General features: G+C 41.5%; 1 protein-coding gene across 4 annotated transcripts; it reads right to left on the reverse strand.

Annotated features, from left to right (window-relative positions):
* Positions 1-3,097: 3,097 nt before the first annotated feature.
* pcdh19 (protocadherin 19) lies at positions 3,098-118,395 on the reverse strand. 4 transcript variants are annotated; one of them, XM_048544720.2, is made up of 5 exons: positions 117,911-118,395; positions 115,055-117,538; positions 40,989-41,047; positions 34,556-34,728; positions 3,098-3,981 (listed from the first exon to the last, which is right to left on the reverse strand). In XM_048544720.2, the coding sequence occupies exons 2-5, from the start codon at positions 117,521-117,523 to the stop codon at positions 3,386-3,388; spliced, it is 3,297 nt and encodes a 1,098-aa protein (XP_048400677.2). In that variant the 5' UTR covers positions 117,524-117,538; positions 117,911-118,395; the 3' UTR covers positions 3,098-3,385. The 4 variants fall into 4 exon arrangements, with proteins under 4 accessions (XP_048400677.2, XP_048400678.2, XP_048400680.2 ...); XM_048544721.2 differs by lacking the exon at positions 117,911-118,395 and adding an exon at positions 117,735-117,877; XM_048544723.2 differs by lacking the exon at positions 117,911-118,395 and having other exon boundaries at positions 34,556-34,725; positions 115,055-117,877.
* Positions 118,396-144,179: the final 25,784 nt, after the last annotated feature.

Raw genomic sequence — 144,179 nt, forward strand, 5'->3', positions numbered from 1 at the left:
CTGTTCTCACATTATTCATTTTTGCACTTAAGACCTCCCCACCTACATTATGCCTGCCAGGATCTTTAATATAAAATGTATATTCCAATAAAAGGATGTTGGCCCTCCTTTAAAATGATAGAAACAGCTCCACTCATCAAACTACACGTCTTGATGCAAAAGATCTTCAGATTGAAACTAACAAAGGCAAAGAGTTGCATGTTGTGAGTCAGTTATCACTGCTACAGAATGGACCATCATATGGATGGAAATAGCGTGAAACTTGACAGATAAACTGGAGAGACACAGATCAACAGACACTGAGTTTGGCGGACATTGCACTTATTAAAAAAATGAACTACTCAAAGCAATGTAGGAATTATATTAATTAGAGTTTTGCAAGCAGTAGGCAAGCTGTAGAAGTTTTCCAAAATTTAACTGCTCCTTCCTTAGTTTTCCATGATCATTCTTCTGCAGTTGGTCAACATGATATGTATTCATAAAACCATCAGGGCAGGTAGACCTCCAACAGCTGACTCCTCCCTCTCAACTTGGACTCTGATGCTTGGTGATTTCTTTGTCGCCAGGTTTCTGTGTTGCTCCATTTTACCTGGCTTAGAGTCACTGCCACCACCATTCCTTTCTGATTGGTACTAAACATTGCGTTTTGAAAATTGAGTACTACAGACAGTGGCAGGTTGAGTTGGACAAGCTCTCAAAGGCAGAAATGGTACAGCAGTTCACTTCTCTGCAAAGCGCTGTGTGAAGAATTGCAATTGATTAACCTTGATGATGGTTGCTGGGAATCCAAGTGACCTGCCTCTAAACTGATAAACCTTCTTGTACACACTGGAAAGTGGGTTTTTGATTGTTCGTCTCTGTTGGGAGTTTTGGACTAAAAACACGAAGGCAGCCAATGGGACTCTACTGTGCTGCTCTAGTCCCTGTGGTTTATTTTGTTGTTGTTCTCTTGTTGAAGGTTTTTGAGTTCATTCAAGATTTACAACTGATCGTAAACATGGGGATCAGTCTTGCAGAACATTTTAATTAAATGCATTAGCAATGAATGGCCACCCTGAAAATGTACTCAAATTTACAAATATTAACACTATGACAGTTCAGACGTCAACAGCAGACAGTGTCAAAGGAACAAACCTTTAAAAATTAGGACTTGATCTGGAGATTTAACCATTACCAAAGTTGTAAAAACAGGCACAAATTGAGGGATGGCAGCTGCTAGCTCCTCAGATTTTTTTATATACAATTTGCCTCTTATTAACACCTCCCCTTAACCATACCACCGAAAAAATCATTGACTTGCCAACTATACACCTCAGAACATACATTAGTGATCTATTCATCACTAGAAAGTACAAAGTTATACAACTTGAAGGCACAACTAATAGCTGTTGTGATCACAGGGCCTATTTTTCTAATTATATAACCTGTTGATCCTAATTAACTAACATCCCAAATATCAACAGGTCAATTTGTGGCAAAAAGCTTGTCCTGTAGAAGCCATCCTTAGGTTGTTGTCTCAGTGAACAACTAAACACATATAAAAACTGGACCTAGAATACTTCAATTTTGACGAATATTTAAAAAAATAAACCAATTAGTGCAGGTTTTTGTTCATAATTTCAGATTTACAACCATTGACAAGCTCAGAAAAGTTTTCAAAGTGGGTGTATCAGCCTTGTATGGCACGGTCCCTCACTTGCTGGGTGGGAATTGGAATTTAATTTAGAAAACAGGAAATTCATAACAAAAGTGAATAAAATGGATTGAAATGAAGATTCACCTCCTCTGAATACCGTGTATGAGTATGCTGTAGTGCTTTGGCCGTAAGATACACTACAGACTGAATTGAAGGGAATTGCTTTTTGACAAAGAGGCTAGATGACATTAAAATTTTAATAAATATTTTGAAGAGTTTTACAGCATTTAAATAGTACATGGACTGTTTCCATGAGGATCAATTCCAAATCAATAATTATTCGAATAGTTAATGTTTTCTTTTCCTGCTTTCAATTTCTGGAATAAGTTCAGCCCTGCAACTGGTATGATGCCACGTACTTCAAGACACAAAGAAGCTCAGCAACGTGCCACACCAACAGTATATATCAGATTGCTTCACTGGAATGGGTACTGTTTTGTCTCTGTACCCATGCTAATAATCAACATTTTACATTTATTAATACATCAATATAAAATTCTTATTTATAAAGTGAGAGTGCTGATATTTCTCAGCATGTTCCTTGTATCATGAGTGTAATTATGGCTCGCAGAGACAGGGGATATTTATAAGACATAGGCACCTGATTGAATGGAACGCAATTCGCCATTCATGTGTGGTGCTGTCAGTTCCACAAATGTAATATCTCATACTGCAAGCTAGAGGGGTATTCCTCTATTGAGAAGGAATAGCGTTCTGTTACAGAACATTTCGTCTCAGACCTTTGAGTTACATGTCAGGATGAGAAGTGGGGGTATAGGGTGTAGTTGGAGGTGCTACTGGGTACTTGAACCAGTTCTGGTGTGCTTTTACAAGTTACACAATGACTGTCACTCACTTCATACGGGAAGACTATGGAAGAGAATCCGCGTAACAAAAACCGTATAATGCCATTAATACAGCTGAAGCTACAGTACTTCTGTGGGATGTAAACTTACAATGGCTTGCCTTACAAAACTGGAATAAGCAATAAGTCATGAAATGTAGTTAGAAGACTTTGAATTCTGGTTTTACCTTCCATATTTTTGAAAATTAACTTTACGTTGACCAGTCCTCTCAGTGCAGCTTCTGAAGATGTAAGCAACATCTGCCACACTTACAATTTGAAGCTTGCTATAACTTACACTGGCCTGCACAGAATGCCCTTCAATGCATCTGAAACAACTGTATCTGGATGAAAAAGATAATGGGAACTGCAGATGCTGGAGAATCCAAGATAACAAAGTGTGAAGCTGGATGAACACAGCAGGCCAAGCAGCATCTCAGGAGCACAAAAGCTGACGTTTTGGGCTTAGACCCTTCATCAGAGAGGGTCTTCATCTCTGATGAAGGGTGTAGGCCCGAAATGTCAGCTTTTGTGCTCCTGAGATGCTGCTTGGCCTGCTGTGTTCATCCAGCTTCACACTTGTTATCTTGTCTCTGGTTGAATGTAGTTTGATCTAATATGATCTGATTTTGGTGAATTTAATTTTGGAATTGCATGGGAGGTCAAATGCTAAGAGTTTCCCCACTCTGTCTATGCCAGTGAAAAATGTCAAAAAATATTGGGAGTAAAAAGTACACTTAGGAAAAAAAAGCATTTAAATACAGCCATTTATGAAATTGAAGGAAGGCGAGAAACAAACTGTCAAGGTGTTAATATTTATCTGCATTATGGGTGGTGCCCACTGATCACAGCACAATGTCCTGTATTCGTTTAATGCCTGGTGAGTCCTTTTCCCTGCAATCGTGCAGGACGTGGTTGATCTCTTGGACATGCTCTGAGTCTGCTTCCCTGGATCCTGGCTCTGACAGATGTGAGGAGGCCGGATTGAAAGGTCGGTCGAGATCACACGTTACTGGGCAGTGCATCACAGAGTACGTGACTGCAGGCCTGTTAGACAAGGGGCTGCCCAAATGCACAGGTGTGCTGGCAGGACTTGAAATGTCAATACCATTACTGGTTTCCTGGCTGCTGGAGACTGAGCCGTTCACTTTCGGGCTACAGATGGGTAGATCAAATGTCCTCTTTCCTTTTAAATCTGTTTTATCATTCTCAGTGATGCGATCCCTGGGGTCTTTGCCAAAAGTTGCAAAAGTTCTCTTTGAGCTGCCATTCTCATAGGGTTCAGAGTCCACAGTGGTGGTCTCTATCGACAGTGCAATAACATTTTTTCCACGTTCGGGCGATTTGGCACGGCTTGCTACGGCGACCCGTGGCATCCAACATCTGTCTGAGTGACCTAAAATCCGGCATTCCTCTATGCAGGTAAAATGTTCGTTCTGATCTGGGGAGGTAGCAAGATAATGAAATAACATTATTATTTTGAATAACACAGGCAATTTTATCTTTATGTTCCGGGACCTGGTCAAAAAAAAACTTGGTTAATAGCCTGCACTACTCTTTCCTACTTGCTGTTGCTCCCAAAGACAGTGACACACACATTTGAAGGTCTTACAGTGTCAGTGCCCGTGAATGTGAAAACTGATCAGTCTCATAGAAGTCACACGACACCAGGGCTATGGTCTGAAAGGTTTATTTGAAATCACAAGCTTTCTGAGCGTGGCCCTTTTGTCATGTGAAGTGAGGCAGAAGAGTGCACAGACACAGAATTTATGGGCAGAGACATCGAGGGCGAAGAGATCAAAGGATCATACAATTGGTGTGATTGGAATGTCGAATACTAAGTCTCTGCAGGTGACCAAGAGTATCAGATGGTGTGAGTAAAGTATCAACAGCTGAATAGCAAGCAAAGGGATGACCTATAGTCTGATTAAATGAGGCAGTGAGATAATTACAAAGAATTAAAAATAAGGTGGTGCAGGTGACAAACTAAATGACTGGGATAACATGATAGCTATAAAATGGATTGAAATGAAGATTCACCTCCTCTGAATACTGTGTATGAGTATGCTGTAGTGCTTTGGCCGTAAGATACACTACAGACTGAATTGAAGGGAATTGCTTTTTGACAAAGAGGCTAGATGACATTAAAAGTTCTCTTGTTGAAGGTACCTCATACACTGCAGGCAACTATGGTATATTGGCGAAGATCGCATGCTGAGGGTCGAACCAAAGTAGCTAGTAATCCAAAACTCTACAAACTAACTAAGGTAGAGAGATCATAGCAATTTACCAATGTAATGGTGTCAAAACAGGACAGTAAGGAAGGTTTTACAGATACAGAACAGTATGGTGGGTTCACATGCAACATGAACTCAAGATCACAACTGAGGCTGTCTTCATGGGTACATAACTTAGTTGTCAGTTTCTGTTCAGTGATTCTGCATTGCTGTGTATCTTGATGCCTGTCTTGGAGGGTGCGCCCCCGAAGATCGAAGACTTAATGTCCTTGACCACTGAAGTGTTCCCTGACTGGGAGGGAACATTCCTGTCTGGCGATTGTTGCGCGGTCTCCATTCATCCATTATTGTAGCACAATCTTGTCAATACACCGTGCCTTGGGACATCCTTGCCTGCAGGTATGAGGTCGACAACACTGGCACAGTCACATGACTATCTGGCATGCACATGGTGGGTGGCATTCCCACGTGCAATGGTAGTATCCGTGTCGAGGATCTGCCATTTCTTGCAGAAGCTGCCATGGCAGGATTGTGTGGTGCTGTAGACAATGTTTTCCTGAAGGATGGGAGGTTGGCCACTGTCAATGGTCTGTTTAAACTTTGGTTGTTGTCTGAAGGCGAGAAATGGAGCTGTGGGGATGGATTTGGCGAGATGCTTGTCATCGTTGATGACATGTCAAAGGCTGCAAAGAACATGGTGTAGTCTCTCCGCTCTGGGCTAGTACTGGATGACAAAGAGTACTCTATTGGTCGTATTCTGTGCCTGTCTTCTCATGAGGTTGAGGAGGAGAACGTTGTTGCAGTTACTACAGTCACACATGGGAACACCACCCACCATGTACATGGTAGACACTCATGTGACTTGGCCAAAGTTGTCTACCTCATACACTGCAGGCAACTATGGTATATTGGCGAAGACCATTTAGACGCTACGGCAACAGATGAGTGGACACTGCGTAACAATCACCAGACAGGGATGTTTCCTCCTAGTGTGGGAACACTTCAGCAGTCAATGACATTCAGCTTCTGATCACTGGGTAAGTGTCCTCCAAGAAGGCCTTTGAGATATATACCAACACAGAACCACCCAGCAGAAACTGATAGCCGATGTTCAGTAGCCTTGAAGACAGCCTCAACCATGATCTTGAGTTCACGTCACACTACAACTGATCCCACCACACAGTGTTCTGTATCTGTAAAACTTTCCTTATTGATCTGTTTTGACAGCATCACCTGGATAAATTTTTATGATCGCTCTACCTTAATCAGTTTTGGATTACTTATTACTTTGGTTAGATCCTTGACATGTGGCTCTTATGCCTATCATGTTATTCCAGGCATTTAATTTGTCTCCAGCAACACCTTATTTTTAATTCTTTGTAATTATCTCACTGCCTCATTTCATCGGATTATAGGTCATCCCTTCGCTTGTTAGTCAGCTGTTGACACTTTACTCACACCATCTGATCCTCCTGGTCACCTGCAGAGACTTACTACTCGACATTCCAGTCACACCATTTGTATGATCTTTTGATCCCTCCGCCCTTAATCTCTCTGCCTATAAATTTTCAGTTTTGTGTACTCTTCTCTCTCATTTCACCTGACCAAGAGGCTATGTTCTGAAAGCTTGTGATTTCAAATGAGCCTGTTGGACTCTAACCTGGTGTACTGTGACCACTGACTCTGTCCATTCAGTCCAACATTGGCACTTGCATGTCATGATGAGTATCATTGGGCAAACCATACCCCTGTGCCACCAAGGATGCTGATTATTTTGCTTGGTCATTGTCTTAAAATGCTTACTTTTGAGATTAAATGCTCAGTTGCTTTCAGCAAAATTTGTGAGGAGACCAACTGGTTCTTGGAATCGATATATGGACAGTTGTTCACAATTATTTGTGTCATTATGCTGATTAGCATTGGGACACAAGCATGCAGATTTGTGGAGTTAAATGTGCATGTAGTAGGTGAGTAATAGACAAACCAGATGATTCCTGCTATGGTGCACGTGCTGGCCCTTTATATTACAGCAACTTTGATAAGACACTTTCAGTAGGCAGCTGCTCAGCAATGCTGGCTAGAGATCACTGATTTCAGAAAATGCCGCTCACAACTGGATTAGTTTACCCAAGAGAGTGACTTCGAGCCCACCTCCCACTGATGCCAATTAATGAACTGACTCTGGCATCTACCATCACCTTCCGTACATATATCCCCCAACTTCGCTGGATTTGGCTCACAAGTTAACTAATTATATAAGCAAAGAGAATTTAAAATCTTTCTCGGGCTAAAATTTAAATCCTCCTCATGTTTAATTGTACAATAATTGTGTTTCACAAAGAATGGTGTTCATCAGCAAGCTAGGGCCATCCATTTTGCTTAATTGCAGTATTATATATTAATATATGTGAATATATATTTTATATATACATTATCACGAATCCATGACCAGTGATGTTTATCATCTGTAAGGTTCAACACTATGCTCTTGGTCCTATTACAGAGACGTGCAAACAGCTTTGCATTCATCTATGCATTAACCTACTATCTGTTGCCCTTAAGCATTTTAGTGTCAATATAAATTTGTCAATTAGAAGACTTCTATTTACTTCTGGAATAGGTTCCGTCGCACAAAAAAAAATTCAAAACGTTTATCAGTCAGTATTCCATTAAGGTAAAAACGATCCCTTTCCCGCAGGAGCAAACTGTTAAAGAATTTAGGGGAGAGCAGGCTTTAATACTTCCTGTGATGTTTTATTAAGTCTTCCTCCCCAGTGGCCAGATGAATTGGTTGACTGCACAGAACAAACTGTTTTCTGTTTGGAATGGGCCCCAGAGATTCACTGAGATGGGAATACTGATTGACATGGCATTTCTGTCATGGATATTCAATAACAATGAATACCATTAAGATAATTCAGCACTTATTGCATCCCTTGGCATGTTATGTCAAGGAAACAAGATAGAGTAACTGTTTTACCTGGGGTTGAGGGACAAAATACTTAATAGTGGCTTATTGTGCAGCTCCCTGTGCACTATGTGCACATTACTGAAGGCATGTTCTGACCTTGCTATCGCTTATGGGCAATAGTGGATTGGAGCATTGGCTGCATGCCATTTTATGATCATATTGAAATTAAACTAAACATATTATTTCGCGTTAGCATGTGTTCTATCCAGGCAAGGATCTCCACCAGGAAAATGGAATTATCCCTGTAATATTAAAAAAAGAAGCAAAAGCCAGCGATCAGCTGTCGAAAAATAACTTTTAAATTGCTGAACAAAAACAAAGGGGCTTTTTAGAGTAAAATTAGCTTGGCAATAAGCTCAACTGTCCTGTAATTAGTCACTGAACTTTGCTGGGCAGGTCACATTATGGTGGGTAAATTTAGAGGTGATTGGGAAGATAATATCTTATGTTTCTCCCATGAAATCACACGTAATGGGGAGGCAAAACCCAGCCCAGCGTGTTGTACTTTTAACGTTATTGAGCAGAAAAGCAAACTGCAAGGATTTTTGCCTTATCACTTAGATCACACAAAGATGCTGCATTCTTGTAAACAAAATCTCGACACTCTCTACATGCATTCATGCTTTTCCATAACAGAATTACCTAACCCACCATAAACTGGAGATTCATTACTTTAAAAACTGGTGAACAAAATATGATGGAGGAACACGGCAGGTCAGGCAGGAGCAGAGGAACAGGAAAGTTGACGTTTCGAGCCAGGCCTTTCCTCAGAAAAATTTCACCTCTTTTCAGGGCTGTATTGCACATTCTAGCATGAAAAATGCTTTTATTCCATTGTAAATGCTTGTTTATTTTAAATTAGACATGCCCTATGGCTAACTGATAGTTATGGGGTTATTCTAATACAATAAAAATTGTCTTCACCCAGCACTTCCTAATGAGTTCTGAAGAAGGGTCTCGGCTCGAAATGTCAGCTTTTCTGCTCCTCAGATGCTACCTGGCCTGCTGTGTACCTCCAGCTCCACACTGTGTTGTCTCTGACTCCAGCATCTGCAGTTCTTGCTGGGTTTAAGGAAAATGTGATGTTGACTCATTAGGAAGTGCGAGGTGAAGCCAGTTTTTATTGTATTAGAATAATCCTGTAACCATCAGTTAGTTCTAGGGCATATCTAATTAAAAAATATACACTAGAGAAGAAGTATTTTAGCCCTGAAAAGAGTTAAAAGTTTCAGCAAACATTTCTTCTGATTCGCTTGACAGTAAGCCCAAGTAGAATAATTAGCTGAATGATGCAAATATTTTGCTTATTTAGCAGCTGTCAAAAATATTCATAGAGCTACTGCTCCTGGATATTACATTAATATGCAAAAATAGTCATTCTTGGTTACCACTTAATACTTTAAAATCTCTTACAAAGATCTCAGAGATGTATTATGTTGACAAATTACGCATACACTTGCCTAAAGCCAAAGTATTTCACAACTGTACTGCTCGGAAAAGGTTATAAAGCATAAAATGCTTTTTGATAAAAGCTCAAAATATTTATTGCTAATTCAACAACTCTGGTGATTGTGAGGATAAACAGTGCATTTGGCTTATGAGGACCCTGAATTTTATTTAAATTATGAGCTTCTGGACAATCTGGTTTAACCATTTGTAACAGGCACTACATGGGAGGTCACAGGAGAGTTGAGAACGAGGAACAGTGTGTTAAGAATTCTGTGGGTTGCTCCTTCTTAGATAAAATGCTCCTTATTCCTTTTGTTCTTGTTTTAGCCTCTAAATGAAAAAAATACTGCACCAGAACTCAGATGCCTGTTACTTTTCCATGAGTCCTTCAAAGGAGCTCTTAGTACATACTGCTTTCCGTCATTTCAAATCCCGAGATATTGCCAAAATCTCACGAAATAAGTATGGGGAGTGACATTAAAATATGTACATGGACTAATCCTGGCTCATTTCAAGGTAGAAGCAACACATGAATAAAAGCTGCACTGGAGTTTTCAGAATGATGAGGATGTAGTGACAAATGGCAATAAGGCATGCTAAACTTCTTTTAGATGTGAAGTTACGTAGAAAGACAGTTACCAAACAGATGTAATTATCACAAGGTAGGGAAAATTTAGTTGATCTCGTCTACCGATTTACAGGATTATTCTAATACGATAAAAACTGGCTTCACCTAGCACTTGTGGTAACATTGGTATGAACGGTGACTACACAGTCCTTGTGGAGACAAACTCCTGTATTGATATTATGTGTGTCAATACTGTGTTAAGTAGGATAGATTCAGTGCTGTGAATTGGTTGGAAGTAAAAATCCGTACCGTCATGTCTGGCAAATTCCTCATAGCATCATTATCAGTAAGCCAGTGGATAACCCTGGTTTGACGAGAGTGTAGGAGTGCGCGTGAGCAGCGTCAAGCGTTCTGAAAAATGAGATGCTAACTTGGTAAAGTGACAACATAGGACTATAACAGTGGAAGCTGTATGCTGTAAGCAGGATTCTGATGATCTCACAACCAACAGAACTGATTTAAGTCTTGCCATATCCAGTCACGTGTGTTAGTGAGCAATAAAAAGACCAACCAAGAAAGAGTGCTTCACAAGTATCCCCATCCTCAATGATGGAGGGACCCAGCAAAAGACAAACCTGAAGTATTTGGAACCAAAATCAGACAGACGTGTGGAGATGACAATCCATCTCACCCTACCCTTGAGATTCCTATTGCCAGTCTTCAACTAATTTGGTTCAGTCCATAAACTATCAAGATGGGGTTGGTGGCACTGGATATCACAAAGGCTTTGCATCTTAAGAACACCGTCGCTGAAGTATCTAAGATTCAAGAACTAGCTGTGCTGTTGGCGACACTGTTTCGGTGTAGCTAGTACATTGGCATCTAGCCAGCAATGCTCAAAATTATTTAAGTTTGCCCTGTCTATAAAAAGCTGAGCAAACTCAAACCACCCTAGTCGTCTACTCTTGCTCATCAGTAAAATTATGAAAGATGTCACTGAGTGCTATCAATAACTTACGTACAAATGATCATTTTAGTTCTACCAGGGGTCACTTGGATCCAGATCTCATTACAGATATGGTCCTAAGTATTTTTTTGTCCACTCACAACATGTGGGCATCCCTGGCTAGGCATGTATTAATTGCCCATCCCTAATCCCAAGGGCATCACTAAATGTTTTCATCAAGGAAGTGTCCCATGGCAACAATTTTCTGTAGCTTTATTTTGGCCTCTAAATGACTAAATACCGTAGTGGGACTTACATGCCTGTTAGCTTTCTATAAATCCCTCAAAGGGCTGGCAGAAGCTCCGACGAGCTACTGCTACCTATCATTCCAACTCCTGCCACATTCAAAATCGCATAAAGCAAGCAAAGGGAGCAGCACTTTCCTTCCAGCGTGAGAAAAGGAGTGGTGATATTCATCGGTGAATATACAGCATTCAGTACCTCAAATACTGAAGTAGTTAAAGCCCACAACCAGAAAGACCTGCGAAATGCTCAAGCTGGGGCTGAAAGTATCAAGTAACTTCCACATCAAACCAAGTGCTAGATGGTGGCATCTCCTACACGAGAAAATCTAACCATCCCCTTGACATTCAATGCCATTACAAATGGTGCAGCAAACAACATCATGTGGGAGTTACTGATGACCAGAATCTATAGTAGCCACAGGAGTACTGTGGCTATAAGAGTAGTTCAAGGCTGATAATTTTGCAATGAATAAATTCAACTCTGTCTTCCATATTATGCCTGCATGTACGAGACCCATGTCAAGTGTTTGTTGGACCATTCCCAACTTGCCTCGGTGAATGCAGCTCCAACAACACTCAAGAAGGTCAACACCACCTAAGACGAAGTGATCTGTTTGTTTGACACCCCATCCACTATTTTAAACATTCATTCTCTCTACCATCAGTACATACCGACAGCAGCATGCACCATCTACACCAGCAACTCAGTGAGTCTCCTTTGATAGAACGTTCCAAACTCAATTCTTCTCTCAGCTAGAAGGATAACAGCAGCAGACACAAGGGAATGGCACCTTCTGCAAGTTCCTTCCTCAGACACATACTATCCTGCCTTGAAAATATATATTGATTCTTCCAATTTCACTGGCTCCAATTCCGGGAACTTCTTTCCTAACAGAACAATATGGGCTGCACTGATTCAAGAAATAGCTTTCAACCACCTTCTCAAGGTCAATAAGGGATGCACAATTACTGCTAGACAGTTCATCAACATTCAAATCCCAGCATGATTAAAAAAGAAACAACAGTGTTGCTTTTAAAACATTCCTAATTTACGTAGCACATTGTTTAGTAGTTCCAGCATTTTGGATAATGCACCTGATATCCTATCGTGGCCCAATATCTCAAATTTAAAGAAGGTAAGCCCATGGGAGGATGCTAAGCAGACCTCTATTTGTCAAATGAGGGTCAATATTAAATCCACCTAATTGCTCACATGAGCCTTGTCTGCAACTACAGCAGACAAGATGGACATCCACTGGAAGCTAGTTGTGTTCTTTGTTAAAGATACAGATCATACCCTGATGATGCCATCATTCTGGTTTTCCCTTTACAGCAACCAAACAGGAAGAGAAGCCAGTCCAGAAGAGGCCCAGAAAGTTCTGTGAATTCTCCTGTTTAATCATTCTATGCTGAACCCACTTTGTTGCTGTTTCTCACTGGGTTGGGTAGGACACTAATAGGATCATAATAGAGGTAGCTTAACAGTTAGGAGTTTCTAGGCTTCTCATCACTGAGATCTGCAATATGTACACAGCCACACAACTCCCATCTTGAACTAAAATCAGAGCTTCCTCTTCATTATCAATAGATAACCAGTTTAAATGTTTAAAAGAGAAATCTGGTCTAATAATCCAATGATGAACACTTACATGAATGCAGGTAGCAAAATATATGCATTGGCAAAATATGCTATTAATTGAAATTTTTATCTATAAAGAGTAATTCAATGTTTGGTGGTTAGCATACGAAAACTGGAAACTATTCATCCAAATGGTTGTGACGTTAAACTGGTCAGCATTCATATAAAGGTGCAAATTTTGATTAGCCCTTATTTTTTAAGCAAATAATACTTGGAGTTCAAGTGTTTAGATACTGAAAACGCCTGTTAAAATATTTTGTTGAACAATGTTAATATCCAAGAAGCTGCAACATAATTAACAGAATAATTGATTTAACAATTACAACTCATTACAAGTGACCCAGTACAAGGTAGACTACTTCATTTGGGCAAAACACATTCAGTTACTGAGTGTTGTTGTGACACAATCTATCAAATTATAATGTTTTCTTTTACCAAAGTGAGGTAATTAGCCATAGTCCACAAGGGGCCATAAACATCTCGCTCTGTTAAAGAGACAAGTGGTTTTATGCATGACTTGAGGAACGCCACTCCATATCCAGCACGGATAAAACAAAAAGACAGCCCCCATGTACTAGCACAGCCAGGAAAGGGATTGAACCTGCACCCCTAATGTAACTCTTTACTATACTCTAGCCCTCTCACCAATTGAGTTTAACAGTAAAAACATTATTTGCTGCCGACTGTTCAAACATGTGATTGTGTACAGACGATGACTGTAAAATGTACAGTCTATAGAGTATACAAAAGATGTGCTAATTTATAATTTCTATGATAGCCTTTCAGAGAGCTGTTGAATGGAGCTGACTTTTTTCCTTTCAGATAGTGAGAATATCTAAATGTTAACTTGAGATATCACTCTACTGGTTGGTTACACAGTAGCATTTGTAGGACCTACTTGTAGCCCAGCTACAGTGGATATCAGTGATGTAAGAGGATTATATGAAAATATAAGAGATATTTTCTGAACTTGTTCCTGCACTCATTCAGTGTAGGAATGCTGGACAGCTTTTACCTTTCTGACAACATAGTGACGGTAATTATGCAAAGTAAAGGTTTGAGAGTGTATCATGAACATCGTGATAAAGGTAAAGTCATCTCCTGTTGTATTTTGGAGTGATACTTCCATTGATCCTTCAAGGTTCAATTTTTTAAAAATACATTCCATCCTGGGGGCTAATAACCTTCCAGAACAGAGGTCAGAATTATAGATACAATTCTTCCCAGGCAGGTACTTTTTGTCTGTGCTGCACTGCAGAATCATCTTCATCAATGTCAATTCTGCATTGTTGTTATAATGGTGAATGCACTGTGGTATAAGTAGATTCCAGAAAAATTAGTAGGCTTGTGGCATCATTGAAAATAACATTTTGGAACACAGCTTATGACTAAGTGGAGATATGGCATCTATCAAATGCAGCAAGCTTGGGATGAACAGGTGACTTTGCTATCTCTGGATTTCAAAGCAATCCACAAATAGGAATGCCCTCACATCATTACAGGAAGTCTCCGATTTCCAGACACCTACTTATGAGCATTCATACTTTTAAATACAATCCCATACAGGAGTGTAATTTTAAAGGTCTGACATACGAGTGATTATAGTTGTGAACAGCTGTTTTATATTGTCCTGCACTGTGTTCCAACTTGTGTACAAGTTGATTTGTGAACAAACTCAAGAACAGAACCCATTTGCAAGCAGGGGAACTGCCTTCACAGCGAGAGGAAAGGGAGAGGTTAGGAGATTGTTTTACACAAGTTAGTTAAAGTATGGACTGCTTTACCACAAAGTTGTGGCAGCAGAGTCAATTTTAACATTTAAGGAAAATGTTGAAAATATTTTTAAAGCACAGAAAAAATCACTGCTCTGGGGAAGAAAGCATGGAAGAGGAATTCAGTTTTGAATTGTTTGACACAAGAGATTTTGATGAGTTGAATGGCCTCCTTCTGTATTATAAATGTCGGTGTGAGACTTTTGTGGAATAATTGATTGCTATGATTGGTCAACCACGCCATTAAAATTATACCAATGCAGTTATTGATGCAGAGAGCGAACCTGGTCTTGTTCGCTGTCTGGCAATTTCTCTACAGGTACAGCACCCTGTATCTTCAGGACTGAGACCCTGCCATATTTTGTGATCAACTCCTTTACACAAGTTGCCTCTGTCACACACTGCGTCTTCATCACCAGCGTCATCAAAATGACCAGGGCTTCAGATCATGGGATATGGAACGCTTGCATGGCACAAATCCTTACAATCGATATCGGCAGAAACATTAAAGATTTAAAAGTTGCAGAGTGATTCTTGCAGGAAAAGAGCATGCATTTGGACTTCAATAAGGCAGACAGGGAAAAACATTTCCTTCTGATCAAAACCAATAAAAGCAACTGGGATAGCAACAAGAATGTTCCCAACTAGTGGAGTGGGCAGCCTTGAGTCTGAAGAATAGGGAGGATCGAGGGAGTGCAGATTTCAATGCACTGCAATGGACACAGGTAACTATTGCAGATACTGTCCGATGTTAAGTCCTATTTGACTAGCTCAAGCATGGCCTCTTCATTCCTGCATTTACTCTGTTGCGGGTTGGTATTAGGAGAGAAAAATATCCTGTTTCTGGGTAATTCCGGTGTTTGGGCTGCTGGCTTTGTGACCTGTGTTCGAATGCCTAATTGTGGAGACCCAACAATAAGAACATCTTAGGAAGTAATAACTATATATTTTCCACTGGTGTCAGTGACTGAGATAGGCAGGAACTTAATTCATATGGCTGGTCAATTTCAGCTTGAGTCTACTGATCCAGAATATCTCCATGGCATCTTGGCCTTAAAGGACTCCAGTGATTAGGAAGTATCAAACTACAGCTTGATACATATGCTGTGCTTTGCAGTGTGGCAGAAAACCAATGGGAAATCATAGCTTGCATCACTTTGATTTGTAGTTTCAAAGTGGCATTGGGTGACAGGCTTGTGTTTCCTTAAGTCTGGTAGTGATGTCGGATTGAAAGCATCTCCCAGATTTATAAATGATACATTTTACTCAAAATGAGTAAAAAGATGGCACAATGGGAACAGCAGACTTTTTTTTCCAGGAGTTAGGCCAGCTTTGTAATTCATGTATGATAAACGATGAGTACTTCACAAAAATCACCTTCTCCACTCAAATGAAACAGGTAATCAATTGTTTGTGAGACATAGTAGGAATTGCACATGCTGGAGAATCTGAGATAGCAAGGCGTAGAGCTGGATGAACACAGCAGGCCAAGCAGCATCAGAGGAGCAGGAAGGCTGATGTTTTGGCCCAAAACTTCAGCCTTCCTGCTCCTCTGATGCTGCTTGGACTGCTGTGTTCATCCAGCTCTACGCCTTGTTATCTCAATCAATTGTTTGTGCTGCTAATGCCAGGGGTAAAATGTTGATTGAATGAAGAGTGGCAAGTGCTGAGATTTGCAAGATGGTCCTTTCACAAAAGTGCAGTGTTTCTATTCAGTTCAGAGTGAAAAAAGGGAGTCTCTTCCTCAACCAACACAAATAAGGTTCTTAAACCTGTAATGTGTTCACTTGGTCTGGTTCTAATTCAGTACAAATCCACACAGTACAGAACTACCTACAGTTCAGCAATAAGCAATAGATTAATAGCTTTATTCAGGAGTGCCATTGGGTTACTGGTGAAATTAAATGAGCCACAGTGCTGCTCTAGGCAGTTTAAGATTAGGGTTAAGGTGCATGGCTGCGGCATAGTTGAAAGACCTGTATTCTTTTAATATCTGACCTGGAAATGCTTGACAGACACACAAAACATGGGACTTCATTTACCAACACTGATTAACCTGAGTTCGGAATCCCATCTCAAATCAAAAATAAAAATTTGATGCAGTGAATCAATTTAGGCAACCCCAGATATATTCTGCAATTTATTTATTTTATTAACAAATTTGTCTGTTTCTCAATACTAACAGTGCGAGAAAATGGAACACATTTTCAACTTTTGACATCTTGCATCAAGCAATCTCTCTTCAGGCACAGCACTGAATATATAAGTAAATACGTGATTCTCTGCTTTGCTCACTAGCTAAGACAAACTGCAGCCTAAGGAAGGCAACCTCTTTTCATGCTACAGTGAATGCTCACTTTATCAATCCATCTCCCAACAGCCTGAATGCATTTTGCCAATTCTGTTGCAAGTTAATCACATGAAAATACCTTCTTGCATTTCCAGCCATTGCAGCAGGTATGTAAGCCATTTAACTTCTTCAACTATTTAATTTTCAAGAGCAATTAGGGAACAGGAACAATTGTTGGCCTTGCCTGAGTTGCCCACATTCAACGAGAGGATATTTAAAACATTGTCTGCAATGTAACTCCAGTTACTCTCCTTGGTTCAACATCAGTTCAAGTCTTTATTGAACAAAAAAATGTCAGCCTCCATGTTGATATTTTCAATTGATCTAGCCTCAACAGCTTTTTGAGGGAGTAGGTCCAGATTTCCATTCCTCTTTACCTGAAGGAGTGACTTCACTGCCGAGTGGCCTAGCTCTATTTTTAAGGTTATGCTCCTCTTTACCATCAGATTAAATCAAATTTCCCTATCTATCTTACCAAATCCTTCATTCACCTTTTGGATACTATGCCCAGTATGCTGAATTCCTCTTCAACTGCAACATTTAAATGCAAAAGTACAAAAACATTTGCACAGCCATTCATCTTGTTCTGCTCAGCAACGTAAATAACCCACTGTCAAATTTCACCTAATAACAGCAATTTGTAGATTTTTGACTCAAGTGTGAAGGAATTCAGAAGTCTAATCACGTTGGTATATAAATACACATGCTTTTCCCCCTGCTATTTTCTTCAGGTGGCTGAATGAGTGATTAAATGGGCTGTGGCAAGAAAGATTTGCAAACTGACTTTTTTTTGCCATAGTTGATAGAATTTCTTATTCAATCATAATCCAGATAAAATGCAGAGTAATTTATTACCAAGCTGTACATTTATCGTGATGCATAAATGGAGTTTTAAAGCTGTATGCTGCAGCCGCTGTGCAATTTTCCATTCTTTTTACCCTGTAAAAATTGGGCATCGGTGACATCAAAACTTTGACAGCGCCAAAACAGAGAATGAGATTGGACCAAAAATTGCTGAAATGGTGCACCTTGCATGACTTCCGATGTTAATCAGACACTTCATTTTACCAATTGTACTGCATGAAATGTTCACTGCAAAATTACTGCATTTGGCTTACAAACAAATAATGACGGGCACCACAAATGCACCATTATTATCCCAGAAACTTCTGACGCCATCTCCCACTGAAAGAACCATCTGAAAAAAAGTAAAACAAAAACACCCTACCATGAAACCAAACTGGAGGTTGCGTTTTCAGTGGGGGCTTTGGTGTCCTGATTCCCAATGTGGTTTGAATGCTTTACCATTCAGTTCCGTCAGAAGCTCAGAAAGACCATCACATGTCCTGCTGCAGGCATGCAGAGGTGTCAGGAGGAGCAGTGGGAACTTGAGAACAAATTTCGAAATCATGAATGACACTGAATGCCAGCCAAAATCTGGTCATTGCTGTAAAGTGTACATGATGTCACCAATTTTTTTGAGGTTGTATATCACAACTGGAGATGCAAAGGCAGAAAAGCTTAAATGCTTAGCTGGTTAGGCTTGCAGCCAGGACTAAAACAGAGTTCCACATCTGCCTTCAATAAATTAAGGTTTTCAAATGGTTGTTAGAAGTTTCACTGGAAATACTGTAAGATTTTCTCAGCTAATATATGCCGACTGGAAAGCAAGTGACAGAGATTTAAGGCTACACTTGTGCTTAAACTGGAATCTGGAGTTTGGTCCAAGTGTCTATTTGCCTGTACTTTTTGAAGCCCCAAAATACCTGTGGGTGTCAGATGTGGTTCAATGGCATCACTCATGTCACTCAGTGAGAGGTTTGTTGGTTCAGGAAACTGTTGGAGAAAATCTGAAATTCTAGTTCAATTCTCAGGGCAAGTTTCACTCTCTGAGTTCCTGCCTATGAAATGGAGTATTAAACCAGCTCTGATCAGTTTAGTGATACATCCCATGGACATTGCTTTGAAGAACTGAGGAGATTTCCTTTGTATGTTACCAAATATGTGTCTCTCAATGACTATTGCCAAAGTAGATTATCCAGTCATTATCGCATTGTTTATGGGAGTGTGGTCTGTGCCAACTAGCTGCAGTATTTCCTAGTTTACATCAGTGACTATCATTTTAAAAATATTTAATTGGCTGTCAAATTCCTGATGCTGTCAACAGTCCTGTATTATCACAAAGTCTTGTTTCTCCTAGACCTGCATTGTTTAGGTTTTATCTGCATTGATATCAAAGGAGAGATTTTAAGGACCATACCAGAGCACGTGATTTGGCTTTGGGGTGACTTAATTAGGTGGGATATATAAAATTTCAATTTCTTGACAATGGGTTAAGATGGAGTGTTTGCAACATGTTGAGCACTGTTCCGGCCTGAGGTAATTGTGGTACACTGGCATGCCATGAATACACATTAGTGTGAAACAGTTTTTAATGAAGTTCTGCTCTTGGATAAAGTCGGCAGCACTTGAGAGTCTTATGACACTTGTTCACAATCATAAGATGTGTTAAGTGTCAATCAAGTTTTGTGCAATAGAGCGGAAAATCAATTAATTTCCTTGTCTAACTGTACCGCACAATGGAGGGAAGAGGGAGAATGTCATTTTGCCCAAAGACTCAGCAGCTCCACGGGCAAGTTAATAATGAAGAAGGGTTCTGGAGTAGATCAGCATACGGAAGAGTGCAGGAGCATGGGGAGGACAAAAGACTGGGCTGGAAAAGTGAGATAAAGAGCCTGGCATCCTGGGTGAGGTGTAGTGCAGGGCAAACGGGATAGTCAATCAATGTAAGAAAATGAAGACAGGGAAGTAATTTGTGAAGAGGATTAAGGAGAGTTGGTAAAGGAGATAAAAAGGTTAAGGGAGTGTGTAAAGATGTGACAAATAGATTACAATATGGAAAACTGTGGAATTATTCATTTTGGCATAAAAAATAAAAAGTATATTATCCACATAGTTAGAAATTTCAGAGCTCTGAGTTGCAAAGGGATTTGGGTGTCTTTGTGCATGAATTGCAGGTTAGTGTGCTGGTACTGCAGTAATTGGGAAATCTAATGTAATGTTATTTATAGGAGATTTGAATGCAAAAATAGAGGATGCATTTCAGTTATGTAGGACACTGTATGTGGAGGACTGTGCACAGTATTGGTCTTCCTAATTGAGGAAGGATGTAAGTTGGAGACAGTTCAGAGAAGGTTTACCAAACTAATATCAGAAAAGGCCTTACGAGGAAATGGAGGAAAAGGTAGACTCGTAGCTGCAGGAGTTTAGAGCAGTAAGGGGTAATTGGTTTGAAATAATTAAGATCCTTTGGGAGGATGACAAGTAAATGAGGGTGATTAGTCTTATGGGAGAATCTAGAATTGCATGTGTCGTTAAAAATTAAGGCTCACCCATTAAAAACAGATGTTAGATGAAATATTGAAAAGCTGGTGGTAGTAGAGTGACTGAATATTTTTAAGGGAGAGATAGACAGATTCATGTTGAGCAAGGGGATGAAAGCTTATTAAGGGTAGGCAGGATGTGGAGATGCAATTGTGATCAGCCATGACCTTGATGAGGAGTGGAGCAGGGTTAAGGGGCTGAATGGCCTGCTCTGCTCCTACTCTAAATCTGACTGTTGTTACGTTCTTAATTCTTGCATACAAAGCAATCAGAGGCAACCATGAGAAATGCCAGTAAATGTGGCTCTCTGATTAAACTAGTCTCAACAAATACTAATGTTGCATGGATGTTCTGGCTTTGATGAAAAACATCCCTGTTTGATTTGAAAATTCTCTTAAAGTGACACTGTTGGATTTCACCAATAACAGCTTCATCTGAATTGTATGTGGTATCCATGCATGTTGGTGGCACTTTAAATTTTCAATGTAATTATATAAGGAATATAAAAGAGAGTGCATTAAGTGGTGTAGATTTCTAGTTTGAATGCTTGGAATGGCACTTTGTTGACATAATCCTGGGCCAAGTCTACTTTTCTGATTGGAAGCATTCCCGCTGTTTTGGAAAAATAGTTGTCAGTGTCACGTAACTATATTCCCCCAAATACTTCTCACATCCGCCATGTTGACGATATGGAACATGCATGGTTAAATTCCAATTTTACACCATGTTGTGCCATATGAAACTCTGTTCATGGCAATTAATCAAAACAAGTCTCTCTGATACATTCAGCAACATCAGTGATTGCAAGGCTTTGCAGCACTAGGTACTGTGACTGGATAGTACAATAAATGATGACATTCCCGTCCTCGCAATCTCTCACCTTTTGCAACATAAACGACGGAACTAGAGGAAAGTATTTTTTATTCAGTGAAAAAAAGGCAGAGGTCTGAGCAAGGTTTCCCCTCAAGCTGTCCCTGTGTTTTCTTATTCATTAACTATTTTTATTGACTGTGTGAACATCAGACTGCCTGTGCTAACAGGAGGCTAAGAGTTTCCATTTAAGTAAGCCCGCTTCCATTATTCACACAAGTACTTCAACTCATTGCAGTTTAAGGTGGTTCTTTTCTCCAATCTGTATAATTTCCTCACATGACCTCTGTGCCACACCTGAAATTTAACTCTTGCTTGCTAAGACAAATGCACAACATATCCTTCATTGTTTAAACATCTCTTCCTCACTTGAGCATCTTCAGCACACTCCTCCTTCTCCCTGCTCAGCATTCTTCCTTCCCTTTAGTTACCTCGCCTGCTCTTCTGACCAGTATGCTAATCTGACAAAGGTGGATCAAATCTGGGACTCCAATGTGCAGAAACCGTGAGTAATCATTTTGGGAAAATCAAAGAAAGCCAAATATTGCCTTTTATAGGAATGCTATAATGTTACCAGAAGGCTACAAGTAAACTAATACTTGTTCTATAAGAACTTTTACTAGCATGATATGGAAGAAACAATCTGCTGGATATTAGGCCACTCCCTCCCAAAGGAAGGTTGGCTGGAAGCTGACTTGATTCTTGCAAGCCCACCCCGCCGCCATGAAACACTGAGGGAAGTGTTAATAGTGGGGCCTTCACCTATCACTTAGGAGGACGTCTCACCCTCAGGAGCTGCTGACCAATCTGATTGGGACGGCAGCTCGACCACTCCTGACAATGCCAGAAGTCAGTCAGGGTGCTGCAGGTATTTTGCGTAAAGGGCCGAGGTGGATCCTAGCTGCCATCAGAAGGTAGGGCCTGGAGTTTTTTATGATGAGGAGAGATCCTAGAGCTCAGAACAGAGCAGAGCAGGTTGAGAGACCAGATTCGGAAAGGCATAGAGTCATACAGCACAGAAACAGACCCTTCGGTCCAACTTATTCATGCTGACCAGGTTTCCCCAAACTAAACTAGTCCCATTTGCCTGTGCCCTGCCCATATCCTTCTAAATCTTTGCTAATCATGTACCTGTCTGAATGTCTTTTAAATTTTGTAACTGTACCGGCATCTACACTTCCTCTGGCAGTTCATTCGACATACAAACCATCCTCTGTGTGAAAAGGTTGCCTCTCAGGTCCCTCTAAAATGTTTCTCCTCTCACCTTAAAATTATGGCCTCCAGTTTTGAACTACCTTACCCTAGGGAAAAGACCTTTGCTATTCAGCTTATCTATCCCCCTCACAATTTTATAAATATCTATCAGGATCCTACACTCTATAACCTCCTACAATTTAGTGAAAAGTGTCCCAGCCTATTGAGCCTCTCCTTTTAACTCAAAACCCTCAGTCCTAGTAACATCCTGATAAATCATTTCTGTACCCTCTCCAATTTAATAATATCCTTCCTACAGCAGATACAGAGTACTCCAAAAGTGGCCTAACCAATGTTTCGTACAATTTCAACACATCATCCCAATTTCTATACTCAATGATCTGAGCAATGAAGGCAGGCGTGCCAAATACCTTCTTTACCACCTGTCTACTGTGACGCAACTTTCAAGGAACTATTTACTTGAACCCCTGCAAGGAAGCTGGATAGCCTGTTTGTGGGGTGGGAGGGGGTTGTTGCCCTTGACGCCCACATGGCATTGCTCCCACCATCCTTTCTTCTTTTTTGTGTAGGTCATTATAAATGGTCTGTCCACTCCATCCAGACTGCCTAAGCCAATGTATTACCACGTAACATGGTAGATCAGTGGTTAGCACTGGTGCCACACAGCGCCAGGCACCCAGTTTCCATTCCACCCTCGGGCGACCGTCTGTGTGAAGTTTGCACATTCTCCCCGTTGTCTGCGTGGGCTCCCTCTGGGTGTTCCAGTTTCCTCCCACAGTCCAAAGATATGCAGGTTAAGTGGACTGGCTGTGGGAAATGCAGGGTCACAGGGATGGAATGGTTCTGGGTGGAGCGCTGTTTGGATGATCCGTGTGCACTTGATGGGCCGAATGGCCTATTTTCCAAACTGTAGGGATTCTGTGGTAATATTCAGGCTAATATGATATGAGGGCAACCATGTGGCACCCACTCACCCACCCAATCCAGTTATGGTGGTGAGTTCAGAGCTGATTGGGAAGGTGTTGAGCTAACCAGCAGGATGTACAAACCCCACCACAAATCTATCCAGCGAGGACACATAAAATCCAGCCTATTGTTCCTTTGTAAAAGAATGTGATTGCCTCTGAAATCTCCTTCAGACAGATCAAGCAGAATGCAGTGCACAAAACGCTTTGTCAAACAAGATTACGGACATTTTGTCCATTCCAAGCTGTTGAACTGACTGAAAAGTCTCAGAACTGCCTGATTACCAGTCTGATCTTCAACAGTGCTCTGGAAATTGCTAATAACGTGGTGAGTGACCAGTTACACACAACAGCTTTTGTGTGAAGGAAAAATGTGTTGTCCTGAATACTCCAGAAGGACCATGTTTTATGCTGATCAGATTAAAACATGCTACTATTGTCATACACCACCTTAAAACTTTGAAAGTAGAATTTTTTTGCATCAGAATAATAACTTCAAATGCAATTTAATCATTAATTTTAAGATTACTGTAAATGTGAATACAGCAGTGCCCTGTTCATTGACTCACTGAAGGTAAATAAGCTGCGAGAAAATTATCTTCCAAATCTTGTTCAATGGAATGTTGTGAATAATTTGTAAATGGAAATATCTGTTAAATTGATTAAAGGATGAGAAACCCTCAAGTACTTAAAAAAAAACAATTGATATATGATGTATGATGGAGTCTCAGATTTCAGCTCTAAAGTTCTCTAATTTTTAAAAAAAATTCACAGGACATAATAAAACGCAGTCTGTGGACTAACATTCACATTGCAAAATTTTCTTATGCATTACCACATAAGGATTATACTGTACTCAAAAGTGGGTGGGCGTCTCTGAAAATTAGCTAATGGAAGAACCACTCAAAAAGATATCAAATGCTAACCTAGGAAAGGCAATTTATCCATGCCAAATAAATTTCCCTGGATATATATAGAGTCAGCTAATGACTGCACATTCATGCACATTGAGGACTGCAGTGGGCACATGTTAATAATCCAATAAAAACCAAAAGAACTGCGGATACTGTAAACAACCCAAGGCTAGCAATCTGGAACCAGCAGGCATGTCTTCATTCATCCTACATTTCTCCCTACTGCAGTTTTTTTGAGCTTGTGTATTCTCATCAGTAGCTCCAAATTTCATGTCAATGAAGAGATAAGACATTCAGAGGTCTACAGCATAGAAAAGGCCTTCTGGCCACCCTGTCTGCACTGGTCAAAAGCAGTCACCGAGCTAATATAATTCCATTTCCTAGTACTTGGCCCATTGCCTTGTATGCCTCAGTATCACAAGCGTACATCTAAATACTTCTTAAATGTGAGGGTTTCTGCCTTTTACCACCCTTACAAGCAGTGAGTTCCAGATTCTCACTTCCTTCTGGGTGAAAACAATTTTTCTCACATCACATCTAAATCGCCTGCCCCTTACCTTAAATCTATGTCCTTCAGCTACTGGTCCCTTCATCAAGAGGAAAAGTCCCTTCCTGCCTATTTTGTCTTTCCTGTTCATAACAGGATATATCTCAATCATGTCCCAACTTAGTTTGCTCTGCTCCAACCTCCGTCCTTCCAATCTCTCTTCATAAATAAAAATCTCCAGCTAAGGGAATACCCTGGTTAATTTCATCTGCACCATCTCCAGTGCATCGCTTTCTTCCAATACTGTGATTCCATAACTGCACACAATACTCTAACTTTGGCCTAACCACCCTTTTATACAGTACCAGCATAAACCCCTGCTCCTAAGCTTCAGCTAATAAAGACAGATTTTTCTTTAATTCATTCACAGGATGAGGGCGTCGCTGGCTCGGCCAACATTTATTGCCCATCCCTAATTGCCCAGCAAAAAGTTAAGAGCTGTGGGTCTGGTGCCACGTGTAGGCCAGACCAGGTAAGGACATAGGTGAACCGGGTGGGTTTTTCTTCACAATCAATGGATTCATCATCTTCATTAGAATCTTAATTCCAGTTATTTATTGAATTCAAATTCCACAATCTGCTGTTGCAGTTTTGAACCCAGGTCCCCAGACCGTTAACTGGGCTTCTGCAATAACAATCCAGCAATAAAGCCACTAGGTCATTACCTCCCATAGGCCTTGCTAAATACTTTATCTACCTGTCCCTCTAGCTTAGTGGACAAGGAACATGCATGCCAAGGTCTCTCTGATCCTTGGTGATTCCCAGGATCCTACTGTTCATAATTTATTCCCTTATTTTGTTTGTTGTGCCAAAGCGCATCACCTCATTTATTTGGATTGAATTCCATTTGCCGCTGATCAGCCCATCTATATTGTTATGAAATCTAAAGCTATCCCCTTCACCATTTCCCATGGGTAACTCACCTAGCCTGTACATCTTCAGTCACAGGGACAAGTCAGCATCACCAATGCACCTGATTTGCACATTTTTGGAAGCTGGAGCTCCCAGGAGGAGCCCACAAAGGAGCAGGCAGAACCATGCAAACTCCATATAGACAATCACCCAAGGCTGGAATTGAACCCAGGTCTCTCATGCTGTGAGGCAGCAGTGTTGACTGTGTGGAATTTTTGTGTTCTCCCAGTGCCTACATGGGTTTCTGCTAGGTACTACGGTTTCCTCCAACAGTCCAAAGATGTGCAGATTAGGTGCACTGGCCATGCTAATTTGTCCCATAGTGTCCCAGGATGTGCAGGGTGGGTGGGTTAGCCATAGTAAATGCAGGGTTATGGTAATAGGGTCGGGGATGTGATGTTTTTTCGGAGGATCGCTGTGCCGTTGATGGGCCAAATGGCTTCCTTCCACACAATAGAGATTCCATGATTCTATGACTATTTCCAACCTCACTTATTTTAATATTCACAGTGAACTGACTGATCAATCCTCTCACATTCAAGTTAAATCGTTTATAAATGTTTATGAATTGTTTATAAACTTAAAGGACCCCAACACTGATCACTAAATAACTCCACTGGATACAGGCTTCCAGTCATAGAAACAGTCCTTGATCATCATGCTCTGCTTCTGGTCACACTCAGCTAATTCTGTTTCCAATTAGTCAGATTTCCTTGGATCCCGCAGGTTCTTATCTTCACTGAGAGTCACCCATGCGAGATCTTACCAAAACCTTGCTGAATTCCAAGTAGCCTATATCGAATGCATTGCCCTCATCTACACACTTGGTCACCTCTTTGAAAAATTCAATCAAGCTGTTCAGACAGACCTCCCCTTAAGGAAGCTGTTCTTGATTAATCCCTGCCTCTTCAAATGCAGCTTAATTCTGTCCCTCAGAATTCGTTCCAATAGTTTCCCCACCACTTGAGAAACAGACTGTCTGGCCTGTGGTTTCCTGGTTTATCCCTTGCCCTTCTTGAATAACTGTACCACACTGGCTGCCCTCCAGTCCTCAGGTAGCTCCCCTGTGGCCAGAGGCATTGAAAATTACTGCCAGCGGCTCTGCTATTTCCTCCCTTATCTCACTCAACAGCCTGGAGTAAATTTCATCTGGCTTGTGCATTTTTTCAACTGAAGCTGATGTCTTTTATGGCTGCAATACTGCCGAAAAATTACTCTCACATGAACTGATAGACAAAATGTTAATGACCAAATTTTGTGCTTTAAGTAAAATATATAAATAATGGATTTGGAGAGCTGCATTTACTCACTAGACCATGATTTCCGACATAATTCACCTTAAACTGTAGATAATTAACTAGATAAAACACATAACATTGAATAGAGTGCTGGTCAGATTGCATTATTTAATCAGATATAGTGTAGGTGACAGTTTATCTAGGATCCATTTCAAATGCATTAGACAATGTCTACTTAACAAAGAATGTACACACATCCCTAGAAATGGGTCTAGCTGATAATGCTAAATGGAACATTACACTGGTTTTCCAATATAGTGCCTGCTGAAGAGTATTTCAAGAAATTTGGTCAGCTTTGCAGAAAAATTGCAGAGCAAGAGTGAAATTTCACAGGAAAAGTCAAGCATTCAGCAACATTCGAGGGGGTGGTGTGGAATGTTTGGTGACAAGTCTGATTCGGACAATTACATTTTCATTAGACTGCAATCAATTCTAAGGAAATGAACGGGAGCTATTATAAGAATTAAGACAGAGAAATAACTGAATAGCAATAACTTAAATGGGTGCCACTGAACTGTTTAAATTTCTCCTGGTTCTCTCTAAAATTCAATCAATGCAAAATATAAAAATTAGATTGGTACAGAATCTTTAAACATAAAACACAAGAAAAATCAGGAGCAAAAAAAGGCCATTTGGCTTTTTAAAACTTGTAATTTATTTCAACAAATGTTTGTATCTTAACATCTACCAATACTTTGAACACTCCTAGCATTTGTTTCCTCTATTCTACAAAACAGATTGAGAAAATCCAGTTTTCTTTGGAAATGTGAACGTAGTAATTAATGATGGAGGTGTAAAGACAGATTATATGATTTTAAAATGGCTGCGTTATGTCATCGAGCTCTGCTCCAACCCACTCACTCACTCTGCTACAGCTGAGTCATAGACACAGCATAGTCTCAGCTCCCTGACTCCAACCAAATCAGATTTGCTGACAATGCTCAAACCGATTGAACAATCGAGACACAGGATGCAGAAAAAGGTTTACAGAACACTTACACTGCACAGCCCAAATAACAAACAAACATTAACATTGTTAAGTTCAGAAATGGATAAGCATTGCAAAACCACTTTTTAAAAAAAAACTGAATATAACGTCAGAACATGTAACTAGATCAGGACAGGGTTACAGGGGCTGCTTTGAAGTATTCTGAGATACCAGTCAGACCACACTTATTGCAAAAGATACTACATCACAGAAAGTTGGAAATTCGAGAGATGAGATTTGAGGAGAGATGACAGAAATCCGATGGTTACAGTCTGGAAAGAAAACTGTCAAGGAGCAGGGTAGAGTAATCATTAAAAAATGTATATTAAATGGTGTTGATACAGTAAAACTGAAATATTATTTCAATGTAATGCCAGAGGTCATGGCTGAAAATTACTCAAACACGGATTTACGTAGAAATATCAGGAAGAACTTCTTTATTCAATACTAAGTATTTGGTACAATCTGTTTTGTAGAATACAGGAAACAAACACTAGGAGTGTTCAAAGTATTGGTGGAAGTTAAGGTACAGACATTTGTTGTAATAAATTATAAGTTTTAAAAGGCCATATGGCCTTTTTTTGCTCCTGATTTTTCTTGTGTTTTATGTTTAAAGATTCCATACCAATGTAATTTTTATATTTTGCATTGATTGAATTTTAGAGAGAACTAGGAGAAATTTAAACATTGAAATCAAGGCTTTCAACTGAAAACATTAGGATAAATCAACAAAACACAAAGAACTGTGGAGTTGGAAATCCGAAACAGAAACAGAATTTGCTGGAGAAACTCAGCAGGTGTGGCAGCATCTGCAGAGAAAGCAAATTTAACATTTCAGGCTCAGAGAAGAAGATATTCTGAAGAAGAATCACTGGATCCAAAATATTGACTCTCTTCTCTCTCCACAGATGCTGCTAAACCAGTTGAGCTCCTCCAGCAATTTCTGGTTTTGGTACCACTTTACTGGGCAGTCATAGAACTAGATAAAATTTCTGGAAGGCAACCATGACGCAAAGTATGACTCGGGCTTATACAGCACTATTCAGAAATAAAAACATATCCAAGACTTTCTTGTATCTGTTTCAGTGTTTTTGTGTCAATAATCTTACACTAAAGCGCTTGGATTCAAGATTCAAAGGATCATTTTCAACTGGTCCAATTTGGGTGGCAGTGGACTAGACTTCCCACTTTTCATCCTGTCTCTTTTCCACTTCCATTCATTAAAAGAGGTTTAAATAGATAGCCATCCACTGCACGGATCGTTAAAAATAATCCCAGTGACTTCAGATTTAAGCGAAAGGGAGGAAGATAACAACTAAATCTTTTACGAGAACAGAAATTGCTGGAAAAGCTCAGCGGGTCTGACTGCATCTGTGGAGAGAAGTCAGAGTTAACATTTTGCATCAAGTGACCCTTCCTCAGAACTGATTTACAGCATTCGCAGTTCTTTTGGTTTTTAAATAAACCTTTTAGTTCTTATAGTGGTCAAAACTATACTGGTGCTCCATATAGCTGCTTGCACAAGTCCAGTGAAAGCCCTCAGTTTATCCATGCATTCTCAGCTCACACAGCAGGTGAAAAATATTCATCACTCGCATTAACAATGTGCTCAATTGCCCATCTCCAAAAGACTCATGGGCAGAAAGGTGTAATAAACCATTTGATAAAGCTACCGGGAAGATTGTTGTCTTCCTGTATGGAAAACATGCCTTTTTTATTTTTTTTTAGAGTGAGCAACTTGTTACAAAATACTACACAGTAGATTAATGTCAGACATCTGGCACATTTAGGTTGGTGCAGTCTCAGCATGCCTTTCTGAGAGTTATTACTCGTACTCGTCAGTGACATGCTGACAGGTAAAACTCTGCCACAGGCTGTACACAGTTTCCCATTAGCTCTGACTGGTAATGTGTAGAAAATGGGCAACCTCAGAAATGTTTTGTTTCTGTTTTGTATTTTGCACAACACACAACTGTATGTCCTTCCACGTTAGTGCAGCACTAATCAGCATTGAACAAAGCAACCTTGATGCAGATATTAGATTCATTCTGAAATCATTCCAAAGCTGTTGAGCTTGAAGCCAAACCTGAACCACAAAAATCACTATCTGAATCAATAGTACAAGAGGAAGCCTGGCTCAGCTCCAAGCTCTTTCTGGTGTTTCCGAGAACTCAGCTTTTCACCAACACTAGCCTCCTGTGCATCTCTCACCCCCTTTGCCCCAATACATTAATGGTAGTACTTTCAGCTTCTTCGCTCTGAGCCCTAAGTTTTGGTATTCTCTTCTAAAATCTTTCTGTCTCTCCTTCCTCCTTTTAAGGCACTTGTTAAAACTGAGCTCTCCAAAAAAGCTTTTGGACGTCTGAGTTAATTGTGTTCTTTCTTGGTTTACTGTTGGCTTTATTTCTGTTTGTGAACAATGCTTTATTAGGTTAAGGGTCCCATGTGGTTGCAGACTATCACTGTTATTGTTTATTGCCTTCGAGAGAGTCAATATTCCTCCACAGAAGATGTGCAGGCTGGGTGGATTGGCCATACTAAATTGCCCGTAGTGTTCAGGGATGTGCAGATTAGGGATCTGAGTGCGATGCTCCAAGGGTCAGAGTGGACTTGTTGGGCTGAAGGGCCTGTTTCCACACTGTAGGGATTCTATGATTCCATGATCTATGGTCATAGGAAATTCAAACTGGAAATAATTGCAGTTAATTTGTTTTTATCCGTGGATTCACTCACCCAACCTATCACATTTAGATGAGCTTAAAAAAAACTCTTATTCCCCATATTTTGTGTAAAATGCATATCATGGTTCCTATAGGACTTGCGCTGTTGACCTCAAGGCTTTGATACTTTGGCTCATCTGGAATTATTCACTGCATCTCAACAATAGCTGTGTCACTTCCAATTTTTCATCATTGCTATGCTTTCCTACAAGTGTTCCTTAGTGAATATTTTTACTTTTGCTCTGGAAAATGGGCTGAACCTACCATGAAAATTTCAGCTTGTCAGCATAGTGTGAAACACTGTACTGTGCTTTTCAGTTCAAGTTCCAGAGCATTTATGTTTGCTGTTAGCTGTGAGCTTGCTACGAAAGTACCCATGGATCAGCCAAAGAAGATGTTAAAGCACATGGGAAATCACTTTCAAATAGTTGCCATATAAAATGAGTTATTTCTTGTCATCTTTAATTCCACGTTTAAAGACAGGTCTTTGGCGAATGTTTGCTGAATGATCATCTTGTACAACAGGTGGATGGGGAGCCAAACCCCAAGCCTATCTCAGCTGGAACAGGGACCAACCTCCATGTTGTTGGCTTGAATGCAATTCACATCTAGCTACCCAGTCAACTGAGCAAACCACCTTCTCTTATCTCTAATAACTGGTCTCAATGACTGATTTAGTCTGTGCATTGTGTATTGTGGGGTAAACCAATGATAGCAAGAGAGTCTGGGTTTGACCCACCTGTTCATTGTGATTGCAGATGAGCTGAGAGTAAGGAAAATTTCAACAATGTAAATTACTTCTAAGCTGCTCTTGATTATATATTTCCATGGATGACAGTACATTTGCCATGGGAACTTCAGTGGAATCATTCCCTGTTGGTCCAATGTTTGATATGCGCTAATAGATATCTTTTGTGAGCTAGGTCTTAAAATGACCATTCTTTAAACGGAAATGCAATCAAATAAGGTTAAAAACATAGTTTTAAAACATTGTCTGGATATAGGGAAAGTACATTCCGTTGCTTAATTCGAACTCAAATTTAATGAAGTATGGAAGCAATGAGACAATGAAACAGAGCTGACATCTTGGCTGAATACTGAGAATTCAGGGGAGATTCAAGAATGTGATCATCATAAAATGCTACCTGATGTCAGACATGTCAGTTTGAATTACAAACAGATTGACAGCGCACTGCAGCAGACCAGTGACACAGTGAGACAATAGATAACCAATCATATCATTGAGTCTTACAACATAGTGAAAAAAAATTGACCCAGTGCATCTTTTGTCCAGAAGTGTTAAACAACTGATCCTATTGCCCTGCTCTTTCTCCACAGTCCTGCCAGTGTACATCCAATTCTATTTTGGAAGTTACTACTGCATCGTTCCTGCCACCCAATCAAGGCCATAACAATTCTCAGTGTAAAGAATTGTTTACTCTCCTCTTTGGGTAACTGACTTAAATCTGTACCCTCTGGTCACCATGGAAGTCATTAGTGATAACAATTTCTTTTTAAATAATGTCGCAAAAATCATACAATTGTGAAAATGCCTCTTCTTAAAAATTCCACTTCCTTTCAATCCATCCTTTTAAATAGGAACAGAAAGTGCTGGAGAAACTCAGCTGAACTATCAGCATCTGTGGAGAGTGCACTGAACAATTAACATTTCAATTCCACCTTAATCATCTTTGACACGTGTGAAGTCACCAGTTTCATAGACTATAAATGCTAATTTTATTTCTCTTCAGATGCCGCCAGACCTACTGAGTTTCTTCAACAATCTTTTGCTTTTATCTCAGGTCTCCAGAATCCACAATATTTTGTTTTTGACTCCATCCTCCTCCAAGTCTGAGGCTGAGTTAGATTCTTCACAACAGTCATATTTGAACCTGAGTTGAACTTCTAACCACATATCTGCCCCATTACCAAAACTGCTTACCTCCACCTCTATAACACCACACACTTATCTCGACTCAGTTCATCCCATGCTGAAACGCTCATCCATGCCTTTGTTACCTCTAGTCTGGGCTCTTCCAGTGCAGGCCAGGCCAGCTTTTGTCATTCTTGCTTTGATAAACCTACCTCATTAAAGGTTCTGATGTCTGTCTCCTAACTCATAACGTTAAACATTACTGACTGCAAGTTATGCATCGTCGTAATTTTAAAATTTTCAGCCTTCTTTTCAAATCGCTCCAGTAGCACAGTCTTTTATATCTCTGGAATCCTTTCTTACTATAACGTACCCTGAGACTTCAATGTCTCTCTAACTTTAGTCTTTTGAATATCATCAATTTTCAGCTCTCCTCTCCAGATGAGTGCGCATTCAGTTGTCAAGTTCCTAAACTCCAGAATTCACTCTGAAGCCTTCTTCTGTTTACCTTTCCACCTTTTAAGCAATCCTTAAAATCTTTGGTCGAGCTTTTGGTTATTTTCCGAATACTTTCTGATGTGCCCCAACATGAAATGCCAATCCATTTACACACCTGAGAAGGACCTGAGGACATTGTTAAAAATGACACCATATAAACTAGTTGACATTGTAGTAAAGCTTCCCTGAGCCTCTCTATTCTCAGGAAGACAAAGCAGCTTCCCTGGTGTTTCCTGATGGCTGAAGTTCCTCATTCTTGGCATTATTCTAGTAATCTCAATATCAATTTCAAGGCTTTGATGGTCATCCTTAAGTATTAGATATCTACATGTCTGAAATGACACATATACATCTGGCCTGCCAGATTTTGCAGGACTCACACTGATATTGTTGTTGATAAATTAAGTGAGGACGGTGATATACTAGAGAAGCACATTGATGCAGACATGTCAAAACCAGATGAGTCTTCTCTTCTTCTCACTTAGATAGCTAGGAAAATAAGCTTTCTTAATTTAACTTCACCATACGTATCAGATAATACTCAAACAAAAGGATCCAAAGGTTAAAATTTGCACAGTCTGCTTAATATCGTATTTTAACAAAAAAAATCATAATCTTCACTCCCGAGTAACCTCTGCTAAATTCTCTACAATACTCTTGTGCAAGGTGGTCTCATAAAAGCAACCAGCTTATAAATTCTCAATTCATATTAACAAAAATAAGATACGTCTACAGCATTTCTTTCTCTGTGCCCTGTTCCACCAAAAGTAACAGCAACATATATGTTCTATGTCTTGGGGATATCAACATCTCCATGTTCAAGTCACTCACAATCCTGACTTTGACATGCATCGCTCTTTCCATTTGTTGGAACAATATCTTGAATGTTATTTTCTAACTCTATTGTGGGAGCATAAGCTCCACAAACAGTGCAGCAGTTCATACAGAAGGGTCATTCCACTCTCAGTGGCAAAAACAGACAGGCAATAAATGGAGTCTGAGGGTGTCATATTCCAAGAGCAAATGAAAAATATAATTGAAGGTACAGTTTCAGTGAACAAAATAAACTATCAAATAACACTGAAATAGCCTGAAGCAGTGTGACAAAATGAAAAGTGAATTTTGATGACAAATCATTTGATCAAAGGAAAACACAAAGCCTTGAACACTGGAACAACAGCTTGATGCAAATCTTGTAAACGCTATCATTTTAACAATTCCAAGTGAATTACCAATCTGCTTTACAAGTGTTAATGTATAAAGTTTATACTTTAAAATATTCACAATAAATATTTTTATTTGAATTTAATGCAAACATTTCACATATTAGCCCAGGAAATTGAACCTCCAGTCGAAATGCTAAATTACTTAATTTAAATTATTGGTGAATTCAACTTAAATAGTGCAAAGGGCACCTCATACATTATTTAATTTGAACAAAGTTTTGTTGAGCAAGAAATACCTCTCAATAAATCAAAGGTAAATAAACAAATATAGAACACATCTTGACTGGTAACAGTATTCTCAAAAGAAGAAATGCATTGCACCCACCAATTCTTTAGAGACTGTAGCAACATTACTTTAATCATCTTACCTTGATCAGGTACCTGAGAACCAGTGGAATTGTGAGTTGTATTTAGCACTTCATTGATAGCTGTGTCGCAATAGAGGCCCCGATGCGTATCATGCTCGCTGTCAGTCTGGTCACTTTCTTCATGTCCACTGTCCTTGAGACTGTTTCTTTCCAGGTCTTTGAATGTGGAACTACTGGAGTGTGAAGCAATACTGATTTATTGTCATGGCTAGCAGTATCAGATAATGTTCTCCTTATGGAAAAGAAATGCATTGCAATACACATTGCTTCACATCGAAACACATCAAAAATATACTGCCAAATATCACACTGTGTCAAAATATATCAAAGTCAAGAGGTCATTTTTCTTTTCTCCAATGAATCTCCTTCCCCCAACCTATAAAGGGTGGCTGTTGCTAAATATGGCAAAGCAAATTTGGCTTATTCGCTTGAATCCATCATTCTACAAATTATTTGTGCTAAAACTACACTGTTTCTATTCTTAAGGCCTTGTCATTTTCATCTCAATTCTGTATTTTGGCCAACGAGTGACCTCCTGTCTACCTGAGATAATGGGAACTGCAGATGCTGGAGATTCCAAGATAATAAAATGTGAGGCTGGATGAACACAGCAGGCCAAGCAGCATCTCAGGAGCACAAAAGCCGACGTTTCGGGCCTAGACCCTTCATCAGAGACGGGGATGGGGGGAGGGAACTGGAATAAATAGGGAGAGAGGGGGAGGCGGACCGAAGATGGAGAGTAAAGAAGATAGGTGGAGAGAGTGTAGGTGGGGAGGTAGGGAGGGGATAGGTCAGTCCAGGGAAGACGGACAGGTCAAGGAGGTGGACAGGCTAGCTACTAACCTCATCCCACCTCCTTGACCTGTCCGTCTTCCCTGGACTGACCTATCCCCTCCCTACCTCCCCACCTACACTCTCTCCACCTATCTTCTTTACTCTCCATCTTCGGTCCGCCTCCCCCTCTCTCCCTATTTATTCCAGTTCCCTCCCCCCATCCCCCTCTCTGATGAAGGGTCTAGGCACGAAACGTCAGCTTTTGTGCTCCTGAGATGCTGCTTGGCCTGCCGTGTTCATCCAGCCTCACATTTTATTATCCTGTCTACCTGAGCTTGGTTAAAATAAAATCCACTGTTACTGGATGCCTGCTGCAGGATAAAGATTAGTTTTAAGCAGGAAAATAGCAACTTAAAAAAAATCAGATGGAGAGAATTGACTTTATTTTAGGTTAGATTGTTTATAAATGATGTGTGAAAAGTGATACTTCAGATGGGAAAGTAATGCATGGCATAGCCTTCTGCCACAATCTTCATGATAGAACATCATATCTATACTATTGCTGAGAATAAAAATCTTGTGAGAGGCTTTTTACGCAGGGTTTACAATGAGGCACAGAGCCTGTAATTAAGCTAGCCAATGGAGGGGGAAGATAGTTACACACCCACACACAAATACACGTAGGTCATTACTCCCCTCCTCCAGCATTGATATTTTCTCACTGTTGTCAGTAATTGTGATTTGTACAGAACGTTTCACACGAGATGTTTTTCTAAGTGTTTTCATATGCTCCTCCAGTCCAAGCCTCATTGGGATTTGTCAGGATCTCACTGGGAGTGCAACCTTAAGATCGTGTGAAATTCGATCTTCCAAGGCTGTAGGTGGTACAGCCAATTCTGCAAGGAGTGTCAAACCAGTGTGAGTGGGTCATCAGCCTGTTGTACACTGTGCCTGATTTTATTTTCCTGTAATGCCAATTCCTAGGAGTATCAGGTTGTGGGTAATGTAAGGGGCAGGTATTCTTCTGCACCCATCTTTATATCCTCTGACAAGTCTGACTGTCCTGTCCTCCATGAATTCTCTGTGGATTTGTTGTTGGTTGGATCGCCATTGAGCACAGCGGCTAATTGGAGAGGGAAGGTGGATGGACAGTTGCTCTGATAAATCCAGTTACATGTCCCCTGTCATTGTTGATAGTGAGGCTCAGATGAAGTCCATTTGCGCAAAATTCATCCAGCCCAATGTTTGGTAAACGTGATTGGAGCAATGAGACGGTGCTTTTTAGTGCAGTTTCTGGCAAAGTCACCAGCTCAAACATTGCATCCCATTTCCTATCTGTTATAATTTAGAATGTTGAGGTGAGATGTGTTGCTGTAGAAACAGTATTCTTCATGATCTGTCTGCATTGTAAATTATCAAGTGCAGCACACAGTCAGTGTGGTAGCCAGCAGTTTGCCTAGTCTTATTAACCAGCCCACTTTGTTCAAAAAGTACGATAGCTGCCTGAGAAAGCAGAAGGTTAATTATATCTGACAAGAGATTCAAAATGCGTTCCAGTTGACAAGCAAAGACAACTTGCATTCAGAGTGTTCAGGGAGGATTCTAGCCTTGAAATAAATAAATAGCTTATTAAGAATTTTACTTTAGTTTGCTTGGGAAACATCTGGATTCATTAATGGTCTGGGGAGCAGTGAGTTTCTACTGGTTTACAGTTGCTACATGAAAAATTTACAGTCATTCAGCAGAGAAATGGAGAGTTTAAGCTGAATCTGAAATTGCCTTGTTCAAAACTTTTCATAAATTTATTCAACAAAATAGCACCCACACTAATGTTATACTAGAACACAGTCTTTTTTTTTGCATCCTAAAGACTAAAAATCATTTTGTATTCTCCTGAGTGGATGCTGAAGTTATTGTTTTCCTTAATTTATTTTTAAGCAAGATCTCAAATATATGTAAAAAAATTCAGATCATGAGAGCAGGTTCAAAGTGGGAAAAAAACATTTCATGATCTTCTGATTGCTCAATGATAAGTAAATTCCCTGTTCTGGTACTTAGTCATACAAACCATTAAGTTCCAACTTGAGTCTAGCTACAAGGTTCTTAATCTCAGGTGAGTCAGAGAATAGGAGATTATAATTGGAACAGAAGCAGTGTGTACCATTCAGCTCATCCAGCCTGCTCTGGATCCTGGCTATGATAATCTACCTCAGTTCCATTTTCCCATGTTATCTTCATATCTATCGATGTCATTTAGTATCTAGGTGTCCAGCAATCTCTTCTTTCACATCCGCAATAGCTGGGTTTCCACAGCCCTTTGGGATATGGAAATCCAAAGATTCTGTACCCTCTCTTAGAAGACACTCCTCCACTTCTCAATCCTAAATTGACTCCCCCTTATTTGTCCTTGGGGGCTGGTTTCCCCAGCCAGAAGATTCATCCTTTCTGTATCGACCCTGTTGAGTCCTTTGTTTTGCACGATAAAACATTTTTTTGTTTGTTTCAATAAGATCATCCCTTGTTTTCCTAAATCCTAGGGATTACTGACCAAATTTCCACTATCTCTCCCTTTCAAATTTTTCACAAAATTATTCTGATCCAGCATCATGGACAGAGGATGCTTGAACGTTTACTTTAACTGGAATTTTTTTTCAAAAAATGAAAATTGAAAAGCCCTGCCATTTGTCTTGGACAATCACTTTAAGTGCAACGACAGGAACTGACTTCTTGGGTTCCAGATTTGATCAGGTTTTTATGGATCCAAGAAAAGACTCTCTACAAGTTGTAGCTTGTGTGGCCAAGTTAAGCCGATCTTACTTAGTGGAACATAGTACCCTTGCATCCCTTGCCCACTGTCCATCTTCTAATGTGGAGTATCAGGGACTTCAAACAAAGCTTTCATGGTCAACGCTTGAGTGAAGGCTGCTCCTTAACTTCATTGACTAAGGGGGCCCACATAGGCAGTGAGAAGATACAGAACGAGGAACATGGAACAGATAAGGGCCTGTGTCCAAGGTGTGCGTAGCTCATGGCTCAAAAGGAGATGCGGGCCAACGGGCATTGGTTAAACCGCTGGATGACCCCGGTGGAGTTCAGCCAAGATACAGCACCTTACCTGACTCGGGACAATCACTCTTGCTGCCCATAATAAAACGCGGTCCTCTACAGCAATCTGGTCTCATTGGGTTTGAAAAGGTTTCAGTTCTGGTTGTGATGGCCCTTTTGTTTCCCCCATCACCACTGGCTGTTTACATCCGTAAAGGTATTGGTATAACTTTTTCACACTAAAGATAACAAGGTGTAGAGCTGGATGAACATAGCAGGCCTCAGAGACCCCTGAAGCAGGATCAGAGGAGCAGGAAAGCTGACATTTCGGGTCTAGACCCATCTTCCTTCTCCAAACCTTCCTTCTCCAACTGTGCGTATTTGCATCAACCAATGTCTGGGAAGCATATGCTGTTGGGCGTTTCTCTCCACTGGGCCATCTGTGAGCAAACACTACCTCGATACTCTACGGGGGAGGTATCGCATGTCAGCACCAGATCTTGCTTGGGATTACAGTGTGCCAACACTTTAGATAATGATAGCTGCTTCTTCACTTCCCTAAAGCCCATGTCTTGGCTACGAGACCATTTGAAAGACTGACATTTTTCAACAGCAGGGGTAAGGGTACTAGGATGGAATGAACCAGAAATGAAATCATTTCTGAAGATGGGTCTAGACCCGAAATGTCAGCTTTCCTGCTCCTCTGATCCTGCTTCAGGGGTCTCTGAGGCCTGCTATGTTCATCCAGCTCTACACCTTGTTATCTCAGATTCCCCAGCATCGGCAGTTCTTACTACCTCTGTAACAATTTATTTTGATTGGTTCTGATTTGGATGTTGCTCAGCAATATAATTATTCCAAGCCAGATGTAGGTGGGCTTTCCAGGGTGTGCACTCTCCTGGATACCGGCCTATGAGTTCTCTTCTCAATTTAGGTCTAGCAGAACTCGTTTGTTGTCTCCAGTGGGCATACCATTAACGCCTACAATGGTTTTCTGGCCCAGATCGTGAAGAAAATATTAACCATTTGGTTGAGGCTTGGCTTTGTTGTGGGGTTTTGCTGTGGGCTGGCCCAGAGTCCTTCTGTACAGGATATGTCCTGAGTGAGGCCATGCAATTGCATTCACTCAACTGGTGTTCCCCAAGCTCAGTCAGACTGGTGAGGGTGGCCACTTCTGTCGGAATACCCTGTAACTCACAAGCGCCACTTGCCACATTCTTAAATGATAAGGTCAGTTATAGTGCCTGTTTGAAGTCCAACTGAGCTTCAGGTCGTAGGCACTTTTGCATGATTACATCATTTATCCCATGTACTGAATGGTCTCTCAGCATCTCATTAAGGTTTAAACCAAAGTCACGCGACTCTGTCAGGCATACCAACCTCATCAAAAATCCCCATAAGGATTCCCCTGGTTCTCAAACTGCTGAATAAAAATGATAGCATTTCAGAATTAAAGATGGCTTGGGGTCATAATATTCCTTAACCAAATCAGTCAACTCTTGATTGGTTTCGTATCTGGTGCCTCAGGAAATGTTATGATCCAAATGAACGAAAAAACTGTGGTCTCCAAGCTATCAAGAGAATTCCTTGCTGTTTTTCATACGCCCCAATGTCACTTGCCCAAAAACAAAATTCTTTCCACATACTGGGTCCAGTCATTGGCAGCAGGATTCATCGAGTCAAGCTTCCCAAATAATGGCATGATGCCATGAAAGCTTACCCTAACTCAAAGATGACTATTGTGAGCGAGTTGCTTCTGAAGCATTTTTTTTCTCCCATTGCCACTGAAATAACTCCACAGAGGCCAGTACCCCATCACCAAGTCGTCCTTTGTTGACATGTGGAGAGCCCTCGACACTGATCCAGCTCCCTCAGAGTCAGCTGTCAGCGTGATGAGAACCCCTGCCACTTCTGTTTATATCTGTCAGCCAGGACTCCCCGATTGGACCAGGTTTACAGTCCCAACCAGGAAACTATATTTTATATTCCACCTGGCTGACCTTGCAACAATCACTGCAGTTTTAAAACTCTAAGAAGACATTGAGTCAACATGACTCTGCACTTGGAAGCTGTTATTTTGTCTGCCACTATTGGATTTAATTCCCTGAATAGCCCTTTTGGAATTTTCCCTGCTGCTCTGACCAGACATTATGTCCCACTGAAGGCTGGTAGGGAGTTTTCTAAGCAGCTTCCATTTGGAGCACCTTGCTTCAGCATGCTTTGAGCTGGCTTCTGAAAAATTCCTTTTCTTTATTCATTTCTTCAGGGCTAGGTGTTGCCTTGACTGACAGACCAAAATGGATCTAAATCTCTCTTTCAGTGAGAAAACATCTATTTTTTTCCCCCTGACTAAATGATTCTAGGTGGTTGCAGCATTGAATAAATTTTGACATTGAGGTCATTTATTCTGCAGAAAGCGAGACTGTTGCTTGGAAAAGGCTGACCAGTGTTTCAAAACAGCATTAAGTCAGCTGAGGATGTGATCAAATCATGTAAAGTCAGGATTATAGTGAAGACCTCCTAATAATACCAAAAGGGACACCTAAACCAATTGGCAGAAGGCTTCCTGAATACACTTACACTGTTTAATACTGCAGACGAAGGAGTGACTTACCTTTTAATAAGGTGCTGTCTGCTGTTTACATAGCTTGATTCGATGGAGTAATTTTCTGACTAAATATAAAAGAAAGGTGTGTGAAAACAAATATCACAAAATTCTGAAATCATATACATTGTAATCAGCAGTACAACTTAAGTCCTTTTTACCATTCGTTCTAAAAAGTCATTTATTTTTGCTTTAAGAAACTCCACAAATAGAAGCCATCCTGGTCTTAATCACGGCTGTTCATTTTCAATTGAATGCCAGTGAAATATCATTCTCACAGACAAGCTCACAGAGATCTGCAGTCTTGCTATTCATTTCAAATGTAGGGAGGCAAGCTTACAGTGGAGTATGTTTGGAGTTCTTTACAAAGCTACCTGTTGTGACAACAAAACAATTTCAATTATGTATTTGGAAGTAAAATGAAGCAAAAGCTTTTTATAAAACAGGGTTTTACACGGTCAGAATGAAGATTTTTCTGGCTATGGTCATCAATTTGAAATGTTAACTCTACCTCTCTTTCCACACATTCTACCTGACCTATCGTGTATTTCTGGATTTATTTTTCAATTTCAGACTTCAAGCATTTCTGCGTTTAATATGTATTTTTAAGGTCTACATTATTCCAAAATTTTCCCCTTTGAGAAGTTGTATATTTTTGAGGCAAATTCTGGAGACAATGTGCATATGATAACTAAAATGTCAGAGGTAGAAGAGGGCAAGAAGAAAATTCGCCTCCAGGTTAGCTGGATACATGTGCCAGATGGTCAAACAGAGCAGCAAATTCTCAGCTTCAATGCCTGGCCCATTGGGTGAAGTCAGAGTTGCAGCCAAGGTATCATGGCAAACTTTATTTTAACTGGCATATTATGAAATGGCACTCTTGTTAAACCACCAAAAATTAATATATATGCATTATCAGAGGTTTACTATATTAGCACTATCTCTGAGATGTCCAAACAGTCAGTTGAAGGTGTGAGAGAGAAAGCTCTCTGCCGGTAAGTTTTATTTAAGGCAAAGTTGCAAGATTATTTACTGATTTATGCTGCAGACAGTGATGTGTACAGCCACTGCATTATGTTTCTATCACATAGTGTGTTTTCTATGTTGGATCTCTTGATCAAATGGAATATTTGATCACCTGGCACACTTTTGGTCCCAAAGGTGCCAGTTAGTGAAACGTTTGCTGTACTCGCTGTCTCCTAGGCTATGGAGAGGGAGGAAATATCAGTGTTGGTTGAGTACAATCCTGGCCATGTGCAGTGTCCCTACAGGAAAGCCAGTTTGTATGTAAGATCATGGCAACATCTGGCACTATTGGGCTCCTCCAACTCATCACTGTTCAAATTAACAATAAAGGCTGAGCCACTTGCAGGGGAATGACGTCTGTAAAATACTTTCCCAGCAATTAGCTCTCAATTCTGGAAGGAAATGCCAAAGATAAATATTCTTTCCTGCTCAATGTGTGCCATGTAATTTCAACCAAATTTGATTTCCATAATCATTGGGTTAATGGTTCTCTTCAACAGAATTTCCACCATTACAACAAACAACTTAATTAATTTATATGGATAGGATCTTGAGAGATTATTGGAAACCCCCTTTCTCTCCTCTCAAATTTGGCCAAGTCCCTTCCATTGTTCCAGTTTCTCCCCCATAGGCTGTAATTTGTTCGATGTAGATTATTGACTCAGCCTGCTTTAGCTCCTTCCATTGACTGCTATCCCCAGTCTTGCCTCTTTTTCCTACTTTAGGATTTCACTATTTACTCTAGCTCTGACTATAATGTACTCATCATTCCTAACCTACAGTTATGCTTCCCTTTAATTCTGTATATCTTCACCTTATTCTCTCACAATTTTCAAAAAAAAATTACCCCACTCCTCATCAGTAAATGTCATATCACCTGAGCATTATCTTTTAACAAAGTATGTCCTTCAATAATCTCTGTATAATCTCACATATAGTGATAGCCACTGTTAATAAGGGCCAATTAGCAATTATGTTTTGTGAAGTACTATATTTAAAGCAAAAATACTTTAATTAGGCATGTCAGAATTCAAATGAACCAATTCACATGGCAAAATCCAGATATTTTTCAAATAACTGGCAATAGTAATAGGGCATAACAGCAATACATTTTTTCCCCTGAGCACTGGAATGGATCAAAGCTGGTTAAATTGATGTAAGTTGTTTTCTAAGTTGATTTTGGGATATGATTGAGGACAGGAATCAAGGGATCAGGAGGTGTGCTACACATTGTAGCACTACCAGCCTCTGATTTTACTTTTACAGTATATGGCTCGTCCAGTTCAGATTCTGAACAATCATAAATTGGATTTTGTTGGTGGAAAATTAAACAACAGTAACAGTATTGAATATCAAGAGGAGCTGGTTACATTATTTCCTGTTGGAGATGGTCATTGCCTGGAATCTGTGTGACATCAATGTAATTTGCCACGTACCAGCTGAAGCTTAAATGTCATCTAGGTTTTGGTACAGGTGGGCACTTTGGAGTGTCTGAATTGTTGTGTGCAATCAACAGTAAACATCCCCACTTCTGATATTCTTGTATAGAAAAAGTCATTGATGAAGCAGCTGAAGATGGTTGGGCCAAGAAAACCAATCTGAGGAACTCCCACAAGAGATGTCCTGGGGCTGAGAAGACTGCCTCCAACAACTACAACATCTTATTTTAAGCTGGGTATGACTCTAGTTAGTGGATTGTTCTCCCTAATTCTTCCTAACTTCAATTTGCTAGTATTCCTTGATGCCGCATTCACTGAAATGCCAGCTTGTTGCCAAGGAAAGTCACCCTCACCTCACTTCCAGATTTCAAATATTTTGTCCATGCTTGGACCAAGGCTATCATTAAATCTAGAGGCAAGTGGCAGTGTGGAACCCACACTAATCTTCAATGTGCTGTGGCTTTGTAAGTCCCTTTGGGCAGCACTGTTGGTAACAACTTTCATCACTTCGCCAGTAATTGAGAGTAGACGGAGGATGCAGTAATGGGTTGGATGGATTTGTGTGGATAGGATGCACATGGATCAATTTTCCACATTGTCAGGTCAATACCAATATTGCAGCTTTACTGGAACAGCTTAGCTATGAATGTGACTAGTTCTTGAGCAGAAATCTTCAGCAGTACCAATCTAAACATTGCCAAGCCAACTGTAATATTATCATATCGAATTATCATACGCATTTTCATAACATGAAGTCAGTATTATATCATTCTCATATGATTCTCTTTTCTTCATTGTATCTGATTGGATTTGAATGAACCATGACTGTAAGATTACAGTTCATGTTATGCTGGAAAGCAATAAACAAGTGATGAGCTAATTCACAGTATTAATGGCACAGAACAGGGTCATTTGGCCCAAAAGCAATATGGTTGACTTTTAACTGCACTCTGAAATGGTCTAGCAAGCTGCTCAGTCCAAGGGCAATTAGGGATGGACAATAAAAACTGGTCCAGCCAGTGACATGTATATCCCTTGAATGAATTTAAAAAATGTATATCTGGGTGTTTACTCCCCATGTGAGCCTCTACTCACCTTAAGCCATCTCTCTCTACCAACATATCCTTCTATTTCTTTCTACATCAAGTATTTATCTAGCTTCTATTTTAAATGGATTTCTCATGATTTTTGCCGAAAATGCTCCCCAAGTTCTACTTTATAATTACTTTATAATTGCTCCTGAATTTCTTCATGCATTTAAGAGTGAGTACATTATCTTTATGACCTTTGGTTTTGGAATCCCCACAGGTGGAAACATAGAACATAGAACATTACAGCACAGTACAGGCCCTTTGGCCCTCGATGTTGTGCCGACCTGTCATACCGATCTCAAGCCCATCTAACCTACACTATTCCATGTACGTCCATATGCCTATCCAATGACGACTTAAATGTACTTACAGTTGGCGAATCTACTATCAGTGCGGCAAAGCGTTCCATTACTTTACTACTCTCTGAGTAAAGAAACTACCTCTGACATCTGTCCTATATCTTTCACCCCTCAATTTAAAGCTATGCCCCCTTGTGCTCGCCGTCACCATCCTAGGAAAAAGGCTCTCCCTATCCACCCTATCTAACCCTCTGATTATTTTATATGTTTCAATTAAGTCACCTCTCAACCTTCTTCTCTCTAATGAAAACAGCCTCAAGTCCCTCAGCCTTTCCTCATAAGACCTTCCCTCCATACCAGGCAACATCCTAGTAAATCTCCTCTGCACCCTTTCCAAAGCTTCCACATCCTTCTTATAATGCGGTGACCAGAACTGTACACAATACTCCAAGTGCGGCCGCACCAGAGTTTTGTACAGCTTCACCTTAACCTCTTGGTTCTGGAACTCGATCCCTCTATTAATAAAAGCTAAAACACTGTATGCCTTCTTGCCACCCAGGTTGACAGGGCTGTTAACTTTCAAGGATCTGTGTACATGGACACCGAGATCTCCCTGCTCATCTACACTACCAAGAATCTTACCATTAGCCCAGTACTTTGCCTTCCAGTTACTCCTACCAAAGTGCATCACCTCACACTTGTCCGCATTAAACTCTATTTGCCACCTCTCAGCCCAGCTCTGCAGCTTATCTATGTCTCTCTGTAACCTACAACATCCTTCGTCACTATCCGCAACTCCACCGACCTTAGTGTCGTCTGCAAATTTACTAACCCATCCTTCTATGCCCTCATCCAGGTCATTTATAAAAATGACAAACAGCAGTGGACCCAACACCGACCCTTGTGGTACACCACTAGTAACTGGTTTCCAGGATGAACATTTCCCATCAACTACCACCCTCTGTCTTCTTTCAGCAAGCCAATTTCCGATCCAAACTGCTATATCTCCCACAATCCCATTCCTCCGCATTTTGTACAATAGCCTATTGTGGGGAACCTTATCAAACGCCTTGCTGAAATCCATATACACCACATCAACCGGTTTACTCTCATCTACCTGTTTGGTCACCTTCTCAAAGAACTCAATAAGGTTTGTGAGGCACGACCTTCCCTTCACAAAACCGTGCTGACTATCACTAATCAATTTATTCTTTTCTAGATGATTACAAATCCTATCTCTTACAACCTTTTCCAACACTTTACCAACAACTGAGGTAAGGCTCACTGGTCTATAATTACCAGGGTTGTCTCTACTCCCCTTCATGAACAGGGGAACCACATTTGCTATCCTCCTTAGCTTCCTGCATCTATGTGGATTTCCATCAAGCCACTCTTGGACTTTGTTGAGGAGACAAGGTCAGGACTATTCACCAAGTGCATATTATGAAACTCCACTGCAAAAGTTGGAAGGATTGAGAATGAGTGCAAGGTGTTGACTTTTTAACCTCAATGTCTTAGCATATTAATTCTCCAAAAGATAAATAAGAGCAAAACAGCCAAAGCTACAAAAGGAAACAAAATATACGTCATTTACCAAGCCAACCCTAATCGAAACTGCCTTGGCATAAAGAGAAAATAATGCTTCAACAGCACTTATTACAAGTGACCTTATAAGAACATAATGTCACATTTAGCAAAATAGCATCCTTGCAAGGTACATCTTACTTTTCTACAGCCAAGGGATTCCAGCCAGCACAAAATTCATTTCAGCTGTTACCTTCCTCTCATAATTACTATCACAAAACCACAATTGAGATTCACAGCAGGTTGCTAGCTGTCCCACTGTTCGTAAATCCAGTCAAGTGAACTGCGGCGCTTAGCCTATAAAGCCACGTGGATTGCATTTTTAAAAAAAGAACGGCCATTGTAAGAGCACATATTTTAAATGCAATTAAGATTGAAGGTAGGTAAGGCTCAGAAATATTGTGAGCTGCTACACACAAGCAGACACACTGGTATGTTTTCAAGTGTAAGCAATTTCTGGAATTTATTCCCTTAAGATTTACAAAGTATTAGCTGGTGTTTAAATAAGACAGCAAGGTCTCGAGGACTTGTACCATTACCATCAGGCCCCCTGTCTCTAATTGAATTCTCAAATGAATTGCTTTCACAGTTTTTATCATCATAAATATATATGACTGCTTGATGCTTGGATCATAAAAATTAAATGGAAGGTGGAAAAAGAAGAAACCACTATAAATATCTGGCCATTTGACCACTATTGTACAGGGATGTTGGATTAATGTTTTAGGGATAACTCATCATCTGCTTTGTATTTCTTTGAGCTTCCAGTCTACTATGTTGAAATCTTTAGGTGTTTGGGCTTTCCATGAAGCATATGAACTATTATGCAGCCTTAGGAGCTGAGTGTCAATCCCAGTACAAAGCCCACACCCTGTAAGACCTTCTTCTTCCTGCATCAGATCCACCATGTGTCAATCTTCTGCAGTTAGTTTTACCAACAAAAAAAATGAAAGAACTTAATCCCTTCTAAAGGTCAAACAGATTCGTGATGAAACACTGAAATAAACGTAGATATCCCAAACTATTGCTTGAAATATTCCAGCTAAATTTAAAAAAAATCATCAAAAACATTAAACCAAATTACTCAAAACCCACCAACAAGGAACCTATATGCTTGTATAAAGTCAATTATTTTAATTTTATGCAACACTATAATTTAATTTTGAACATTCTTTGACTTACCAACTTAAACTCTGCTTGGACCAGCTTTTATTAAAATATTGCAATAAATATTGTAGCTTTTATTTAAAAAATAGGCACTCCAATCAGATGGTTTCATAATAAATATCCCTTGAGGTATGTGTACTGTGCAGGCATTATTACTAATTCCTTTCCATACCCATACCGGTACATTTAATATGTCTGTCTACTACTTATTTCATAAGCATTTCAGTGTTATATCAATCTGCAATTAGAAGCAGTTTGATTAAGATTTGCTGCTGATGGAATGGATGGGTTAAGATCTGTTCATAGGCCTATGTGGTATACCACATACCACTTTAATAATAATAATCCCTCAGGCCTCGGCTAATAACCCAAACCATAAGTACAAATTCTGCTATGGCAGTTGGAGAATCTGAATCCACTTTAATAAAACTTGGTAAGTAACATCAGTGACAGTGAAGCTTCTGAAGTGTTGAAAGAAGTCATCAGCGCCAGTAACATCTATGGAGAGAGAAACAGTGTTAATGTTTCGAGTCTGGAATGACTCTTCTTCAAGAACTGGAGTTCTGACTAGTTCTGAAGAACAGTCATTCCAGACTCGAAATGTTAACACTTGCTCTTCTCTCTCTCCACAGCTGCTGCCAGATCTATTGAATTTCTCCAGAATTCTCTGTGTTTCAGGTTTCCAGCATTCAAAGTATTTTGCTTTTGTTTTTGAAAGATGATCAGCTAAAATCCTTTAGAAAGCCTGCCAGTCTGACCTGTATTCTCTGCCAAATAAATACTCACAGGCTGTGACTGATTCTCAAACTACCCTCTGAAGTTGCTTGGCAATACACTATAGGTATTGATAATATGTGACTGTCCTTCCAGCCCCTGATCCTGAAGTTGAAAACAAAAATGCTACCATATCGCTGCCAACTCAGAAGTGCAAAGGATCACCAAGGCTGAACATTTCAGACTGATTTGTACCTGTTTACTTACCGTCATCCCCACATACCACACAGCCTTCTCGCCCTAGGTTCTACCACACTCCCACATCTTCCCACTTGAGTCAGGAGTGGAACGGAACAGGAGGCCAGTGCTGATCCACCCTGCTTGATTCAGCGCAGGTTATGTCATATCCTGTGTAATTTAATAATTACTTATCTAATTGCGAGTATCAAGATGATTTATGCTCACAATACAATGTCTATTGATGGTTCTAATTGCTGATGATTGCACCAAGATATTCAAACCATTTAGGTCTCAAAATCACCACTTTTCTTCATGTTTCACATTCATCAATCTGCCATTTCCTAGTGTGCAAGGTCACAGACAACCAGTGACCTGGTGACTGTCATGCAGTATTTAAAATATCCCAAGGCACTATGTCATGGTTGAGATCATTTGGTAAAAAAATGTCTAGCAGTCCTTTAACTTCCCAAAATTTAAGTTGGAAGTGTCAGTGTCTGCAAATGGTCTGAAGTTTTGCTGAATATTGTTTAATCTTGAGCAAACTGAGATCATGTCAAAAGTTTAAAGCAGTCATATTCTGCAAGGCCACCCTTGCAGAAATATACGAGAAATTGTTCATATCAAACCAATGCTGTACAGAACTATTTAGCTAACAGTATTGTTCATTCTTAGTGAGCATTAGCAGTTAGATATAAATTGAATTAAGAATTAGAACAGTGTTCATCTTGTAATCCAAAGACTGTTGCATATCATTTTACAAAAGGGTCATATTACGTAACTGTTAAGAGTTCAAAGGATATGAAGTTTTTATGAGCTCTTTTCGAGAGCCTCCTGATAAACAGTCACATACCGGATATGTTGACCTGAAATTCTCCAAAATGTAATGAGTGCCACTGCCAGGAATGAAAGATGGGCCTTGTGCAAATGGACAGGAGGACTCTGGTCAACATTTTACGGTTTGCTGCGCTTAAGCAGTTGCTGTGGTGATCGCCATTCATCTTCCATTAAAACAGCCAGCAGCTCCACCAACAGAGGCGGCCACTGCTAAACTGCAGAAAGGGGAGGGAACCTCTTTCAGAAAAGGGAAGCATTTTTCTCACATAGAGTGTCATGGTTAGCTGGGCAGGCTGTGGCTACTGGAGGGGGTGAACTCTCCAGCAGCAGAACTGGGAACAGTGAAGGTAGCCATTGACAGTGGAGGAGCCTCTGATTGACCACCACCTCCACCCATTCTGCAATGATGGTTTACTTGGTATCCTTGCCATGAGGACACTGAGGCAATTAGGCATTATTTGGACTACGCATTGGTTTCATTACCCACTTAACCATCTCAGAATATTCTGTAGCAGGGTGGAGATGTCAGATTTCTCTCTCAATGCCTTCTACCATTATTACAGTGAGGCCTCCCAGTCTGTTATCAGAAAGCGGGTGAAATCCAGCCCATTAACTCGGCTCCTCTCATTGTAATTGCTGCCAGTCCTGCTCAGCATTTCCAATTCACTCTGCATTATTTCTGATTTCCAACATCTGCAGTGTTTTTACATTTGTATCTCTGATCCTTAACTTTATTCTGTGAAAACTGTATTGGCTTTGATCATCACACTCAATGGACAGGTACAGGAGAATTACTGAATCTGACAGTGTGAGGAAACAGTCCTTAACAGGAGTGCAGTCATTATGCTGACATGCCTCAATCTTATCACTTTAACTGATGGTCAATTCACTTCCTTTACACTGTTTGTTCAATATCTGATTCTTCCCTGGTCCCAGATCTCCTGATGATATCAGCTCAGCTCTCACTATGAACAAAAACAAAATTAATCATGAGTCTTTTTTGGCTGCTTTTTAAACGGAGGCTGTAATCGGACAAAACACTACTGTATTTTTCTTTGTAAATAAGAAGCTCCATTCTTATAATCAGTAATCACCTTCACTCTTTAAAGCCACAGCACTCCTTACATGCAACTTATAAAAGATGACAATTAATTTTGAGACTGCAATAAAAACCCTCTAGCACTGCAAGCTCCATCAGTCCCATAAAGATTTTAATTTGTTTCAGAAAAGGGTACAGTTGCACTATCATTTTGTTTAAACAAGTAATCACACTGACAGTATTTCAAATTAAATGCCGAGTGGCCTTGACGTTGTGAATCTAACATTAGATTTAGTTGTCATCCACGAAAGGAATTAAAACAAAATGATTAATTTAGCTGCTGCATGAAATTTGCACCATAAGTGCCTGCGGTAAAACAAGTATCCAAATTAGATGCTGCGGCTAGTTCTGGAGAAAGGACCTATGATTTAGCCTGGCTCTCATCCCTCATTTTTCATTTTGCCCTGGAACTTGAAAAGCATTTAGTGAAAGCCCTGCTTGATATTTAAATATGATTTACCGCCCTCGCTGAAAATTGGTTCAGATTAGTATATTACCACAGTATTCTTAAACACACACTTCTACCTTTGAGACTGTGGTTTCAGTCCATCTCAGAAGAGGCCTGCTTTCTAAGATGGCTGATAACGGTGTTAAGTGAAATGAGTTTTGGGACTAAATCGAGTTGGAGATGGGATTGATTTCCATTCAACCTGACTGCACTGAACTGACTGTGCTTAAGCGCTGGTTCAGCAGTCTCGTTCCAAACCTCACTGTTACTTGGAATTAACATTAGATCTGTTGTAAGTACTCCAAAATCCAATTCAATAACACCAAAGTAATTATTTGAACAAGAAGGTTTGTCTAGGCAATTTATTTACTATTTATTTATAATAGCTTTTTCAGTATTTCTCCTTCACCCTCTCGAATAGGCATTTGTTTCATATTCCTATGTTTCCAAACTAGTGGACCCGCATTTCTGCCTTTCTGCAACCTCTAACCCCACTCCTAAATCCCCTTCACCACATTTTGTTTTCCTGATTTGATTGATTTGATTCATTATTTACAAATGTACCTGGGAACAGTGAAAAGTTTTGTTTTGTGTGCAGTACAAGCAGATCATACCATACAAAGTGCATAGGAGTAATCAGACAGAATGAAGAAGATGATGTTACAACAGCAGAGAAGGTGCACAAACAGCAAGATCAACATTAAGTTTGAAAGGACCATTCAGAGGTCTAATAATAACAGGGAAGAAGCTGTTCTGTTTGGTAGCATGCACATTTATTGACAGAACCCTGATTCGGAAAAGCTCTTCAATAAAACAGAAAATTAAAAACATGCCTGTAAGAAAGACTTGCATTTAAATAGAACCTTTTGCACCCTCAGAGCATCCCAAAGCATTTTACATCCAATGAAACACTTAGGAAATCTAAGCTGCAGTGAAATCTAGGAACAACAAAGCCAATTTGGACACAACAAGGCTCCTCAAACGGTAAACTGATAACAACTAAATAATCTCTTTCAGTGATTTCAACTGATGGATTATTATTGCCAACAATTTCACAGCTTGCCTTTGAATTGTGAGTCTATAGATGTGAGGCTGGAAAAGCACAGCAGGTCAGACAGCCTCCACGGACCAGGTAAGTGGATGTTTTTGCCTGAAACTCTTTGTCAGGACTGGGGAGGGGGAGGGGAGCCCAGACACAATTAGACGGAGAGGGGTGGTGATAGGGGAAGGGTAGGACAGATGGTGATAGCAGCAGTCACATTGTAATTAGGTGTGGTTAGAGCACCTGCATGGTTAATGGTGCGAGCTGACCCCAGAGAAGGTCGGAGATCAGGTTAGGATGCTGAATGGTTGAGGAGGTCTGTGTCCGAAGGTGAGTGTGGAAGAGCTTGGCCATTCTAAAAGGACCGAGAAAAGGCACTTGTTGACGATGTGGATTCTGTTGAGGACAAAGAGCAGTAGAGGTCCTCTGCAGGTCTGGGAGAGAGAGGTCCTGAACTGGTGCATGCCGAATGCAGGGATAGAAGGTGTCAACGCATGGCAGAGAGTGAGAAGCTGAGAATCCGAAGGGAGAACGGTTTCCAAGGGCACTGGAGTTATTTTGGGTAACAATTGTCATGGGTGGGACTAAACTGTGAAGGTCTGAAAGTTATTTAGAGCCCATGGAGGATGAGCCAGCTGCATAGACAAACACCGAGGAAGGAGACGTGGCTGTAGTATTGAGACTGCTTCAGAATATGGCTGAAGAGCTTCAGGGCAGAGGAGGCAACCAGGTGGTTGCAGTGGGGAAGAGACCCACTGAGCTGTCTTCAAAGGGAGGAGGAAAAAAGTCATTTAGGTGGGCATCCTCAGAAGAGACTTCAGAGTATTGGTTTTCAAGCTTCAAGCATCTGCAGTCCTTTTTGTCTCCTTGTCTTTGAATTTTGTTGCGGGATATTTCATTATGCCCACTTGAGAGAGGAGACTAATTCTAAGGATTGCATGCCAGTGGCCCCCTCGACACACTGGAGTGTCAGCCTGGATTATGTGCTTAAATCTCTGAAGTGGGACTTGAAGTCACAATCTACTACCTTCGATGCAAGAGTGCCAATGACTGAGCCAAAGCTGGTTCACTCTGTAATCAGAGATAATGGGAACTGCAGATGCTGGAGATTCCAAGATAATAAAATGTGAGGCTGGATGAACACAGCAGGCCAAGCAGCATCTCAGGAGCACAAAAGCTGACGTTTCGGGCCTCGACCCTTCATCAGAGAGGGGGATGGGGGGAGGGAACTGGAATAAATAGGGAGAGAGGGTGTAAGTGGGGAGATAGGGAGGGGATAGGTCAGTCCAGGGAAGACGGACAGGTCAAGGAGGTGGGATGAGGTTAGTAGGTAGCTGGGGGTGCGGCTTGGGGTGGGAGGAAGGGATGGGTGAGAGGAAGAACCGGTTAGGGAGGCAGAGACAGGTTGGACTGGTTTTGGGATGCAGTGGGTGGGGGGGAAGAGCTGGGCTGGTTGTGTGGTGCAGTGGGGGGAGGGGATGAACTGGGCTGGTTTAGGGATGCAGTAGGGGAAGGGGAGATTTTGAAACTGGTGAAGTCCACATTGATACCATATGGCTGCAGGGTTCCCAGGCGGAATATGAGTTGCTGTTCCTGCAACCTTCGGGTGGCATCATTGTGGCAGTGCAGGAGGCCCATGATGGACATGTCATCAAGAGAATGGGAGGGGGAGTGGAAATGGTTTGCGACTGGGAGGTGCAGTTGTTTGTTGCGAACTGAGCGGAGGTGTTCTGCAAAGCGGTCCCCAAGCCTCCGCTTGGTTTCCCCAATGTAGAGGAAGCCGCACCGGGTACAGTGGATGCAGTATACCACATTGGCAGATGTGCAGGTGAACCTCTGCTTAATGTGGAATGTCATCTTGGGGCCTGGGATGGGGGTGAGGGAGGAGGTGTGGGGACAAGTGTAGCATTTCCTGCGGTTGCAGGGGAAGGTGCCGGGTGTGGTGGGGTTGGAGGGCAGTGTGGAGCGAACAAGGGAGTCACGGAGAGAGTGGTCTCTCTGGAAAGCAGACAGGGGAGGGGATGGAAAAATGTCTTGGGTGGTGGGGTCGGATTGTAAATGGCGGAAGTGTCGGAGGATAATGCGTTGTATCCGGAGGTTGGTAGGGTGGTGTGTGAGAACGAGGGGGATCCTCTTGGGGCGGTTGTGGCAGGGGCGGGGTGTGAGGGATGTGTCGCGGGAAATGCGGGAGACGCGGTCAAGGGCGTTCTCAATCACCGTGGGGGGAAAGTTGCGGTCCTTAAAGAACTTGGGCATCTGGGATGTGCGGGAGTGGAATGTCTTATCGTGGGAGCAGATGTGGCGGAGGCGGAGGAATTGGGAATAGGGGATGGAATTTTTGCAGGAGGGTGGGTGGGAGGAGGTGTATTCTCCATCATGGGCCTCCTGCACTGCCACAATGATGCCACCCGAAGGGTGCAGGAACAGCAACTCATATTCCGCCTGGGAACCCTGCAGCCATATGGTATCAATGTGGACTTCACCAGTTTCAAAATCTCCCCTTCCCCTACTGCATCCCTAAACCAGCCCAGTTCATCCCCTCCCCCCACTGCACCACACAACCAGCCCAGCTCTTCCCCCCCACCCACTGCATCCCAAAACCAGTCCAACCTGTCTCTGCCTCCCTAACCGGTTCTTCCTCTCACCCATCCCTTCCTCCCACCCCAAGCCGCACCCCCAGCTACCTACTAACCTCATCCCACCTCCTTGACCTGTCCGTCTTCCCTGGACTGACCTATCCCCTCCCTACCTCCCCACTTACACCCTCTCCACCTATGTTCTTTACTCTCCATCTTCGGTCCGCCTCCCCCTCTCTCCCTATTTATTCCAGTTCCCTCCCCCCATCCCCCTCTCTGATGAAGGGTCGAGGCCCGAAACGTCAGCTTTTGTGCTCCTGAGATGCTGCTTGACCTGCTGTGTTCATCCAGCCTCACATTTTATTATCACTCTGTAATCATCTAGCTGCAATAACCACCATCAGCTAATTCAAATGGAGGCAATTCCCTTCGCAGACAGGAAATTGCTTCTGGCACTATTAATGAATGATTGCTGCTTGCATAATCCTCCTCTCTCCTCACTTTTGTTGAAAACATTTTGAAATAAGCAGTGGTGTCTTCCTTAAAATCCTGGGCAGAAAATGCCGTATAAATGACCATTCATCGACTGATACTGCCGGCATTAACTTTTAGCCTTTCATCGAAAGAAGGCGAAAGTGAAAACAATGGCTATGCTGAATAAAGCATGTTCATCTTCTCTGCACCATTTCAATTTCGGGGTAAGTGATGCCTGATCAAATTAGTGTTCTTTTGCAAAACAACAGGTCAAAAATAAACTTTTTGAATGGCATTAAAGAACATGTTCAAAAATGATTCAAATCAGCGCAAGCATAAACCCATTCTACTTCAGATCTGGCAGCTATATGAACAGATAGCCTATTGCTTAAAAGTGATGACATTAAGTAGCTGAGTCAAAAACAAATCTTTCCAGTCCCAATGCATTCATTTATTTACTTGGGTATGATGAGGAGGGGAAAATAATATTTACTGTATGATTTTTATCTGTTTATAAACCTGCTCTAGAATTCTAACAATGGAAAATCAAATATGGACTGGGAAAGTGAATAGCAACTACATAATTTGACTAAAATGATTGTCAGTGCTTCTGGTCAAATCACCATGTAATTGTCTTTCATTCTCATGCAGCCTCGCACAGTCAATAGCCTATTGAAACTCACTGCCTTAGTGCACACAACGAAGTGTTCACTGGGGTGAGATCCAGGAGAAATGCTCCAAGTGTGTGGTAGTGGCTTGAGGGGAAGAGGCAAAAAAGAGATTAGAAGATTAAAAAAACAAAGCGATGGGAACATGGCACCATTTTGTTTGTACTGCTTGTTGTCAGACAACAGGAATTGAGAGGTAAAGGACTGCTCATAATTCTGAAGGTCGTATGAAGTTATGCTGCCCTGAAAATGTAAAGTCTATAAAATTGCATTTGAATGCCCATTGTGACGAGCAAATAGAGACAATAAGGTCCATTCTGATGTTATAATCCCAGGCTGAAATCTGGCTTGATTGATTACATTTTGTTTTATTTCTTTAAAGAGGTACGGTTTTTCACTGAAACATAAACAGGCAATGCTGCAGATTTGGTTTTAACAATAAAAGTAATTATGCAAAAGAAATGATGCAAAATCGAATAAACTAAACCAATTATATGTAGCACAATGTAAATTATTTTGAAACACCACAGTAAAAACAGAATCCCAACTAATCAACACCATAACTGCACGCTACTCAAATACCAGAGCGAGATCCCTTCTTTATCACCTCTACAGGTTGGATTTGTTTGTTTCTTTCAATTTCTAATTTCTTGAGAGTTTTGATAGTTTATTTTTCCTTGATCAGTCATAACATAGAGGCTCGACGTTGCCAGCTTCAAATAACCCTTCTGAGTTCTAAGCAAATGCTTCTGGCATGAAATTTTCAAAGTACAACTCTTAAACTGAGGTTAGCCATTCCTGAAACTGTAATCTCATGTCTAATAACAACCATGACTTTTGATGTGTTGACCTAAAAACCTTTCCGAGCTGCAGCGTTTGTTCCTTAAGTTTAAAAAGACTTAATTTTTCTCAACCCAATGCCAACTAATATTTTTCAGTATTTACTCTGTCTGATCACAAGGCTCTCACAATACAAACAACTTCCTATGATCAATCTGGGATCTCTCTTTCCCTCACACCATTTCTAAAATGATGCCTCCAGAAACACTAATACATCAATCATTAAACTCCCCACCTATACATACAGACCAACGCCCGTATGCCACCAGTTCAAATTCTAAACTGTAAAATAGATGTAATTAATACATATTGATTATACCAGCTCATCTTTTACTTTCAGACCTAAAGATCCCCACAGGAAGGGAATTTTCTCTGACTTTCCACTGCATTCACTTGATGTCTTTCCAGCATACTCAGTGCAACATTTGCATTATGTATTCATGTGTTCACATTATCCAATGTAAAGTGCATACTAAAACAATACCTTAATTATTGACGTGCTATACTTTTTTAAAACACATGCACCTTCATCTTTGTGCAGTACTTTATTGAAATGACATCATTCTGAAAGCAGAATCAAAGGAAGGAATGGGTTACCCAAAAATTGTTAATTCAATTTACTCAGAATTAGCTCACAAAATTAGAAGAGCATTTGCATGCATATAACATCAGGTTTGGTGTAATATTTTGTGCTTATTAATATCAAGATGTCACTTCTTACAAATGGAACAAACAGCATCTAATCTGGTCATCAAACACTCCTAAGTGCAGTAGAAGATGCAATCAAAGTTTCCCTGGGTCTGTTCCAACAAAAGGGAATATTTATTTGTTTTCTGCTAGATGTTGCAAAATGGAATATTTGTCTGTGTTAAATATAAACAATTAGAACACAGTGGAATGGTTGCCTTATTACCCCATCTGTGAATCCTACCTCATTGGAGTATTTCCAGAGCACTAATGCAACATTTCCAATCTGCACAGCAACAATGTACTGATCCTTGGGGAGTCTTCCAACTATTTTTGTTTTTATTTGGAATTATGGTCAATTTTCATAGATCATAGAATCCCTACAGTGTGGAAACAGGCCTTTTGACCCAACAAGTCCACACCGCCCCTTAAAGCATCCCACTCTGACCCATCCCCCTGTAACCCACCTAATCCACACATCCCTCAGCACAATGGGTAATTCAGCATGGCCAATCCACCTAGCCTGCACACGTTTGGACTGCGGGAGGAAACCAGAGAACCCGGAGAAAACCAACGCAGGCATGGGGAGAACGTGCAAACTCCACACAGACAGTTTCCCAAGGGTGGAAGTGGGCCCGGGTTCCTGGCGCATGAGGTAGCAGTGCTAACCACTGAGCTGGGCACACATAAGGCAACATAGATACTGGATGATAGCTGGTAAGTCTTTCTTGTTCAGGAGATATTGACTTAGCAGAGGTTTTCATCCTATCATACTGTACTCAATTTACACTCAGTCTCAAAATCCAAAGAAAGAAGACTATTCGTTTGTTAAAGATACAGTTGGCTGCATCATAGGCAAGTGACTCGCACGTACACTGGATGCAAACTTTAAGTACTTGTAAGTGATCATGGTTCAGCCGAAGATTTAACGTGGGAAGCTTCATTCAATTCATGGAAACTGTTGCAACAGTTTTTCTCAGTCTGCATATTAAAATAATCACTTTTTGTGTAATGTGCGAGGCTGAGGCCATGTTTTGATCCTCATGGATTACAGGGTTTGTCCATGGATGAGTGATAACAGTCTGACCAGAGCAAGGTTCCCTGAGTCATTGGCCATTATAAAAATAAATCAAATAGCTACGTGCTCATTCTCACCATTAGTGAGTGCTCAGCTGTAACTATGGCAACTCCCCTCTCACCAAGGCTGCCCCTAAACATTGTGGAACATCAACAGCACCAATAAAATCTCACTTGTGTCACCCAGCTGACCCACAAAATAACCACCAGCCAAAGTACTCCACCAGGGTCAAGTTATATTCACTCGCACAACTTTGTCACTTTATCCTCTTCAGTCTAGTTGGACGTGATGGACTGTGAATCTCATGAGGACAGCGATTATACTACCTCACTGAACACTACAAGACAGAAAAACGTCTCTATATGTCTTAAACAGCACTCATAAAATGCAAAATGTCTTTTTCATTGTTCATTACACCAGAAATATTCAATCATCTAGAGCATGGAGCAAGGTCCATACATTAAAAATATGGAAAAGTCCACGTCACTTTTGGATCAAGCAGAAACACAGGAGGATGCAGATTGAGTTTGTGCTGGCTCCATTATACAGCCATTCCCCTGCTCTTTCCTGTAATTACTTTTTTTTTGTCTTTTGTGTTTGAAAATTACTTTACAATCCACTTGCAGTGCTCTTTCTGCTGGTGGTCTGTCCATGTCCGAAACTGTCTTGTCATTCTCTGAAGTTGCTATTCCACACCACCATCCACTCCCCAAGTGTTTACTTCAAAAGCCTGGCAAAAGCTACTCTCTGGCTTATAAGAAAAAATTACTCTCTCATTGGTTTTGGTCCATCAGTTTTCTAACCGTGCAAGGTCACGGGGCTCAAGATGTTACTTCAACAAAGGATCATCACAAATTGTGGCACAGGTACGAACACACGCTGTATCTCGGACACTAAGTCTTGCCTCACAAAAGTTATGCCACGCATTAGGTTCAATTTATTTATGGTATTTATAAGAGTGTCAAATGCCATTCTCATTCCATTCTTGAGATAACCTTGTGAGGTGTATTCACCATGTCAGGTCCTTTGCTCATCAAACAATAAACATCCTCAACAGCATTCACCCTTCTATCACCATCATATTCATTACTGGACCTTTGCTATCCCATGATGAATATTCAAACTAATTGCAGAATGCTATGGAGAGAAGTTATTTTATTGGCAAAAGCAACATCAAGCATGAATAATAAAAATGTCTTCAAGGCAATTACAGTAATAATTCAATCAAAGGATTTCTGCTGGTATTATCAATGTTTTTGACGCCATTACAACTATTCAAAATAATTGTCAACTTGATTATTGAGCATTTATTGATATACAATATATGTGCTTTTACATCTGATATGAAAAAAGCCTTTCCAATATAACAAAAGGAAACTTATCTGCTTCCTTAAATCTCTAATCCAATTCAAACAGATAACTGTTGTGTTGTACTTTTGTGCTTTGAATACTGCTGTTGCAGTTGTTAACATTGTAATGCAGCATTTAGCTGTTTCATCTTTCACCTTACCCTGCTTGATAGATTACTTGCAACTGATGATCAATCCTATAATTCCTCCTAATTAAGTAGAGGGTACAGGGACAGTGGAGAATTCTTTTGCAGCACAAGGCTAATGTCTCTGCCTCTGGGCCAGAAGGTGACCATGTCCAAACAGGTTGATTAAAATTAACTGGAGGAACAGGGGAAGGGCGAGACAAGGATGGAGGAACAAGTAGGGTCAGCAAGGAGGATGGACAGACAAAGAGGAGTCAAGAAAGCGCTTTTTATGTGTTGTCACTCTGATAATCTATGAAACACAGCAGACAATCTGCGTGCAACAAGTTCCCACAAAGGACAATGTAATAATGATCAGACAATGTGGCTGAAAGACTGTAATCAGATGTGAATTTTCAAAGTAAAGTAACAACAGTCCTGTTCATGTGATTGGCAGAATTTAATGGCTGGCGGGATCCCATTCCTGACAATATATTGCCGATACCCACATCACACCAACAAAAAGTACATTCATCAAATTCTTAACAAAGTCATTCAAATTTGCCGCTGTCACTCTGGCTAAAGTATCCTATGTAATTATTTACGGTTGATTTGGTGATCTCATATACCCAGCCGAGAACTGCATTCATAGTGACCATAAAAAGAAAAAAGTTACATTCTACGTTTGTATGGCAAAATGTAACAACGGTCAATTACATATTTCTGAGATGTAGTCATTGCTGTATAATTCTGCACCAAGACAAAAGGGACCACGACCAGCAATGAAATGAATTATCATCTGTTTTCAGGTATTGTTTAAAGGATAAATGTTGACAAGGACACTGAGAACACTCCCATATCCTTATGCAATTGATGTCATAGGATTTTTTAGCTCCACCTGCAAGGGCACGAGTTTAAAATTTCATTTGAAAACCAAGGTAGCATTATCTCGGAACTATACTCGAGAGTCAGCCTAAATAATCTGCTCAAGTCTCTGGAGTGAGCTTGAGCAGAAACCCTGCTGTGTCGCAGGGAAGAATATTTCCACTGATAGATCAAATACAGGATTAAACTCTGGGTCTCTAGTTCTTCAATCCATACTCCTGTTGAATGTAGTACCTCACAGAGAGTACAGGATCCTGCCTTGTAATGTCAAGAAGAAACAGCTTCCTTGATTCCGTCAGATGGCATGCGATCCTCACCACAAAATGTTACAAAATGCTCACTCAATAAATTTGACATGCAAGTTCAAATTGCAGTGTTGGCTGACATTAATAGTTGTCATTAATCATAGCTTGTAGTTTGAAGAGGGACAATTCTGACCCATTTACTGGTATGTACATTCTTCTTTTTCCCAAAGATTTTAGCTGAGTGTAATTCATATTACACTTCAAACAGGTTGATTTCACACCTTGCAAATGTTGTCTAGTTATCTGTGCCCAGTAAGTTTAGAAACTTCCTTCCCACAGTTGGAAGGTATTGCATTGTTTATGACGAACATCATTGCAATGTAGATCTCAAATTACGCTCTCAGACACACAACCAGGAATGACTGCAACATTTGTCATTTCTCTCCTGGGCCACGAGATGGATACTCCAATGTCAGGAAAAATAAATTTGACATTCCACTTTATGGCAGAGGCAACAATGTTTGCTTTCACCTAAATCACAGCACCACACAGGTTTTAGGCATTCAGGGGTCTTGTGGGGATACTCTGACGAGATGGAATTTTAAATGCTGACGTATCCACCTTCGAGAAGATTGCAGACTAGGTGCTACACTGCGCTTCAGTGGTATTTACATTAGCTTGCAAATCCTGACACAGGCATAACATGGCAATAAATCTTTTTCACCAATGAGCTATAAAAGATCAATTGAGGCAATTATTGAGAGGGAAGACTTGCAGCCAATTAATTTTAGTCATGCTACAAATTTCAAATTGTTACACAGCTCACTTTGCGTTATAAATCACACATAGACCAGTACTAAATGTGTGCTACCAGACTGATGGAATACTGATAACAGACAGTTGGTAAGGCAAATATGTAGGATCTCTCATGACCACCAGGCATCCTCGAATTATTTACAATACAATACTTTTGAAGCGAATACTAATGTAATGGGGGAACATAGCAGCAATTTTGCACCATGCAAAATCCTACAAGTACCAACGGGCTGAATCTGGCTGACTCAGTTTCATTGAGTTTCTTATCGGGGGGGGGGTGGTTTCTGTCACGCCTTGCGAGATCTCTCATTATATTCCATCAAATTTGCCTCACTAACAATCTACCTTGCCCCTGGAGCTGTGTCCAATCTCTTAATTCTAGGCCCATTCTACCACCTGCTGTTCCAGGAACATTCATCATTTACAGCACATTGTCCAAAAGATTAGCATCCCTGATGCCCATGCCATCTCTAGAAGACCACCATATGCCTGGACAAGCAATGATAATCAGGTACTGCCCCTCACTAGTAATGCAATGGCACCATCACCATAAAGACAGACTGGTCATGGCACATAGCTGGCATGGCTGACACTCCCTCATATTCTCTCAACATTATCAGTGTTTAAACACAAAGCAACATCTTAGCGACGTCTTGTCTAAACACCCTCTTCTGGTCGCCAATACCCTGTCTCTAATGCCCACAGCTGACTTGCAGCTTTTTACTGTCCAGGTGGGGAACATCAAGATACAGGCAAGCAACTGGACAATTCCAAAGGTGAGCTCTTATTCACAGCCAGCAAAAGCAAACACAAACAAAATGATAACAAGGTGCAGTTTCCACCCACAATACAAACCAAATGCTTGCATTGTGACCAATGGTTATTTACATTCCGTGACAGTCAGCTGCATCTAATTCTCAATTACAGGAACTGAGTGTCACAGAAACACCTTTGTTTCTTTCTCTCCACGTATGCTGCCAGAGCTGCTGAGTTTCTCCAGCAATTTGAGTTTCTGTGCCATTTTCACTGCCTGACATCACTGTCGTTTTGAATTGGCATTCTTTCTTTTACTGGATAATCTCTCACTCAGATGCTTGATCTACACTGCCTTGTTGGGTTCTCCTTGTGAATTATTAAGCTGCTTGCTCCTTTACCAGACAATTTCAGTCATGTGATGTCAGTATCTATGTATTCCATGGTCCACACAATGGAAGCCAAAGTAACTGAAACACTGTGGAGGAATGATTAATAAACCATCAACATTTCAGTTATGACTACTCTCATTGAATCACTTTATTTGAAATCCCATCTTTATTGAGCCGGCAGTCATTGGCATTTTGAAATGGTGATAGACCTGACAGAGTCATTTGCATTTTAATGAACTCCTCACATTGTTTCTCTCTCCATCTTCGGAAACCAAAACAGAAGTTGTCTGACTTTCTGAAGTGCATTTTCATGACAGTTTAGTTTCAATGTTTCATATTGCTGCCTTTTTAAAAAAAAGTAATGTCCATTTCTCAAACAGCTTTCGGAAGATGACATGACAATGACACCACCTCCGCACTCTGACTTCAAGTTCCCAAAACGTCAATGCTTGACCTTCTCTAGCTGTTTATTGATGACACCCAGTTCAACTACTCCATCATCTTTCCCAAAATCCATAAGTTTATGTTATCAATCCTAAATGGAGTCTTCTGTACAAGGGTAAGACAAAAACCATTGTCTCTGGTTCTCTGCGCAAACTCACCACTGACCCATGCACAGTAATAGCCTCAGACTGATGAAACAAGATGTGAAACCTTTATTTCTGCTTGAACCCAACTTGTGTTCTTGTCATTAAGGTTATTCTACTCATCCATGTCCATCAATGTACAAACTTCCACACTGATCTCAGACATTGCAGGCTTCATTATTGCTATTTTTAAAAATCTCCATCTCTATTACTCAGGTCTCTCTGCTAGGTCTCCTGCCTTCCACTCTGTGCACATTTTACCAGCATATCCAAACTTCTGCTCCTCATCCCACACCACATCCTGCCTGACCCTCACCCATATCCTCAGGCTTTTCTTGGGGTCTGTTCTCAATACTGCCTGAGCATCTTACATTCAGGGATCTGTCGGTGTTGCACAATGCACAGTTTTAACATACTGTTACCATGACGTTTATGATCTGTATTAGTTTTATGTTTCTCACGTATACCTTTTCAAACTTTCTGAGTGATGTGAAACACTTGATGAGAAATGTCTAGCTCCAAATTAAACTATTCTATTTTGCATGTAACCAGCAAACATACAGAGTAAAAAGTGTAATCAACCACTTGATTCAACAGTCTCTGGAATCCTCCTCATCAACAGAAAAAATACGAAAGTGACAAGTTTAAAAAGTAGGTGAATTAATATTTAATATGTGCATGGTGAAGGCGATCACTGAAAAGAGATTGGAGAGAATTTAATTTTCATCTTATTTACCCTTTTTTTTGTTTCTGTTTTATTTGTCATTTTCGCATGATTACATGGTTGCTGGGTCAGAACATGTTTTCTTAATGAATCCCCAGGCATCATAAGTGTCAAGCATGTTAAATGGACCAGCTGCTCTTTTCCTGTCTGCCATTTGTCTACGTTCTTATCAGTTGAGCTTGTTTAATGTTACTGGCCAGCTATCTGATCCAGTTTCCAGGTTTAAGATAAGCAAGTTTCTCTCACTAAACCAAGCTTGCCTCCTCAGTCCGAGCTGATTTTGTTACTGTCCTTGTGCTCCTTTGCTTTTCTTTGTTAGGGGGAGGGCAGTTCCTCTTGACTTTTTCTCCCTCAATTAGCTTGCAGGTTGGTCTCCTAATAAAACTGCCTACATCTTTTCCCTCCTTTTGGGGGGTGGGGGCAGAGGGAAAGATGGGACCTTCCAAGCCCGGGATGAATAGAGACTGATTAGGAATCAGGAACTTGGTCATCATTATCTCACGCTGAAGTGGTCAGTCTACTAACTGGCGCATGATTCAAACTTCTTAGCATCCTCTTCTCTGTTAAGTACTCTTCTGAGTTTTGGACATTTTCCAAAAAAGGAATTACACTGCGTACACTCAAGTTCAAGGAACTAGCATACATCAAAAACCACAGCAGTTCCAAAAATGATCCCTGATAGTGACTATCGTCTCTTTCCTCTAGTCTGAAAAATGCCAAATCACCATTTTTGGTTCTATGCACGCAGCCACTCTGTTTTCCATCCCATGGTTTGAATTTTCCTAACAAGTCTATTCTGTGGTACTTTATCACATGCATACAGAAAAGCTTCAGCCAAAAGTCAGTGTTAGGCATACAAGTGCAACTTGTTACAAAAGCATAACTTGAGTGCCCTTTATTGATGGAGAGGTCAGAAGTTCACTTGTTGCTGAACAGGATCTGAGCTTGCAAACAGACTGCTGCATTAAAGGAATGGAATCAATGAGGACAGGGTAGAGTTTGCAGCAGAAACTATGGATTGTGGTTCTCAGTGTTGTGCTGGAGGGAATTATGGTTCACCCAAGACTGGATATCAAAGTAAACACTTTGATCGCCATAAGTTATTGGAGGAGCTGGGAGCACTTGCAAAGGAGCAGGACTAATCAGTAATACAAATGGGAAAGCTGACCCCCATTTTACAAACTTTGATGCCAAGAGAAAGGGCCATGGTTGGATCCTTGGGGAAGTCTGGAGGTGATCCCATGAGATGGGAAGAGTATCTATTGATAGAACTACTCTGGATATTTAAAAACAGAACCAAGCAGACAGACAGTCTCACTGACTGGAATAATACAGGACAGACAACAAGAAAGAATCATGTCATCAACTGTGTGTACAAACTGCAGTGACCGACCTCAAGGAATATGATGGCAAATAATGCAGTATCTGCAGAGGATCATTTAAATGGCTTTCGGGGGCACTTCAGAATTTTGGCAATTGACTCAGCTGCTAGACATTCAGGTCAGCATGTCAGCTGAACACAATATGAAGGAGCATAGAATGAAGACCTGGGTCCACATACTGCGAATATTATGAAGCCAGTGCAGCTGAAAGGTAAAACCAAGGTCTTGGGCCAGATGAACAGCTGACAGGTGGGGGAGATGCTTACAAAAATGACAGTGGATACCTTTGGAACCAGTCTGACCTCGTTCTGAATGGCGATGGAAAAGCTCTGAAGGCTGGATGGAGCAAATTTAGTAGATTTAGGACAATAGCATTGAGGGAAATGTAAGAATCAACAGGAATGCACAAGAGTTAATTAAGGTCCTTTTCTTACTTAGTTGGAGCCAATCGTCTTCTAATTGCTTTCTTCTCACTGTTGTGCCTTTCACAGGTCTCTTGCCTCCCACTATCCCACTGCTCAGATGGTGTTCAATGACTCCATTCTTTTTGCTGGTGCATTGGCTTCTGAGTTACTTCCCAAAACTGCTCTGCTTCAGTCTATGGGTGAATTCACACTGTGTTCATTGAACCAAACCTGCCTGCTTTTCTGAGGAATGGGAATTATTTTTTGATCAGCACAGTCAATGTAATTCTTGTCCAGTGAATTACAGGATCAAGCACTCATATGTTGCTTGTTTGGGCGCTTAGCTATGATTACTGCAGCTTTGTGCAGATTGGGTCTCAACTAGGTGCCATTGATAAATTAAGCTCCGTGGGCTGCGATTTGCAGTATTCACAGTTTATCCACTGCCCAACATACGTTACTGTTCATACACTTGTCCACCCCACTGTTATGGCATACTTGGTGTTGGGCAACAGCGGGGTAACAGAAAATGTTAGAGGAGGAGCTTAACTGTAGGGAAGTTTAAAATAACAACCAAAAGATTCTGATACATTCACAATTACAAAATCAAAAATCAGGTCTGATGTAGCACGCAGAAAAAGCTGATTGTCATTTTCAATTGCTTTCTTTATTGTTTTTACTTCAGGGTTGTATCCACCCATTGTTTCTCAACTATAACTTGGAATGTCGGACTTGACTTGAACCAATATTAATTAATGTATTTTACAGTAGATACATCAGTAAACTGGCAGTGAATTTGGGATGGCATTGTGTTTTATGGCATTCATTATCCTATCACAATATATAACACTTATGATGCAGACTGGCCTCGATGCACACCATGGCCTTTCACTTTGAGTCTACCTTCAAAATGTAATGAATTTTCTTTGTATAATGTATATCACAACACGTTTGCACAGATAACAGTATCAAAAAAGCATGCCTTCTTTTATTTTGACGCCCTGTCGCTTTGTGTCCACCAGATTTTGTGATGTGTGACATTCAGAAAGGTCACATTGCTCGTTACAATTGTCTGCATGCTTGCAAGAAAATTGGCAGATCTGTCTGTCCTGTGAATCGTTACTAGCAGTTGTTTCTTATTGAACAAGTAGTTTAGAAACATTAGCACAGATATCACTAAATTGAATTGTCCTGTCAGACACAGCATAACTGTGAAGCAGCAGTTTAATAAGGTTAAAAAAGAGCAGTTACCCAATGGGAAGAACACGATACAAGACAGAAAAAAAAGCAAATACTAAACTTGTGTGCCAAATGAGGAGGGAAAACAACTATATCCTTGGAAACTGCTCACCCTTCATGTAAATTTTCTTTCAAAATACTTAAATAAAATGTCACCTGCTGGCTTCATTGACTGAGATTCGCTTTTTTAATCTAGTGTTTGCAAATGAGCTCACATTGGTGTGTTTCAATACTGCTGCTCTGGGCTGTGTGGTTTTTGCAGCATCTGCATGGCAACAGATAACAGCTCGAGCACAAATTGCACTTCAAAAAATATGAAGCTGGAAATTGACACACGTTTGATTGAATATTGTAAATTATAAATGACATCCAAAATATATGAGGCATTTTTTTAACCCTTGGAGAGTCCTGACTCAATAGAGCTTATTAGATTGAATTAGTTATTTAAGGATGAAGCAAGCTTAAATTAAAATTGTATAAGCAATGCATTTGATTTCAAGGGATGACAAGGTAAAATTCTGATCAATACCTCTAATTTTTTTTGTAAATTATACCATAGTTGTGTGTTCTGGCACCTATGGACAATAATATGAGAGTCAAAGTACTCAGCCAAGAAGCCTCCACAAAACCCATCAAATATTGAGATCTGACAAAGATAATTGCATCGTACTGTATTTTTGAAGTTGAAATTAAGTTGCAGAAATTTTACCATCTGCTCACCGTGGGCTGTCAATTGAACAAGAAAGCACAATACCAATGTCACTTCATATATGTGGCAGAGGGATTGTTCCATCCTGGTAGCCTGTCTACAATTGACCAAACAATATCACAGAGATGGTGGAAACAAAGAAGCGGAAAGCATCTTCATACATAACCAAACTCTGCATGAACACGATTTTCAAATTCAAAACACGTTGGGATACTATAATGTATTACTTTTTGCTTCCTGGATCCCACTCTTTTTGAATTCATTGTTAGTTTCACAATTGAAATCCTGTACAATTTTGCCTGCTTCCATTGCTTATGCTAAACAGGTAGAGCCGAGCTAAATCTCTCCACTAGGAATTGGTTTATTTGAATGGCAAAGGACAAACCAGAATTTGTACCATACAGATTAATAACAGAGAAATTAACTTTTTTGTATCATCTCTTGTCAGGCTGCAGAATAAGAACACTAACAGAACATTACTCGATTTATATCCTCTGTTATAGTTGCGTCTTCATCCCCCATGTCACAAAACATAGTTTGAGACATATTTGCCCTATGGTTTCTGACACAGTTGAAGAAAAATCCATTTATTGTAGAACAAAAGTATCCAGGTTAAAAGGATAGTTTCTGAATGCAGCACAAGAGCAGCAAATCTGATTGTAACATCAACAGGTCTATTGTAAAAGTCTGCTATCATAAACCATTATCTGATGACACTTGATAAGCTTTTGATCTGCTAGTAAGTACAACCAACTTAATCAAAGTGTTGGAAGATAATTATATTTAAGAGTGTAACACCAGCAGCTAATGTAGTCAAGGGCAGATATTATGGTCAACAATATTAGCAGAAGAACTGAAGATGCATTTACATTTAAACTATATTCCTTCGCCGATCCTGGAGGAGCTTATTGTTAACAGTTCCAAAAACGTCAGCAGAATGTGAAAAGAACACAACTGGTGATATCATTACAGTTATTTCTAGCCTTACAATTTATAGACCTGTGCGAGTATAGCCGGGAACTTTAAATCTCAAGGCTCTTAAACCATGGGTCCATCAGCCCGTCTGAATAACCATTAGGGATTCCATGGCACAAAAACAAAGTTGCTGGAAAAGCTCAGCAGGTCTGGCAGCATCTGTGAAGGTGAAAACAGAGTTATTGTTTTGGGTCCGGTGACACTACCCCTGAAAGGTTAACTCTGTTTTCTCCTTCACAGATGCTGTCAGACCTGCTGAGCTTTTCCAGCAACTTTGCTTTTGTTCCTGATTTACAGCATCTGCAGTTCTTTGGTTTTTATTTCGGGATTCCACAGTATTACACAAACATAAAGCAGGCAGAATTTTCGATCACCAACATTCCTCATAAAAGCAGTGTTGAAATTGAATTCACAGACACATAGTTCACTCATGTCGGTGCCATCATTGTGTTCAAAACGGTGGAAGCTTTTGCTCGTGTATCTAAAACTACCATGTTTCAAAGCAGTATTTAATGAACTTTCCTTTTGCAACTCCTATGATCTGCAGGACAGGGAGCGTTTCAACACAAAATGATCTTTTCATTGTAACTACATGCTAGATTGGGCAGGTTCAGCAAATCAGTAGAGCATGCCTCTTGATCCCAAATGACTTTATCGACAGGCTGGGGTTTAGACTAGATTCCCTACAGTGTGGAAACAGGCCCTTCTGCCCAACAAGTCCACACCGCCCCTTGAAGCATCCCACCCAAACCTATTCCCCTATAACCCACATACCCCTGAACACTACGGGCAATTTAGCATGGCTGATCCACCTAGCCTGCACATCTTTGGACTGTGGGAGGAAACTGAGGCACCCAGAGGAAACCCATGCAGACACGGGGAGAACGTGCAAAGTCCAGACAGTCGTCTGAGGTTGGAATTGAACCCGGGTCCCTGGTGCTGTGAGGCTGCAGTGCTAGCCACTGAGCCACCGTGCTGCCCCTGCACTGTTGGAACCACTATTCCAGATGCATCACATCATCAAGATACATATCTATGTCCAAAGGAATTCTCTGTTCCCACTGAAAAAAATTGAGTTAATTTAAATATTATTGCTATTTTTCCAGTACACAGGAACATTGGAATACGAGCAAGTCATTCAGCCCCATGCTCATCTGACTCATTTTAACTTCATTTAAAAATCATGGTTTCGTGTATCTTCATGATCTTACCTGGCAATAATCGGTGAATCTCATTTTACAATTTTTCAATTTGATTTATCCTTGACAGTGTTTTGGGGGAAAGAAATCCAAACTGCCACAAAACCTTTGCATTGAGACAAATGCTCCCTGACATTACGACATAACAGCCGAGCTATAATGTTAATGTTCTGCCCCCTTGAACTGAGCTTCTCTACCTCATGAAGATATTTCTAGCCACCCTACCAAATGTGTTCGTGATTTTAAACACTTCAAGTGTATCACCCATTAATCTACCATACTCAAAAGAATGCAAGCCTTGTCCACAGACATAAGAGCTAGAACTAAGTAGGCATTTGGCCCCTCTGGCCTGCTCCACCTTTCAACATGGTTACGGTTGATCCAATAGTGACCTTAACTCTACATCTCCACCCACCCCCTGCAACCTTTCCTTATACTGAACCCTATTATCACTCTGGCCAATCTGTGAAGCACCCAATCCAAGGCCAATATGATCAGTTGACCACAATGTTAGGAGACAGCTAGAACTGAAAGGCTGCTTCCTTCCCAACTCATCACTTTTACTTTTCAAATACATCTGGAGTTTAAAAAAAGTCAAAAACTGGCCACCAGTGGACATAAATGATATTTGGCCCTTTTACAACCAGGAAAACAATTTAAATTTTAGAACTGTCTACATTACATCCATTGTGAAAAGATACAGTGCTTTTGGAGTGCTGTTCAGATGCTCCAGCTGTATTATGCTCATGACTGCTAATTTAAACAGAGCTCACGGTTTAATGAGCCTTGCGCACATTCAGTGTGAAGCCTCCTAGTGTTAAGTGCTTTATGCCTGCAATTGGAGAGAATTGAGCATGTGGGCATAAGCCCGCCTCAGGCCTCCATGGCCAATAATGTATAGTCTTCGTGCCAGGAGCACTGCAGCAATCACATTAGTGAGCCTAATGTTTAATAAAATGGTTCTCATCATAATGAAATGGAGCAAGTCACTTCTTTTCTGTAAATCGTTTGACAAAGTTGGCTGATGGCCAGAGATTGAGGAGACACATTTGAAAGATATATCATTATAAAACTTTCTGCAAGGTGCTACTCAGTGGATTTATCAAGGAAGATGCCAAGAAGGTAATAATTATTTCAAAAGGCACATTTTCATCCTGAAGGCGTTTCTAAATTTATGCGGGAAAGACTGGCTTTTAGAAGACTATATACAAATCTAGAAATTGCTGCCAGTAATGAGACCTTACTTTTTGACAACTGTTTGATACTGCTTACGAACATTAGGGTTATGGAGAAATATTTGCTTACCATAAGTTTTTTGACGATAACAAAATTACTGATTGGGAGGTGCAAATGCAAATGTGCTCAATTGATGTGCTACGGCCAACAAATTTAGTCCTTGAAAAGGGAAGAGACCTGAACTGCTGCAGCGACGCATTAACCACCATTGACAGTGTGACTGAAGGCTGCACTAGGCTGCAACTGCAATGGAAAAGCTGAAACGCTCATTTAAACATGAGTGAATTCCAAGTTTCTTTATCCTCTCTCGAGGACTTTTGTGCTCAGTAACTCACTGAAAATGGACCCCATTTGGTCCTTGATCAAATGTGACATGATCACCTATTGAAAGATGCCCTGCTTTCAATTTGAGGTGATCAACTGGGTTGCCTCCAGTTCAGGAGGAATGACGTGAAAGAATGCGTCCAAGGTGACTTATTGCTCATCATGCCTGTTGTGGCAACCAAATACTGATACAGTGTTAGGTACCACAAGAATTATTATCCAGATACAAAAGCAGTGCTTCATGTGCCTGGATTAAATGAAGGAAATCAAATAAAACAGAATAAGATGGGCAAGATCTTAACCAGAATTTAGCATTTCTCTAACCACAAGGTTGTACAGGATGAAGCAATGCAATAAACAAAATATGGAGATAAGGGACATAGACTTCAAGACAAAACCAGCAAGTCAATGTTAGTTAAACATCTGAAGTAAGCAGGCATGAATTAATATTGCATGAAGCCAGGTTCATTCAAAATAAAAGAAGTGTAGGGATGACCTTTGCAGAGAAACGACTGAAATATAGATTGACTGAGACATAAGCGGAAGAAAGGCTGTGATCTAAGTCAAATTTAACTTTTCTTGGTTCTGATGAAAGTCATCAAAATGAGACATGAACTCTGATTCTTTCTCCTCCGATGTTGCCAGACCTGTTAGGCATTTCTGGTATTTTCTGTTTTTATTTCAGATTTCCAGCTTTGCAGTATATTTTGCTGTTGTTCCACAAATCTCTGGGTAAGTCTCAGTCGGAATATTGTGTATAATTCCAGGCATCACAATTTAGAAAAGACGTCAAGAGCATGGAAAGGATAAAAAATAGGTTTACCAGGATGACACTGGTGATGAGGGACTTAAGAGAGATCTGCAAATGTGTAACCAGGCGGGCTCTAATTGAAATATTCAAAATTTTAAGGGGTTTTGAGGGAGCAAGTTGGGAGTGACTGTTTCCTCTGGCACACAGTTTGGCAATGAGAGGTGAGCAAATTACAGCGACATCTTCAGGCAGCAAGTTACTAAGATCCAGAATGCACCACTTCAAGGAAGCTAATCCAATGGGAACTTTCAAAAGTCACACGGACATGAACTTGAAAAGAACTAATTTGTTGAGCTATGGGAATAGCTGGGGTGAGGAACAAAAATATGCAGCCCATTCAAAGAGATGGGCCTCATGGCATCCTCCTTTACTGGGAAGGTCTATAATTCTAAGAAGTAAGCAATGGGATAATCCTATTTTTAGAATAAAGCAATGGTAGTTTAGGCTCAGTGTGGAGCATTTCCAACGCACAGCCAGAAAGGTGTGGCTTCAAATTCCACTCCGCATACTTGAGCACACACATTAGACTGGGATTTCAGAACAGTAGCGAGGGATTTATCTGAAACACTTTCTTCTGGTTGAGGTATGAGATTAAATTTGCATTTGCCATCTCTGGTGACAGTAAATGATCCCAAGAAATTTTTGAAGAAAGGTTCAAGTCCTGGCCATCATTTATACCCCACCAAACACTGAAACCATTTATTCTATTCTTCTCTGTGAGAGCTTGCCACGTAGACCACATTACAGAAACGACTACGCTTCAAAATTACAGGAATCACAGAAAACCACTCCTTGGGTCATCAAAGACACTGTACAAGTCGAAAGCAACATACTGCAGATGGTGGAAATCTGAAATAAAACAGAAAATGCTGATAATACTCAGCATGTTCTGAGCATCACCTCTATTTCAGTTCTGTGAGCTTTCGTCAGAATTGAGGAAAATTTGGCGTGTCTTGGGTTTTGAACAAGAGAAAATGGGAGAGTGGGAAGAAGGGAAAAGAGTAAGTATGTGATTGGCTGGAGAGCAGGAGTTTCTTGACAGAAGATTTCATGGTACAGAATTAAGGGAGTGGTAATGGGACAAGAAAATGTCTGCAAGACAGAACCTAAACATTTCTCCACAACATTCAATGACATTACCATTGCTGATGTTAGGGTTTAGCATTGACCACAAACTGAAATGGGCCAGCCATATAAACACTGTATCAGACAGAACAGATCAAAGGCTGAAAATTCTGTGGCAAGTAATTGAGCTCTTCACTCCCTAGAAATGATCTACAAGGCACTAATCTCAAGGGCGATGAATACTTTCTACCTGCTGGGTGACAACAATACTCAAGAAGTTCAACAACATTGTGGGCACTTGACTGGCACATCATCATCCACCTCAAACTTTCATTTTCTCTGCTACCCACACAGTGGTAGTAAGGTGTAACAACTGCAAAATGCACTACAGCAACTTATTGGAGTTCCCACAACAGCATCTTCCAAACCTAACCCTCTGTTATCTAGAACAAGGGCAGCAGGTGCAAGGGAGTACAACAGCTGCAAGTTGCCCTCCAAGCCACACAGCATCCAAAAGAATTTTATCATCTTTTCTTCAGTCTCACTGGAACTCCCTCCTAACAGCACTGTGGGTGCATCAACTGTCCATGGGCTGTCTTGGTTCTAGAAGGCAGCTCACCATCACCTTCACAAGGCAAACGAGAGTGGGTGGAACATGCTGACCTTGGCAATGACAAACCAAATCCCACGAGTGATTTGAAAAAAGCCCAAGCCTCTTGTTATTGACCTCTCTGCTAAAGAATATATGTCTTTCCCAACCACTCTATTTTGGCCTCTCTTTAGTCCCAGTTCAGTTTAATGTTCAGATAACTTTAGTCCCAATGATTCAATCATTCTTCAGTCTCCCATGTACTACAGTAAGCAACCACAATCCAATCATTCTTTATCATCAAGTATTTTAAAATATCCTTGTATGTTCGCCAGTGTGATCACAACTGTCTTGTCACCGTGATCAGAACAATATGCAGTAGTACTCTCGAGATGTGATATAATTGGTATTTTATATGGGTCCAGGTTAACCTTCCTGCTCTTTAACTCTATGTCTAGACAACAAAGGAAAGTATTCCGAATGCCTTTCTAATCTACCACTTCTGTAATTTGGAGGGATCTCTAGATTCACATTCAAAGCTTCCTCAGTTTCTCTGCATTTGTCAGAATCCTACCATTTACTGTGTATTCCTTTGCCTTATTTGCCTTCCCGACATATATTACGTAGCATTTCACCAGACCGAATATTATTTGCTGCTTTTCTATCCATCTGATCAGTGCATTTGGTACCATCCTTCAGTCTACAGCATTTTTCAACACAATCAATCACACAGACAACTTTCACATCTCCTGCAAATCATACTTACTGCATAAGTCTAAATCATTCTTTTTATATCAAGAACAGCAAGGGATCCAAATGGAGCTCTACAAAACTACAAAGACACTGAGTCACAAAAATATCAGCAACCACAGCGTTTTGTTTCCTGACAGTGAACCAATTTTAAATGCAACTTGGCAATTTGTTCTGAGATGTCATGATCTTTTAATTGTCTGATAAGCCTATCATGTGGCATCTTGTCATAAACTGTCTTGAAATCAATGTGGACTACTACACATGTGCGTCCTCATGGAACTTACTTTTAACCTCCCCAAACACTGCACAACCTTCCCTTAACAAACCAGTATTGTCCCAGATCAGTCTGCACCTATATAACTGCAGGTTTATATTGCTCTTCAGGATTTTGTACAGCAATTTGTTGACGTTAGGCTGGCTGACCTGTAATAACTCAGGATAGCTTTTCAAACGTTTTTAAACAACAGTACAAAAACATTTAAGTATAACACGTTTGTTGCAATATCAACACAGCCTTGGGCTATGATGCAACAACATGTTAAAACATGAAAAGTGTACCTTCACTTTTTAAAAAAATAATGGAAGATCTTTGCTTTACCATCATTCAGTTCAGGTCCCTTAACATTCACCATTTGCAGTGCAAATGGCAATGCTACGGCAAACCACAGGAATAACAAACGTCATCCTTGAACAATATGTGCTATGCAAAGCGACAGTGTATTAATGCTTTCTGTAGCCTAAGGTTGCGAATATTTGAACTAGTCAATGGAAAACATCAGGAAGTTTGTATCAATGAAGTGTGACAAACAGAAAAGGGCAACTCACCCTTTCAAATGCTTTTTCTTTGTATCGAGGGAGATTTATAAGGCTTCTAGACAAACTTCAAAGGCAAAGACAGTATGATATTCAAAAGATGTCTCTTATCTCCTAAATGTCAGTCTTAAAGATTGTTTGGGCTGAATGAACTAATTTAGGCCAGCAGATTCTTGACCGTCTGAGTCATTAGATTGGATCACTAATAATTTATTATTTTCATGAACTGGAATGTTTTTCATGAATATTTCTTAAATAATGTAGCAGACTGACAAATTCATAAAAGATGAAAAAGACTATTAGTGTGGATGGAATACCACATTAGGCATGGATAGATTGTATCAATAACTGGAAGGAAATATATTACCCAAATGAATCCAGATTACACAATCCTGCTCTGCATCTTTATCATCCCCTCTCCTCTCATACACAAATTATTCTGGCCTCTTCTTTCTCACGTACAGTTTCATGGAGATTGGTTCTGAAACTAGTAGGATTTGATATCAGATACATAACACTTTGTTATGGGTGGTTCCATTTCTCAAACAAAGGTCTGGTGTGACAATTACTGACTTGAATGGATTCCTGATGACAATGTACCTTCTGAAAATGATGTTCAAATGACAAAAGAAAAATCCAGTTGACATGTACACAGGTACCTTCGCATGTGCACTCGTAACCTCTGCAATTACACTTCCTACTCAAACCAATGAGCTATCCACCTGGCAATGAGCCATCTACCTGGCTCTCAGATCCCTGATTTCAGCCTATTCCAGAAATCCATACATTTTTTCACTCTCTAAATCTCTTGAGGTTACGTCCCCACCCAGAAGTTTGACACAGTGTGTCAGGAGGGTTACTATTTTAGCTGGAAAGTTGTAACTGGTGGGAAGTGATGTGGGGAGATATGTGGCCAAATTACGACACTCTGACAATCACCAATTGCAACACTAAAGCTTAAAACTGAAATGGCCTTCCAGCAAAATGCACGGGTATGGAATACACCTTGTTTGCAGCCTTGCTGAAGAATCTATTTTCCCCTCACTTTTCCTGTGACAGTGCTGGCAAAGACTCCCGATAGATACAGAAACACTTAGTAGAGGGTGAAATTTCCTTGTAGAAGAATATATGTGCTAGCTTCATATCATTCAGTACATGGTACATAATATCTCAGATGTGGTAATACACATGAGTTATGCAGCAAGACAGTAACATTTCTGGCCACTGATAAAAAGACCTCAAAATCACAAATTCATTGAATCATGGAATGGTTACAAGGCTAAGGAAGGCCATTCAGTCCATCAAGCTTTTATTTGCTTTTCTAGACAGCAGATCAATCAGGCTCACACTCCCTCCCTTTCTTCACTGTTTGGATTCCAACCCAGACCAAAGATACTTAACGGTCCCAAGTTATTCTAGGAAGTTTTGAATCTTTTTCAAAAACATTCGTTCGTGAGTTGTGTTAATCAGTTCCTGAGAATGTGAACATTGCTGACAAGGGCAGCATTTGTTACCATACTCAAGTGACCTGCAGAAGGTCATGTTGAGCCCCCTTTCTGAATTGCTGCGTTCTGTTTTATGTACATTCACAGCATAATCATTTCTGGAGCGGCTCTGATACAACTGAGTGCAGCTTGGTAAACCATTTCAGAGGGAACATGAGAGTCAACCACATTTTGTGAGTATTTAGAACCATACGTGGGTCAAACAGGGAAAGGACCGCAGATTTCCTTCTATAAAGGAATTAATGAGCTGAATGGAATTTTTAAAATCAAAATCTGCTTGTTTCATCATTACTGAGTATACATTTATATACCAGACCTATTAACAAATTGAATTTAAATTTCGCCAGCTGCCAAGCTGTATTTGATTACGTATTTCCAAATTATGAGTCCTAACTCTGGATTACTAGTCCAGTGGTATTTACACTATGCAGTGACTGTAACAAGGTCAGCCAGGTGGACCTCATAGAATATGATTTCCCTGGTTGTAGCTGTTAATTTGGTCTAAGCAGGGAGCCCTGGCTGACAGATATAAACAGGAGTTTCAGAGGTTCTGTCAACTCTGTGAGTTGGCTCTGAAGAAGCTGGACCAGTATCAAGCACTATGCACATGTAAATGAAGGGTAGCTTTGCAATTGGTCTCTATGGAGTTATTTCATACTGCACTATTGCCTAACACGAGCGCGGCCAAAATACCAAGCCAATTCAACAAAACTGGTACTAAAACTAACAACTGAGGTAAAGATCAGGAGATGTGAGAAACATTCACACAGTTCCAACAGGCACTGAGCTTTCAGGATAGAATTTAGGAATATTATCAGGGTGAAACACAGATGACATTCTCCTTTGCATTTATCATACTCTGTGGAGTTCCTGCTGTCAGTCGATCAAAATTAAGAAAATGTTCTGCACACCAGCAAAGATAGTAATCAGCTCAGGACAGAGGGAGGAAAACAGTAACTTCATCCTCTTAGCTGTTTCAATTCACAGATGTGCTGTGGTACAAAAGTGCAGAAGGTGTTTCATATCAAGACTTCTTGCAAACTCACTCTAGGCATGTAGTGGGAGGTGGCTGATGTTGGTGAAGAGACAGGGAGCACGAGCTGTCCCATCGGGGAGAACAACACAATCTATCAAAGTGAAAATCTTTATATACGTCTTCAGAAAATTGGATGACGTGTGGGCGAAGATGGTGGGGGGATTAGTTTGGAACCACACAATCCAGATAAATTCAGAACATAATCTTAGGTGAAACCACCACAAAGGATCCTCAATCTTTGGTGGGAAATGGACGAAATGCAGTCCATTCTGACAAGTAATGGTTGTAGATCATGAGATAATGCACTCGAGTGACATATTTGTATCTTCCAGCAAATATTAGAAGATGCCATGGATTTTATTAGACTTGCATCTAAAGGTATACTGGCATATTGTACCTTCTCAGTTCCGCATTAGTATGACACCATCATAGTGTATAGTATTGAGGGACTTGCATAAAATTTAAACTGAGTTTAACAACATATTAGAAGTCACAAGAAAATACACCATTTACACAGCTAACGCTTCCCAAGAATGGGCTGCCTGAATGTCCTCTGATAGTGATGGATGCTTCTGCCAACTTATTTGAGTCTTTCATAAAAAATGGACTTGAAAATTAGTTACCAAGATGATTTATGATGACATCTGTCATGTTTTTTTTTACTCACAGGCAGATTTTCAATCAAGAATAAATTATTATCAAACACATTGTGATTTTCAGGATACAAAAAAATGAATGTAGAATAACATGAAAAAATACATGATTTGGCTCAGTGTCAAAACGTACTAAGTATCCTCAATCTGCAGTGTTCCTAATACAGAGTTAATACAAGGCACTCAGATTCAAATCTTCAAAAATTTACACTGCATGTGTGTCGATTGAAAAAAAAGCTCTCCAGGTTAGTGAAACTGCCAAATCAACAATCTTTGGGAATAATTCAGATGTCACAACTGATGATATATAATCCAAAATCACTATAGGATTTATGGCATCATATACGAACTGGCCGAACAGATAAGATTCTTTAGGTCACCTGATGCTGTGCAAAGCACAAACCGAGGCTAAGAAAAGGAGCTTGCAGAACTATAGTTGTCCACCTTTTGCAGCTAATGATAAGACATGTTTCAGATTTGTCTGTTTTCTTTAACCCTTTATAAAAAACATTTGAATGTATTTTGCATCTCAGCAAACAGCGTATGGTAGCATAACTCTTGAATGTTTGCCACATCTCAAATGACTTCTGAATAATGTTTGACTTGCACCAGCTGCTTAAAATCACAGTCCAAAGATAGTTGGAAGACTGATGCCAACTCAAGCCTAGTCTTAATTTCCAGTGCACCTAGCCTGAATGCTCTCTAGCTCTGAGACCATGGATTGCATACAGTCAGGGAACTGAAAAAATCAACTGCCCACACGTAGAGAAGAAACAAATTGACATGTAATGGGCATCTGAGAGAGAGAGAGAAGTAAGCCGAAGGAAAGATGGAGATGTAGATGCAAAAGGAGGGACAATGAAAAGAAGAAAAGGATTTATTTGAAAAATGGAGGAAAGTCAAACAATGTTACAGTCATGCGAAAGATAGGCACTATGAAATTATATAGGGCAAGTAAATTCTTCTTCCCATGACTAATTTAACCACAACTCTGAAAGCTGTGTTCCTATCATTCCTTTTGGCTTAATTTCTACTTGTCTTTCTGCAGTATTTTAAAAATACATTCATAAGATGCCTAACCAGTAGGGAAAATCATGAGCTACTGCGAGAAACTATTGCTAGAAAATCTGCTGAGACAAAATGAAAAATAAATTGGCTTGCAGATTCAAATTCCCGGCCTGAGTTACAGCAGAAGCTGTGTCCAGTTGGGATAGATAGGACATCCTTAAGCAAGGCATTGTTGTGTAATTTTTAATGGTATCCAGTCTAGATGATTTTTAACTAAGGAGAAGAATGCTGTAAGAGCACATTATGTAGTTATACATTAAGCCTTTCATCCATTTCTTTCTCTTATTACTGTGCAAAATCGTTTGTACCCATTAAGACAAGATTGAATTGCCCACGAACCACCTTGTGAAAAGGGCAAAAGACAAGCATTAATTACATTAATTACCCTAATTCTGCCTGACAGTTTCATATTGCTGCAAGCACTGCCTCTGTGACTGAACCATCAGGCACAGAATAATCGTCCATTTAAGTGCACCCTAGGAAAATGCCTGGTAGCAGTATCTTTTCAAAAATTGTTTCTTTGAAAGAAATTAGTTTTGTTGAAACCTAGGTCACAGCAGCCTGTTTCAAAGTTATGTTCCTTGTCTGCTAATCTGTTGGAAATTTCACAGTTGATTTTCTGTAACCCACAATGTCCTCAGATTATGTACTGCTTTCCGATTCACTCATACAATTTTCACAGAAATGCAATTTTGATTGCTTGCTGTCTCCCATCTGATATAAATTATTGAAATGTACATATTTGTTATGTACAATTTTGATTTGAACAAGGTAAATGTCTTGCAAATGCACAGAACATTTGATTTCTAAAATTTCCTATGGAACTAAATACATTTTATGACTTTAAATGAAGATATATTTGCATTTCATGGCATAAGTATTAAGTTTTCATACAGCAGTGTTTATGGAGCAATAAAACTGCTGTTTTCTGAGTCTATAGATTAAAGTGCAGAGATGGCCTTCAGTAGGCATGCACTCTTCCTGTTGGATGTGGGCGTTTAGGGAGAATTTCAATGTTCCTGATGATTACGTTTGTAGGAAGCGGACTTGGTTGTGAATCTTATTGGGTCATATGGAACAAGTGAAGCAGCAAAGAGAAAGTGAGAAAAGAGATGTCGGAGGCTGGTACAGTTGAGAAGAGGAACAAGTCAAATAGTCATGGCAGACAAGAACAAGGCAGAGAACGAGGTAAGACTGATAAATTAAATTGCAATTACTTCAATGCAGGAGGCCTGACAGGTAAGGCAGACGAACCCAGGGCATGGTTGGGAGCACAGAACTGGGATCGTATAGCTATTCCAGAAACATGACTCAGGAAAGGGCAGGGCTGGTGGCTTCATGTTCCAGGGTTTGGATGATATCAGAAAGATAGAAAGGGGGGGGCAAGAGAGGGGGAGGAGTGATGTTTTCCATTCAGGGTAACATTATGGCTGTGATTAGGGAAGATATTCCAGGGCATACGTCCAGTGAAATTATTTGGGTGGATATGAGATATAAGACAGGGATGATTATCTTATAGGGATTGTACTATAGACACTCCTAGTCAGTGGGAAATTGAGAAACAAGTTTGTAAGGAGATCTCAGATAACAGTAAGAATGATAGCGTTGTGGTGATAGGGGATGTTAACTTTCTCAACACAGACTGGGACTGCCAGTGTTAAGCTTGGATGGAGAAGAATTTGTTAATTGTGTACAAGAACCTACTACAGAAGCAGCAATACTTAACCTTCTTCTTGGGAAATAAGGCAGATAAAGGAAGGAGGTTGTAAAACTTGAAAGGGTGCAGAAAAGACTTACAAAGATGTTGCAGGTTTGGAGGGTTTGAGCTGTAGGGAGAAACTAAGAAGACTGGGGCTTTTTTCCTTGGAGCCCAGAGTCTGAGGGGTGACCTTTTATAAAATCACAAGGAGCATGGACAGGGTGAATAGACAAGATTTTTTCCCCAGGCTGGGGAGTACAAAACTAGAGGGCATAGGTTTAAGGCAGGAGGGGAAAGATTTAAAAGGGGCCTAAGAGGCAACTTTTTCACGCAGAGGGTGGTTCGTGCATGGAAACAAGCTGCCGGATGAACTGATGGAGGCTGGTACAATTAAAACATTTAAGAAGTATTTTGATGTCTATGTGAATAAGAATGCTTTGGAGGGATAAGGGCCAAATGCTGGCAAATGCTAGATCAGTTTAGGATATCTGGTGGACATGGAGAAGTTGAACTGAATGGTCTGTTTCTGTGCTGTACAACTCTACGACTCTCAGTGTCTAACTATCGTAACCATTTGCCTCAGATAATTCAGTCTGAATCTAGCCTAGATTGGTAGAAAGGAAGTTTCCTCATTTTCTAGGTGTATAAGAAATAGATCTGACCTGTCCATTTGTGAGTCTGAGCAAGTTCACAGTGCAAAGCCACAAATGTCTTTGCAAATTGGCATTGCAGTGTCTACTTACTTGAGATGTAGGGGGTTGGAATATTGTGCCGGTACAATGGAAATGAAAACATATTAGTAAGGTGGAGGTAAGAGAGATTTTGCCAGCAATTGATGCTGGAATTAACCTTGATTGGCTCTTTTCTTTTCAGTTGAAGTATTCCATTCTCACAACTAAGGATTATTAGTGAATTGATTAAGTAGGGATTTTCAGTTTAGATGATAATATTTAAAATAAGGTCCAAGGTTACTGGAAGTCAATCCAAGTTTCAGTACCTGTTCTATTACCTACTACAGTGACTGATGCCACTAAGACAAGGAAGGCATTGGAGTATTTACTGAGTTCACCTGAAAGTCTTTCTCACGTTCCCCATAACTATCTTGGATGCTGAGAGCTTAATTCTCGCATTAGTACACACGCACAAACACATAATTAATAAAACCTAAATACCGTGAAAGTTGGCAATCTGAAATAAAAATAGAAATTGCTGGTGAAACGTAGCAGGTCTGACAGCATCAATGAAGACAGAAACAGAGTTAGTGTTTCAAGTCTGCTGTGACTCTTCTTCAGAATTTATTTTTAATAACCTATCCGAGTGAATTTAACATGCGGCTAGTTCCTCATTCTGTACAAATTCAATCCAAGGTATTTTTTTGAAAGGAAAAAAGACATCCTACTGTAGCTCGTGTTACTCTCTCACTGGACGAGAGCTGCAGTTGATCAGCTTTAGATGTGGGAGAGATAAGCACTGACTATTCGAAAAGCATGACTGTACTAACTAGAATTAGGTGTTATTGTGCTGGTGGGTTTGAAGACACGTGCATACTAATGGTGGAAGGGATAGCAATTTCAACTGCATGGGACAGTGTCAGGCAAGGGATAGGTATGTGGGGATCTCCTTTGCAGGTCCTCTCAGCCTAACAGATCCAGATCCAACACTGCCTCCCAACTCCCCTCCCCGAACACACCTTCCTCTAGCCTTTTGAACAAACCTCCAGGTATTACCCGCTGACCATCTGGGTTCTTTTGGCGAGTAACAGCAGCGGCCACAGCTCACAACTGGCCTGGCTGGGATGAGAGTTGGCCATCCAACTGGCAGAAATCCCTACAGTAGGGTTTCGTCCTGAGTTAGGAGCACAAGTCTCACCTTAAAGTAATTGAAGCAACATTGCTGGAAATTGCTGGAGGACAGTTGTCAAGATCGTGGGCAGGCTCCTCCACTGCAGATCTTTTATCCTGGCGGGTAGGAGAGCAGACAGCAATGCCCCAACCCTCAGAGATACATATAATACCTTTTGTGAATAAAATGATCTTGGTTCACAGCAATATATTTGGATTGGTTGTCAACAAGATTTCAATAAGCTGTATGGTTGGGATATGAAATCTTGAAACAGTACCGTGTCAATTTGCTGTTCATATAAACAGCAATATTGTGTGCTTCCCAAGCTGAGTTATGTCTTGAGAGACAGAACTGATGGCTGTGTAGAGTCAGTGTGAACTCATTTTTTTTCAATCCTAAAAAGCAGCACCATTATTGCATGAGAGATAATGGGAACTGCAGATGCTGGAGATTCCAAGATACCTCAGGGGACCTCCCACCCACAGCCTCCAACCTCATTGTTCCCCAACCCCGCACGGCCCGTTTCTATCTCCTTCCCAAAATCCACAAACCTGCCTGCCCTGGTCGACCCATCGTCTCAGCCTGCTCCTGCCCCACCGAACTCATCTCCACCTATCTGGACTCCATTTTCTCCCCTTTGGTCCAGGAACTCCCCACCTATGTCCGTGACACCACCCACGCCCTCCACCTCCTCCAGAACTTCCAATTCCCTGGCCCCCAACACCTCATATTCACCATGGACGTCCAGTCCCTGTACACCTGCATTCCGCATGCAGATGGCCTCAAGGCCCTCCGCTTCTTCCTGTCCCGCAGGCCCGACCAGGCCCCCTCCACCGACACTCTCATCCGCCTAGCGGAACTCGTCCTCACACTCAACAACTTCTCTTTTGACTCCTCCCACTTCCTACAGACTAAGGGGGTGGCCATGGGCACCCGCATGGGCCCCAGCTATGCCTGCCTCTTTGTAGGTTACGTGGAACAGTCCATCTTCCGCACCTACACAGGCCCCAAACCCCACCTCTCCCTCCGGTACATTGATGACTGTATCGGCGCCGCCTCTTGCTCCCCAGAGGAGCTCGAACAGTTCATCCACTTCACCAACACCTTCCACCCCAACCTTCAGTTCACCTGGGCCATCTCCAGCACATCCCTCACCTTCCTGGACCTCTCAGTCTCCATCTCAGGCAACCAGCTTGTAACTGATGTCCATTTCAAGCCCACCGACTCCCACAGCTACCTAGAATACACCTCCTCCCACCCACCCTCCTGCAAAAATTCCATCCCCTATTCCCAATTCCTCCGCCTCCGCCGCATCTGCTCCCACGATAAGACATTCCACTCCCGCACATCCCAGATGTCCAAGTTCTTTAAGGACCGCAACTTCCCCCCCACGGTGATTGAGAACGCCCTTGACCGCGTCTCCCGCATTTCCCGCGACACATCCCTCACACCCCGCCCCCGCCACAACCGCCCCAAGAGGATCCCCCTCGTTCTCACACACCACCCTACCAACCTCCGGATACAACGCATTATCCTCCGACACTTCCGCCATTTACAATCCGACCCCACCACCCAAGACATTTTTCCATCCCCACCCCTGTCTGCTTTCCGGAGAGACCACTCTCTCCGTGACTCCCTTGTTCGCTCCACACTGCCCTCCAACCCCACCACACCCGGCACCTTCCCCTGCAACCGCAGGAAATGCTACACTTGTCCCCACACCTCCTCCCTCACCCCCATCCCAGGCCCCAAGATGACATTCCACATTAAGCAGAGGTTCACCTGCACATCTGCCAATGTGGTATACTGCATCCACTGTACCCGGTGCGGCTTTCTCTACATTGGGGAAACCAAGCGGAGGCTTGGGGACCGCTTTGCAGAACACCTCCGCTCAGTTCGCAACAAACAACTGCACCTCCCAGTCGCAAACCATTTCCACTCCCCCTCCCATTCTCTTGATGACAGGTCCATCATGGGCCTCCTGCACTGCCACAATGATGCCACCCGAAGGTTGCAGGAACAGCAACTCATATTCCGCCTGGGAACCCTGCAGCCATATGGTATCAATGTGGACTTCACCAGTTTCAAAATCTCCCCTTCCCCCACTGCATCCCTAAACCAGCCCAGTTCATCCCCTCCCCCCACTGCACCACACAACCAGCCCAGCTCTTCCCCCCCACCCACTGCATCCCAAAACCAGTCCAACCTGTCTCTGCCTCCCTAACCGGTTCTTCCTCTCACCCATCCCTTCCTCCCACCCCAAGCCGCACCCCCAGCTACCTACTAACCTCATCCCACCTCCTTGACCTGTCCGTCTTCCCTGGACTGACCTATCCCCTCCCTACCTCCCCACCCACACCTTCTCCACCTATCTTCTTTACTCTCCATCTTCGGTCCGCCTCCCCCTCTCTCCCTATTTATTCCAGTTCCCTCCCCCCATCCCCCTCTCTGATGAAGGGTCTAGGCCCGAAACGTCAGCTTTTGTGCTCCTGAGATGCTGCTTGGCCTGCTGTGTTCATCCAGCCATACCATTATTGCATGGATTTTTTAGGTGTTGGTGTGAGTATATATTGACTTCCCTGCAAGATCATATATAAATAACTGACTCCAGCAGTCAGTTATTTTTTTTTGAATGACACGAATTACTGGATTAAACTTGAGAATTTATGTAACAGCATGTAGAGATGCCAAACAAACAAAAGCTAAGGAGGTTTCTTCTGCTGTTGAACTCAAATTTTCTAAACACTCTGTTGCAGCATTCTGCTTGATTTGACAGCTATTTTTCCCTGTGCCAAATTTGAATCAGATTAATTTAGTTTTTAATATGTCTGTTGTGATTAGTACTTGAGATGTACTAATATAATTCCATTTGATGTATTTTTTTGGATAAGACAATTGTTGTGTTAATGGGTTAAACATTGTTCTTTATTGCTGATATTTTTGCACCATAGCTTTGCTGGGCCTAAAAATGGAGCTGTTGAAGAAAATTCCCTCAGGCTGTAAATTAGTCGAGAGATTTTGCAAAATTTGTTTCCAGCCACAAAAAAATATTGCAGCTCAGAAGGGGACCATTCAACCCATCATACTTACGCTAGCTCTTTGAAAGTACCATCCAATTAGTCTCACACCCCTGCCCTAGCCCCACAGTGCTACAAATGCTTTTCTTTTAAAAGTATTTGTGCAATTATCTTTTGGAAATCACAATCTGCTTCTCCAATCCTTTCAATCGTAACAGCTCATTGGGTAAAAAGGGCTCGCCTCATCTCACCCCTTGATTCTTTTGCCAATTATATTAAATCTATGTCCTCTGGGTACCAGCCTCCTGCCAGTGAAAACAGTTACTCCCAACTGTTAGGAAATGTAGCTTAAATTTCTTTTTCCTCCATTATGATTAAGAGTGCTTTTCAATTGTTGTGAAGGTGCAGATATTCACTTACTTGAGAAGCTTTAGAACAAGTTCTGTGATTGTCTTCTGAGATGTGATAACAGAGCTACGGTCCCTTTGGTAACATCATTCAATGCACACTTCTAACTAAAAATTCAGTATTTCTACGAAGGAGGAATTCTTGTCCCAGAAGGGCTAAAAACAATTTTTTAAGAAAACACTAGTCATGAAAGTGACTCAGCTTTACCGTTCTGGCAACTAATCGCTTTGTCCTTGATGCAAGTGAGCATAGCTAACTGCAGTATCCAATCATCTGTGTCATTAATGATGGGAGCAGCAATGAGTCTAATCATGCAATTACTCCTGAAGTATTTCTGTATTGCAAGTTCTCGAAACGAGTGCTGCGGGGGCCAATTTACGCTGCAGAAAGGTTACTACAGAAACCAACACAGAAACTTGAACATAATATTCAGCTGACACTTCAGTGAAGGACTGAGTGAGTGTTGCACTCCTGTCAATCTTGTATTTTGGGCATTAAGACCTGGTCTGCCTTTTTAGATGGATGCAAAAGCTCTTAGGGCGCTATTTTGAAGCATGTTTTACCCTGGTGTCCAAGCCAATATTTATCGATCAACCAGCATCCCTAAAACAAATTAATTGGTCATTACTACATTACTGTTAGTAAATTAGTTTCATTTTAATAATCGTGATTACACTTTGATAAGTACCTTATCAGCTGTTCAGAGATTTGGAATGTCCTAAGGTTGCATAAGGTGCTTCACAAATGCAAGTCCTTTCCTTTACAGTTGTAAAAGTTTGGACATGGCTGATATGTATTCCCTTGAGGCTGCCCCTTCCCTCAGAAAACGAGTCAAGCAAATTTCAAGTCTATTAGCCAGTTCCCTCCTGCAGCTTCAGCTCTGAGTCAAAATAATGAGTAATAAACAGGATATCCGAATATGGTGGCATGAATCAACGTTTTCATGTGAGTATTTTCCAGTAGAGGTTGCTGATTAATTCCAAAGTGGAAAGCCTGACTGATTTCTTTTTCTTTCTTAACCCTGTGATGGTGAAGGTAGAAAAGGTGACTGAATGCTTTGCAAAAAGGACGCATTCTTATAAGATTTTTAAAGGTCCAGGCAAAAAAAATTATTTTTGGCAGGGGAAATACAGCTGAGTTGAAGGCTAGAGGGTTGAGATCCACAAAAGGCCAAATTAAGTAATTAGCAGTTGCTGGAAATGCAAGACGGTTGCAGGGTATGCAGGGGCACTGTGGGGTGAGATCAAAAAGAATTTCAAGACAAATACCTGAAATTTGCAAGTAGAGCTTGGTATAGGCGAGGGTGCAGGCAGATGAACACAGGACCAACAGCTGTTCATTAATGATGGTAAACAGTGCAGAGAAGGAGAAAACAGAGTTAACATTTCAGGTCTGGTGACCCTTCAATCTTTTTAATTTGTTTAAATTTTAAACATGGCTTAAACAGGCTTTTGAATTTGACAAAATTACCTCAGTCATTTTTAGAAGATTTCAATAAAAAAAATCATTAAAATATTGCATGGTGCTTGTAATTCTGCCAGATTCATGTGATATTCGGCCAGAAATGAATGTTGGAATCATTGGACAAATGTTTCATGTAAATGTATTGATGTCTCAGATTAAATATTGTAGCAAGGAATTTTATGCGAATAGATTGAGAATTTGCATGATAACTTCAAGCATTTTAACATCTATTCACTAGTTTCCTCACTTCTGTCAGATGACTTAATTTTCTTCATATAGAATGCTGAAATTGTTTGAGAGTACATTCCAGTATCAAACACTTATTTCAAACTCACCCTTTGAATGAAAATGCTATCAAGCAGATCCAACTGTTTCATTTCAGCATGCCTCTAGGAAATGGGCTTTCCATTATTCAGTGAAGCATCAGGGCTTGCAATGAGTTGGATTTTGACTTTAATTAAATGAACTGTGATGTTTGAAATAGTTTTGAGTGGCTGGCACTTATTGTTAATTCTATTGTCCATCATGTTGTCAATGTGCAGGGTGTTTTTATTAGACACTGCAGTTCAGCAGTAAAAAGAGTTAAAGTCAGGGGATTTGGTTTCCATTGTTTTGTAATCTTTCATATCAAAATATCCAGCCTAAAAAAAACTCATAAATCCAAAATCAAATCCAAAGTCTTATATGAAATTAGATTACTGAAAGATGCACTGAAAAGCAGAAATTAAAGTATGAGATTGAAACAATGGATTGAAACAACTGCAAAGGAGGGAGTTAGCACAAAGTACCACAAGGCAGGTTTATAATAAAATCTACAACACAAGTTAAAACGCAAAACTCTGTGAAACGCGTTCTCAGAAATTGACTCTGACATGATCAAATTAAACAACAGCATTTGAGTTGGTAAGTATTATATCACTGCTTTGATCCATTCATTTTGGTGACCAATATTTACGGCTTGACAGTGATTCAACGTTTAATCATTTGTCTCATATCAGTACAAAGCTGCTTTGATCAGGTATGATGCAAATCAGCAGCTCCTCGGTTTGCCCTGACTATGCAACCAACTCTGACCCTAATCCCTCATGAGCAATCCCCACTGCACATGGTGACATTTCAGACGCACTGAGATAGCAGGTGATGTGCAATTGATGGCATACTAGATTATTACATTATTGCCTGTTTCATGAAGGCTGAATCAAGCACAGTTCACCATCAAAATAAGTTTAGTCAAGGGGCAGCTTACTTGCAAAATTTGTCCTCTAGAAATGACAAATCTATCATCCTATCATATCCCAATATCTCATTCCAATACTTACAATGTTCAATATTATCGGTGTGTTTTATTTTCATGGCCATCTCTAAGATTCTTTTAAAAGCTCCCACTAGTTTAGTTTTGTAGTCACCCGATAACCTTCTCCAAGTTGCTAGACATTATCCATAAGCATTGACAGGGAGAGGCAGTAAGCTATTCAAAACCTGAGGGAGCTGGTGAGAGGGGTTTGGAGGGAAACTTCACAGCTGAGCCTAATCCTTGCATGCACACTTTCACTTGAGGTTATTCCAGTAAATTTGTTAACCTTTTCTGCTAGGTCATGCTGAAATTATTCTTTTAAACATTCTACAGCTTTCTCTTCACCTATTTGGACTTGCATACTTCCAGCAAGCCTACAATTACCAGTCTGGAGTAGAATCTTCCACAGAATACTGAAAGATCATGACATGCAATGCTAGCAGTGAGCTTCTTTTGTACTTCAGTAATTACCAAGGCTGAGAATATCCGTAGAGTCTGTCAGTTAGCAATAACATCCTTACCACTGATATGGAATTTGTCATTCTTGATTTAATGACAGAATTTCCTAGACAATGGCACCACCCTGACCTCTACACTTCAACCCATCAAATACCCTCTCTGTCTGTATCCTTATTATGGCTGCATTTCCCTCATTATTAGGAATCCCAGCGCTCAGTGGATGCTGTGAGTTTTCATTATCTCAGCTGGACTACACATTTAGTGTTATCAAGCACACAACTACTGCCTACTCTGCAGCCTTAAGTGGTCAACACTGAGAAATGTGGTTTGACTCCAGCTGTTTGTCTATCTGGAAGCAGTGTTATCACAGAATCATAGAATCTTTTCGTGGAATCCCTACAGTGTGAAAGCAGGCCATTCGGCCCAACAAATTCATGATGACCATCTGAAGAACATCCCACCCACACCCAACCACCACCATATCCCTGTAACCCTGCATTTCCTACGGCTAATCCAGCTAGCGTGCACATCCCTGGACACTATGGGCAATTTAGCATGGCCTGCACATCTTTGGACTATGGGAAGATACCAGGGCACGGTGCAGCTCTCCCATCAAGGTTGTTCTGGAATCTCTAAAAATTAAACATTAATCCCCTGGACATTATCGTGACAAGTGAAAGCAGGAGTAACTGGAGTATTTTTAAAGTTGTTGTAGAGTCTCAGAGCACGGAAGCAGATCCTTTGGCCCAAAATGTCCATGCCGACCAGGTTTCCTAAACTGCACTAACCCAATTTCCCTTCATTTGGCCTATATCACTCCAAACATTTCCTATTCATACTTATCCAAATGTCTTGTAAATGATGCAACTGTATCCCATTCTACCACTTCCTCTGGCAACTCGTTTCATATATTCACCACTCTCTGTGTGAAAAAGTTGCCCCTGAGGCCCCTTTTAAATTTTCCGCTCTCACCTTAAATCTATGCTCTTTACTTTTGGACTACCTTCCCCTAGGAAAAATATCTTGGTAATTCACCTGCACTATACCCCTTATGACTTCATAAGTGTCTATAATGTCACCGCTCAGCTTTCTACGATTAGATTAGATTCCCTACAGTGTGGAAACAGGCCCTTTGGCCCAACAAGTCCACAGCGCCCTTTGAAGCATCCCACCCAGACCCATCCCCCTATAACCCACACACCCCTGAACACTATTAGCATGGCCAATCCACCTAACCTGCACATCTTTGGACTGTGGGGGGGGAACCGGAGCACCCGGAGGAAACCCATGCAGACATGGGGAGAATGTGCAAACTCCACACAGACAGTCATTCAAGGCTGGAATCGAACCTGGGTCCCTGGAGCTGTGAGGTTACTGTGCTAACCACTGAGCCACCGTGCCAGGGCGGAAATTCTTAGCCCATCCTGGCTTTCCTTATAGCTCAAACCTTCCAGTCTCAGTGACATCCTTGTAAATTGTTTTTGCACTCTTTCCAATTTAATAACATCTTTTCTGTAGCAGGGTGACCAGAATTGAATGAAGTTTTCCAAATGTGGCCTTACCATTGTCCTTTAGAGCTGTAACATGATGTCCCAATTTCTGTGCTCAATGTTCTGACCAATGAACGCAAATGTGTCAAACACCACCTTCACCATCGTCTACCTGTCATGCTGTTTTTGAGGAACTATGTACCTGCACCCCTAGGTCTCTATGTTTGATAACACTGCCCTGTACTCTTCCATTAACTGTGTAACTCTTGCCCTGCTTTGTCTTATCAAAATGAAACACAACACACTTATCTGCATTAAACTCCACCGGCCATTCCTTGGTCCACTAGCCCAGTAGATATAGATCCCATTGTATTCTTAGATAATCTTCTTCACTGTCCACTTTGCCACCAATTTTGGTGCCATCCACAAACTTACTAACCATGCCTCCTGTGCACCTTCTTTTCTTGCTTTCTTTGAACTTTTTTTTAATTGGTTACAGAAACACCAGAGGTGGAGAAACAGGCTTTAAGAGGTGTCGGGGAGGAAGGAGGAGAAAGGAACTGTTGCCTGTAGGAGGTCACATGACAAAACTTGCTGCAATATTTCACCTGGGGGAGGGGGCTGTGCCAGAGGTTTTAAGACTAGGGCTAGGGGCGGTTTTCAGAAGCCACCACCTCCAACCTACGCCTCTGTTTGTCCCCCAGACTTGCAAATGAAGGCCTATCCAAGCAGATCTTCAAAGATTTATGGTTAGATACTTGGCTGTTTAGAAGGCAGGCTGCTAACTTACCACTTCTGCACCTTAATTGGTTGCGGGTGAAAAGGTTGTCCATAGACATTCTTGCGCAGAACGTTATCAGTGAGATGTCAAAGATCTCTCCAGCATCAACTCACCCAACTATTTTTCTTTCTTGCTATCCCCAGGGAGGGGAGACATCCGCCCAATGGGAATAAGCCATCTAGTGTAAGACATTTTAGCTTGTCAGATTTTTGAAGATTGAAGAAGCAGTCTCTGGTGAGGAAAATGACCAAAACATTAATCTGCAATGTCATACAGTTCTATACCAGGATTAGTGATGGAGGAAGGCAGACTGAACATGATCTTTGGCTGCAAAAATACGGTCATATAATCTGGATGTAATGGAGAATCCAGCCTACGTTTTCTATTTTATAGATGCTACTTTTTTGAAAGCTTAAACATCAGCTCCCGTGTAAATTGCTACACAAACATTCAATTGCCGTTGACAGATTTTTAAGAAAAAGCTGGCAGTCCTATCAGTCTCTTTCAACATTTCCCAATTTTATCAATGATTGGAGGCCGACATGCAGCCATCCGTCTGTGTAATCAAAAAGAACCATGTCTTCTATCACTTAGCATTCAACGGGGGTATAATGCTTCAAAAAAACCCTGTATTAGGTTTCATCACTGCACCATTTGGCAAAGTATAATTAGAAAATTAAATTCCTTCTCATTGAGAAATCTGCCACAGGCAAAATTATTTTCCACTTAGAATACAGTGACGAAACTGCTGCTTCCATTGGAGTTGGGTAAAGAGATAGAATGCTAGAAACAAAAGAATTGCATTTGAGTTTATCCAGGTTGATTCATTGCTTTGTCATGTCCTGTCATTGGCTGCAACAATAATATCACCATATCTCTACCAGAGATGAAAAATAAATTCTCAATTCCTCCAGTTCAAATCCTGCAAACTGTGCATCCCTAGTTGGTTTTAATAGCTTCACAAGTAGTGACCATGCCTTCAACTGCATTTGCCGCCAAATCTAGAATTCTGTCAGGTGCACCTAAACATCTCTCCCTTACAATGCTCCTTATGGTTCAGTCGGGTCTGCAATGCAACAGGGGAACTCAACCCAGGAAGCAGAGAAGGGAATCGCTGCATGGAGGTCTGAAGGAAAGGAGGCGCACTCTCCAGAAAAGCGCCTGCTTGCCGAAGAGATGCTAATACTAGGAGCAGTACTTGAAGCATTTGCAATTCGCTAAGGATGTAGTCAAAGAAGGGTGTCACTTCCTTCATCAAAGTTAAATCTCACAGCAGCCAGTGACCATCGAAGCCAATGCCAATCTCAACTTTAATGCAAACCAGGACATTTCAAATACAGAGATAATGGGAACTGCAGATGCTGGAGAATTCCAAGATAATAAAATGTGAGGCTGGATGAACACAGCAGGCCAAGCAGCATCTCAGGAGCTCCTGAGATGCTGCTTGGCCTGCTGTGTTCATCCAGCCTCACATTTTATCATTTCAAATACAAACTGATGACAATGCCAACATTTCCCAGTTCACCATTCCAATGCTACATCTAAATTGCGCTGGAGGCTATGAACACAAGGAGAACTGTGAGGTCATTGTTTTCTCCCTAATCAGAAAGAAGCTGGATGGGTGATCATGTAGCTTTGTCAGGGTAGCATGATTCTCAGTAGTGCAGGCTGGACAGGACTGCATGCCCATGTCTCTGTAGGTCCTGCATATTAATGGCAAGGCGAAAAGTAATGATAAAGAATTTCACTATGCAATGAGAAGTTGGTATACCACATGCCCCGATCTTGTCTCCACCCACCCATGTTTTCCAAAGGGTATTTCCTGGTTATTTACGTATGGTTTGGGGTGGGGGTGATGGTGAAGGACAGCCATTTTTCTGTCACACCATTGTGTCCAAAAATCTTGGGAATGCAGTGGCCAATTGTAGAAGACATCACAGTCCCTACTCCCTCACGCTGACTTGACCCATACATGCTCCCCCCACCCTCGTAAAAAAAAAGGAAAGTTCCAGGGATTGTTCACTTACAGGAGAACAGCTGCCCCACATCCATCCATCAGCAAAGTGAGTGGCGTGAAATAGGATGGAGAGGGGATTCCCACCCTGTGAGAGCAGGAAGTGCCACCTCAAGCGAGCCCAGTTGATGTCATATACTGATAGCAGAACATGCCCACTGCTGGCACGGCAACGTGTATCCCAGAAGGGGTTCAGCAAAGGATCCGAACTTTAGGATCATGGAAGGACTCCCATGAAGTGGGCAGGAGTCAGGGTTCGAGAGACCATGAGGGAAAGGGAATTCTTCAGATGAGTAACTCCGTGGTTATGCAGGTCCCTCCAATGGGGCCAGAGAGCAAGTTAAGGAGGTACCATCCCTGGCCCCAATTCCAATTTTCAGCTTGGGTGGGTTAGTTGTTTGGTGTAGGCTTCATCCATTGTTGGTTCAATGCCATTAAACGATTGCTTAAATGCTCCAAATGGCTTACAGGTAGATAAGTCTTGCAAAAGCATTCCAGCCACTGGGATGTATATCAGTGATTGTTCAGCCTAGTGCAGTTTTTAAATTATTAATTAACTCTCCTGAATGGGGGAAAACTAGAGAGCCACTAGCATTGTTTTGACCAGAGATGGTGTAAAATCAAATAGATTTTTAAGATAGCTTTGTTCGATTTCATTAAGAAAAATTATAGATTATACCCATTTTTTAAATAGATTCTAGCTGTGTTAGAATGAATGCTCTAAGGCATGCAACCTTTCTGATGCATATATGCATTATAAGGTTTCGGCAAAAGCTTTTAGGTAAGCTATTAAAACCATCTAAAAAAACTGACAGCTTCATACTATGTAAAAAGCACTTTCGCAAGCCTTAAAATTTCTTACCTGTAATGATCAGATACTTTTGTTGAAAGCGGGGAATGTGATTATTTGCAAGCTTTACTAATTCAAATGGTGAGAAGGCTGAGGATATTTCAGACCTATAATGTTAAATACTTATCAAGCCAATTGACTCCATTCACATACAGGAATGTCAAATGTAAACATTCATCTGCACATATCCTACACTGCCATGCAAAGCTGCATCTGGATAATTTCTGTGGGATGCTTATTAAATCGGCTACAGGTTTTTAACATTTATTTACTATATTGTGACAGTGACCATAAGTTCAAAAGTAGCAGGCCTTTCACTCCCAATGAATGTTTTTCAGGTTATATGCCTGTGCCCCTGCTGTCTCCCTCTGCAGAATATGTCTTTCCTTCTGTCATAATTAAAATTGATGATAAAGTCGAAAAGAGCCTGATGTTCATGGCAGTCTAAGCTGTCTCTTTCAAAGAAGGAAAAATGCCAAAAGGGCCATTTTGGTGAAGTTTCCTCATGATAACTTCACTGCAAACAGCATATGTTTAATGTCAAACAATGGAGAAAAATAAAGTTCAAGACAATGGCATTACAAAAACAACGTGACCACTTCAAACAAAATGGAGGCATCAGGCTATCAAACCGGTTTCACCAAAAGTTTTTGTTCCTCATTTCTAGAAAAGGGGATCATTAGTCCACCGTGCCTGCTGATTAGAAGTGGGAAATCAATACGTGCAGTAGTCAACCATTTGTGTACTCAATGAAAGAAAACTGTTGTCTCTGTGCGGCTTATGTTTCAGCTGTCCTGTCCTAACTCGTGAAATACTGACCACAGTCACAATGCCGCTGTGAATGGGAGCCGTGGTTATATTGACCCATTGTCTTGTGTGTGGGAAAAGCAGAGGTGCCTGCATTATAACAGGAGTTCAGAGACACAGAAGCACCTGATTACTAGCTTTTAGCTGCCCATGAGATTTCTAATGATTGACAATTATGTCCGTTCTTTTCATCAGTGTATAATCAAACAGCGTTGCAAACCTTAAAAGAATTGACCGGTTGCCAGCTGTGATGCATAATACAAAGAATTCTGTCGTGTTACACAGACATTACAACATAGAAATAGGTTGTTCAACACAAAAGTTCAACTTGTTTATCCATCACACAAGCATGTTCCTGTTAGCAAGTTCTTGCACCATTCCTTTCACCATTCACTATATTCAATACATCACAGGAACAGGCCCTTCGGCCCATCAACAGTTTACCTTGCATTTCATTTCACTTCCAAAACATCTACCTAATCTTTTCTTAAATGCTATTCTTTTCTGCTTCAATCAAAAACCCACAAACCCTCTGTGTTAAAAAGGAGCTCTAGCTCTCCATCCCAAATATGTTCTGTTTAATCTTAGATTTCTCAATCACTGGAAAGAGTCTGTTTCTAACTACATCGACCGACCTGCCATCTGAAATTTTCCTTTGTGTTAATTTTAGATAATTTGCTTATACAAAATAAATGATTTAATTCTTGAACTGATGGGGAGGTGAATTTCACATAGATGTGTTCATTGTTTATACTCATTGTCCCAGAACAATTTTTCCCTCTTAAAAGGCTCAGCACATTGACATTTCTCATTAACAGCACCATCATCAGTAACAATGTGCATCAGTTCCTAACTATTGATTTAAAAGGACAGACTCTCTGTGCTCTTTGTTGAAAGATATAAAAGCACCATTTTGAAAACTGCAATGCACAGCGACACAGCCATCCTGTGACAAAAAGACTGTTCATTTATATTCCCAGTGGAGCAGTTAATTACTGCAGTTGGATAAGAAGTAAACATATCCTTTACTGGGTAGATGAAATGATAAAAGATGAATTACTGCTAGAAATGCGAGATTGGATGTGTTGGATATAATAACCTAACAATCACTGCAGTCTCCCCTGACAGAAGCAGCTCAAATCACTAATGTGCAGACCAAAGGGAGTGCAAATATCCCAGAGTTCTTAATGGAATTAGAATTCGATGCCAATCAACTTGTAATGGCCTGTAGGCTTTCAAGTCATGTGGATGTAAAAAGTATAGACAGACAGGCAAAGATTATCTCTGATCCAGTGCTTTACTTCATAACATCAATGTTTTAAATGATTGACTTTCCAGTTTTATTGTTATTGCTTTTTTTAAATCCCTGTGATCTAATTCATCTTGCGACAAAACTGTGTGAAGCTAGTCCATTCCATGTTGAAAGTGATAGTTTGGAACCTGAATTGTCATAAATATCAAACCTGACTCTGACAGAGTGCAGCACTTTCAGAGGTGTCGTGCCATCTTTCAGTTGAGACATTAAAATCGAGTCCCATCCTCAAGCTTAGGTGGATGTTAAACAGCCCAAGACAATACCTCAAAGAAGAGCTGGAGAATCATCTCCGATGTTCTGGCGAATGTTTATTCACCAAGCAAAATCATCAAAATAGATGATGCAGTCATTACCACATGTGGTCATGTGGCAGTATGTTCTACGCAAATTAGCTGCTCTGTTTCCTATGCTGCATCAAAAACTACATTCAAAACTGCTGCAAAGGCCTTATCAGAGACCCAGTGGTCATGAAAAGCACTGCAAAATGCAAGTCATTCGTTTTGATTTTGAAGTTAGATGTCCAGTGAAAATTAAATGGTACAATACAATTCTTGAAATGTGGACTGATTCCTATTCCAACAGGAAACAAATATTCCAGAATTCCACAATGAATTAGAGTGATCATCAGTCTTTTACTACATCATCAGAATTTTCTTAGTTTTGAAGTACGCTAGCATCTCAGTTCCTACAGGCAGTTTTTTTTAAAGAGTCCAAATGTAAAAATACACGGTGCCTGTCCCTTCCTTTGGCATGTAATGCAATGAATCTTACAACTATTGTCAGAGATATACATGTGACAGACAGTACATTTGGAATTTTAAAGGCTATTAGAAATATTTTGGCAGGTGCAGTTATAAATTAAATCATTCCCGGCCTAAAAGATTGATAGGAAGTGCTTCCTTGAATATCTAGGATCTATCAACTCAGAATTCCCAATGGTGCTGTCACTTGGTTTGTACTGCATCAGACTTAATAGCTGCTGTAGCTTCACCTTTATGAGCTGCTTTTTATATCTTAGTCCCAAGACTTTATTATACCCAAGATAACAAGAATGAAATCCAACTCTAGACCCGAAGAGGCAATGCTGACCCCACTCCTTGCTTCAGTGGAAGAAAACTCTCCTGTTAACTGTCTTGCAAGTGAATGTACTGGGCTGCATTGTCCCATTGTATGATCCAATTTTACCAATCTAAGCTTCCCATTGTTGGACAGCAGCCTTTTATGCTTCATTCCCCCACTTCCAGTTTCACAATGGGCTATGCTCTGAATCTGGAGGTACCTGGAGACCAACACATCAGGCCAGTTCCCAAGACTCTCATTGATGAAACTGACAGCATTCACCCACCAGTGGAATCAGATTTCCCTGATTTATTCCTGAGACCTCAGTCTGTTTGCTCTATGCACAGAAATCAGTGGATAGGATTAAACATCAGCCTTCAACTACAGCGTGTAGTTAAAGCACCTTAAAAAAAACGCAGTTCCACAAAATCTGACGAAAACGCATAACTCAATGGATGCGTAGTGCATTTCAAAGCGCTATAATGGATAAATGGTGTTCTTGTGAACTGCATTGACACATATACAATGCATGGTTGGCAGTTCCTCCCAGACTGCATGTGAGATGAGGTGTACGCTGCTTATTGCACTGTCTGATTTAACAAAGGATGTCATGACACTGGTTAAAGAATGTCGGCTGACATAACAAATTTTACGAATGCTCTCTACAAAATAATACAATCAAGGTTCGATCTACCTGAAATTTTAAAGTTTTCCGAGTTGGTAGGAACCTACAATGGTGTGATATTCCCTTTTCTAAAACTTTGTCTTTTATAATTTTTTAAATATCCCTTTATTGCTTTTGCTGTTTGCATCACGAGTTAAAAAACTTCAGAGTGTGAACAGTCTAATATATTTTTATGCTCTAGAACAGAAATTGTTGCCTAAATAAATGATTTCCATTAGCAATGGTTTACTGAGTGTCTATAGACTTTCCAATTCATGTCACATTTCTAATGGAAGTGAAATAATATGGCACATAAAAAGAGCATAATAGTACAACAGCAACTTATACCGATACAGACTCTTCAGCACAATGGGACTGCTTCACAGGAAGTATTGGGTATAAAATTGACACAGCATTAGGCGAGGAGGCCAGACATTTGATCAGGAAATAGATTTTGAACAAAAACAGGAACTTGCTGGAAAAACTCAGCAGGTCTGGCAGCATCTGGGTAGAAAAAAATCAGAGTTAACGTTTCGGGTCCGGTGACCCTTCTTCAGATCTGAAATGTTAACTCTGATTTTTTTTCTTCTTCACAGATGCTGTCAGACCTGGTGAATTTTTCCAGCAACTTCTGTTTTTGTTCCTGATTTACAGCATCAGCGGTTCTTCCGGTTTTTAAATAGTTTCCGAGGCTTGTCACATTTTAACATTCAAAAGATTCCATCTATTTAATAGCTAGAGAAGCAATTGTTGAGCCAGTGTAATCCTCACTTATGTGGTCACCGTGATGACCGAAATTAGATAACTTCTATATCCATCAAAAAATATTATATTTGGGTTAAAATGTAAACCAACTGGCCACATGTCTTTGAAAAGGCAGATTATCTCCATGTTATTTCACTTTATGCAGCTAACCAGAAAATCAGGTCAAACTATTTTGAAGACTAGCTATTAAATAGTTCTACTTCTGAAAAAAAAATCAAATGTTAATGCAGCTGCCCTGATAATAATGATATTATCATCATAAAAAGGTTAATCTAAGTGAGTCAGTATTGTCTGGCTAATAGGTTTGCTCTGGATACATGCAGTACACAACAGAAAAAGTTTTCCAGATAAATATATTAGAAGCTAGCAGTACTTTCAGATGAGATCTTATAACTATCATTCACGCGGACAGGTGAAGTGAGACATGCAACAGATCTGCAATTCTACCGCACATTTCTTTTTACTCCATGTGTAATGCAGCACTGCCTGCTTCACAACATCCTGCTACTATCTAATTAAATAGAAAGTTTAATGTCAACACTTACTGTATTGTGTGCATCACAAGTTGGCATTATCATTGGCTAAAATGTATTCTGAGCATCCACTCAGAAATGATCTTTTCTTTGTTGATCTTCACAAAAGAGAGACAACTGCACAGTGTAAAATGTGGAAATACTCCACATTCAATGGCTTGAAGAGTAGTGGGCTTTTAAACAGTCTTTATTAGCTTTGTCAGAACAAGATTTGAGACCTATTCCCTTGCAGTTATTGTGCAGCAATATGATAGATGGGTTCAATCCAATTTATGTCTCAATGATAAAGACTGAAGATCCCCTCCTAAAATCTATGGTTTGACGCCTGTCATGATGGAACCTGCCTTTACATCTTTACTGGCTCATACAAGTAGTCTTATTCCATACTGCTGCTTGAAGTTGCCAAAGAACCTGTTCCTGTGAAACGTGTGTCAATTTTAAACTGACTTTTCTTTTGCAGACCAGTGTGTTGTGTATTGTACTCCCTTCGGGTTGTTGTGCTGCCTTCTGCAAATCAGTCTTTTGCACCAGGCCCAATATCTATGTTGGGCACCACTGTGTAAATACTGGTCTCAGGTATGCATATACTTCCCTTGGACATTTTATACGAGGCGTGTGGCCCCCATTGAAGGAACTGCATTTCAATTGTTGTCTGCACACCCATCGTGTAAAAAGCAACTGACAGGTACTTGATAAAGGGAGTGTTTTGTTCCAGTGTAACAGCAAAATAGCGATAGGAACCTGAAATAAAAATGAAATGTATTGCAAATACTCAGCTGGTTGAGCAACGTCTGTGGAAACAGAAACAGATCTAGCTTTGCAGATTGATGCCATTTTGTCAGACTTGGAAAGAAAGTTAGAAATGCAGCAGGTTTTAAGCAAGTTCAGAGGCAAAGTGGTGGGGCAAGCAAATGTGGTTGGATTGGGCGGTGAGAGAATAAAAGGGTTAGGCCTTTGATAGAGTGGGAGAAGCCATTAAATTACAAAGGAGAATAGTGCAGTGAAAAGGAAATGGCAATAGAACAAACAAGGAAACAAAAGACATGTCTTGAAGAGATGCAATGATAGAAGAGGCAAAGGATCTGAATTGTTGAACCTAATATTGAGTCCGGAAGACTGCAAAGTGGCTAAAGAAAAGACGATGTGCTGTTAAAAGTGTAGGAGATCAATAACAGGACATGAAGATGGAATGAGACAGAGAATTAAACAAGAAACTGAAAGCTCATGTTTATGCTTATATGAAGGAGAATACATACAAGCAGCATACAGAACATGCTAAATTGAGAACTAAGGAAATAAATCACTGTTTCATCTCGAAAATATGTTTGAGGCTCTAAATTGTAGGAAGGGAAAAGCTTAGGGAGGAGGTGATGCATCCCTTGTACTTGCATGGCAAGGTCCGATTGGGAGGGAGGCAGACCAGAGTGTTGCAGAATGGCTGACCCCTTCAAAATGATAAAAATCAAGAGAAGCAGGTATCTGGTGGTGCCATATTGTTATTGTGAATGGTGATGGGTGATCTGGCAGTTCTGGGGATTGGTGGGGTGGAAGGTGAGGGCAACAGGAACTATTACGGTTCTGGGAAGGAGGTGAGGAGAATGGCAGCAGAAGTGAAGTAAATAGAACCGACACGAACTGCCTGTCAGCCTTGACGGAAGAAGTTTTGACTGAGGAAAACATACCCATAAGGTAACACAATCAGACGTAAACAATGGGAAAGGAGAATTTCAGAGAATGAATTTCAGTTTGGATAAGAAGAATAATGTCAGGGAACATTATCAAGGAAGCATGGGGAGTTCGTGGGCATACATGAGACATTGGCCCATAGATGATGCACAAGAATGGAAACATTTGTAAGGAGGAACAAAGAAAGCTCACATGAAGGCATGTGTAAGTAAGGTTGCAAATAGAAGCAAAGATGATGATTCCTCAAAAGGAATCAAGGGCTATGGGGAGAGTGCAGGGAAGTGGTGTTGAAATGCCTATCAGCCATGATTTAAATGGCGGAGTGGACCTGATGGGCCGAATGGCCTTACTTCCACTCCTATGTCTTATGGTGAAACTTTTCAATTGGTGGTACAGCAGGAAATGGCATGATACATCAGCTCTCTTCATGATACCCTGGCTCACAATTCAATCACTTCCGATGCCCTCACCTCTTCAGAGGAAAACTTCCCATACAAGACAAGAATGGAATACGTGTCTCATTACTCCTCCCTTCCTACTGTCAAGGCTCCCAGGTACATTTTCCAGGTGAAGCAGCAATCATTCTTCTTCCAAGTGAGCATACCACAAGCTCTGCTCATAGTGTGGTCGCCCTTTACATTGGAGAGGCTGAATGCAATTGGAAGACCACTTTGGGGAACTGCTACCTTCAATCCATTAACGTGACCTTGAGCTTTCAGTCAATTGTCATTTTAATTCTCTGTCTTGCTGTCACATTGACGTCCCTGGTCTCAGCTTAATATTCCCATGAAGCTCAAAATTATTGTGAAAAATGGGTGGCATGGACAAGTTGGGCTGTAAACCTCTACGGTTCTATAAGCTTCGTGACTGGCACTTAATTTTTTGAATAAGCACTTAACACTGGCTGGATCAGTAGCCCCATTTATGAAGAAGAGTCTAGGCCCAAAATGTCAGCTTTCCTTCTCCTCTGATGCTGCTTGGCCTGCTGTGTTCATCCAGCTCTGCACCTTGCTATCTCAGTATTATGCTCAACAGTTTCTGATCAAGGCTGCAAAAGATGCTGGAGTTGATGGCTTTCTGCAGACTTTGCAGTTATTTCTGAATCACCCTCTCCTACCTCTTCGCTTTGCTGCACACGGACAAAGGCCAGGGTTTTCAACCAAGCCGATAAAGGACCTTTGCACATATGCATTCAAAAGAAGGCTGCCAGGGGTAATTTTCAGGCAATTGTTAAACAATGCAATTCAACCTCACCCATTCACTGAAATTCCTCGTCTGATAACATTAATATGCAAAAGCTAGAATGTGTGTTGGTCATCAATGCCACTCCAACACATTAGTATAACAAACATAATGCAAATTCACTGTTGTTTCAGGCATATTTTTATAACAGCAGAATCTTAAGTCTCTGTTTTATTTCCGGCTATTATTTCACACCTTATTGTGTTCTGAAGTTTGACAAAAGATAACCAAATTTGCAGTGCTCATGCTCGACTTTACAATGTAGGGAATCGGTAAAATTAAGGCTTTTGAACTGTCCCTCCACACCCCCCGCCAACATATCAATCTCACATCAATTACTGAAATCACGTTACTTCTTGCCTTTTTAAAAACTTTGTTTAATTAGTGACCAACAATACGGCAATTCATTAACCATTCATGTACTTAACTACAGTTCCAAAGAATTCAATATAATTCCAGAACGAACTCAATTGCTCTTCCTAAAGGCATTTTGCAATGATTCAGAACGTGTGGGCCTCTTGGGATTGGCAGAATCTGCCAGATATAAATTAGCCTCAGGTTCTCATTAGTACCCAGGCCCTTGCATCTGCTCCTTTATTGTTGCCCGCCATGCGAGTTGGATGGGCCATCTATGTGCTGGTGGCCTGACACAAAGTTGCCCCACATTTGGATGGTTGCAGTGTTAGCTCTGTGCCAACTCTCAAGAGTCTAGGCCCGAAACGTCAGCTTTTGTGCTCCTGAGATGCTGCTGGGCCTGCTGTGTTCATCCAGCTCCACACTCTGTCATCTTGGATTCTCCAGCACCTGCAGGTCCCATTATCACTCAACTTGACCTCCTGTTATTTAACTTAAAAGAAACACAGCATTTCTATTGTGCCTTGATGTCCTCAAAGCAAAACAAAATGCTGCACAGCCTAGAGATGCATTCTGAGGTGTAGTCACTGTTGCAAAGTAAGAAACACAACAGTCAATTTACGAAAGAGGATTCCATAACCATATGTTTTTTCTTTAAAACAGGTATCTGAGTGGACGAATACATGTTCACCGCATTATAGGTCGGTTCAAAGACCACATCATCATATATACTGCAGCTTTTTAAAAAAATAATTCACAAGATGTGAGCTTTGCTTGCGAGGCAGCATTTATTGCTCATTCCTAATCGTCCAGAGCGGGGTTAAGAGTCAAACGTATTGCTGCAGGTCTGGAGTCACAAATAGGCCAGATCATTCAGGAGGTCAAATTCCCTCTTCACACTCATCAGGCTCTTAGCTCCATATTTTCACTGAATTCACATTCCACCACCTGCCATGCCTTTGGAGACTTGAATTAAAATTGAAGAAACCACTCTTACCTGCCACTTAACAGTAAGATATTAGAAAAACTACTCACTAACAGCGGCTTGTGTGCCAATCTAGATTCAGACAGTACCCTTAACACAACTAAATTCTAAAATCAATTCACAAGAGGAATATCAGACATAATTTGACACCAGCTACTTGAAGAGATATTCAGGAAGATGACTAAAAGATGTGTCAAGGAAGTAGGCTTTGCATAAGAGCATCTAATGAAAGACAGAAGTTGGACTAAGTCCCATAAATTGAATGCCCTGTCACCTTCTCATTCTTAAATACTGAGTGCAAATGAGACAGAGCAGAATCTGAAAGAAAAAGTCATCCCCCAGGCAGCTCACACGCACAGCCTAGTGGTTGATATTGAATAACACAAAAGGGAGACGTGGGAATGTGTTGTCCCATAAACACCAGCACATCACTTGCATAGGAAAAAAGATACAATCAGCTCCACCCACGCAATATAAACCTGGCCTCCTGAGTGATAGAATTAAGCCACAGCTCATGTGTAAGTTACATCAGAGTGAAATTACATGGGTCAGCTCGAAACATTAAATTGTGCATGCATTCTATTGATTGCTGCCTTCGATGGGAATTTCTGAAACTGCTGAGCTGTATGGCCACAAAAAGCTGCCTTTCTAGAGCTTTTGGCAGGACATACCATCACCTCTGTCTTGTTATTGAACCCAGAGCTTTCAATGAGTGTACAGTATTAGTCATTAAGGACAAATCCCCTTTTTGTTTTTCCAAAGATCACTGGGGGAAAGTACATTCTCTTCCTAGATTGCTTAATGTATATGAGTCAATTGACAGCTTAAGTTTGAAAAATCTGTTGCCACTTCAATGTTTTGCTTCTGTATTTAAGCACAGCAGGAACACGAATGCCCTGATCTGTTCTTATTTTGACAGATCTGCTGTTTTCTCCCCCATGTTGTATTCAGGATGTCCAAAAAGGTCAAATTAAATGATCAGCAGTTGATGCAGTTAAAACGTTCCATAAGTTAGGAGATGTTACTAACTGTGGCAGTATCTTGGTAATATATTGCATTTGGCACAACGATCTACTGAACACATCTGCTACATCTGGGTGGCTATCTATACATGGAGCAACAGGAGTAAATTCTTTCTCAAATGAGGTTTCCGATTCTCCCCCTCCCACTGGGCCATGCATTGACAGAAAGGGCAGATGATCTATGTCAATGATTTTTCAAACTCAGCACCGAGCTGGCTGGTATGGTGCTGGTTTGCTGAGGAGAATGCTACTCTCAGATTTCCAGCAACAATGTTCTGTAACTGGCCCTTATGATGCAGTAGACCCTTTAACTTTATCTCCCAGCTCTTGTCCTATACCCTTCCCTTACTCCAGTTGCCTTGGGCTGCCTCTCTCGAACCCCTTTTATGAGGCATCTCTGGCACCCAAGTCTCAACAATCTCCATCTTCCAGCACAGTACTGCAATCTCAATGATTCAGTGTAACGTAGCACCTTTCAGCATACAGACTCTTGCATAGCAATGTATCACAAAGTGAAACGCACTTCTTTCATCAGAAATTAAATCAATTAAGCTCAAGCAGATAACAAAGTGTAGGGCTGGATGAACACAACAGGCCAAGCAGCATCTTAGGAGCACAAAAGCTGATGTTTTGGGCCTAGACTCTTCATCAGAAAAGGGGGATGGGGAGAAGATTCTGAAATAAATAGGGATGGGGTGGCGGACCGAAGATGGATTGAGGAGAAGATAGTTGGAGAGGAGAGTATGGGTGGGGAGGTAGGGAGGGGATAGGTCAGTCCGGGGAGCACGGACAGGTCAAGGGGGCAGGATGAGGTTAGTAGGTAGGAAATGGAGGTGCAGCTTGAGGGGGGAGGAGGGGATAGATGAGAGGAAAAACAGGTTAGGGAGGCGGGGACGAGCTGGGCTGGTTTGGGATGCAGTGCGGGGAGGGGAGATTTTGAAGTTTGTGAAATTCACATTGATACCATTGGGCTGCAGGGATCCCAAGCGGAATATGAGTTGCTGTTCCTACAACCTATGGGTGGCATCATTATGGCACTGCAGGAGGCCCAGGATGGACATGTCGTCTAAGGAATGGGAGGGGGAGTTGATATGGTTCGCAACTGTGAGGTGCAGTTGTTTACTGCGAACTGAGCATAGGTGTTCTGCAAAGCGGTCCCCAAGTTTCTGCTTGGTTTCGCCAACGTAGAGGAAGCCACAGCGGGTACAGAAGATGCAGTATACCACATTGGCGGATGTGAAAGTGATCATCTGCAGGATGTGGAAAGTCATCTTGGGGCCTGGGATGGGGGTGAGGGAGGAGGTGTGGGGGCAGGTGTAGCACTTCCTGCGGTTGCAGGGGCAAGTGCTGGGTGTGGTGGGGTTGGAGGGTAGTGTGGAGCAGACAAGGGAGTCACGGAGAGAGGGGTCTCTCCGGGAGGCAGACAAGGGTGGGGATGGAAAAATGTCTTTAGTGGTGGGATCAGATTGGATGGCGGAAGTGTCGGAGGATGATGCGTTGTATCAGGAGGTTGGTAGGGTGGTATGTGAGGACTAGGGGGATTCTCTTTTGGCGGTTATTGCGAGGGTGGGGTGTGAGGAACGAGGTGCAGGAAATGCAGGAGACACGGGGGGAAGTTGCGGCTCTTGAAGAACAAGGACATCTGTGATGTGGGGCAGTGGAATGCCTCATCCTGGGAGCAGATGCAGCGGAGGCGAAGGAATTGGGAATAGGGGGTGGAATTTTCGCAGCAAGGTGGGTGGGAGGAGGTGTATTCCAGGTAGCTATGGGAGTCGGTGGGCTTGAAATGGACTTCGGTTTGTTCGTGGTTGCCTGAGATGGAGACAGAAAGGTCCAGGAAGGTAAGGGATGTGTTGGAGATGGTCCAGGTGAACTTGAGGTTGGGGTGGAAGGTGTTGGTGAAGTGGATGAACTGTTCAAGCTCCTCTTGGGAGTTTGAGGCGGCGCCAATACAGTCATCAATGTAACAGAGGAAGAGATGGGGTTTTGGGCCAGTGTAGGTGTGAAGCTCAAGATGATAGCGAGTTTTAAAGTTCAGCCAATGGGAGACTTGTCATATGAACTGGTGATAATAAGAGACAGAAAACAGGCAGCACAATTAAGTCTCTATATTCTTAGCCAACCAATTTCGCATTGATATGCATTGCATTTGTCGATTCTGTTCTGACCATCTTCTCAGCATTCAGCAGCAACTGATAATGTAACCCCTTTAGCTATCATGAATGTCTTAAATTGAGTTTTCAATTACTTCATTTCCTACCTAACATAAACCATTTGACTCTCTTCCCTTTAGTAGTTGGATCAGACACTGCTCTCCACAGACATGTGAGAAACAAGACAAGGGCTCAGACTACAAACGTCTGGAACTCGATCTCATCATTTAATACTGTGGAAAAGACAGACTTTCATTCAACAGCAGTTTCAGTCCTCTCACTGATTTTGCTTCATGTCCCATACTGTTTAAATGTAGCAATGTAACTGGCATCAGAGAATAGACTTCTGCACCGTTGTAATGTAAAACCCCTGAGTGTTGGTCTTCATTTATCCCTTTTTAATGGTAAGAAGATATCCATACTCAGTGCTTTTGTCAAGGGGCTCAGCTTTGATGAGAGCTTGCCCTCTGCATGACATTAAATGAGATGTCATTGTTATGCAAAGTGTCAGGCCTGATCCAATCATTTATGTGTATCACACAAACACATAAGGCGGTAGTTTAGATGACAATGGGGAAAAAGTAAAGAATGCACATTCTTTCCAAGGTGATTCCATGCATAACTGAACTTCATGGATCTCTTTGTAACCTTTACAATCTTTACAGAATCTGCCCATACAGGGGAAATTCACACAATAGATCCAACGATTCCAACCCATCCCTGTAACACTGTGGCCTTTACCTTAACTTAATGAATAGCAATGAGGGACATGCCTGCAGACAGTGCCCAAATTAAATGAAAACCGAAAGAACTGCAGATGCTGTAAATCAGGAACAAGAACAAAGTTGTTGGAAAAGCTCAGCAGGTCGGGCGGTACTCTGTTAAATGATTCAGTTTACAGGATTGTACCAGGCAGTGGAAATGTGTGCAAAAGAGCCCGTAGTGGTGCTCGATTGCATGTGTAAAAAGTCAAACTTTAACACAACACAGTTGTCAGAAAGATATAAAAGCAATTATAACTAGTGACTTTGTACTGTCTAAATTGATGCAGTTTTTTGCGGGGGGGGGGGTTGGTATTTGGTTTATTATTAATTCTCCTGCCTGTGTGATGGCATACATTTGCATTTATCAATAACAACTACAACTTTGCTCAACATTATTGTGTGACTAATACCATCAAAGTTAAAAAAAGACTTGTATTTGAAAAATATACTTCATGAAATTGGGAAATCCAAAAACATTTTGCAGACATTGAAACATTATTCTCAAATACAACCACAATCATAGAATAGAGACAAACTAAGGTAGAAAAGCATTTATATGTAAAATGATAAATAGGCCATGACGGGAACGGATGAAGACTACAAAGTTAAGAGTAAGTTAGCAAATAAGGCAAGAAATTTCAAAAATAACAAAAGGTCAAATCAAAATACTCTGCATCTGAATGTGCAATGCATGTGAAACAAAACAGAGGAGCTGATAGAACAAATCAAAATGAATAAGTAAAATCTGATATCCAGTCTGACATGAAATGGATTAGTCCTATAACTACTGTGGCTACAAGAACAAGTCAGAGGCTAGGAATCCTGCAATAACTAACAAACCTCCTGTTTCCCCAAAGCCTCCAACCATCAATAATGCATAACTCATGAGCCTGATGGAATATTTCCCACTTGCTTGGACGACTGCAGCTCCAATAACACTAAAGGAGAAAGGAGCCCAACTGATTGGCACCACATCTACAAACGTTCTTTTAAAATGTAATATTTGCTATGAATAATGAAAACCACTGAATACTGTAGATTTCCAGAAGGTAATTGATACAGGGCCATATCAAAGGTTACTGTGAAAAATAAAAGGTCATGGTGTAGGGAGTGCTATATTGACATAGACAGAGCATTAGTTATCAAACAGGAAACAGAAAGTAGGCATATGTCATTCTATGGTTGGCAAGATGCAACATGGTGTGTCACTGGGATCAGTACTGGGGCCTCGATCTTTCACAATTTATGAAAATGTCTTGGGTAAAGGGAATGAAATAGAAATTTATTGTCACGTTTACTTTTGAAAAGTTTTGAGAGGTTGCTTACGATGGTGCCTATATTAATGACAGAAGTCATACATAATAATAAAAACAAAGCAAAACTAAGACAAAAGTCTTTCAGAGTTCAGTTAATGGCGCCTTGGCTCAGGGAAAGCTGATTAAGGAACATTTATCTGGACAAAGCAGCCAGGAGGAGACCACCATTCCAGGAGACTAATAACTGGAAATGTTAAAACAATAGCAGAGAAAGGAAAAGAAGTAAAAGCAGATAGAGTAAATGAGTTCCAGGCTAAGGAGAATTCCTACAATATGGCAAGCAGGCCATTCTGCCCATCAAACCCATGCCAACCCTCTGAGGTACATCCATTCCAGACTCACCCCTCCTACTGTATCCCTGTAACCCAACATTTCCCACGACAACAAGATAACAAAGTGTGAAGCTGGATGAACACAGCAGGCCAAGCAGCATCTCAGGAGCACAAAAGCTGATGTTTGGGGCCTACACCCCTAATCATCATCATTTCCCATGACTAATCCACTTAGCCTGCACATTCTTGGAAACTATGGGCTATTTACAATGGTTGATCCACCTAACCTGCACATCTGTGGGAGGAAACTGCAGAACCCAGAGGAAACCCTTGCAGGCAGGGGGAGAATATGTAAACTCCACATAGTCAGAGAGTTGTCTAAGGCTGGGCAGGCTTACACTTGTATCCACTGGAGTTTAGGAATGAGGTGACTTGACGTAAACAAGAAAGACTCTGAGGAGCCTTGACAAGATGCATGTGGAAAGGTATTTCCTTTTAAGAGAGAATCTGGAAAACAGGACCACTGTTTAAAAGTAAGGGGTCACTAGCTTAAGACAGAGATGATGACAGAGGTAGTGGAAACAGCGCCTTTAAATACAATACCACGCAGAGCTACACAGATACTTGATAAGCAAGTGGATGAAAGATTATTGGGGGCAGGCAGGAATGTAATCAGATCAATCATGGTTTTACTGAATGATGGAAGAGGTTTGAGGGGCCAAGTGATCTACTCCTGCTTTTATTCATGCATGATTATATGTTTTTCTCTCCCAAGTGGTGCCAGACCTGGTGAGTATTTCCAACACTTTTTGTTTTCATTTCAGATTTCCAGCATCAGCAGACTTTTGCTTTAAACCTTTGAAATGTGGCCAACTTTGCAAAATAGAATGTACGGCAGCAAGTTTCCACTCAGCAAGTTTGTACATACAATGATTTTATAACGGCCTGGTAATCTCTTCATTAATTCTATTCAGAATGCAATGTTGTGTTTAAATCATTAATGTCAGAACCATCATAACATCTTTGATTTGGTCTTTATCAGGTACTAAGAATGTTTAAGCCTTAAATTATTGAAACTACAACTTTATTTGAATGTTTGCAGCCTTCAAAAAGGGCAGGTGCCATCCTCATTCAACTCACTTTCATCACTTTGCTCCTTCTGATCGCACATAATACTTTTTCTAGTAAGTGACAGAAAATGGCACTTGTCCTCAGTTCCCAGGCAACAATTCTCATGGCTGACTGCCTACGTTCATAAAGGAAACTCAGTGGGGATTTCACCCCCTCACCTGCCATTTAATTTTCCTTCACTTCCCATAAGTGCTTCCTGATCTTTGCTTAGAGCCTGCTACAGCAGTGTGGCCACATTTAAACAGGTCAGAAAAGGTAGCCGATCAAATTGATTCACACCTGCTTGTGATCTGACAGTCCTTCACCACACTACCAACTCAATTTTGAAAACTTTAGTCAACATGAATGTTTTACTTGTATTACTATGATGCCATGCAACATAATATACTGCTCTACAACAACTAACAACTGCCTAACAGAAAATGCAGCATATTCTTTTCGCGTCAATGGTTGGACATTAAGGAGATGATATGTTGTGACCCTTGCTGCAGGTGGAGAAATCTAACTTTCAAATTTAGATGGCCCAAACAAATGCGACACGCTGCTTGCAGTGAAAAATAAAACTGCAAACCATTAAACTTCAAATCTTGCGTACTTCTGGAAATTCTTGTTTAGAGGGCAACATGGTAAACTAAAAGCTGTTATTGTTCCTTATCAAGTGCAGAGCTTGTGAAAAGTATGTGGCCCAAGCCGTGGGGGTCGCACAATGTCACATGTTATAAAATCAATGCTGCCTTCTTTTTGGTTACTGTGATTGTGGCAGGTCAAGAGAAAATGAGCTAAAAGCTCACGGCAAAGCAGCTGCTGGGGCGAAGCAAAGTTGAGTCCTGTTGACTCTACTGCTACGGTCCTATGTACCCTGGTGTTACATTGATGTCAAGTGCAAGCACAGTCTCTCTGATGGAAATTCAAAGATTCTTTTTAGTGGAGGTGGGGGTGGGAGACTTGGTGGAGGGAGAATGCTTAAGGTTTTGTGTGGGAACATTCAAGCCAATCATGACTATTGATGTGTAGTGATACTACCTTACAAGAATTAGCTTTGTGTCAGAAATGCAAATTGCAGTATTCCTCTTGCTGAATGTAAGATCCTCACTGTGCAGCATAACCTTCTGAGAATGGCTGTAGCTTCAAACATCATTCCATTCATTACAGTATATTAATTAAGCATATTACATTGATCTATGAGTAATACTTCATTCTTCTTTCTAATATTTACCACCAAAATTTGATTTTAATTCACTTCTAAAAAATTAGGCAGTTGATACTACAATGAGTTAAAACTAGCTTTTGCACAGATCATATTCATTTCATTCAGCAAATTTTTTTTCTGCCCACTGAACAGCACAACTTTTCCATCAATTATTTAACTGACACGTATGACTGATTCGATCTGTCTTTGTGTCCAAGGTAAAAGAGAACAATTAGACCAAGTGAGAATTGAGGCCCAATTTGGAACATGTTTTGGGAGGGCAAATTACCCACTACCTTCTAAACATCACTATCAGTTTCCCACTAGAGCAAAATCTTCCTCAGGCAATTTAGCTTTAGAACCTTGCATTTTGGCCAATTGTGATTATGCTTACAGCAAGTTATGCAGCATAGAAATGAAGAGAAAGCATATTGACTGTCAGTATGCACCAGTTTGATGATTTAAGGGACAAGGTCAAACACACACTCATTTTTGGATGCTGTTCTCATTATTTGTATTAGAATACACAATTGTCTACTATTTCAAAAGGAGTTGAAGCTACTTAATAAGGTCAGGAAAAATACAAAGTTAAAAATTTCAACTAAGTTAAATGCTGTACTGCCAGTAAAGGACCGTTGCTAACTCAGGGGAAAAATAATTGCTTTCTTTTCTAAAACAAAATCTGATGTAGTTTGCCAATATATTGAAAATGTCTCGTTACTAATATTCCTCTTTACGTTCTGGTGAGTAAATGTTTATGTCTCCAAATCTACTTAGCTGAATTTTTTTTAATTTCCACTTTCATGTTCCTGGATTTTCCCTCTTTCTTCATTTTAACTTTATGAAAGGTCATAATGACTCAAGAAGCTCAACTCTTGTTTTCTGTTTCTTGTTTTAGAATGGAGATAAGAAAAATCAATCTGTCCTTGTTTTCAGTAACTTTCAATGCTCTCTATTGTAGTAACAAGATGCTTACCTTCTCCTGAACTCATTTCAAACCTACAGCTGTCACATTGTCCATGTTTTTTCAGGTCTATAAATTTGTGCTTAGTTAATAAATTGCCTTTCTTGTCACATTTAACTCATTCAGTATATTCCTTGAAATATTTATGGTTCATGATTGAATACTTCTTAAGTACCAACCTCTAATTTACCACCATCCACAACTCAAAATGAACAGCTAACAACAATGTAGAACACCACTAAATTTAAGTCAGTGGCTTGAAACACCCAAAGTGCCCCAAGTTTTCAAACCCATGTACCCTCCCTCAAGCCCATAACCACTACATTTTGACAGGAAGTGTAATTCCACATAGAAATGGGGTGTTGTGTTGTCTGGTAATACAAAACTTGAATACTGCTAAGAAAAAAACACTTTCACAATATGAGATAACAAGGTGTAGAGCTGGATAAACACAACAGGCCAAGCAGCATCAGAGGACCAGGAAAGCTGACGTCTTGAAGAAATCTGAAGAAGAGTCCAGATCCGAAACATCAACTTTCCTGCTCCTCTGATGCTGCCTGGCCTGCTGTGTTCCTCCAGCTCTACAACTTGTTATCTCAGATTCTGTAGCATCGGTGGTTCCTCCTAAATTTGGCAATATGTATCTTTTTTCAGCGATAATTAAAGTCAACTCATCATGCCCATTGTTTCATTGACTTCTTGAAATATTAAATGGAGCACGTAAAATCACTTTCAAGCCCATAACAAAAATGAATAGGTGGTTGGAAGCTATTGTATTACAATATTGTTGATTATCCTCTGCTGAAAAGCTTTTTGAGTCAGAACTGCAGTGAAATTACTTGAAATGAGATGTAAAAGTATGAGCAATGTACTTATCTAAAAACCTAGAAAGGATGCAACATGGAAGGCCATTCAGTCCATCATGCCTGTACTGGCCCTTTTTCGAGCAATCCAATTAAAACAATTTGTTTCCCATTGCTCTGCCATTTCCCCTTTCGATTTGAATGTTACTTCACATCCTGCATCCTGCTGCCTTTCAAACTGTGCATTCCAGATCACAGAATTCAGTAGGTTTGCTGAATAAGATTCAGCAGCACTCATTCGCCAGTTGATCACACCATAAATAACTTCGTAAATGTGCTGGATTGTTGGAAAGTAGCTCGCCTTATACTTTTTTTTTGAGAAACTGAATTTCTCATCAACTGTAGGCTGTCAGTAACTTTTTTGTTCATGAATCTACATTTCTCACCACCCCCTAGGCTCTCTTTCAGTATCAGGCGATCACAGATAAGAAAACAAAAGTTCTGCGGATGTTGGAAATCTGAAAATGAAATCAGTTAAGTGCTGGAGAAGGCAAGTCTGGTAGCTCTTGTGGAGAGAGAAAACCAAAAGAGTTGAAGTTTCAGGTCAATGCCATGTGGACCTGAGAGTCACATGGGACTTGAAACCTGAAGTTTGTTCCTCTCTCCACAGACGCTGCAAGACCTGCTAAAGTGTCTCTGGCACGAGCATTATGACAGGCAGAAGACGGTGTGGGTCCGTCTGACCTCGCCACAGAGTGGAATTGGCCTGCTAGCCTCCACCAGCACTCACCTCGGGAAGCGGCATGCCGTTGATGATGAGGTCTGGCTGTTGCTGGGAGCTCTGGGTGCTGGTGAAAGTGTGGTACACGTGGTTGCCCGCGGCGTTCCTCGAGTTCTGGCTCTCCACGTTGAGGAAGGTCGCCTCGGACCTCCGGCACCCCAAGGGCAAAGTCTGCTGGTGGTAGTCGAAGTAGTTGAGGGAGGAGGTGAGGGAGGAGCAGCTGACCACGTTCATCTTGTCGGTCTCCTCCATGTCCCTGGGCACCAAGCGGATGTCGTTCTTGCTGATCTTGCCTTTCTTCTTGGGCTTCTTCTGCTGCCCGTAGGAGTATTCGGCCACCCTGCAGTTGTAGGTCCTGATCTCCTTGTTGTCCCGCTTGCACTTGACCGCCACGAAGATCATGGTGACGAAGAGGATGGCGGCGATGGAGCCCAGGGCGATGATGAAGATCAGCGAGAGGTTGAGAGAGCCGCCAGACTCCCGGGCGTCCAGCGCCGGCGACAGGTACACCACGATCAGGGCGGTGGAGGAGAGCGCGGGCTTCCCGTGGTCCTGGGCCACCACGACCAGGTCGAAGGCGGCGTCCGAGCCGGCGTCGGCGAAGCGCCGGCTGGTGCGGAGCTCGCCGCTCGCCGCCTCCATGCGGAAGTACCCGCGCCCGCCGTCAGCGATCTCGTAGCTCAGGCGCCCGTTGTCGCCGTCGTCGTAGTCGTCGGCGCGGAGCACGGTGACCAGGTAGCCGGCGGGCACGCCGCGGGGGATGTAGAGCTCGGCGGTGCCGTTGACGAGCGGCGGCGCCGAGATGAGCGGCACGTTGTCGTTGGCGTCGAGCACCAGCACCCGCACCGTGGCGTTGCTCTGCAGCGGCGGGGTGCCGCCGTCCCTCGCCAGCACCTGGAACTCGAACGAGCGGGTCTGCTCGTGGTTGAAGGAGCGGAGGGCGTAGACGTCGCCCGAGGTGGGGTTGATGGAGACGTAGGTGAACACCGGCATGTCCTTGACCTGGGACGGGGCGATCTGGTAGGAGACGGTCCCGTTCGAGCCCAGGTCGAGGTCGCGGGCGGACACCGAGAGCAGGTGCGAGCCGGGCGTGTTGTTCTCCTGCACCATGACCTGGTAGGCGGGCTGCCCGAACACCGGCGGGTTGTCGTTCTCGTCGCTCACCCTCACCCCGAACGAACGGGACGACTGCAGCGACGGCGAGCCGCCGTCCTTGGCCAGCACCGTCAGGTTGTAGAGGTCGCGCCGCTCCCGGTCCAGGCGGCCGTCCACCAGCACCGTGTAGAAGCTCTCGTACTCCTGCAGGCGGAACGGCGGCTCGCCCAGGAGCTGGCAGCGGACCCGGCCGTTCGGCCCGGAGTCCCGGTCCGACACCCGCACCAGGCCGATCACGTAGCCGGGCGGGGCGGCCTCGCTGACCTCCACCGTGCCGCTGTTGACCGAGAAGAGGCTGATGACCGGCACGTTGTCGTTCACGTCCACCACATGCACGGTGACCTTGCAGTGAGCCGGGATGGAGTTCGGTCCCAGGTCTTTCGCCTGGACGTCGATCTCGTAGACGGTGCCCTCCTCGTAGTCGATTTGGCCGCGGACGGTGAGCGCCCCGGTGCGGGGGTCCAGCCCAAACAGCTGGCGGGTCCTCTCGGGCACGTAGCTGTTGAACGAGTAGACGACCTGCCCGTTGCTGCCCTCGTCTGGGTCCGAAGCCTTCAGCTCGGTGACCAGAGAGCCCATCGGCGCGTTCTCCAGGACGCTGACCGTGTACGAGGCTCTCTCGAACCGGGGGTAGTTATCGTTCGAGTCGATCACTCGGATGTTGAGCTGGGTGGTCCCCACCCGCGGGGGGTCTCCGCCGTCCACCGCGCTCAGCTGGTAGCTGTACCGGGACTGCTTCTCCCGGTCGAGCGGCTTCTCCACCACCAGCTCGGCGAAGCGGGAGCCGTCTCCCCGGCTCTTGATCTCCAAGCCGAAGAGCTCGCTCGGGCTCAGCCGGTAGGTCTGCACCCCGTACTGGCCGGCGTCCGGGTCGTAAGCGCTCTCCAGCGGGATCCGGGTGCCCGGGCTCGCCGTCTCCGAGATCTCCAGGTCGATCCTCTCGGTGGGGAAGCTCGGCGAGTTGTCGTTCAGGTCCACGATCTCCACCTTGATCACGTAGATCTCCATGGAGTTCACCATCTCCTCCAGCGAGATCAGGCACTTGGCGCTCTGTCGGCACAGCAGGTCGCGGTCGATCTTCTGCTTGGTCACCAGCAAGCCGGTCAGCGGGTTGATCTCCACCAGGTGAGGCGCCGAGTTGGAGAGGACGCGGAACAGCGGCACCGTCTGCTCCCAGGTGGAGAAGCCGGCGTCCTTGGCGATGTTGCCGATCACCGTACCGGCTCTTTCCTCCTCCACGATCGAGTATTTCAGATTGACCACGGCGCCGGCTGTCCGAGCCCACAGGAGCAGGGTGAGCAGCGGCGCAAGCAAGCGACCCATCCCCGCTCCAGGAACCTGTTGATATATATATGAGAGAGAGATAATATCCCCTGGATTCACAGCCCACAGCTCCTAGTCATCATGCGCGGGCTCTCTCTCTCTCTCTCTGGGTCCTCACACTTAGTTCTCTCGCCAAAATCGAATGGAGATGCAAAAAAAAGGAGGGAGGGACAAAACAATAAATAAGAGACGCAAACACTTATGAGTTCACCTTGAAAATATCCCTCCCCTTTGCAAACGAAACGGATTTCGAGTTGCAGCCGTTGCAGTGCACCCTGAGAAATCCTCTGCTTGTCCCTTCCTGCAAAAACACTCACTTCATGTCGAACTCTTCACCGTCACATCCCCCCCACCCCCTCAGCACACACAAGCTCGCCCCCACCCCACCTCTTCCTCAAGGCGTAGCAGCAGGAGGGTTAATTCAGACGGCGATCCCAGCTTGTGCTCTTTCGCCCCGCCACCCCCCGCCTTTCCGACTGGAGTTCGCTGTGGACAGGAGGCACGTTAGCGCATCTGGAGCGGTGTGGAGCAAGAGGTGGCGGCTCGCTGCCGCAGCTCCGTTGTCTGCGCCGCTGCCATTGCAAAGTAGCGAGTGAGCCGCGGCGACCCGGCTTGGCTTGGCGCGGCTGAGTCCCGGGACCGGGGCTCTGAACTGCAGCCAATCGTAGGCAAGCGCCGGCGTTGATCGACAGCAGCAAATTGACAAGTTCTTTTGAACACTTCCAGGAGCTCAGGGAGATGAGCCACCGCTCCTCAGATCCTCACATGGGAGGTGGAGCTTGTGCGAAATGCCGGTGTGGGAGTTGGAGTATGTGGGAGTCTTGTGTGTGTGTGTGTGTGTGTAAAATAAATCAAGTTGTACACAGCTTGCAAATTGAACACAAATTGTTTCGTTCGTTTTCCGAATGGCGGTTTCGAAACGATTTTTTTTATGTTTTGCACTTTGGTGGAAAGCAAATGCGATGCCTGTTCGAAAGAGACTTCGTTTATTAGAAGTCTGGGAAGTAGAAGATCAACGCGGATATAATTTGTAGAATCAATCTATGTGCACCAGCATAATTGTTATTGTGTTTAAATACCGTAATTACAGCAAAGTAGAGGCGGTGTCTACTTGCGTCGTATAGTCATCTCCTGTGCTGCAAAAAAACATTTTCTTTGAACATCAGAGAGACTTAAGGTAGATCTCTTCCTAACTTAAGCACATTAAACGAAAACACATTTTCTGTAGCATGAACAAAGGCTACTTTTTGAGGGGTGGGAGGAGATGGGGAGGCAAATTTTATTTCGACATTGACTTACTCCTTTCGAATGTAAGTGGAAGTGATCAGTTTGCCGCTTTTTTTAGATAGTGTTTTGTTTTAAAGTCACCGAAAGAGCCGCATTTCCGATGCGCCGACAGAAATGGCACAATTCCATTTCATTGAAGTCGTGGCCAATGGTTGACTTTGTACCCTGGGTACAACCGAAAAGCACCGGCAAGGCTTCGCTGTTTTGCACGAAGCTCAACGGGTTTCTTTAAATTGATAACACGATAGTTGGAGTTCTTTGATGGTATTTTGTGGTCGACTCTGTCGGAACTGGGTGATCAATACAGCTGAAGTGGCGCCTGTACCGTTTGATTGAGTACCAGAATACAGTCTGAATGGGATTCCGTGCCATTATAAGTCCCCCAGGTGAATTGAAATGGAGGGAGCGAATCAGGTAAAATGATCAACGCTGTAATGGGTCCTCACATTAAATCATTCAACGACAGACAACGCGTCAGCCGAATCATGTTACCCCGGGGGAAACTAAATAGGATGTCTATGTAACAATGTCTTTCTCAGCTAAATAATAGCAGATTCAGATCCAAGGCCCCGATTGCATTACTTCTGTGACTGCAAAACCATTGGGTGGATCGAAGCGTAGAGCATTTTATTAAAAGGGCAAAATCCTTGCTGCATGCCAGCACCTCAAACACCTTTGATCATTCGCCAACCTTATTGGGAAAAGAAACCTACATCATTTCAAGCGCAGCACTCCTCAACACATACACACACAGTTAGAGAAGATGACTGCTAGTAAATTTTCGAGGGATTTCAATAAAGAGGCCCCGAATGCAATGCAAAAATCCGGTCTAGTTGGGCAAACAAGCCAAACGCACTGGTGTAAACTGAGACACTCGCCCCAGACTATCAGACTGCAGAGCGCTATGTGATCAGGGACAGTGTCGGCAGCGCTGCTGCTGTTAACAGTTTGTTTACTGAGTCGGTACTTGCCGTACAGTGTGAGTGAGACTGGACAGGCAGACCCTTTTTCTTTGCTAAACTGCGCTGAAGCCAAATCTCCACGATTTCTAACCAGGGCTGCAAAAGTGAACGCGCACGTTCTTCCACTCTTGGCACAATGGCATTTAGATGTTGTCATTCGTCCTGTGCACAAATCGACGCGAACACTGAGGATGCCTTGACTCCCGATTTCAAAATTTAAGATTTTTTTGGGGGGGAAAGGGATGTCTCAATGGGGTTGACATTTTGGTCACGTGTTTGTGTAATCAGATTCGTTTACTCTTTTTTGACTACAGTGTCAACCTGTGCGGAGTGAGGAATGTATTGAATTAGTCTACATATTCAATGTCATCAATTAATCCTTTATTGGTTGAACGACGTCTTAAGCAGTTGGGAAGTACTGTGGGGACATGGGGGGGAGGAGGGGTGAGGGGAAATGAGCCTCACCAGCGCCACACTGTGGGGAAAATTAAATAGAATCCCAGACCCGATCAAGGGGACAAGAGCAGCTGATCCCAGAATAACGCAGCTGCCCATTGAGTCAATGGCTGGCTTCTCACTGTCAGATCAATGTTTGCCAAGTGTCACATTTTTTTTTCCGTATGGAGACGGCTTCTCTGTACAGTCGCAATTCTAGATTTAATAATGTTTCAGTTCATACCCTGTTTTGTTTTACACTGCAGTGAGATTAAAGACACAGTATGTGGTACAATGATAATGGTATGCCTCGTATGCCAATGTAATCATTGTTTTCACTTGCAATTAAGGTGCTTATTGGGTCCTAACAATGGGCTTAATTGTCAGATATCCTCATTTAAATAGTGCATTTGCTTTGAATTATGTTCTCCAAAAAGCGCTGCCGAATTAGATTTGTTGATAAATAGTGAGGTTAAGTACGTTTTTAACTAAGTTGCTCTTTGGGAACACAAAATCATATTCCTGTTATTTCGTTTGATTTGGGAAGGCTAACTGGATATTAAGTGTTAAGAAAAATGCAAGTTGATTTATGAGTTGATTTGTCTTCAGTTGGTTAGTCTTCAGGCTCGCGAAAGCACGTTTACACGTTATACTCTTATGGAGAGCACTGACACTTTTACATTTATGTGGAGAGATTTAGCGAAAAAAATTACAAAATATTGTAGTGACCTTAAAGACATACTGGACACTTTAGTGTCGTCCGCTGGTGGAAGATTAAATAGAGAGAGGAAGCCTTGTTTTGAATAAGGTTTCAAGTCCGTGAGTGGTTAGAATGACACATGAAAACTGCGGTATCCTTACACTGCATAATCTCAAAGCCCTCAAAAACCCAGTGCACAAAACTAAACTCAGTTTTTTTTACACAGTGCTGCAAGCAGTTTTATGACAGTTTTAACTCAGTGTGTGATAACAACATTTTAAAACATGAATATTCGTCTGATTTAATTTTCATGAGTCATGAAAAATGTATGGAAGCTTAACTTGTACTAATGGTCTTTTAATTAACGTGAATTTTTCAGAGAAAAACTTAAGTTGATCCTGGAGTTGGCCTTGTAAATCGGCATTTACAGTTTGAAGCAAGCAGTGGATATTTTGCAACAGTTGAAATAAATTGTCACATTATTACCAAAATGATTGACCATACTGTTTTGTGTTAATATGTCTGAATAAGCAATATCTGCCTGACAGCCATTAAACAGAGTGTTTCTGTTTTGCTTTATCCATTTGTAGGTTACCCCTGCTTGTCTGTTATGATCTATTAGTCTTATTTTAATTGTGGTGTGGTTGCCACTCTGTTATGACCAGTTGGTGTTAATTGCATATGCTTTGGCCTTCTTGTATTTGATATGCATCAATCAAGTTCCTTTATTATTTCATGTCAACACAAGAGAGTTGCATATTCACTTGACATATAGCATCATATTGAATGCTGATGCCATGAAAACAAGGTGAAATTGAGCAACAGTTTCAATTGATCTATCAGCTGATTTCAAGACTGATTTTTTGTTTCGGATTTCAGTGTTCCTGAACCCATGTTTAATTCTTTGTCAAAGTATAGCAACTGGATGTTTCTTTCAACCAGTCACTTCTTTATATTCTTACCTCCTTTTTGTATTTTCTCCTTATATCCATTGACTTCTCTCTGGTCTTTTAATGATTTCAGATTTTTTTGTTCTGAATTGTTCTCCTTTCACCCTGGGTACATAATCATTTCACATTTCTCTCGAAGTTTTAGCCTGATCCAGTGGCCCAGCTGGTCTCACCTATCATACTCGTCTTTGCTTTTCTATGTTTGGTCTCAGCCTCAACAGACATCCTTTTAATTTTGCTAATTTTCTACACTTAGAGTGTTATTATAGAAGTCTGCATGGTTCCAGCTGTGCCTGACCTTTTGTATGATGAAATATCTTTATATGTGGAACATCTTTGTTCCAATCATGCTCACATCCCCTCCCCGAGCAATTCTCTTTTTTTGTTGATGAGTGTTTTGAAGCTGTTTCCTGCTCGCATTCCAATTTGGAAAATATAATGGATTGTACTTCCAATTTTACTAACCCATCACTGTAATTCTTCCCCAGACTTGTCCCACTCTTCATCTCTGTCAAAATCTATAGGCATATATTACAAGTCTGCTGTCTTTCAAAATTACTTTTACTTCTTCCCACAACATTTCCTATAAAGCCACCATCTCTTTGCCTAATTTTAATTTTGTCTCATAGCTGATCTGATGACTTCAATTTCCCCACAATAATCTTTGAACTGTTCTTTCTTCTCATCTGAGATATTACGTTAATTTTGGTAATCTGAACCCTTGTTTGTACATCACATTTTGGATTTCCATTTGTCCCATCTGACCCCTTTCACAATCACAACAATGATTCCTTTCTATCCTTACCTTGTATCCAACCATGCCTTCTTAAGTCTTATTATCCATCCTGACAGCTTTTTCTATATTTGCTTGAATCCAATGTCCACTACCCACATTATTATCATACCCATAAGCACATTCCCCATTCACTTCTCTGCCTACCTGAAGGACTGTTCCTCTGTCATACTTTTGTTTATTTTCTGTTACACATGTAAGATTGGAAAACAAAAATATATCAAAAGAATAAAGGGATATGGGGCAAAGCTGGTATATGGTATCTTATCACAGATAGAATGTTGAATAGCAGAAAAGGCTCAAGGCTAAATGGCCTATCTCTCATCTTACATTCCTGTGTGAATTCCTTCATTACAAAGGCTCCAAGGCTTTCTTTCCTTTAGAACCCATCAATGTAACTGTAGCATATGCAAAATTTGCATCATCCACCCTTACCAAAGGCCTCATAGATGCGTTTCATATTTGTAACAATTCACATTCAAATCTCTCCTAGCACAGTTGTTGCTTATGAGTTTCAACATTACCATAGAAACTCTACAGTGTGGAAATAGGCCATTTGGCCTAATAAGTCCACACCACCCCTCCAAAGAACATTCCACCCTGACCCATTCCCCTACCCCTACATTTCCCTCGTTTAACCCACCTACCGTAAACACCCCTGAGCACTATGGGCAATTTACCATGGCTAGTCCACCTACGCTGCACACCTTTGGACTGTGGGAGGAAACCAGAGCATGCGGAGGAAACCTATGCACACATGGGGAAAACAATTGCCCAAGGCTGGAATCAAACCCAGGTCCCTAGTACTGTGAGGCAACAGTGCTAACCACTGAGCCAAGATCAAATCTTATTTTGCGGAAAAATTGCAAAAACTATAAATTGTGGTTAAAGTGAGCCCTGGTGCTAGCTCAAGTGTGGCTAAAGTGGAAATCCCAGGTACACCCAGTTACAATCTGAAACTGTTCCTTCTATTTGTGTAAAGTACCAGCATATAGGAAGCTTATTTAGTACCAAACTTAGTTAATAGTGCAGAATCTGCAGAGGTGAAAGCTCTTATCAGTCTGCAGTTCAATATTAAATGAGTTGTGCAGATGGTAAAAATAGTGACTAGTGAGTTATCGCAACTAATCACCATTAGATTGTTCCTAATAGTGGTGAAATGTTAACAAGAGGTCACAAATTTTAAAAAATCACAAAAAGAATCAAGGGAGACATTAGAAAAATAATCCCTGTTGAGAAGAAGATTAGAATGCAGGTTTCTGAACCACAACCATAGTTAAAATAGATGTTATATATCATTTTGTAAATAATGGAAATGGTTGCTTAAAATTAAAAAAAGTTAAGTGGTGTGGGGAGTGAGCAAAGGAAAGAGATTTAAATCGGTGGCTTGGGGAGTAAACTAGCAGAAACACTTGGCTGCCTAACAGTTTCTTTATGTGCTGCAACATGCTATGACATTTCCAACCTTTTGAACAGCTATCTAGACTCAAAATGTTAGCTTGCTTTCACCCCATGAATGCTGCTCGACCCGCTGTAATCTCCAGAATTTTTTGTTTTCAGAAGAGTTATTCTTCCTACCTGTGGACATACACAAGGGTGGTCAGATTTGTTGAGAACAAGTCTGTTGACATTGTGAGGCAGGTGAAAGTAACCATGTTCCTCAGTTTTATATGTATTTCTTTTGGATAGAGATAGAAGTGGACCATATGTTGCTTGTGGCTTACTAATATGTTTATTCAGTGCCAACTGATGTGCAGGTGTCCTTTTTGATTGCTTAGAAGAATCCACCTTGAAAGCTTCATGATGAGATAAACTTCTGTTTGACAGAAACGGTCGTATTGCCATTTCTTGTCTGAATCCCTCTCTCGTATAAATACTTCTACTGATATTCATGACCAATCTCTTATCTCCCCAGGCTGAATTGCTCCAGTCAGCATAAATCCCATTAGTAAGGAAATCACTAATCTTTTCCATATGTTATTCTTTATCAATATCCAGTTCCCTCTCCCTATCCCTTCTTTTTCTGTGAATATCTCTGGTTTAAAAAGAAAACTCTCCTTCAAGTCTCTTCACAATGCTTTTTCAACTACCCAACTATCTAGCCTTTGGCCTATGATTCATCATGACAACATGCACCAATAAATGACACCTTCTTCAGCATCTTTCATCTTCTTTATCCTGTTAAAGTGATTACACACTATCATCCTAGTCTTTGCCCAGATATACCCCTTACCTTTGCAGTCTTGAGTCGAAAAGAATACAGATTAGAAATCTTTTAACCTACAGTTGGTTTAATCATCCATTGCCAGATCTGACCGAATCTGAAAACACATTACTGGAAATCAAAACAGCATATGCTGGAAATATTTAGGAACCTAGACAACATTTTCGGCAAGAGAAATGCAATGGATTGTGTGGAGTGTGCTGGTCAGAAGATTGCTAAGATAACACCACCATTTCAGAAAGGACGGTGAGGAACTAAGGATGTTCAAATCCATCAGCCTGCTGTCAGTCGAAGGGTCAACACTAGAATCTATTAAAAAGGATGTGATTACTAGATATTTAGAAAGTAATAGAATGGACAATTGCAACATGGATTTATGAAGGAGAAGCTGTGTGTTGACAGACCTGGTTGTTTTTTGTAAGATGTTATCACCAGAGTTGATAGGAGGGATCCAATAGTTGTGCACCAGTATATTTGGATTTTGAAAAGGTTTTTGTTGAAGTCCCACAAAAGGGTTAAATAAACCAAATGTAAGTGCATGGGATTGGTGTAATTATATAAGCATGGATTGAAAATTGGTTAATAGGTAGAAATCAGAGTAGAAATGATGGATCATAAATGACAAAAACCTTTAGATCCAACACCAATTCTTGTGACACACTACTGGCCACAGGCCTCCAGTGTGAAAAAAAACAACCCTCTACCACTACCCTCGTCCTCCTATGTTCAAGGTATTTTTGTTTCCAATTGGCTAGCTCCCCTGGATTCCATGCAATCTAACTTTGCTAACCAGTCTACCATGTGGAATCTTGTTGAACACTTTGCTAAAGTGCATATGGACAACATCTACTGCTGTGTCTTCATCAATCTTCTTTGTCACTTCTTCAAAAAACTTAATCAAGTTGGTGAGACATGAGTTACCACGCACAAAGCCATGTTGACTACCCCCTATCAGTCCTTGCCTTTCCAAATGCATGTAAGTATTGTGCCTCAGAATCCCCTCCGACAACTTACCCATCACAGACATCAGGCTCACTGATCTATAGTTCCCTGGCTTTTCTTTATCACCTTTCTTAAATTATGGCGCCGTATTAGTCACCCTCCAGTCTTCCAGCACCTCACTCATGGCTATCATGATACAAATATCTCAGTAAGGGGCCCAGTGATCTCCTTCCTGACATCCCATAAAGTTCTGGAATACACCTGATCAGATCCTGGACGTTTATCCACTTTTATGCATTTTAAAGCATCCAGTACCTCCTCTTCTGTAATATAGACACTTTTCAAGATATCACTATTTTACTTCCCCAAGTTCTTTAACTTGCATTTCCTTCTCCACAGTAAATACTGACACAAAATACTTGTTTAGTATCTCATCTATCTCCTCTGATTCCATGCATAGACAGCCTTGCTGATTTTTAAGGGACCCTATTCTCTCCCTAGATACTCTTTTTCCAAATATATTTAAAGAACCTCTTTAGATTATCTTAAACCTATTAGCCAAAGATATCTTTGCCCTCCTGATTTCTTCAGTATATCCCTACTGCTGTCATACTCCTCTTGAGATTCACTCACAGAATCAAAGAATTCCTACAGTATGGAAGCAGGCTATTCAGCTCATTGAGTCCACACCAACACTCTGAAGAGCCCCTCCAGACCAACTTCCCTGCTTTATCCACGTAACCCTGCATTTCCCTCAGCTAAACCAACTAGCCTACACCTCCCTGGAAACAATGAGCAAATTATCATGGCCATTCCACCTAACCTGTACATCTTTGGATTGTGGGAGAAAACAGGGACACCTGGAGAAAACCCTTGCCGACATAGGGAGAATGTGAAAACTCCACACAGATAGATATCTAAGGTTGGAATCGATCTTAGCTGTCTGTATGTAACATGTGCCTCCTTCTTTTTTCTTGACCAGGGCCCTAATTTTTCTCGTCATCCAGCATTCATTACACCAACCTTTTCCTTCACATAAGCAGCAACATTTGAATTTCAGCAAGATGTTTGGTATGATTCTGCATGATACACTGTTTAGCATGGTTAGACCACATGGAATCCAGGGGAGATAGCCAATTGGATGCAAAATTGACTTGAAGATAAGAGACAGGGTAGGGTGAAGGAGGGTAACTGTCCGTCTTCCCTGGACTGACCTATCCCCTCCCTACCTCCCCACCTATACTCTCTCCACCTATCTTCTTTTATCTCCATCTTCAGTCCGCCTCCCCCTCCCTCCCTATTTATTCCAGAACCCTCACCCCATCCCCCTCTCTGATGAAGGGTCTAGGCCCGAAACGTCAGCTTTTGTGCTCCTGGGATGCTGCTTGGCCTGCTGTGTTCATCCGGCCTCACATTTTATTGTCTTGGGTAGGGTGAAGGATTGTTTTTTGGAATGGAGGTCTGTGGCCACTGATATGTCTCAAGGATCGGTGCTGGGTCCACTGCAAAATGATTTGAATGTGAATGTAAGAGGTTTGGTTAGTAAGTTTGCAGATGACACCAAAACACCAAAATTGGTGGTGTAGTGGACAGTGAAGAAGGTTACCTTGGGTAACAATGGGACCTTAATCAGATGGGCCAAATAGGCTGAGGAATGGCAGATAGAGTTCAATTAATTTAAATATGTGGTGTTGCATTTTGATGAGCAAATTGGGGCAGGACTTATGTAAGTTAATGTTAAGGTCCTGGTAGTTGTTGTCTTTTGAAGAAACCTGGTGGTGTAGGTGCATATTTCTTGAAAGTGGATTGACAGGTAGACGGGATGGTGAAGAAGGCATTCGGTACACCTCCCTTCATTGGCCAGTGCATTGAGTAAAGGACTTGGGATATCATATTGCAGCTGTACAGGAACAAAAACATAGTTGCTGGAAAGGCTCAGCAGATCTGGCAGCATCTGTGAAGGAAATAACAAGAGTTAATGTTTTGGGTCCGGTGATCCTTCCTCAGCTGTACAGGACATTGTTTAGGCCACTTTCAGAATACTGCATGCAATTGTGGTCTTCCTGCTATCGGAAAGATTTTGTGAAACTTGAAAGGGCTCAGAAAAGATTTACAAGGATGTTGCTGAGATTGGACTGTTTGAGCCATTGGGAGAGGCTGAATAGGCTGGGGCTATTTTCCCTAGAGTGTCGTAGGCTGGAGAGGTGATCTTGTACCGGTTTATAAAATCATGAGGGCATGGATAGGGTGAATAGCCAAAGTCTTTTTCCCAGGGTAAGGGCGTCCAAATCTAGGGACCACAGGTTTAAGGCAAGAGGGGAAAGATTTAAAAAGGACCTTATGGAATGAACTGCCAGAGGATGTAGTAGATGCTGGTACAATTGCAGCATTTAAAAGACAACTGGATTTTACGAATAGGAAAGGTTTAGAGTGATATGAGCCAAACGCTGGAAAATGGGAATAGGTCTTATTAGGATATCTGGTCAGCATGGACAAGTTGGACTGAAGGCACTGTTTCCATGCTGTATAACTCAATGACTGTGTTTTCAGGTTGGTCGGCTGGGACAACGGGTATCTGTGTTTAGATGTCAAGTCTTCACTACCTTTGTCAATTCCTTGCATATGGGGAGCAAAAATGATGTACACAAGTTTGCAGATGTCACAAAACTAAGTGGGATTGTGAGTTTATAAGGAGGACACAAAGATAGCGAGTTTTAAGAAGATTTGTAGCTCAGGTTGAGGTTCTGGATGTGAGTTTGCTTGCTGAGCAGGAAGGTTAGTTTTCAGACATTTTGTTACCATTCTAGGTCACATCATCAGTGAGCCTCCGACAAAGCGCTGGTGTTCTGTCCTGCTTTCTATTTATCTGGTTAGGTTTCCTTGGGATGGTGATGTCATTTCCTGCATCGGTGATGTCATTTCCTGTTCTTTTTCTCAGGGGATGGTAGATTGGCTCCAAATCAATGTGTTTGTTGATGGAGTTCCGGCTGGAATGCCATGCTCCTAGGACAAGCCAAACAGAGACACGCACGAGAATCCCTAGAAGCATGGCAGATAGTATATAACATGAACCCAAGTATGAGGTTATCCACTTTGGGAGAAGAAATGAATGAGCAGAGTATTTCTTGAATAGTGAGAGATTAGAAAGAATTGATGTCCAAAGTGACCCAGGTATCATGGTTCATAAGTCATTGAATACTAACATGCGGGTGAAGGAGGCTCTCGTCTCAGTGTCCCTACCGTTTGACCGAGAGGCCTAGGTTAAAGTTCCACTTGGTCTAGACTTGTGCGATATCATCTCTGAACTGGTTAATTTGGAAAACAGTTTTTAAAAAAACGCCATGCAAGTACAGCAAGCAGTGCAGAAGACAAATGGTACGGTAACTTTTGTTGCAAGAGGATGTGAATACAGAAGCAAAGAAATCTTGCTTCAACTCTATAGAATACTGATGAGACTGCACCTGGAATATTGTGGGCATTTCTGGACCCCTTGCCCAAGGAAAGAAAGACTTGGCAGAGAGGGAGTATGGTGGATATTCATTGGGCATATTTCTGGGATGCCGGAATGTCATGTGTAGAAAACTTAATGAGACAGGGTCTGTATTCTCTGGAGTTTGGAAGAATGACAGGTGATCTCAAAGTAACTTGTAAAATTCTCAAAGGGATGCTTCCACTGTCTGGGCCTTGGAAACCTGTCTCAGAATAACAGGTAAGCCACTAAGGACTGAGATGAGAAGGAACTTCTTCACTGTGAAGGTGGTGATTCTTTGGAGTTAGCTTCCATGGAAGTGCAGTCATTAAGTAAGATGTACAAATGACATCAAGGGAAATAGACAATAGATGCAGTAGGCCATTTGGCCCTTCGAGCCAGCACCACCATTGATTATGATCATGGCTGATCATCCACTATCAGTATCCTGTTCCTGCCTTATCCCCATAACCCTTGATTCTACCATCTGTAAGAGCTCTACCCATCTCTTTTTTGAAAGTATCCAGAGACTTGGCCTCCACTGCCTTCTGGGGCAGAGCATTCCATACATCCACCACTCTCTGGGTGAAGAAATGTTTCCTCAACTCTGTTCTAAATGGCCTACCCCTTATTTTTAAACTGTGTCCTCTGGTTCTGGACTCACTCATCAGCAAAAACATGCTTCCTGCCTCCAGAGTGTCCATTCGCTTAATAATCTTGTATGCCTCAATCAGATCCCCTCTCATCCTTCTAAACTCAAATGTATACAAGCCCAGTCCCTTTCAACATATGATAGTCCCGCCATTCTGGGAATTGACCTTGTGAACCTACGCTGCACTCCCTCAATAGTGAGCCTTACCTCAGTTGTTGGTAAAGTGTTGGAAAAGGTTATAAGGGATAGGATTTATAATCATCTAGAAAAGAATAAATTGATTAGGGATAGTCAGCACGGTTTTGTGAACGGAAGGTCGTGCCTCACAAACCTTATTGAGTTCTTTGAGAAGGTGACCAAACAGGTAGATGAGAGTAAACCGGTTGATGTGGTGTATATGGATTTCAGCAAGGCGTTCGATAAGTTTCCCCACAATAGGCAATCGTACAAAATGCAGAGGAATGGAATTGTGGGAGATATAGCAGTTTGGATCGGAAATTGGCTTGCTGAAAGAAGACAGAGGATGGTAGTTGATGGGAAATGTTCATCCTGGAGACCAGTTACTAGTGGTGTACCGCAAGGGTCGGTGTTGGGTCCACTGCTGTTTGTCATTTTTATAAATGACCTGAATGAGGGCATAGACGGATGGGTTAGTAAATTTGCAGACGACACTAGGGTCAGTGGAGTTGTGGATAGTGAAGAAGGATGCTGTAGGTTACAGAGAGACATAGATAAGCTGCAGAGCTGGGCTGAGAGGTGGCAAATGGAGTTTAATGCAGACAAGTGTGAGGTGATGCTCTTTGGTAGGAGTAACCGGAAGGCAAAGTACGAAAGTAAAGTACGAAAATGGTAAGATTCTTAGCAGTGTAGATGAGCAGAGACACCTCGGTGTTCATGTACACAGATCCTTGGAAGTTGCCACCCAGGTTGACAGGGCTGTTAAGAAGGCATACAGTGTTTTAGCTTTTATTAATAGAGGGATCGAGTTCCGGAATCTAGAGGTTATGGTGAAGCTGTACAAAACTCTGGTGCGGCCGCACTTGGGAGTATTGTGTACAGTTCTGGTCACTGCATTATAAGAAGGATGTGGAAGCTTTGGAAAGGGTGCAGAGAAGATTTACTAGGATGTTGCTTGGTATGGAGGGAAGGTCTTACGAGGAAAGGCTGAGGGACTTGAGGCTGTTTTCGTTAGAGAGAAGAAGGTTGAGAGGTGACTTAATTGAAACATATAAAATAATCAGAGGGTTAGATAGGGTGGATAGGGAGAGCCTTTTTCCTAGGATGGTGATGGCGAGCACGAGGGGGCATAGCTTTAAATTGAGGGGTGAAAGATATCGGACAGATGTCAGAGGTAGTTTCTTTACCCAGAGAGTAGTGAGGGAATGGAACGCTTTGCCTGCAACGGTACTAGATTCGCCAACTTTAGGTACATTTAAGTCGTCAGTGGACAAGCATACAGAGGTAAATGGAATAGTTTAGGTTAGATCGGCTTGAGATCAGTATGACAGGTCGGCACAACATCGAGGGCCGAAGGGCCTGTACTGTGCTGTTACGTTCTATGTTCCATGTTCTAATAGCAAGAATGTCCTTCCTCAAATTTGGAGACCAAAACTACACACAATACCACAGGTGTGGTCTCACCAGGGCCCTGTACAGCTGCAGAAGGACCCCTTTGCTCCTATTCTCAATTCCTCTTGTGATGAAAGCCAGCATGCCATTAGCTTTCTTCACTGCTTGCTGTACCTGCATGCTTGCTTTCATTGACTGATGTACAAGAAATGGGGATAGCACAGAAATTTTTGAGGTAAATGATCTAGAGCATGCTCAAATGGCTGAATTCCATATTTCTGCTGAAATGTTCTTATGAACCCACTGAAGTAGGCAAGGTGGCAGTTGGATATTGGGAACTGTGCAGGTGTTTGCATGTCAGAATATTGCCTTAAATTTCCCAATTGCATGAAACATAAATGCAGTATTATGTAACTTAATTCTGTCTCCCATTTTAATGAAACTCATACTTGTCTCCCTGGCTCTCAGTAACTCACCTAGTGAAATCTGGCAACTTACATGGGTCTTCTTTGAATCGTTGTGAGACCCTTGGACTGCCCAGAGACCGAGTAACAGGGTACTTGAATTGATCTTGTTTTGCCTGTGTAAAATATTTATGTGCTACCTCTGAGGGACAGAGCCTCAGGCAGGAATTTCAGAATTCAGAACTACCAGATCTAAAATTTAAAGGGACAGTGTGTAACTGAGGAATAAAGCAGTCATCCTTTAATGTGGCATCAGTCTGTATCTCAAAGGAGAGGACAGTTAAGATGCTCAGAGATAGTAAGAAGTGCAGGTGCTGGAGTCAGAGATAACACAGCATAGAGCTGGAGAAACAGGCAGGCCAGGCAGTATCAGAGGAGCAGGAAAGTTGATGTTTTGGGTTGGGACCTTTCTGTAGAAGGTCCTGTCCCATAACATCAAATTTCCTGCTGCTCTGATGCTGCCTGGCCAACATTTAGGAAGCTGCCTGTATTGGAAGTGTGAGGTGGTGGCAGCACAGGAATCAGTTATCCATTTTTCCTTTCTTCATCATGGAGTACAACACACCAAGGAAGGAACAATTCCTTCAGGATACTGAAAGGGGAGGAGTGAAAATGTTGTTCATTATACACTCATCCTACTTCCTCAATCTATTCCCACTAAACTGCTGATTACCTGACTTCCTTTTCCTGCTCCTATGTTAGCGTATATTGTCAACAATTTTGTCAACACATAATTGCTTTTCCCCTTTTAAATCTACTTTATCATTTCTCACCTCAAAAAAGGCTTTATCTCGCTGCCCTTGCAAACTGCTGCTCCATTCTGAAGCTCCTTTCCTTACCTTGGGATTCCATGTTTGATTTTCCTCCTCAAGTTGGATTTTTATCCTCCAGCATAATACTGAAAATGTTCTTATCAAAATCACAAATTATATTGTTACGGATCACTGGGCTAGTGGACTGGAAATCAACCCCCACTTTTCCTGGAGTCATCATGGAAGTTAAAGATTTTATCAATGTACACAGACTTCTCCAATATATCTGTCTTTTAGAAAGCAACAGACCAGGTTTCTGTATTTAACAACAATTGCCTTCTATTATAAAAAAATTGGATTCTGGCTAAAAGTGAACAATTATAAATTGTCAGCATGTAACGCATCCTTACAAGACTTCCTTGTACACACATATGCAGAGTCAAACAGTCAGACACAAAACAAAACAAAACAAAACTTGGGTGTCAAGGGTGGAGGGAAGGACTGTGGTGGGAGTCCATTTGTCCCTGTCCTCAGGGTTCTCCGAGATGATTTTTGCTTGGCTTGTCAGAACTTGTTGCTTCTCTATTTTCCTTTGAGCTACTCAGAGTGAATCATTCACATTTAACAATCCATGACTTAGTTGTTAGGTATAACAGCAAACGGCAGCTGAAGAGGGGAAATAACTGGGTTTCTTCAGGCTCGAGGTGTTTTTTTTGTTAACTGCAGAGTAAAAGGTAGCTCCTTTTTCAGCGATCCAATAACTTCTGCACAAACATTCTCACCTACAAGCTGTGCAATTACCTGGGAGCCAATCACATAGTTGTTGGCAAGCTGAAGGCATTTGTCCTTGGCAACAAAGTCATAATTTCCCAGACCAGTCAGCTACTCCATTCACGCACACTTCCTGGCTCCAACTTGTTTGCTACCAGATTTCCCTCACTACTTAAACAAGCAGCAGTGTAAACAGTATTTACGATGTGTGTCAGGTAACATTTAAAATGTGCAACAATCCATCATTTTCGCAATGAATGGAGTAACTAGCCACGCTCTTTTCCCCAGAGTAGGTCAGTCCAGAACTGAAAGGCATACATTTAAGGTGAGAGGAGAACGATTTAAAAGGGACGTAAGGAGAAACTTTTTCATGCAGAAGGTGGTGCATTTGTGGAATGAGCTGCCAGAGGAGGTGGTGGAGGCTGGTTCAATTATGTCACTTAAAAGGCATCTGGATGGGTGTATGAATGAGAAAGGTTGGAGGGATTTGGGCCAAATGCTGGCAAATAGGAATAGATTAATTTGGGGTATTTGGTCTGTGTGGACAGGTTGGACTGAAGGGTCTGTTTCCATGCTGTACAGGTCTGCAACTCTATGACTCAAGAACAATCCCATTCCCATTTCAGTCCACAAGTAAAAATGCAAAATAAAATCACCTCATCAATATCCATGTTGACCCTGAAAAAGACAAATAATTCCTTTTTAATCCATCTGCATATTCCGACATAGTTCACCATTAAATTCTGCCACAGCACGTGTTATCCATCACCTTCCAACCCTGCTGCCCCACCCTGTTGTGATTTCCTCCAGCCTGACGAGCACCCAAGGTTTTATTCATTTAAGGAACATATTGCAATTCCAATTTTAGACCCTCCATCATTAGCAAATTTGTCTGCAACTGATAAACTCTTAAACACTGGAAATCCCTCCCAAAAGCTCTCTCAGCCTCTCTTTCCGCCTTTAAGACATTTTTGATAACTTATCCTGTTTAAAGTTTCACCTTCAACCACTGGCACAACGTTGTGACATCTGGTCTGCTGAAGTCACATCTCCTCTGATACATTCAAATACGTATGAATGGGTGTAACGTGGGGATCCAGGAATAGTGGTGGATGGAATCAAAGCATTTCGACATTTTGCACCAGACTTTTTTGCTCCTTAAGGAGCTTATTTTCCATATTCAAATGATTAAGGGCTACAGCTAACTCAAAGGAATTTCCTTCCTCACTAAATCGTTTGTTACTGCATGTCAATTAATTTTGATAAAATAAATAAAGTGCTGTCAGAACAGGAGAAAAAAGGAAAATGACGGACTGCCCTGCAAAGCCAACTAATGAAGTACAGCAAATAGTAATTGGGAATGCAAATTAATCTGTTTAACTGTGAATCAAACAAGAACGCAGCTGCCTTCCATATAAATATATTCTTCTTTTTATGAAGTAATCAGAACAGACCTCAGGTTTCTTGGTATTTTGAAGATGTGATTGAAGTATGCCTGTAGATGGAGCCTCCTCCAAAATCCTGCAACTTGGTTTTCAACGTCATTTGGGAAAGTATTAAATGTTGACAAGCACTGCCCTTCATTCCAAATCATTCTGCCCTCCAAAGAAGAAAGGTCATTTATCACCATACATTTGATTTGATTCACTAAGTTTTCTACTAGTGGGGTTTCAATTTGCTCACACAACATTTCAACATAGGATCTAGCACTATTTTTTTTTGACTTGCTTGGTAAACTTCTGATCCAATTGCACTTCAGAATGTTCAGACAATAGATATCTCTGTTATTTCTTTTTCCATTTTTTTTTCAGCCATTACCCACTTTATGTGTCTCCATCGTAAAACATGTTTGTCCAATTGTATATTTTCCACACCTCCTCATGGCCTTAATTACTCATTACATGGAGATGAACATTGGTTATTTAGCCATTTCCATTTTTTCTTGTCTAATGTACAAAACAAAAAAAAACTGTGATATATCCTTTAGCTATCTCTTTGAAATAAGATTAATCCCACAAATATATGCTAGTGATTTTTCTTTCCTCTATTACCCTTCCTTTGTTCAGTACTTGGCTGTCTTGCAGTTCAGTTTTGGTGAAAGGGTTTGTACCTGAGATATTGACCCATCAGACAAGCCACTTACGTATTTCTAGTATCTCTGTGCTTGTGGAAATTAATAATGATGATTTGCCTACTGCTGTGATCATTCTAGATATGGTTTTCATACATTACAATGGTAGTTAGAAGAACTGAAAGCTTGCACTGAAAACCCTTACCAACATAGGTTTACCAGCTACGGGTGGGTGTGGGTTGCAGAATCATAGAGTAGATTCATAGAATCCCTGCAGTGCGGCAGCAGGCCATTTGGCCCATCAAGTCCACATCGACTCTCCAAAGAAAATCCCACTCAGACCCACCCCTCTACTCTATCCCTGTAACCTTTGCATTTCCCAAGTCCAATCCACCTAGATTGCACATCTCTAGACAACGTAGGCAATTTAGCATGGCCAATTCACCTAACCTGCACATCTTGGACTTTGAATACCAGAGCAATTGGAGAAAACCCATGCAGATACACAAAGATCTTGCAAATTCCATACGGTTGCCAAAGGCTAGAATCAAACCCAGAACTTTGGCATTGTGAGGCAGTAGTAATAGCCACTGAGCCACCATGTTGCCCTTGTGGAAGAGAACATTGTAAGATTTGTCATAGATTCTCAGCAACAGTCCTTACATAATTCTACAGCCAAGAGAATATCAATGTTTATCAGACTCATACTTTCTTTCAGCTTCAAGTGCTCTATTAACATTGATTTTCAAAGTGCCAAATCATGCATAAATTAGGCAGCTATTTGATATCGAACACAGTCTTCGAAATCATGTACCCATGCAATTATCTGATTCTGTCTGCTATTCAAATGCATGCCAAGGTATCTATTTTGACCTATTTAGTCTGCTCAGTAAAGCCAGAAAATCTATGTAAAGAGATACTGCATTTCATTTAGTCTTTCACAGGATGTCAGCATCACTAGTAAAGCCAACATTTACTGCATCTAATATCCCTTAGATAGTAGAAGTGAGCTGCCTTCTTGAGCTGCTGTAGCCTATCTGGTGGTAGACTCCATGGTGTTGGGCTTGGGTCAGAGTCCTCGGTTTCTTGACCCAGCGACAGTGAAGGAATACAAGTCAGATTTGTGAGTGGCTTGGAGGGCTGGTGATGTTGCCATGGATTTATCCTGATCTTCTCCTTCTAGGCGGTAGAGGTTGTCGGTTTGAAAGGTGCTGTTGGAGGATCCTTGGTGAGGTGCTGCAGTGCTTGGATACACATGCCTCTGCAACCGTGCCAGTGGACAGGAGAGAGAATATTGAAGATTGTGGTTCGGGATATTTCAGAAATCCAACAATCATAAAAGGTGAAAGAAGCCAGAACTGTAAGCAGCAAAGTCCAAGGTGAAGTTTAATAGAGATGTTGAAAATAAGATATTTCAGTAAGTTAGTTAGTCAAGACTTATTGTTGATGTTAGAAATATGATACAAAAACATAAATGCTGGAAACACATTAAGTGGGGTAGCATCTTAGGAGAGCAAAGGAAACAAAAGTGAAAACAGGCTGCACTTTCATTTTTCACTGCCAGAAGCATTGATAACATATTAAAGATAATTGGCAAATTAAAAAAAATCCAGGAGCACAGTGAGAAAACTTCTGCGCAGAGCAATCTGTCATCATCAGAACTGAACAGCCTGAAAGCTGGGGAAACAGATTCAAAGGTAACTTTTTTAAAGGAATTGGGTAAGTGTTCAAAGAGAGAGAGAGAGAAACATAGGGCTTGATGGAAGGAGCAGGGCTGGGGCCAATTAGATGTCTGTTTCAAAGAGCTGGCGTGGTTACGATGGGCCGAATGGCTTCCTTCTGTGCAGCATGATTCTTTGATCTGCATCATATTGAGACAATATGTGAACTATAAACGAAGAACTATTCGTGGCATTGGCATCAGCTTAATGTTCACCCAGCCGCAAAGGTAGTGATATCAACGGATATGGGAACCATAAGCTCTACTGTATCTTCCACTCCAGCTGAAATGTCACTTTCTTTATCTTTCTTGTGCCGTGCCTTGTTTTTAATGTTGTTGCTGCAGCCACACAGATATGATTTTCTTTTAAGAAAAGCTTACCATTCTCTAAATCCCCGCTAGCATTTGGGCACAAATGTTAATGTGCTTTTGTATTGAACAAAACATGGTCACAGGTGCACAGCAGGTCCTTTGTAACAGAGCTGAAAATGTGCTGTAGTAAATGGAAAGGACCACATCACACACAAATAGCACAAAGAGGTGATAAATTCTGAGAGATAGTAGGAACTGCTGCTACTGGAGAATCTCAGATAACAAGATGTAGAGCTGGATGAACACAGCAGGCCAAGCAGCATCGCAGAAGCAGGAAGGCTGACGTTTCGGGTCTAGACCCTTCTTCAGAAAATAAATTCTGAGAACAGTTAATAAAAGGTCAACTTTCACAAGATCTGCCATTCGCTGCATCTGCGATTCCTGGTTGCAAAATGTTGTTTTTAAGCTATATGGTTTCCCCCTTCTCTTCTCTACCCCTCCCCGACAAAAATAGAGGCCCCCAGAGTCCCTGGTGGACTGAAGATGGATAGAGAAGAAGAGACTACAAGAGAGTTGCAGTGGGAAAGAGATCCCCTGTGGTTGGTCCGGAGGGAGGAGAGTAACTTCAGGCCTAGACCCTTCATCAGAACAGGGGGATGGGGAGAGGATTCTGAAATGAATAGGGAGAGAGGGGGAGTCCCGGCTGCTGTCACTCATTGTGTGAAGTTGGTTATGCATTGTCACATGCAGGAGGAGTCAGCGCGGCTGTAAACTTCTGAAACTGCAACGTCTTCGTATGCGAGCATCTGTATGCGTCAGGCTGTAAAAGGAAGTGCCGGAATCTGGCCACGCTGTGTCACCGATGGTAAGTGTGCCGGTGACCAAGAGGCATTGGTGGAGCAAAATTTAAACAAAACACACACTGAACTCTAGAATTTGAAAGCCAGCAACCGTGATGCAAAAAACCATGACAAATGAAGCGTGCGGAGATCTGCAAATGATCACTGGCAAACAAATCACACAGGGGAGCTGAGGGACGGAGAAGACCTTGGAGAGGCCACGCATGTTTAGCTTTTCATTGGTTTAAGCAGACTGTGAAAATCTGTCTGGGCTGGTTTTGGGATGCAGTGGGGGAGGGGACAAGCTGGGTTGGTTTAGTGATGCAGTGGGGGGAGGGGAATAACTGGGCTGGTTTTGGGATGCAGTGGGGGAAGGGGAGATTTTGAAGCTTGTGAAGTCCGCATTGATACCATTGGGCTGCAGGGTTCCCAAGAGGAATATGAGTTGCTGTTCCTGCAACCTTCGGGTGGCATCATTGTGGCACTGCAGAAGGCCCATGATGGACATGTCGTCAGAGGAATGGGAGAGGGAGTTGAAATGGTTCACGACTGGGAGGTGCAGTTGTTTGTTGCGAACTGAGCGGAGGTGTTCTGCAAAGCGGCCCCCAAGCCTCCGCTTGGTTTCCCCAATGTAGAGAAGCCACATCGGGTACAATGGATGCAGTATACGACATTGGCAGATGTGCAGATGAACATCTGCTTAATATGGAAGGTCATCTTGGGGCCTGGGATGGGGGTGAGGGAGGAGGCGTGGGGGCAAGTGTAGCACTTCCTGCGGTTGCAGGGGTAAGTGCCGGGCGTGGTGGGGTTGGAGGGGAGTGTGGAGCGGACAAGGGAGTCATGGAAAGAGTGGTCTCTCCGGAAGGCAGACAAGGGTGGGGATGGAAAAATGGCCTGGGTGGTGGGGTCGGATTGTAGATGGCAGAAGTGTCGGAGGATGATGCGTTGTATCCGGACTGAACTATCCCCTCCCTACCTCCCCACCTATACTCTCCTCTCCACCTATCTTCTTTTCTCTCCGTCTTCGGTCTGCCTCCCCCTCTCTCCCTATTTATTCCAGAACCCTCTCCCCATCCCCTTCTCTGATGAAGGGTCTAGGCCCAAAACATCAGCTTTTGTGCTCCTGAGATGCTGCTTGGCCTGCTATGTTCATCCAGCTTCACACTTTGTTATCTTGGATTCTCCAGCATCTGCAGTTCCCATTATCACTGTGAAAATCTGTCAATGCATTTCGTTTTTTTTTGTTTTCGTTTTCAGGTCCTTTCTGTTAGTCAGCCCCTCGGAGGCAGTGAACCATCGATCGGGCCCACAATTTATATTGTCATCTGAAGCCTTTGTCCATGCCGTTCTGATTCTTGAAGATCATTTTCGTTGGAACATGAGTCGAACATAGTTCCTTATATCTAGCTTATACATTGCTGCAACATTACCCTTCAGCTCTTTTGTTGGAGTATTGTTATTACTGCTGTTTGCATTGACTAGCACAACAGAGGGATTTTGATCAGCCTTCACGAGTCTCATTGCAGCCGGTTTCCAATCGGGAATCCCAAAAGGTGAGATGGGGGACCTGTCTTTGCTCACAAAATGGGAGCCTCACACCTTCCACAAGTGTTTCTTTCACTTCATCTAGTAGATGGAATTAATAGTTATGCCAATAGCTAACTGCATTTTGTTTTATTTGTTGGTGGGATGTGGGCATAGCCAGTTGGGCCAGTATTTTGTACCCATGGCCAGTTGCCCTGGAGATGATGGTCATGGTGAGCTGTCTTCTTGAACCGCAACAGTGTACGTGCTATAGGTAGACCCATATGCCTCATCAGCGATTTTAATTAATTTCTGAGCACGTGGAACTAGGAATTGTGTGGAGAAAGTTCGAGTGAAGCCTTGCTGAACGATGTCTCTGTACCAAGCAAATAATTAATAAAAATTCATCTTTTTGTACCAGTTTGGTATCCAGTCCATGTCTGTCCAAAGCATCCAGAACTTGGTCAAATCATACATATTCAGTGATGGTAATCACTCTGTGTGAATCATTCATAAAGGGCCCCAGCCAGTGCTGATAGAGAAGGGAAACATAAAAGCATTCCAGTTGGCATGTTGCACTGCAGAAAATTACAAACAAACTCTCTGTTTCTAAATGATTGAGCAGAACTACACAGAATAATAGAAAATGTTCTATGGAAAAGTCATCATTCTCTCCACAGATGCCACAAGACCTGCTAAGTTTCTCCAGTACTTTGTTTTCATTTCAGATCCACAGCATTTTGCTTTTACTGTAACCAATGAAAAAACAGTTCACTGTTCCTGAGCCTTTAGACCACATGAAGGGCCTTGACTAAGCCACACAATGCATCAATTGGCTCTACTGCATCTGTTTCAACAGATACCAGGCTATCTCTGGACATGCTCAGAAGCCTAAGAAGAATCAGGTTGGTGTACTGCCATAAGCAAACAGCAGATGTGCCAACAATTTTCTAATTTAACCAAGGGATTGAAGAAGAATTTACCAAATAGGAAGATCTCGTTCAGGTCTTTGATTCTTGTTTCATTTTAATGATGCAATCTTAAAATAGACCAGATAAAGTTCAATTGTCTCAGCCAGGGTCAAAGGGAGGCTATTGATTCTTTGATAAATGACCTGTGTTGTCTTACTGATACTTATCAATGTGGAGCATTGAGAGATGAGCTAAGAGACCATATTATAGTTTAGGGGCGAGATGAAGATATATCAGGAATCTTGCAATCTAACTGTAAGTTGTCAAAATCAGTACTGTTCATTAGACGGACTGAACTTCACAAAATGCTTTCAAGGTGAGAGGGAAGCTTCCTGAAACCAGACCTTCATTTTAGACATGGTCTAATCCACCTATTGAAGGAAAATGAATGTAACAGTAAATTTAAGAAGAAGGCACAGGCACTATCACTATTTCATTCCAATGGGAAATCCATAACTCCACCAAGTCTGCCCAGCCCTTAACACTGAGTGCTATGCATGCCACAAGAGGTGCCAGTGCAAGGTGGTTTACTAAAACAGCAATGGAAGATATACATTTGCACGACACATATTTAAAGGCAGAACATTCTTTCCATAACTGTCCAAGAAATATGTAAGACCAAAGAACAAGAAATGTCCTTCTTCGAGAATAAGTAGAGATGATTTCTGGTATACTGATATCATACTTATTGGCAAGAAAACTAATCTTAAATTGAATACAGGAAATGTGTTGCTACTTTCTTTGCTGTTGTGTTGTTATATGGTCTTGTCAATCACTTGTGTTGTATTCTGGAGTCAGACTTAGCCGTAACCAGCTTTACTGCACACGCCAATGTCTTAGGTATGTTTAGATGATGTGAAGAAAAGCTGGACAGTGTTTCGGCAGGAGTGACAAACTGTAACCAAGTAGCCCATTTTTCTTGAACAATTATAGTTCAGTAATAATATCATTGGCTATCTGATCCATAATTAAGTGCTGGGCTGCCATTTCTTGTCAAAGGGCTTTGTTCTTATAAAAGTAAAGTGAAAGGTTTATATGTTGTTGCTTTCTTTTACTTATTTTCCTTTTCTCTCTTTTTCTTTTTACTTTTCCCCTTTCTTGTTCTGTTTACCTTTATATTTCACTGCCATTGTTCCTTTACTGGGCTTTAATCACTTTTACACTGTTCCTTTAATATGTAGTGGCCTGCACTAGCAGGTTTCTGTCATGCCAAATAAGTAACAATATCTTCACAAGGACTTCCCTTTTACCTTGGTGTTGCACTTGGAGACAAAAGAATGGAACTAACTGACCTCTCCATATAGGTAAGCCAGGTTAGTTCAGTCTACTTGCTTTCTTAGCATTTTTATAAGGTACAAGGTCCATCAGGAGACATTTGAAGCCTTTGACTGTTTTCTGCTAAATTGGTGAACACGCTGATTCTTTCTTAAGAAAAGAAGAGAAGCAATGTTTTATTTTGACAGCGTTTATATTTTAAGCAGAAAAAAGGGAGCTCCTTAAGACTCTTTAAGTTACGGATCTCAACTGTCAAAAAATGGCAGTTTTGGCTATCTAAAATGTTTTGAATTCCAGGGCTGTCACCTACCTGATATTCAATGAAGCTTCCAAATGCCAATCCTGGAGAACTTTGACTCTTTCTATTTTTTGTCACAGAAACAGATTCTGTTGCTTCCCCTCTGCCACCATGATTTGGCCTTTCCCTTCAGCAGGGCATTTGTACCAGATATAGCAAAGCTTATGTTAGTTCCTGCGACATAAAAGCTAGGCACTGTGGTACTGAAAAATTCAGCAGACATTTATTACAGCTCCCAGGTATTTTATTGTCAAAACTAATAAGAAGATATGCAGTTACAAAATGTAACACCCTTCCATAAGAATGCCATGCTTTGAATAAGATTGTAAGATGATGGAACAAAAGTAGGTCAGTCATCCCATTGGGATGGTCTGCTCATCACTGAAATCATGGCTGACCAAACAGTCCTCAAGTCCACTTTTCTGCCTCATCCACATAATCTTTGATGCCCTTAGTTATTAAAAAAAGTCTATTTCAGTCTTAAATACATGGCCACCAGTTAAAATGGAGCCTGAGTCCTTTTATACCTTCAAACCACAGCCTATGATCAGGTGATGATTTCAAGAGCATGGAGGTTTCACTAATGACTGCATGGTGTGCAGCTCTATTCATGGCTCTGTGGATTACTAAAACAGTTCTATGCTCACACCCAGTAAGATCTGAACAACATCCAGGCTTGGGCTGGTAGTTGGCAAGTGGCATTCATGTCACTTAAGTATCAGTCATTGACCATCTCCCAGAAGACAGTCTTAACAACCTCCCCTGAGCATTCAACAGTGTTATCAAAGCTGAATTCTCCAACCGTTAATATCCTGGGTTTCAGCATTGCTCATAAACTGAATTAGATCAGCTACATTAGGCTGAATTTATGATGTAACAACATGTAGAGCTGGATGAACACAGCAGGCCATGCAGCATCAGAGGAGCAGGAAGGCTGATGTTTCAGGCCTAGACCCTTCTTCAGAAATTGGGGTAGGGAAGGGGATTCTGAAATAAATAGGGAGAGAGGGGGAGGCGGATAGAAGATAGATAGAGGAGAAGATAAGTGGAGAGGAGACAGGCAGGTCAAAGAGGAGGGGAGGATGGGGGAAGGGGGCAGGATGAGTTTAGTCGGTAGGAGATGGGAGTGGGGCTTAAGGTGGGAGGAGGGAATAGGTGGGAGGAAGGACAGGTTAGGGATGCGGAGACGAGCTGGGCTGGCTTTGGAATGCGGTAGAGGGAGGGGAGATTTTGAAGCTTGTGAAATCCACATTGATGCCATTGGGCTGCAGGGTTCCCAAGCGGAGTAGGAGGTGCTGTTCCTTCAACCTTAGGGTGGCATCACTGTGGCACTGCAGGAGACCCAGGATGGACATGTTGTCTGAGGAATGGGAGGGGGAGTTGAAATGGTTCGCGACTGGGAGGTGCAGTTGTTTAGTGTGAACCAAGTGTAGGTGTTCTGCAAAGATGTTCCATTTGCATTGCGGAAATGCACTGCAAAGAAGCCTCCTCTACGTCAGGGAAACCAAGCGGAGGCTTGGGGACCACTTTGCAAAACACCTACGCTCGGTTCACACTAAACAACTGCACGTCCCAGTTGCGAGCCATTTCAACTCCCCCTCCCATTCCTCAGACGACGTGTACATACTGGGCCTCCTGCAATGCCACAATGATGCCACCGGAAGGTTGCAGGAACA

This window comes from Stegostoma tigrinum, chromosome 15 (genome assembly GCF_030684315.1).
Source record: "Stegostoma tigrinum isolate sSteTig4 chromosome 15, sSteTig4.hap1, whole genome shotgun sequence".
NCBI lineage: Eukaryota > Metazoa > Chordata > Chondrichthyes > Orectolobiformes > Stegostomatidae > Stegostoma > Stegostoma tigrinum.

Coding starts and splice junctions, on each gene's coding strand:
- pcdh19 (XM_048544720.2), bottom strand. CDS start 117,523: ATGGGTCGCTTGCTTGCGCCGCTGCTCACCCTGCTCCTGTGGGCTCGG. Junction 34,729..40,988: donor AGACAGCACCTTATTAAAAG/GTAAGTCACTCC, acceptor TTCACACTCCAG/TAGTTCCACATTCAAAGACC. Junction 3,982..34,555: donor TTCTCAGGTACCTGATCAAG/GTAAGATGATTA, acceptor CTACCTCCCCAG/ATCAGAACGAACATTTTACC.